The sequence below is a fragment of the Oncorhynchus mykiss genome, chromosome 3 (genome assembly GCF_057628025.1).
Source record: "Oncorhynchus mykiss isolate SJ-2025 chromosome 3, ASM5762802v1, whole genome shotgun sequence".
Taxonomy (NCBI): Eukaryota; Metazoa; Chordata; class Actinopteri; order Salmoniformes; family Salmonidae; genus Oncorhynchus; species Oncorhynchus mykiss.
In genome coordinates, this window is record NC_143024.1 from 16,438,660 (window position 1) to 16,582,838 (window position 144,179).

Sequence of the window (144,179 nt, forward strand, 5' to 3'; positions counted from 1 at the left end):
GAGGGTTAACACGTTTAAATGTTTTACTCGCGTCGGCCACGTAGAAGGAGAGCCCACAGTCCTTGGTAGCAGGTCGCGTCGGTGGAACTGTGTTATCCTCAAAGAGTGCATAGAATGTGTTTAGCCTGTCCTGTTCTCGGGGGACATGACATGTACAGTTGAAGTCGGAAGTTTACATACACCTTAACCAAATACATTTAAACTCAGTTACACACAATTCCTGACATTTAATCCTAGTAAAAATTCAATTTCTTCGGTCAGTTAGGATCACCACTTTATTTTAAGAATGTGAAATGTCAGAATAATAGAAGAGAGTGATTTATTTAAGCTTTTATTTAATTCATCACATTCCCAGTGGGTCAGAAGTTCACATACACTCAATTAGTATTTGGTAGCATTGCTGTAAAATGTTTAACTTGGGTCAAACGTTTCGGGTAGCCTTCCACAAGCTTCCCACAATAAGTTGGGTGAATTTCGGACCGTTCCTCCTGACAGAGCAGCTGTAACTGAGTCAGGTTTGTAGGCCTCCTTGCTCGCACACACTTTTTCAGTTCTACCCACAATTTTCTATTGGATTGAGGTCAGGGCTTTGTGATGACCACTCCAATACCTTGACTTTGTTGTCCTTAAGCCATCGTGCCACAACTTTGGAAGTATGCTTCGGGTCATTGTCCATTTGGAAGACCCCTTTTTGCGACCAATCTTTAACTTCCTGACTGATGTCTTGAGATGTTGCTTCAATATATTTACATAATTTTCCTCCCTCATGACGCCATCTATTTTGTGAAGTGCACACGTCCCTCCTGCAGCAAAGCACCCCCACAACATGATGCTGCCACCCCCGTGCTTCACGGTTGGGATGGTGTTCTTCGGCTTGCAAGCCTCCCATTTTTCCTCCAAACATAACGATGGTCATTATGGCCAAACAGTTCTATTTTTGTTTCATCAGACCAGAGGACATTTCTCCAAAAAGTACGATCTTTGTCCCCATGTGCAGTTGCAAACCGTAGTCTGGCTTTTTTATGGCGGTTTTGGAGCAGTGGCTTTTTCCTTGCTGAGCGGCCTTTCAGGTTATGTAGATGCAGGACTCATTTTACTGTGGATATATATACTTTTGTACCTGTTTCCTCCAGCATCTTCACAAGGTCATTTGCTGTTGTTCTGGGATTGATTTGCACTTTTCGCACCAAGGTACGTTCATCTCTAGGAGACAACGTGTCTCCTTCCTGAGCGGTATGACAGCTGCGTGGTCCCGTGGTGTTTATACCTGCGTACTATTGTTTGTACAGATGAACGTGGTACATTCAGGCATTTGGAAATTGTTACCAACGATGAACCAGACTTGTGGAGGTCTACAATTTTTTATCTGAGGTCTTGGCTGATTTCTTTTGATTTTCCCATGAAGTCAAGCAAAGAGGCACTGAGTTTAAAGGTAGGCCTTGAAATACATCCACAGGTACAAATGACTCAAATGATGTTAATTAGCCAATCAGAAGCTTCTAAAGCCATGACATCATTTTATGGAATTTTCCAATCTGTTTAAAGGCACAGTCAATTTAGTGTATGTAAACTTCTGACCCACTGGAATTGTAATACAGTGAATTGTAAGTTAAATAATCTGTCTGTAAACAATTGTTGTCAAAATTACTTGTATCATGCACACAGTAGATGTCCTAACCTACTTGCCAAAACTATAGTTTGTTGACAAGACATTTGTGGAGTGGTTGAAAACGAGTTTTAATGACTCCAATCTAAGTGTATGTAAACTTCCAACTTCAACTGTATGTTACTGTCACTATTGAGAGTGAAGGCACTTACAACTGAATGCAATGTGTTTTATTAGCCACATGGTTTGGTTGTTTTTGGAGGCTGATCCTTCTGGCTGTCTCCATGGTGCTGCCTGTCCAACTCGTCAGATAGTTCATGTTGAACCAGGACAGAATTAATTGACTGCCGGCTGCTCTGGATATGAAAGGGCCCTTGCCTGCCCTTTCTATAGTATTCATCACGCATCTCAGAAATCTCTGTCCCTCTCATTGCTATCAATCCCTCCCTCTCTTCTCCCCATCTCCCTCCCTCTCTCCTTCCCATCTCTCTCCCTCTCTTCTCCCCATCTCCCTCCCTCTCTCCCCATCTCCCTCCCTCTATTCTCCCCATCTCCCTCCCGCTCTCTCCCCATCTCCCTCCCTCAGTCCTCCCCATCTCCCTCCTTCTCTTCTCCCCATCTCCCTCCCTCAGTCCTCCCCATCTCCCTCCCTCTCTCTCCCCATCTCCCTCCCTTTCTCTCCCCATCTCCCTCCCTCTCTTCTCCTCATCTCCCTCCCTCAGTCCTCCCCATCTCCCTCCCTCTCTCCTCCACAATCTCCCTCCCCATCTCCCTCCCTCCCTTCTCCCCATCTCTCTCCCTTTCTCTCCCCATCTCTCTCCCTTTCTCTCCCCATCTCCCTCCTTCTCTTCTCCCCATCTCCCTCCCTCAGTCCTCCCCATCTCCCTCCCTCTCTCTCCCCATCTCGCTCCCTTCTCCCCATCTCCCTCCCTCTCTCCTCCACAATCTCCCTCCCTCTCTCTCCCCATCTCCCTCCCTCTCTCTCCCCATCTCCCTCCCTCCCTCCCTTTTCCCCATCTCCCTCCCACTCTCTCCCCATCTCCCTCCCACTCTCTCCTCATCTCCCTCCCCATCTCCCTCCCTCCCTCTCTTCTCCCCATCTCTCTCCCTTTCTCTCCCCATCTCCCTCCCACTCTCTCCTCATCTCCCTCCCTCTCTCTCCCCATCTCCCTCCCTTCTCCCCATCTCCCTCCCTCTCTCCTCCACAATCTCCCTCCCTCTCTCTCCCCATCTCCCTCCCTCCCTTTCTTCTCCCCATCTCCCTCCCTCAGTCCTCCCCATCTCCCTCCCTCTCTCCTCCACAATCTCCCTCCCCATCTCCCTCCCTCCCTTCTCCCCATCTCTCTCCCTTTCTCTCCCCATCTCCGTCCCACTCTCTCCTCATCTCCCTCCCTCTTTCTCCCCATCTCGCTCCCTTCTCCCCATCTCCCTCCCTCTCTCCTCCACAATCTCCCTCCCTCTCTCTCCCCATCTCCCTCCCTCCCTCTCTTCTCCCCATCTCCCTCCCTCAGTCCTCCCCATCTCCCTCACTCTCTCCTCCACAATCTCCTTCCTGCCCTTCTTCCAATCTCCCTCCCTCTCGCCCCATCTCCCTCCCTCCCTTTTCCCCATCTCCCTCTCTCCCTTCTCCCCATCTCCCTCTCTCCCTTCTCCCCATCTCCCTCCCTCCCTTTTCCCCATCTCCCTCTCTCCCTTCTCCCCATCTCCCTCCCTCCCTTCTCCCCATCTCCCTCTCTCTTCTCCCCATCTCCCTCCCCCTCTCTCCCCATCTCCCTCCCACCCTCTCCTCATCTCCCTCCATCTCCCTCACTCTCTTCTCCCCATCTCCATCCCACAGTCCTCCCCATCTCCCTCCCTCTCTCCTCCCCATCTCCCTCCCTCTCCCCTCCCCATCGCCCTCTCTCCACCCCCCATCTCTTCTCCCAATCTCCCTCCTCCCCATCTCTCTCCCTCCTCCCCAGACACCTCAAAGGGAGAGTTGTGACTTACTCCAATCCTAGGAGGAATTGTCACCGTCCTCACATGGCTGCACATGGACAGACTTGTTCTGTTCAACTTCAATCAGAACATTCCCATAATTTTTATGGAGGTTTTTAAATCAATAGAATATATTTGAAATGCTAAGAAAGTGACCCCAATTCCCAATTCCTTTGAGTATTTTGACATGCACACCAAAATATTGAAATTCTGCCAATTCAGTTCTCCGTATTTTCTACGGATTTTTCATAGAATGATTCAAATTGATATGACCACAATTCCAATTATGTTTTTGACTTGAAACCCAATAGTTTTTTTTAACATAGTATAAGTCACAAGCATATTGATAAAGCTTTTATTATTATAAGTAATTCATCATTTCACAGAATACTGCATTGCAACATGACAACGGAAAATTATGTGGCCATAATATTCTCCAGTGAACTTCCAGAATACTCAATTTGTGCTGTCAACATGCTTCATAGTAGAATGTCCTTTATCCCTACAATACTGTCAACTCTATTGTTCACTAAGAAAACAACATGAACCATGAGAAAACAGTGTCTGCTTTATTACCAGCATGCAAAACAACACTTCATGCATCTGCCTTATCTGCAATATGGACTACTGAGGACGCAGACGTTTCTAAACGCAGGTAGCTAGTTCATTCACTGTGGTCCAAAATGTTTTACAATGTATGAATATCAAGAAATTTAGCAAAATCTCAACAAACTCTTATAAAAAAAGGAACGGGGGTGTTCTATACATTCCTTCATCGATAGTTGTTCATCTGTAGGGATGACAGTTTGGTTGTTCGTTTGTGTGTCCCCCCACCATACCAATGCTTTGAATGATACAGTTGCTTTACAGATGCAAGCCTCGGAGGCCACGCATGCACAATGAAAAGAACAAACAAACGAAGAGCAAAACAGTAAACTTTTCAGTTAGTCAGCGTAAGGTGCTATCTGTTGTATCGAGTGCGTTGGGCCCCTCCTCTCAGGGGGCGAATGTCCTGGAAGACTCGAACTCACTGGGCACTTTGGGCTTGATGCCCTTGTTGTTGTAGTAGTCAACCACCTGGTTGGGCACTTCTGCTAGGACAGTCTTCGCCAGCTCTGCAGGTGAGCCCTGGAGAAGGAAAGAGAGAAACCTGTCACTTCCTGTAACACTCAGGTAACCTCCCAGTTCCCCAGGTAACCCTCCCAGTTCCTCAGGTAACCCTCCCAGTTCCTCAGGTAACCCTCCCAGTTCCTCAGATAAACCTCCCAGTTCCTCAGGTAACCCTCACAGTTCCTCAGGTAACCCTCCCAGTTCCTCGAGTAATCCTCCCAGTTCCTCAGGTAACCCTCCTAGTTCCAGTAAAGACTCACATGTTTGAAGTTGCGGAAGGGGACGAACTGGACGATGTCTCGTAGGCAGGGCTCCCCCTTGGGCGAGCGAAGGATTCCGTCATCTCCATCCAGCATCTGCATGTCACTGAAGTCAGCACTTCCCACGCCTACAATAATGATGGACATGGGCAAGTGGGAGGCTTGGACGATGGCCTCGCGGGTATCTGCCATGTCTGTGATCACTCCGTCCGTTAGGATGAGCAGAATGAAGTACTGCTGCAGATATAAAGGAAGGCAATGACTGGGGAGAAACGTGAGAGAGTAATGTCTGTGGGGTGTGTTGGAAATACATGTTGAGCATAACTCTAAAACGTTGCGGAAGTCTCCCATTGACATCAATACATGATTTAAGCTCAATCTAGGTTCAAGCTATGCTCCCAATCAATTGGTTCCAAGGAGAGGAGGACAACTGACAGCTAGCTTACCATGGCCTCCTTGGTGTGCATTTCCTGTGAAGCGGAGCTGGCTACTTTCTGGATGATGGGGGCGATGTTGGTGGGGCCGTAGAGCTGAAGCTTAGGCAGGCATGTCTGATAGGCCTCCACCACCCCTTGGATACCTGCACACCCATAGACATATGTTGGAAAAACACAGAATAACACACACACAGTAACACTCACAGTCATGTACTTCTGGAGAACTCTGGGTATTTGGGGACACACGACCAACAGCAATGCACACAGGTGTGAAGGTATCTTTGTGGAGTAATTGAGACCCATGATATTCCAGGATATTTTTCACTTTGAGGGAAGCAGTCACTCTGTGAATAGTTAGTTACCTTCACAGCTGCATTGACTTGTATTTATCTCTTCTCACCACCACATGGATCACCACATGAGTGGCCTCCCATTCGGCTGAGCAGCAGAAGTAATGCTATTTACTGATTGAGTGGGCATTTGAGGTCACACACAAACATCTGTGGAGAACTTCACTTAATTAACAACCCCTCCATCACAACCTCACTGGTCACACACACACACACACACACACACACACACACACACACACACACACACACACACACACACACACACACACACACACACACACACACACACACACACACACACACACACACACACACACACACACACACACACACACACACACACACACACACACACACACACACACACACAGCTAGTGTAGACTAACAGTGAAATGCTTACGGGCCCTTTCCAAAAATGTAGAGAGAAACAGTTTAACAAGTTATAACAAGTGGAATAAATCCACAATGAGTAAGGGGTAGCAGTACACGGGGTAGCAGTACTGAATCCATGTCCAGGGGTACGAGGTAATGGAGTTCCATATGTAGATATAGGTAGGAGTAAAGTGACTAGGCAACAGGGTAGATAATAAACAGTAGCAGCAGTGTCTGTAATGAGTCAAAAGAGTTAGTGCAAAAAGGGTCAATGCAGATAGTCCGGGTAGCTATTTGGTTAACTATTTAGCAGTCTTATGGCTTGAGGGTAAAAGCTGTGTGCCGGGTCCTGTTAGTTCCAGACTTCAGTACCGCTTTCTGTGCAGAAGCAGGGAGAACAGTATATGATTTTGGTGGCTGGAGTCTTCCTCTGACACCACCTGGTATAGAGGTCCTGGATAGCAGGGAGCTCAGCACCAGTGATGTACTGGGCCGTACACACTATCCTATGAAGCGCCTTGCGGTCGGATACCAAGTGGTGATGCAGCCAGTCAAGACGCTCTCAATGGTGCAGCTGTAGAAGGGGAAGAGTTGTGCCTTCTTCATGACTTTGTTGGTGTGTGTGGGCTATGCTAATTCCTTAGTGATGTGGACACCGAGGAGCTTAAAGCTCTAGACCCGCTCTACTACAGCCCTATCGATGTGGATGGGGATGTGCTCTAGCCTCTGTTTCCTGTCGTCCACAATTGGCTCCTTTGTCTTGCTGACATTGAGGGAGAGGTTGTTGTCCTGACAACACACTGCCAGGTCACTGACCTCCTCCCTATAGGGTGTCTCATCGGGTCGTGTCGTCAGCAAACATAATGATGGAGTCATGAGCGGCCAGGCAGTCGTGGCTGAACAGGGAGTACAGGAGGAGACTAAGCACACACTCCTGAGTGGGCCCTTGTTGAGGGTTAGAGTGGCGGTTGTGTTATTGCCTACCCTCACCACCTGGGGGCGGCCTGTCAGGAAGTCCAGGATTCAGTTTCAGACAGTAGTGTTCAGTCAAAGGGTCCTGAGCTTAGTGATGAGATTTGTGGGCACTATGGTGTTGAACGCTGAGCTGTAGTCGATGAACTGTGTTCTCACATGGGAGAGGGCAGTGTGGAATGCAATAGAGGTTACGTCATCTGTGGATCTGTTGGGGTGGTATGCAAATTTAATTGGAGTGGGTATGTGAATTGGAGTGGGTCCACACACACAGAGAGAGAGATTTAATTTAATCAGTGAGAGGCACTCCTGAGGGGATGAGAGTGTGTGGAGAGGTGTAGAGCAGCAACATTAAGACATCTATAGGTCTCATTACTGACCACTATTCTGCAGACACTGACAACTATACTGCAGACATATGGAGGTCTGATTACTGACCACTATACTGCAGACATCTGGAGGTCTGATTACTGACCACTATACTGCAGACATCTGGAGGTCTGATTATTGACCACTATACTGCAGACATCTGGAGGCCTGATCACTGACCACTATACTGCAGACATCTGGAGGTCTGATCACTGACCACTATACTGCAGACATCTGGAGGTCTGATCACTGACCACTATACTGCAATGTGTGGACACCTGCTCGTCGAACATCTCATTGTCATGCTGAAACAGGAAAGGGCCTTCCCCAAACTATTGCCACAATGTTGGAAGCACATAATTGTCTAGATTGTCATTGTATGCTATAGCATTAAGATTTCCCATCACTGGAGCTAGGGGGCCTAGCCCAAACCGTGAAAAACAGACAGAACTTGTATTCCTCCTTCTCCAAACTTTACATTGGCATTAGACATGGTTATCTTAGGTCTGTATGCGGCTGCCTAGCCATGGAAACCCATTTCATGAAGCTCCCGACGAACAATACGTTCTTCCAGTTCTGTGAGCTTGTGGCATACTACGTCGCGGCTAAGCCATTGTTGCTCCTAGAGGTTTCCACTTCACAATAACAGCACATACAGTTGACTGGAGCAGTGCCAGCAGGGCAGAAATTTGACGAACTGACTTGTTGGAAAGGTGGCATCCTATGACGATGTCATGTTGAAAGTCACTGAGCTCTTCAGTAAGGACATTCTACTGCCAATGTTTTTGTATGACTGTGTGCTTGATTTTATACACCTGTCAGCAACAGGTGTGGCTGAAATAGCCGAATCCATTCATTTGAAGGGGTGTCCACATACGTTTGTATATATAGTGTATCTTACACAAGCACAAACACCGGCATGTACACACACAGGCAGTCTCAGCTTGCCACTCCCTCTACCCACAGTAATGCAAACGTTCACCTTCAAACAGATATCAATATCAATAATTGGTACAGGCACAAAGGAAGACAGTTTTTGACTGAGCGTGTGTGTGTGCGCGCATTGGTGTGTGTCCACATCTAACAGCATCTGTACGACAGTCAGTTTTCTTGCATGAAAAACTGCAAGCTATGCCCTCTGCCTTAGGAGGTGGGCTGGAAGCTTGCCTGACAGAGGAGTACTGAGACTGATCTATTCCTGGCAAGAATCTATGGACTGGATCAGAACCTGTCTGGCTCCTCTCCACCCATCCAGGGCAGCTGCCAATCCAAACAAGCAAGATAATAGAGTGGCACGAATACAAGGTAGAAAGTGGAGGATGAGCTGAAAAGCTGAAAAAAATAAAAGCTATTCTTATAGTCTATTATTTTACAGTGTGTGAAAAAGTGTCAGGGCTGTGTGCAGGTAAGCTGGATAGATCAAATGAGATCAATTGAATTAAACTTGGCAACTTTGTAACATATTTAACTCTTTCTATGAGAATGACGCCTCACTTTTCAAGGAGAATCATATTCACTTGATAATGATGCACTTGAAGTCAGAAGTTGACATACACTTAGGTTGGAGTCATTAAAACTCATTCTTCAACCACTCCACAAATTTCTTGTTAACAAACTATAGTTTTGGCAAGTCGGTTAGGACATCTACTTTGTGCATGACATAAATCATTTTTCCAACAATTGTTTACAGACAGATTATTTCACTTATAATTAACCGAATCACAATTCCAGTGGGTCAGAAGTTTACATTCACTAAATTGACTGTGTCATGAAACAGCTTTGAAAATTCCCTAAATTGATGTCATGGCTTTAGAAGCTTCTGAAAGGCTTATTGACATATTTTGAGTCAATTGGGGGTGTACCTGTGGATGTATAGTACGCAAGTATAAACACCATGGGACCACTGGTCTGATGAAACAAAAATAGAACTGTTTGGCCATAATGTCCATCGTTATGTTTGGAGGAAAAAGGGGAAGGCTTGCAAGCCGAAGAACACCATCCCAACCGTGAAGCACGGGAGGGCAGCATCATGTTGTGGGGGTGCTCTGCTGCAGGAGGGACTGGTGCACTTCACAAAATAGATGGCATCATGAGGCAGGAAAATTATGTGGATATATTGAAGCAACATCTCAAGATATCAGTCAGGAAGTTAAAGCTTGGTCGCAAATGGGTCTTCCAAATGGACAATGACCCGAAGCATACTTCCAAAGTTGTGCCAAAATGGCTCAAGGACAACAAAGTCAAGGTATTGGAGTGGCCATCACAAAGCCCTGACCTCAATCCCATAGAAAAATTGTGGGCAGAACTGAGAAAGCGTGTGCGAGCAAGGAGGCCTACAAACCTGACTCAGTTACACCAGCTCTGTCAGGAGGAATGGGCCATAATTCACCCAACTTATTATGGGAAGCTTGTGGAAGGCTACCCGAAACATTTGATTCAAGTTAAACAATTTAAAGGCAATGCTACCAAATACTAATTGAGTGTATGTACACAAAGGATGTGTTTATACCACATGTTTAACCTATTCGATGCAGTATTACATTTTGTTTATGTTATAAAACATTTGTCTTGCTAGCAGCTTTAGAAAAGTATTTCTCTCCAGGGAGTTATGTTTTAGACATTCAGAAAACATTATTTCTCTCCAGGGAGTATTACACAAAGGGCTGTTGCGGTGACCGTATTACCGCCACACCGGCGGTCACGAGTCATGAAGGCAGTCAAATTCCACGTGAGCGTTTAGTCACAGTAATTAAGCTTCTCTGAGCTCTGATGCTGCTGATGGTCATTAGTAGCCTACCAAACTAGCTAACTACCTGGTACTCAGAACTATATTGTCCCTCTAATCACTCTGACATCAATGCAAATATAATTGAAAATCTAATCAAACACTTAATGAGAGTCCATGAGCTCATGTGCGCAACATTTCTATAGGCTATGCAATTGGGAGAGAAAACAGAGTGATGGCCTCTATTAAAAAGAGGAGGTTCCCATCAGCTTTCTGTAGGCTAGGCCTACGATATTTATTTTTCAACTTTCCTAATATTAAGTAAATTGCTTATATTTCTAACAGGAGTATAGCCTACCTGGCTGGCATGAAAATGAACCATGGGAAAAGTGTCCTCCATTCACTATTTAAGTGCGGAGATGACATGTATTTTTTCCCCTGCCGCTGTTGTTTTGAGACAGGTGAAGGATAATGGTCCATTCTAAATCAAAACAAATTTCACACATATATATTATTTAGTATATGTAATGACAAGATTAAATCAAGAATAGTCTGATGGGTGAAAATATTAGCTTATCACTTGTGAATTATATATTATCACTTGTGAATAATGCCCAGCATAAGACACATTGCCTTTTTAAGTTGTTTACTTTTTCTAATCATAGTCGCACACCTCATGTAGCCTAGCTCATTGGCCTATATGTTTTGATAAGGTTCGTATCACAACTAAAGTGGCCAAATAACTTCTTCAAATTAAGCACATTAATCCACGTTACAAGGGGTGTAGAGTCTGACTGGCATACACATGCAGTGCGTTAGTTTCACGTTTGGGGAAGATAATTTTCACAAAAGAAATGCACCTTTATAATAAAAGCATTACAAGCCAAATCACATTTGTGGCCACTTTTGATAATGGTGTTTTCCCACTAATGGAACATTCGTGCATATAGCCTATGTGTGCGCATTGCTGCTCTTATAATGTGAAGAAATAGCATAATAGTGTATCACATTTGAAGTTAAACGTTCTAATCTGTTGCGTCAGCCTCATTGCGTAAAAACATTTTTTTTGGGGGGGGGGGGGGGGGGTGCTAGTGGTTGTATTAAATTTGGGGTCTATCACATCCCACAACAGCTCCAGACTATGTTTGGAATATTTATTTATCGCACAGAATAGGTAAACTTTTGTACTATGGGGGATAGTAGATTGACATAGGTTAGTTATTTTGCTGTTAGTTAGACCTATTCATCTTGTAGGCTGAAAAGTAAGTGTGGACAGTTCTTCCAATATCTTCAATATGCACCTTGGAATTGGATAAGGACGCGCACAGTTGTGTCCCCAAAGTGTCTTTCACTTGTAGCCTGTGGGAAGACCCGATCACGAGATCGGGTCTCCCGATCACGAGAGCCATGTGAGTGAGAGGTGCTTTGGAGCAGCAGCACTCAGGTAGTAGGGAACAACAGCCACTGGACGCAAAAGGAGTTTCTTTAGGGTGCATTAGGGCCACACAAAGGGGATGCCGCCGGCAGGGCTTTCTCCTATAGAGCTCCATTTTTATGGAATGGTCTGCCTACCCATATGAGAGACGCAGACTCGGTCTCAACCTTTAAGTCTTTACTGAAGACTCATCTCTTCAGTGGGTCATATGATTGAGTGTAGTCTGGCCCAGGAGTGTGAAGGTGAACTGAAAGGCTCTGGAGCAAAGAACCGCCCTTGTTGTCTCTGCCTGGCCGGTTCCCCTCTTTCCACTGGGATTCTCTGCCTCTAACCCTATTACAGGGGCTGAGTCACTGGCTTACTGGTGCTCTTTCATGCCGTCCCTAGGAGGGGTGCGTCACTTGAGTGGGTTGGGTCACTGATGTGATCTCCTTGTCTGGGTTGGCGCCCCCCTTGGGTTGTGCCGTGGCGGAGATCTTTGTGGGCTATAGTCGGCCTTGTCTCAAGATGGTAAGTTGGTGGTTGAAGATATCCCTCTAGTGGTGTGGGGGCTGTGCTTTGGCAAAGTGGGCGGGGTTATATCGTTCCTTTTTGGCCCTGTCCGTGGGTATCATCGGATGGGGCCACAGTGTCTCCTGACCCCTCCTGTCTCAGCCTCCAGTATTGATGCTGCAGTAGTTTATGTGTCGGGGGCTAGGGTCAGTTTGTTATATCTGGAGTACTTCTCCTGTCTTATCCGGTGTCCTGTGTGAATTTAAGTATGCTCTCTCTAATTCTCTATTTCTCTCTTTCTTTCTGCTGCTCCAGTTTCAACTGTTCTGCCTGCGGCTATGGAATCCTGACCTGTTCACCGGACGTGCTACCTGTCCCAGACCTATTATTTGACCATGCTGGTCATTTATGAACATTTGAACATCTTGGCCATGTTGTGTTGTAGTCTCCACCCGGCACAGCCAGAAGAGGACTGGCCACCCCACATAGCCTGGTTCCTCTCTAGGTTTCTTCCAAGGTTATGGCCTTTCTAGGGAGTTTTTCCTAGCCAACTTGCTTCAACACCTGCATTGCTTGCTGTTTGGGGTTTTAGGCTGGGTTTCTGCACAGCACTTTGAGATATCAGCTGATGTACGAAGGGCTATATAAATACATTTGATTTGATTCGATTTGAACAGCCTGCACAAAAAAACAAAGCAGAGCTCATGCCTTTCAAGCAACTTTTTTGAAATCATCATTGGAGTCACATCATGCAGCCTTACAATGTACTAAAAATCAAAACATATAGCCCAACGTTTGTAGAACAACTAAAGTTACATTAATAACTCTAAATTAAGCATATAAGAGTACCTATTTCTATGTTAACCACTCAATACAGAATAGCAGCATGTGCGCACTTCCTCAAATCAATTGGAGGAAATATCCTTTCTATTTTATTCAGCTTTGTTCAATTGTATTCCTCATACTATATAATAATGCCATGGAATTCTAACCAGATCTTGTCTGCTAAATTAACTAGTGTATCCCACAGCCATATGGCATAGCCAGATCAGGACCTAACACAACATGCTACTCTGTTGTTCTGAAATAGACTACATTTTCTTCATATCATGTTTCTTTAGACCTGTCTAAAATACCTAATGGATTCATTAGACTTTTTAAAATGTAGATGTTCCAAAGGTCTGCATCAGTAGCTTGTAGGCTGTGTGGAAGCCAAAATATGTTAAATGTGTTTATGTTAATTAACGGTCATTTGGAACAATGCTTGACAATTACCGGCTGACTAAATGTTGTGACTGCCACAGCCCTAACCCAGACCATTATTCATTCGGACTGCCAGATGGTGAAGATTCATCACTCCAGAGAACGGGTTTCCAATGGCAATGAGCTTTACACAACTCCAGCCGACACTTGGCATTGTGCATAGTGATATCAGCCATGGACGAAGAGTTCTTGTACTGATGTTGCTTCCAGAGGCAGTTTGGAACTCAGTAGTAGTGTTGCAACCGAGGACAGACGATTTTTACGTGCTGAGCGCTTCAGCACCCAGCAGTCTGTTCTGTAAGCTTGTGTAGCATACCACTTCGAGGCTGAGATGTTGTTGCTCTTAGATGTTTCCACTTCACAATAACATCCCTTACCGGGGCTGCTGTAGCAGGGCAGACATTTGAAGAACTGACTTGTTGGAAAGGTGGAATCCTATGATGGTGCCATGTTGAAAGTCACCTAGCTTTTCAGTAAGGCCATTCTACTGCCAATGTTTGTCTATGGAGATTGCATGGCTGTGTGCAATTTTTTTTACACCTGTCAACAACGGGTGTGGCGGAAATAGCCGAATCCACTCATTTGAAAGAATGTCCACATACTATTGCATAGATAGTGTACATTACAATCAAATTGCCACTGCAGCCTACTACTTGGCCATTGTTAAAGCAGTCAGATAAAGCTGGTACAGCCTCACTGTTCACAGTAAAACAGTCAAATAAAGCTGGTACAGCCTCACTGTTCACAGTAAAACAGTCAAATAAAGCTGGTACAGCCTCAGTGTTCACAGTAAAACAGTCAAATAAAGCTAGTACAGCCTCAGTGTTCACAGTAAAACAGTCAAATAAAGCTGGTACAGCCTCAGTGTTCACAGTAAAACAGTCAAATAAAGCTGGTACAGAATCACTGTTCACAGTAAAACAGTCAAATAAAGCTGGTACAGCCTCACTGTTCACAGGAAAACAGTCAAATAAAGCTGGTACAGCCTCAGGGTTCACAGTAAAACAGTCAAATAAAGCTGGTACAGCCTCAGTGTTCACAGTAAAACAGTCAAATAAAGCTGGTACAGCCTCACTGTTCACAGGAAAACAGTCAAATAAAGCTGGTACAGCCTCACTGTTCACAGTAAAACAGTCAAATAAAGCTGGTACAGCCTCAGTGTTCACAGTAAAACAGTCAAATAAAGCTAGTACAGCCTCAGTGTTCACAGTAAAACAGTCAAATAAAGCTGGTACAGCCTCAGTGTTCACAGTAAAACAGTCAAATAAAGCTGGTACAGAATCACTGTTCACAGTAAAACAGTCAAATAAAGCTGGTACAGCCTCACTGTTCACAGGAAAACAGTCAAATAAAGCTGGTACAGCCTCAGGGTTCACAGTAAAACAGTCAAATAAAGCTGGTACAGCCTCAGTGTTCACAGTAAAACAGTCAAATAAAGCTGGTACAGCCTCACTGTTCACAGGAAAACAGTCAAATAAAGCTGGTACAGCCTCAGGGTTCACAGTAAAACAGTCAAATAAAGCTGGTACAGCCTCAGTGTTCACAGTAAAACAGTCAAATAAAGCTGGTACAGCCTCACTGTTCACAGGAAAACAGTCAAATAAAGCTGGTACAGCCTCACTGTTCACAGTAAAACAGTCAAATAAAGCTGGTACAGCTTCAGGGTTCACAGTAAAACAGTCAAATAAAGCTGGTACAGCCTCAGTTTTCACAGTAAACGCTGCGGTTGCTGTAACCGTTACCCACCCCGGTGTCTGTGCGGTAGTTCTAACCCTCGGGGCTCATTATCTGACTACAGCACAGACCTGGCCTCTCTCCTCCAGACATGATGTCCCTGTGGGGCAGTCAGGGTATTTAGCATTAACAGTCAACTTTAATGTGAAGAAAGGAAGGCTGGCTGCCACCAGGTTGATTGACGTACGTTGATCCCCTGTAGTGTGCGATGACAGCGGCTTCATCCAGGCCTGTCTGTGGGACTTTATGCAGGTCACCTTTGGCTGTTCAACATTTTCCTGACGCCGTTTCGATTCTGAACAACTGTAGACTCACTGGTAAAACGTTTTATTGATGCATCCCTACAAAGTGTTTGGGCCGGCATGAGGAGAGAACGTGATAAACGTGGTTTTATTATCTGGTTAATGTGTTATTAAAGATATGTGGTTTTATTATCTGGTTAATGTGTTATTAAAGATATGTGGTTTTATTATCTGGTTAATGTGTTATTAAAGATATGTGGTTTTATTATCTGGTTAATGTGTTATTAAAGATATGTGGTTTTATTATCTGGTTAATGTGTTATTAAAGATATGTGGTTTTATTATCTGGTTAATGTGTTATTAAAGATATGTGGTTTTATTATCTGGTTAATGTGTTATTAAAGACATGTGGTTTTATTATCTGGTTAATGTGTTATTAAAGATATGTGGTTTTATTATCTGGTTAATGTGTTATTAAAGATATGTGGTTTTATTGTCTGGTTAATGTGTTATTAAAGGTAAATTTAAGCTTTTAATATTTAATAGTTATTCAGTGCAAGGGGAAATTGACCCCAATTTTGCCAATTTAAGGTCACAACCCACCCCAAAGCTGGTGATGAGCATTTGAGATAAAGCATTTTGACAGTCTGATTTCAAAGGCAGGGTGAACCTCTAATCTGTTTGAGGCGAAGCACCTACCTGCACATTCTGGGTTTTCCTCATTAAAATTCACTGCAAAATCGTGAGAAACCTGGAGGAAGATGAAAAATATGGACTATTGATCATCATGGAACAGTGAGACAAAGGAACACACACACACAGGCACACGCACACGCACGCACATTAACACAGAGTTGGCCAGAAGCAATCAATCACACAATCAAATGTAAAAGTCGACTGATGCATTTATGTGGGTTGGATAATGAGCATAATTGCGAGCCATGGTACCCCCCTCCCCTCCTCTCTGGACCAGAGGCAGCATCATGTGTCAGCCAGGGGTAGCACCAGTCACCCAGGCAGAATGGCCAGTATTTCCTGCTGGGCAGTTCAGTGACTCAGAGAGTCAATCCAGCAGTAGAGAACCCTGGGCTGGACCGGCCCATTCTGTGTGACAGAACAGTGTAGAGCAGAGGCCAGCGGGGTCCAGCGGGGGCCAGCGGGGGCCAGCCGGGTGTCGTAATCACTACAGAAGCAGGAGAGCAGAGCCAGAGTCTCACCTCATCTCATCTTGTCACAGGAGTGATTACGACACCCTGCTGAGGCTGAGCCATAGCCCAACTCTATGAAAAATATGGTTGGAAATTACCTTGAAGTCGGGCGGAATCTGAGCGCCGAAGCCAAACGCTGGAAACATTTTGTCACTGGATTGAAATGCATGCAGGGACAGAAAACAAAAGAGTGATTAGAATTTGAGCGATGGCACACTTGATTTTGAGCCAGGGATTGTTATCTGAAATGTGCATGCCCATAAACAAGTCCATTCTGCTGGTGACCCAGGACTACCATGGGCTCTGAATGACTTCTCATTTACATAACCTCTGAGTCACTGGACAACTAGAGGAAACTTTCACACACAAACTTTGAAAAGTTATTTTTTCAGGAGAGGACAAATCAACATTGAAGTCACGAGCAACAGTCATTGCACAACATTTGATATAATAGCTGTTAATGATTGGCTGAGTGTGATTGGCCTCACCTGTCGTAATCCTGGCAGATCTCCCCTACAGCGACCAGAGCTTTGAGGTACTCGTTAGGCTGGTATGGGTGGATGTAGTGTAGGGAGCAGCTGTTGTGAGGATCTCCGTTCGAGGCGGTGAAATCAATAGCTACCTGGGAAGACAAGTGGCAATCAAAGGGGAGTTTGACTCCAATTACCTCAAATGTATGCACCTTCCCTTTACACCTCTCACTCTGACACACACACCATCCCACCTTCCCTTTACACCTCTCCCTCACTCTGACACACACACCATCCCACCTTCCCTTTTACACCTCTCCCTCACTCTGACACACACACCATCCCACCTTCCCTTTACACCTCTCCCTCACTCTGACACACACACCATCCCACCTTCCCTTTACACCTCTCACTCTGACACACACACCATCCCACCTTCCCTTTACACCTCTCCCTCACTCTGACACACACACCATCCCACCTTCCCTTTACACCTCTCCCTCACTCTGACACATACACCATCCCACCTTCACTTTACACCTCTCCCTCACTCTGACACACACACCATCCCACCTTCCCTTTACACCTCTCACTCTGACACACACACCATCCCACCTTCCCTTTACACCTCTCACTCTGACACACACACCATCCCACCTTCCCTTTACACCTCTCACTCTGACACACACACCATCCCACCTTCCCTTTACACCTCTCACTCTGACACATACACCATCCCACCTTCCCTTTACACCTCTCCCTCACTCTGACACATACACCATCCCACCTTCCCTTTACACCTCTCACTCTGACACACACCATCCCACCTTCCCTTTACACCTCTCCCTACCTCTGACACATACACCATCCCACCTTCCCTTTACACCTCTCACTCTGACACACACACCATCCCACCTTCCCTTTACACCTCTCCCTCACTCTGACACATACACCATCCCACTCTGTCTGCTCTGCTATCCTCTTCTACTCTGTTGGGCTTGTTCCCCCCCTCTCTCTTTTGTCATCTCTTATTCTTTTTCTCCTCATTTAAAGTCAGTCATCTCTTTGATTCTTTCTCTCACGTCTGTGATCTATGGATACATTGTTCATCGTTAGAAACAGTTAGAGGCAGAACGTTTCTCATCTGTTGTTCAGCCTGGCACAGAGAGAGAGCCTAACACTCTCGCCAAGGGATCTGAAGGAAGTATGGAGCCCATTTAAATGTCAACATCAACCACGGTCGCCTTTTAGGTGGTAGGAATAAAAGGAAAAGTTAGTGTGTCATAAGAGCAAACACTTCCTGGTCAATTAAGTGTACCTCAGTAAGACCTCCCTTGAGAAGTAGTTTCACACAAACACTATTTACAGGCAGGGGGCAGAGGGCATCCCTTAGCCAGAAAAACAACAGATAATTAGAACCCACGTGTTCACAGCTGGGAGAAAGGGATTCTTGAAAAGCTGCAGCTAATGGCAGAGGTTTGTTTCACAGGTGGTGAAAATGAACCATTCTAACTATCAGAACAAAATAGGATTATTTATGTAAGCTCCCTCAGCTAATGCCTAGGCTTAAGCTCGGCAGGCTAACTCAGTCTTGTGGCACACACATGACCCTGGTTAAAACCCAGTCTGTCACATATACGTCACCCAACTAAAAAGAGAATAATGAGGGCAGTGCCATTTTTTAAAAGTAATATGCATTATTTTGTGTATTTGAATACATTTTGGCATCCTGTGTGTGAATGTGTGAGTCATGCATGTTAGTGTGAGTGTCAGTGTGAACTCACTGTAAACTGGATCTGACAGCCTCCCATGATGTAATCCAGGAAGGAGTGCATCTTGATGATCTGTGGATGGGAGACAGCAGTTGAGGGCGGGGGACCTCAGCTATCCACAGTGAGAATTGACACCAATCACTTGGGGATGACATGACAGACACAGTAACTGACCACTTAGGAGCATCTTATCCCTTATTCCAGCCAATTACAAAGCAGCTAGTTTAGCATGTTAGCCATTAGCTTTGAGGAAACCAGCTGGCTGTGGGTGTTGTTCATTATGTCTCTGTTACAACTGGTGTCACATGTTGGCCAGTGTTGGGAAATACCAGAGAGGAAGAAGTGGGGATTTACTCCGACCAAAATCTGTCTACGTGAGATAAGCCTTTTTTTTGGTCTATGCGAGTGTGTCGAATTACGAGGCTTATTTAATCTTTAACATAAGTTAAATAATGTTTAGGCTGTTACAAATTATATAAGTGGATGAACATGGCATTCCGGCAACTTTAGGAAATACGACTTAGTTGTGTCTGTTGTTCACACACGTATCTGCCCTCTCATTAGCTAGAATTCTTTCACTTTATCTTGCCTCCTCCTACCTGCCTATCATCTTTGAGAACATGTAAACTCTGCAAAAAAAGAAACGTCCTCTCACTGTCAACTGCGTTTATTTTCAGCAAACTTAACGTGCAAATATTTGTTTATACATAACAAGATTCAACAACTGAAACATAAACCAAATAAGTTCCACAGACATGTGACTAACATAAATTGAATAATGTGTCCTCCTCATGGACTGCACCAGATTTGCCAGTTCTTGCTGTGAGATGTTACCACACTCTTCCACCAAGGCACCTGCAAGATCCCAGACATTTCTGGGGAAATTGGCCCTACCCCTCACCCTCTGATCCAACAGGTCCCAGACGTGCTCAATGGGATTGAGATCCGAGCTCTTCGCTGGCCATGGCAGAACACTGACATTCCTGTCTTGCAGGAAATCATGCACAGAACAATCATTATGGCTGGTGACATTGTCATGCTGGAGGGTCATGTCAGGAGGATGTCTTCCATGTAACGCACAGCGTTAAGATTGCCTGCAATGACAACAAGCTCAGTCTGATGATGCTGCAACACATCCCCCAAGACCACTACAGACCCTCCACCTCCAAATCGATCCTGCTCCAGAGTACAGGCCTCGGTGTAACACTCAGTGAAGAGCACTTTTTGCCAGCCCTGTCTGGTCCAGCGACGGTGGGTTTGTGCCCATAGGCGACGTTGTTGCCGGTGATGTCTGGTGAGGACGTGCCTTACAACAGGTCTACAAGCCCTCAGTCCAGCCTCTCTCAGCCTATTGCGGACAGTCTGAGCACTGATGGAGGGATTGTGCGTTCCTGGTGTAACTCGGGCAGTTGTTATTGCCATCCTGTACCTGTCCTGCAAGTGTTGTCATGTCTGCTCCAGCTCTTTCCTCCCCCTGGCGCTTGAAGGCCCCAGGTTGCCCTGCATCATGCACTTCAGCCATCCATCACGCACACCTGCCTTCCCTCGTCATGCGCATCAGCGTTATTGGACTCACCTGGACTCACTTATCATCTGTTCATTTCCTCCACTATATTTGTCAGTTCCCCAGCTCTGTTCCCCGCTACTGAATTGCATAGTTTTTTGTCCTTAGTATTAGTTTTATGACGCTGTTCCTGTCTCGTTCCATGTCCGTTATTTATTAAAAGTTTCACTCCCCGTTCCTGCTTCGTCTCTCCAGCGTCAACTCATGTGACAGGTGTGATGTTCGGATGTACCGATCCTGTGCAGGTGTTGTTACATGTGGTCTGCCACTGCGAGGACGATCAGCTGTCCATCCTGTCTCCCTGTAGCGCTGTCTTAGGCATCTCACAGTATGGACATTGCAATTTATTGCCCCGGCCACATCTGCAGTCCTCATGCCTCCTTGCAGCATGCCTAAAGCACGTTCACACAGATGAGCAGGGACGCTGGACATCTTTCTTTTGGTGTTTTTCAGAGTCAGTAGAAAGGCCTCTTTAATGTCCTAAGTTTTCATAACTGTGACCTTAATTACCTACCATCTGTAAGCTGTTAGTTTCTCAACGACCATTCCACAGGTGCATGTTCATTCATTGTTTATGGTTCATTGAACAAGCATGGGAAACAGTGTTGAAACCCCTTACAATGAAGATCTGTGAAGTTATTTGGATTTTTACTAATTACCTTTGAAAGACAGAGTCCTGAAAAAGGGACATTTATTTTTTTGCTGAGTTTATTTCCTTTGTTGGAGCGGTCACTCGACTATCTTCTCAATATAATAGATAATCTTGGTAAGTAGCAATCTGCCAATAAAGACACTGAGAAAGGCCAGCACTTATTTAATGGGAATATGTCTGCATTTAAAAACAACATTAGCTATTCCACAGTGTCTCCATGCAGACATAGTTGTCCCCAAAATGGCACTAATTTTAAGGTCATCCGTGGGTTCAGCAGATGGAAGAAATGTCATATTAGTCAGATTCCATCTGATCACAACCATCCTTCACATCCATAACAGCAACAGGATGATAAATGTTCTGGAACCGTCTGCCAATGAGACTTAGACATCAGGTTAGAGAAAGTGGTGGGCGGAGGAAGGATGGAATGAGTGTGTGAATGAGAGAGAATCGTGAATCACCTTGCACTGATTGAGAATGACGATACCAGAGTTCTTGTAATTCTTCTTCTTGATCTGATACTTGGGGTTTATACACTCCCATTGGACCTGGCGTTGATCAAATATAAAAAACACTATCACAATAAGTACAGTATCATCCCTACAGTATGTGACTTGGTGGCGGGAGACTGACTGTGCTAAACAGAGTTTAAAAGAATCATTCAAAAATGACAGAATTGATAGACTATATCATCCCATTGGATAACATGGAGCGATGGTAGTGGAGGCCAGACAATGGAGTGAAAGAAAGCAATATGATCCACAGCAATGAGAAGTGGCAAGGAAATGGAACTGTGGAGCGTGTTAGGGAGAATAATTAGCAAATCCAAGCAACAGCAGCCTGACGAGGTTTGGTTTCTGGATCATTTGTTCGTCACTAATGAGGGGAGCGTTATCCATTCAGGACTGTACAGATTAGCCCAGTCATTTCAATCTGCTGCTCAAAATCAGAAAACAACTCCTGTGTTAAAATCCACCACTTTTCCTCTATGGGTCATGGGAGAGAAAAACAAAACATCAGTCACCTAATCGTCTCAGGGACAGGCTGTCCGTGCCGTTCTCTGTCGTTCTCTTTAGCTTACAAAACCGATTATATGACCATTATCATAAAAGTGGATACCCAACTAGTTGTAGCTCCATGAATGATTAGCAGATAATGGGTAAAAAAAAACTAGATATCTCCATCAGCCAAATCACCAATTTCAGTAGGAGTCAAAAGCCCCTGTGTATCCTACAGCATATGTGGCATTGGAGTCGAATGAAATGGGCCGTACTGTAACGAGTTTAATGCCCGCATGTCCTGCAGTCTTCTTAAATTCCATGAAGGAGCCAATTAGTGGTGTGACCGGCCTTTAAAAGCTTGCTGCGTTTGAGGCCCGAGCACCGTAGGGTTTATTTAGACTACGAAGTGAGCCACATTGTAATATAATTAGCCTAGAAGCCTCAGCCTGGAGCTCCTTTTGTGTGCTAATGAAGACACAGCTGTCTGCCTGGGCCAGTCGGCGTGATGAAGGAGAGGCGTCCAGCGTTGTACGGCACTACGGGTTGTCACCTGTCATCCTCACCTTGAACGTTGACTAATTAAATGCATTCTTTCTTGTTCTTGTTCCAAGGGAAGCTGTTCGGTTTGCAAAACTCTGGACATTAGGTAAAAACTTTAAATGTCTTGAAACAGTCTCCTCAAACTGTCTCTTTAAGTGGTGATGAAGGCTGATCTCAATTAAAAGAGTAAAAAATAAATCTGTCTATATCAAAGTGCCTTCAATTGAAATCAAGGTTAAGTACCCTTTGACCTTTTAGGGCTGCAGTCCCGTTATCATTTTACAGAAATACTCAGTTATACACATGGAATTATAGATATACCTTTCCTTAATGCAACCGCTGTGTCAGATTTCAAAAAAACTTTATGGAAAAAGCAAACCATGCAATAATCTGAGACGGCGCCCAGAAAATAAATAAAATTATCCGCCAGGTTGGAGTCAACAGAAACCAGAAATCACATTATAAATATTCCCTTACCTTTGATGATCTTCATCAGAATGCACTCCCAGGAATCCTAGTTCCACAATAAATGCTTGAATTGTTCAATAATGGCCATTATTTATGTCCAAGTAGCAACTTTTGTTAGGGCTTAGGTATACAAAACGCTCGTGCAGATCCATCCAAATGTCGGACAAAAACATCAAAAAGTTATATTACAGGTCGAAGAAACTTGTCAAACTAAGTATAGAATCAATCTTTAGGGTGTTGTGGAGAGTTCTCCAACTGGAGAATTCCTTTGTGTGTAGAGTTTGGATTTCATCTCAGGTTTTTGCCTGCCATATGAGTTCTGTTATACTCACAGACATCATTCAAACAGTTTTAGAAACTTCAGAGTGTTTTCTATCCAAATAATAATAATAATATGCATATATTAGCAACTGGGACTGAGGAGCAGGCCGTTTACTCTGGGCACCTCTGGGCAACTTTCAATCAAGCTACTCAATACTGACCCTGCAGCCATAAGAAATAAGGTAAGGGTTATGGTTAAGGTTAGGGTGAGGGTAGGGGTTAAGGTTAGGGTAGGGATGTCACAAGGATGCCGAATAGCACTAACCATGGCTCAATGGATCCATTACCAAGCATTCTGAGCTGGAAGGAAACAGCAAGGATTCTTTCCCAAACACACCAGGCAGGACAGAACTTTCACTCTCTCACACCCTTGTCCTCCATACAGTGAAGGAGAGAGTGCTGATTTCTGAATTATACTGGTACAGAGAGAGAGACAGAGGAGACGGTGGCTACCGGATGATGGGGAGGCTCCTAGCTGAGAGATATCCATTGTCATTTGTTTGGTTTTTCCTGAAGGTTTCTGTCCTACTCTTCCCTGTGGAGCGCTGAAATATCCTCAGCACCCAATGAGAGAAGTAAGTATCTCCTCCGGGGGAGAAAAATGTCCTGAGCCCCAAATGGCCCCATGCCACTGCATTTGGTCATGTCCCCCAGAGAGAGGACGCTACCCTCTGGTCACATCCCCCAGAGAGAGGACGCTACCCTCTGGTTACATCCCCCAGAGAGAGGACGCTACCCTCTGGTCACATCCCCCAGAGAGAGGACGCTACCCTCTGGTCACATCCCACAGAGAGAGGACGCTACCCTCTGGTCACATCCCCCAGAGAGAGGACTCTACCCGCTGGTCACATCCCCCAGAGAGAGGACGCTACCCTCTGGTCACATCCCACAGAGAGAGGACGCTACCCTCTGGTCACATCCCCCAGAGAGAGGACGCTACCCTCTGGTCACATCCCCCAGAGAGAGGACGCTACCCTCTGGTCACATCCCACAGAGAGAGGACGCTACCCTCTGGTCACATCCCCCAGAGAGAGGACTCTACCCTCTGGTCACATCCCCCAGAGAGAGGACGCTACCCTCTGGTCACATCCCCCAGAGAGAGGACGCTACCCTCTGGTCACATCCCCCAGAGAGAGGACTCAAGCCTCTGGTCACATCCCCCAGAGAGAGGACACTACCCTCTGGTTACATCCCCCAGAGAGAGGACGCTACCCTCTGGTCACATCCCCCAGAGAGAGGACACTACCCTCTGGTCACATCCCCCAGAGAGAGGACGCTACCCTCTGGTCACATCCCCCAGAGAGAGGACGCTACCCTCTGGTCACATCCCCCAGAGAGAGGACGCTACCCTCTGGTCACATCCCCCAGAGAGAGGACACTATCCTCTGGTCACATCCCCCAGAGAGAGGAAGCTAGATAAACCTTCAGAGGAGTTGGATGAAAACAAATCTCCTGTCGGCAACCCACATGAGCTCTGCCTCTCTAACCCACTTTTTCTCTGCTCTGACATATCATCTGGAGAGACATACATTGCAGTGAGTACAGAATCATATTAGAGTGTGATTCCTACAGTCTGAGAAGTCTTAGGTATATAATAATGACCATGTTTCACATTGTATAAATGATTGGAGACAAGCGCAGGAATACGTAATAGGGCTTTTAATACTCCACCCAAATTACACAACATGCCATGAAAGGCAGGACGAAGCCCAAAACAAACACGTATACAAACACACAGGGATGTAACCCAAACAAAAGAACGAGGTTAAACCTATAATAAATACAAAGGACGAGACCCAGAATAACAATGCACGGGATGAGACCAGTAATTACACTGCACGGGATGAGACCAGTAATTACACTGCACGGGATGAGACCAGTAATTACACTGCACGGGATGAGACCAGTAATTACACTGCACGGGATGAGACCAGAAATTACACTGCACGGGATGAGACCAGAAATTACACTGCACGGGATGAGACCAGTAATTACACTGCACGGGATGAGACCAGTAATTACACTGCACGGGATGAGACCAGAAATGACACTGCACGGGATGAGACCAGTAATTACACTGCACGGGATGAGACCAGTAATTACACTGCACGGGATCCGTAATAACAATTGCATAAAACACGCAGCATGAACGCCAAAACAAAGGTACTCACAGGACCAACAGACATGGTAACAATAATCGACCAGGACAATGGGGAACAGAGGGCACATATACAGTATACAATTACTAATCAGGGAAAATGGTAACCAGGAGTGCGTAATTAGACAGTGCAGTGAAGCCTAGAAGGCCGGTGATGTAGAACTCCGGAACTGGTGCAGGAAGGAGCAGCAGTACTGGGGGAATCCGTGACAGGCATCTAGAAATGATCATTTTACAAACCTGATTGATGCCTTCGCTACCTAAAAGAAAAACAACCAACGCTATCTAAACCCCACTTATAAACTCGCACAACACCTGTACAGCCTACCTGTCTCCCATCCATTGCCCCTCTCATCTCTTTGAATGTGGCCTGATATTCACCAATATAGTCGTGCTTCCCATTGGAGTCCCAGTCCCACACTGTGCACTGAAAGAGAGAGAGAGAGAGAGAGAGAGAGAGAGAGAGAGAGAGAGAGAGAGAGAGAGAGAGAGAGAGAGAGAGAGAGAGAGAGAGAGAGAGAGAGAGAGAGAGAGAGAGAGAGAGAGAGAGAGAGAGAGAGAGAGAGAGAGAGAGAGAGAGAGAGAGAGAGAGAGAGAGAGAGAGAGAGAGAGAGCGAGAGCGAGAGAGAAGAAAGGGAGAGAGAGAGAGCGAGGGGGAAGGGAGAGAGAGAGAGAGAGAGAGAGAGAGAGAGAGAGAGAGAGAGAAAGAGAGGAGATGAGAAGAGAGAAAGAGTAGGTTAGAAAAAGTGACTTCAGTTAATGATCAAATACTACGGTGTCAATATGTACATATCACCTAAACCCATCTGTGAATGCTGCAGTTGAACAAGATCTCCAGACTGAATGTGACCAACTCTGTGGTGTCATGTAGATTCTGTGGTATGGTTGAAAGCTCTTCCCCTGGTGTTCACACTCGTTACAACTCACTGTGACCAGTTTCAGAACTAGAGCAGACTCCCCTGTGATGCTTCTCCATTAATAAATCAGTAAGGCGACTTTGCTGGAGTTTTAATAGTCTCATGAAATATAGAATTGAGGATGTGAAAGGCTTTTGACATAAGACAGAGAGAGAGAACATTGAATTTGTGTGTGTATATGTTTATTTTGTTTAACATTATACATTTTTAAATGAATTACTAAACTTAATTTTTAAGCACACGTTTTATCATAATTTCTTATAAAAAGATCTGTCAGCGGTATTTTGCAGAGGGGGAACACTAACTGGACCAGGCAAAAAGTACCCTCTCAACCCCCCTCCCTTTTCTCCTTAGTAAGTGGTTTCTTCCAAGGTGCACCACCGAGCAAAGATATGCTAAGCAGGTCACTAGATACTCTTGTGCATGCAGACAGTATCGTCAGTTGAGGAGGAGAGAGAGTGTTGAGTTACATGCACAGCGTTTGATTTGATTTTTGCTGCCAGTGATGGGCAGGACTCGCAGGAGGAATGTATGTAAATCATTGTCCGGGTCGTTGTCCTGTTGGAAGGTGAAACTTCACCCCAGTCTCAGGTCCTGAGAGCTCTTGAACAGGTTTTCATCAAGGATCTCTCTGTGCTCCATTCATCTTTTCCTCGATCCTGCTTGTCTCCCAGTCCCTGTTGTTGAAAAACATCCCCACCGCATGATGCCGCCCCCACCATGCTTCATCGCCAGACGTGACATTTGGCATTCAGGCTAAAGAGTTCAATCTTGGTTTCATCAGACCAGAGAATCTTGTTTCTCAGAGAATCTTGTTTCTCATGGTCTGAAAGTCTTTAGCTGCCTTTTGGCAAACTCCAATCGGGCTTTTATATGCCTTTTACTCAGGAGTGGCTTCCGTCTGGCCACTCTACCATAAAGGCCTGATTGGTGGAGTGCTGCAGAGATGGTTGTCCTTCTGGAAGGTTCTCCCATCTCTACAGAGGAACAGGAGCTCTGTCAGAGTCACCATCGGGTTCTTGGTCACCTCCCTGACCAAGGCATTTCTCCCCCGATTGCTCAGTTTGGCCGGGCGTCCAGCTCTTGGAAGAGTCTTGGTGGTTAAGAATGAGGACACTGTGTTCTTGGGGAACTTCAATGCTACAGACATTTTTTGGTAAACTTCCCCAGATCTGTGCCTCGACACAATCCTGTCTCGGAGCTCTATGGACAATTCCTTTGACCTCATGGCTTGTTTCTTGCTCTGACATACACTGTCAACTGTGGGACACAAGTGTGTGCCTTTCCAAATCATGTCCAATCAATTTAATTTACCACAGGTGGACTCCAATGAAGTTGTAGAAACATCTCAAGGATAATTCATGGAAACAGGATGCACCTGAGCTCAATTTCGAGTCTCATAGCAAAGGGTCCTAATACTTATGTAACTAAGGTATTTCTGTTTTTTACTTTTAATAAACTTGCAACATTTCTAAAAAACTGTTTTTGCTTTGTCAATATGGGGTATTGTGTGTAGGTTGATGAGTATCTGTATTTATTTAAATATTTAAAAAAAAATAAGGCTGTAACGTAACAAAATGTGGAAAAAGGAATGGGGTCTGAATACTTTCCGAATGCACTGTATGTACAGTAACAGTGTGGCAGTTGTACTAAACTCCTAAGGCATAACATTTGTCATAGAATCAACGTGCATCATTCATTAAACTGACATGTGAACAGATAAAGAGGTAAGCTTAGATAGCTTCTGTTTCACTTCTTTTTTTTGTACATAGTATTAGACATAATGATTATGGCTCTAGATTGCAGGAACAAGCTGTTTCAGTTGTTCGAAAAATACTAAATCCTCAGAATTCCAGAGGGGGGCTGGCCAGTCCCACACACACACACAGTCTTCATCCTCACATACCTCTAAAATAATGGCTGCATGACGCCACTGTTCGTGTGTGTGTGTGTGTGTGTGTGTGTGTGTGTGTGTGTGTCTAGGTTTCACATGGATCATGGATGAATACACTGACCTCTGACCCTCATTTGGCCATTAGCTATGCTGAACATTCATCTATGATACACATTCACTGCAGTGACAATTCCAGGACAGCCTCCTACATCCATGGTTGTGTCAAGTGTCAGAACCGTGGCATTGTAACGTCTGTTTAATAAATGTGTGTTCAATTAATGCTCTTGTATTATACAGTTTGTGATAAGGAGGTTAACCTGAGCTAACATTAACAGCATCTTGTGAAAAGTCCCATTGGAGGGGAAGACATTTTATTATCCATTAAAACTAGAGGCATATTAACTCCACAGGAAATCATTCACTATCACTGCTTCTGAAACCCACACACACATCCACCCACACATCCACCCACATCCACCCACACCCCTAACACACATCCACCCACACCCCTAACACACATCCACCCACACATCCACCCACACCCCTAACACATATCCACCCACACATCCACCCAAATCCACCCACACCCCATAACACACATCCACCCACCCACACCCCTAACACATATCCATCCACACCCCTAACACATATCCATCCACACCCCTAACACATATCCATCCACACCCCTAATAAACATCCACCCACCCACACCCCTAACACATATCCACCCACACCCCTAACACATATCCACCCACACCCCTAACACATATCCATCCACACCCCTAACACATATCCATCCACACCCCTAACACATATCCATCCACACCCCTAACACATATCCATCCACACCCCTAACACACATCCATCCACACCCCTAACACACATCCACCCACACCCCTAACACATATCCATCCACACCCCTAACACACATCCACCCACACCCCTAACACACATCCACCCACACCCCTAACACATATCCATCCACACCCCTAACACATATCCATCCACACCCCTAACACATATCCATCCACGCCCCTAACACATATCCATCCACACCCCTAACACATATCCATCCATGCCCCTAACACATATCCATCCACACCCCTAATAAACATCCACCCACCCACACCCCTAACACATATCCATCCACACCCCACACACACTCGGTCATGCTTAAGTGGATATTATGGAATGGAAATCTGACACTGGATTAAAGGGATCAGAAGGACTTTGACACATGCTTGTCAGCCATCCGCATCTCTCTCCACAGCAACCCCACTTTCCCTCCTTAAGTAACCATGAATACTGCAAGGACAAGAGGGTCATTCCCCTTTAAAGGCCCTTTCTCTCAGCTCCATCCAGATAACCCACCAGGTAGACGGTGAGACTCCTCATTGGGCTTGGCAAGGAGGGCTAAATTGGTGTCTTTTCTACATGACTCTCTTTTCCTCTGGTGAAAGGCTCAACCAATTGGGTAGCTGTCCAATTAACAAGAAGTGATATTCAGGGGGCAGAGAGGTTGAAGGGGAGGGCGGGACTTTCATCCAAAACCATTAGCTTCCCTCATTAACTAGACAGAACTAGAAGAGCTGGGTCATTTGGAATCTCTGCTTCGATATCAGAACACTGACATCATCTACTGTATGGATTCTAGATATTCTCAACTCAAGTGTGCAGTTGAAATTACTAAAGAACTTCAAAGAACTTATCACATTTCAATAAGATGATGACTGAGACCCAAAGGAAGAGATAGGCCTACCACCCTCCTTTCTAAGCATTTACATACTGTCACAATGTGTTAGTTTAGCTGACCGTTCTATTTCACAGATTTGTATAATTTAGCATTACTTTTAGATAGCCCTGGCTGGCAAAGGTCTTCGTTTTGTGTAAGGAGGGTATGGATGAATATTATCTGTCCATTGATGGTTGTTGGGAACAATGCTCTTTGCTGCTCGCTGATGTGTCTGTACTTTCCAGCAATAACACCGTTGGGTCCAATAGTCACCATTACTAGCCGTGCTTCAAATATAGCGTTCCCTGACGTTCTAAATGAGCTACCCCTATGATTCTACATTATGGTCTACTATTATGATGCTACCATTATGGTCTACTATTATGATGCTACCATTATGGTCTACCATTATGATGCTACTATTATGATGCTACATTATGGTCTACTATTATGATGCTACCATTATGGTCTACTATTATGATGCTACCATTATGGTCTACTATTATGATGCTACCATTATGATGCTACCATTATGGTCTACTATCATGGTGCTACTATTATGATGTTACTATTATGATGCTACTATTATGATGTTACTATTATGATGTTACTATTATGATGTTACTATTATGATGTTACTATTATGATGCTACTATTATGATGCTACTATTATGATGTTACTATTATGATGCTACCATTATGGTCTACCATTATGATGCTACCATTATGATCTACTATTATGATGCTACTATTATGGTCTACCATTATGATGCTACCATTATGATCTACTATTATGATGCTACTATTATGATGTTACTATTATGATGTTACTATTATGGTCTAACATTATGATGCTACCATTATTGTCTACCATTATGATGCTACCATTATGATCTACTATTATGATGCTACTATTATGGTCTACCATTATGATGCTACCATTATGATCTACTATTATGATGTTACTATTATGATGTTACTATTATGATGTTACTATTATGATGTTACTATTATGATGTTACTATTATGTGCTACTATTATGGTGCTAGTGGGCAAGACAGTATAGGACTCACCATGTCCCACTGGATGACCAATCCCAACAGACAAACAGGAAGCTCTTTCCCTGAAACCACTGGTTGTTAAGCAGTGGCTCTGTATAATTTGAATATTTATTTCAAAAAGGTTTGCTGATACCGTGGGTGCAGTTAATATTGGTAGCAATATGGTCAGACAGTTTCTTAGCCGTCAACGTTTAAATGTGAATGATCTCTTTAGCTCTATGTCATTTCCTGCCCTGGGGTTAATTGCTGTTGGCCCCACCAACACACATCCAACCCTACAGTGACCTCATCACTCATACCCCTAAAGAGCACCACCGTGGCAACTGGGGCTGATTGAAATCTTGGGATGGAGAGGAGAGGTGTGATTGGTAACATGGAGGGATTGGGACAAGAAGTAGGTGGGAGGGAGTTGGGGGTGGGGGCATCGACAGCTTAACCTCCTCCCACCTCCGCACCACCCTCTCTATCTCCTTGACTGGAGAGGAGGGAATGAAGAATAGAGGGAAGGAGAGAGAGAAAGAGAGAGAGAGAGAGAGACTCAGTGCCCCTAAACACAATGAGACACTGCTGCAGCTCATTGTTGGTGCCTAAATGTTTAATGAGAAAGTCTTATTTGTTTAGAGCAGGCCCTTCAGGCGCTCATTAGACTAACTGTAGTTTAATGATTTAGTAATGCCAGGGAGTTAGAAAGGGGGGAAAAGGCAATAATACACACACACACAAACAAGCACACACACGAGGCAATAAAGGCAAAAAGGGGAAGATGCCGACCATGTGAGACAGAAGGAGGGGGGCTGAAAGAGAACACGAGAGGGAGGAAAGAGGAGGAGTTATAAAGGTGGTGGGGGCGGGGCGTTTGAGAGTCTCTCTCTTTCCACTCCCCTGGTCTAATAGACGTCCCCCGTCTTGGTCCTGTATGATCAGGCCAAGCCACAAATGACTCGTCTAGAGAGCCCTCAAACTCAACTCTGAACCTCGATGCCAGTTCATTTTTACATTGTTCCCCTCTAATCAGGGACTGATTGACTGGAGAGGAGGAAATGAAAAATAGAGGGAAGGAGAGAGAGACCAATCAGGGACTGATTTAGACCTGGGACACCAGGTGGGTGGTATTAATTATCAAGTAGAACAGAAAACCAGGGATAAGAGTTGAATACCCCTGCTATAGAGAATCCCATTCCTCCTTAGTCTAGCACTCCCTCCTGACTCTAGTAGACAAACCCCTCATAGGATTGAGGCCATGGTGCTGAAATCAGTATTGCTCACCTGCCAGTCAGTCCACTACTGTGGCAAAAGTGCACAATCAGGTCCCCTGGGCTGGCGAGAAGACATAGAGCCAAGCACATACATACATACATACAATCAATCAGACACACACGTCTATACCTTTAGAGGCCGGTCATGGTCTCCACTGCAGAGGGAATTCAGGGAAGTCTTGAAGGTTTTCCACACCGGGTTAAGGTTGTTCATAACAGTCTGTGAGTGAAACAGGAAAGAGAAATGGAAATAAGCTAAAGCAATTGGATGGATCTGTTTGAACAAAACGACTGCTGGTTTTACCTCTGTTCTGTGCACAAGCTGTAGCGTGTCGTCATCGTTCATCCTGAAGATCTCCAGGAAAGGGTCTGATTTGCTAAAAAAGTCCTGCACAGAGAGATACATGGTGGGCTTTCAGAAATACATCAACTACCATCTTAATGCCATGCTGAGGGATTGCAATATTTCCCTCCCAACCGCTTTGGCCCTAAAACTGTGAAAGTGGTCAATAAAATACCTAACGTTGTTGTGCGGAAGATGGTTGCCATGTTGTCCAAATTCATGCATTTATCAAAGTCAACAACACACTGAGGTCCTCTACAAACGCTCCTGTATGTGTATAGGTAATCTACATGGAATATATATTACACATAGGATATACTGTACTGACATCTAACTAACTCTCTGCCACTATATCTCTTCCTGTGAGGCTGGTCTTTCTCCTTCCTGTTCATTGATTCATAGAGCTGAGCTGTGATGCAATCTGTAGGAGGGTTATCTCTGGTAACTCCCTAGACGGGTGCCAAAACTCCTGAACAGCTAAATTAGCTGAAGAAATACTGTACCTCATACAATACTCCAGACCCTGAGGTTGTAACTCGTTACAGTATACAGCTAAGACGCCTTTCAAATTGTCTTGGTACTTTGACTTATCTAATAAGAGCAGCTAAGAGCAGTATACAGCTAAGACGCCTTTCAAATTGTCTTGGTACTTTGACTTATCTAATAAGAGCAGCACTAGGAAGTAGAAAATCATAGATTGTTCTCAACACTTTTGAACAACAAGTAGAAATGTCAAATTGCAGATTGCATTTCTTCAACAAGCAGGACGCACAGGATGTACTTCAAAATCCCGGTCATTGGAAAGAGAAAGAGACGCAGGTATAGAGGACATAGGGAGAGGTGCCTTGTAAGGATCCTCCAACGGCGAGTGGGAAATCTGCCCTCACCATCAGTATTACTTGCCAACGTACAATCATTGAACAATAAATTAGACGATGATTAGACGATCACATTAGACGTACGATCACAAATATCCTACCAACAGGACATCAAAAACTGTAATATCTTATGTTTCACCAAATCGTGGCTGAATGACGACATGGATAACATTCAGCTGGTTGTAACGCCCGGGGTGTAGTGGGAAAGAAGTCAGGCGCAGGAAGCAGAGAGTTCAGGGTAGCGCTACTTTTTAATGCACCACAACAGTGAACAGACGCCATCCCTAACAAATGCCCCAAACACGGGGGACTTAAACAGTCCAGCAAAATCCAAACACATGGACCACCGTGGCATACAGCCGTGTACACAGGTACACTGAAAATAATCCTGCACAACCAGCAGGCGGGCCGGCTGGTAAATAAAGCCCAACCAATTAACCTAAACTAAACACAGGTGCAACCAAAAAACAGAAAAGGGGGAAAAGGGATCAGTGGCAGCTAGTAGGCCGGTGACGACGACCGCCAAGCGCCACCCGAACAGGAAGGGGAGCCACCTTCGGTAGGTGGGATATGCGCTGCACTGGCTAGATAGAACAGCACACTCCGAAGACGAGGGTGGTCTGTGTATATTAGTAAACAACAGCTGGTGCACGAAATCTAAGGAAGTCTCTATATTTTGCTCGCCTGAAGTGGAGTATCTCATGATAGTGTTCATCTATATTTTGTGTGGCTGTTTATTTACCACCACAGACGGATGCTGGCACTAAGACTGCACTCAGTCAGCTGTATAAGGTAATAAGAAAACAGGAAACTGCTCACCCAGAAGCTTCTAGTGGCCGGGGACTTAAATGCAGGGAAACATTAATCCATTTTACCTCATTTCTATCAGCATGTTATATGTCAACCAGAGGGGGAAAAAATTCTAGATCACCTTTACTCCACACACAGAGACGCGTACAAAGCTCTCCCTCGCCCTCCTTTGGCAAATTTGACCATAATTCTATCCTCCTGATCCCTGCCGACAAGCAAAAACTAAAGCAGGAAGCACCAGTGACTCGGTCTATTAAAAAAGCAGCCAGATAAAGCAGATGCTAAACTACAGGACTGTTTTGCTATCACAGACTGGAACATGTTCCGGGATTCTTCCAATGGCATTGAGGAGTACACCACATCAGTCACTGGCTTTATCAAAAAGTGCATCGAGGAAGTCGTCTCCACAGTGAAAGTGCATACATAGCCCAACCAGAAGCCATGGATTACAGACAACATTCCCACTGAGCTAAAGGGTAGGTGCGGAACTATAACCTGGAAGCTTATAAGAAATCCTGCTACGACGAACCATCAGACAGGTAAAGCGCCAATAAAGGACTAAAATTGAATCGTACTACACTGGCTCCGATGCTCATCGGGTGTGGCAGGGCCTGCAAACTATTACAGACTACAAATGGAAGCACAGCCGCGAGCTGTCCAGTGACACGAACCTACCAGACGAGCTAAATCACTTCTATGCTCGCTTCGAGGCAAGCAACACTGAGGCAACACTGAGGTAGCCGATGTGAGTAAGGCCGCTGGCAAGGCATGTGTTGACCAACTGGCAGGTGTCTTCACTGACATTTTCAACATGTCCCTGATTGAGTCTGTAATACCAACATGTTTCAAGCAGACCACCATAGTCTCTGTGCCCAAGAACACGAAGGCAACCTGCCTAAATGACCACAGACCCGTAGCACTCAAGTCCGTAGCTGTGAGTGCTAGGCTGGTAATGACTCACATTAACACCATTATCCCAGAAACCCTAGACCCACTCCGATTTGCATAACGCTCAAAAAGATCCACAGATGATGCAATCTCTATTGTACTCCACATTGCCCTTTCCCAACTGGACAAAATAAACACCTACGTGAGAATACTATTCATTGACTACAGCTCAGCGTTCAACACCATAGTGCCCTCAAAGCTCATCACTAAGCTAAGGATCCTGGGACTAAACACCTCCCTCTGCAACTGGGTCCTGGACTTCCTGACGGGCCGCCCAGAGGTGGTAAGGGTAGGTAGCAACACATCTGACACACTGATCCTCAATACTGGAGCACCTCAGGGGTGTGTGCTCAGTCCCCTCCTGTACTCCCTGTTCACCCATGACTGCATGGCCAGACACGACTCCAACACCATAATTAAGTTTGCAGACGACACAACAGTGGTAGGCCTGATCACCGACAACAACAAGACAGCCTATGGGGAGACACCTGGCCGGGTGGTACCAGAATAACAACTTATCCCTCAATATAATCAAGACAAAGGAGATGATTTTGGACTACAGGAAAAGGAGGACCGAGGACGCCCTCATTCTCATCGAGGGGGCTGTAGTGGAGCAGGTTGAGAGCTTCAAGTTCCTTGGTGTCCACATCACCAACCAACTTGAATGGTCCAAACACACCAAGATAATCGTGAAAACCTTTCCCCCCCAAGAGACTGAAAATATTTGGTATGGGTCCTCAGATCCTCAAAAGGTTCTACAGCTGCAACATCGAGAGCATGGTTGCATCACTGCCTGGTACGGCAACTGCTCTGCCTCCAATCGCATGGCACTACAGAGTGTAGTGTGAACAGCCTAGTACATCACTGGGGCTAAGCTGCCAGCCATCCAGGACCTCTACACCAGGTGGTGTCAGAAGAAGTCCCTAAAAATTGTAAAAAGACCCCAGCCACCCCAGTCATAGACTGCTCTCTCTTCTACCACATGGCAAATGGTACTGGAGCGCCAAGTCTTGGTGCAAGAGGCTTCTAAACAGCTTTCACCCCCAAGCCATAAGACTCCTGAACCGGTAATCAAATGGCAGACCATCTGCATTGTGTGTCCCCTCCCCCAACCCCTCTTTTTACGCTGCTGCTACTCTCTGTTTATCATCTATGCATAGTCACTTTAACTATACCTACATGTATATATTACCTTAATTAGCCAGACTATCCGGTGCCCCCACACATGGACTCTGTACCCCTGTATACAGCCTCGCTACTGTTATTTTCACTGTCAGTTGACTGTTTTTTAAATTTCTTTACCGATCTATTGTTTACCTAATACCTATTTTTTACTTAAAAATTGCACTGTTGGTTAGGGCTTGGAAGTAAGCATTTCACTGTGAGGTCTATCTATACCTGTTGTATTCGGCACACGTGACAAATACACTTTGATTTGATTTGAATTGGGGCCAGCAATGGTCATGACATATCCTGGTCTGGTTATGCACACCTGATGTCTGATCCTAGTACTACAATCAACTTGACTGGATGCTCCAGGAGAAAAATTCCCTCAAAACACCTGCTGATCAGAAGAAATCTGCAGTTCCTAAAACATGAAATCAATCATTTATAAACACGATTCTTACTGATAGGATACTGATGGGAAAGTTAAGAGCACATCACTTTGATTGATTACATTTCTCCCTGCAGATGCAATGCTGATTTGCAGTTTAGTGCTGGAATAATGTACTTTAGCACCTGTGGTGAGGGAAAACTTATTTCAGTTGAAGGCGGACACACACACACACACACACACACACACACACACACACACACACACACACACACACACACACACATAGCATCTTCCATTTAGTGGAGATTAACTCATTTAAATTAGACTGTGATTAGAGATACACTGGGGCTGAGAAAGACACCAGGAGACTTAAAAACATCTCTTGGACTTAACCACAAACACACCACACACACCTCTGCTCTCTCTCCTTTCTTATCTCCCCATCTGTGTGAGCCAGAACCACAAACACAGCAGGAGAGACTGAGATGGGGAGTTGGGTGGATCATAGATCCTCATTGAGGAGGGATTGGTTCTCTGTATCTAATGTGTTTCTGTTGTAATTATTCCTCTGATGGGATTTTGCCCTTGAAGCATAGCTCTATGTGTATAATCACTGTTCTGAGACCAGTTGATGCCATGGTTAATGGAGAGGATATACAATAATGTAATGCATTCATAATCAATTAACGAGCACAAATTAAACATGTTCTGTAGCGTTGCAACCTTACCTTGTCGTCAAGTTTCCTGGCACTGAAAGAAAGTTCCACATAATCATCATTCCCTGTCAGCTCCTCGGCGGTGACCTGCAGGTACATAACACACACCTGGATCTAATATTCACACACACCTGGTTCTAATATTCACACACCTGGTTCTAATATTCACACATCTGGATCTAATATTCACACACACCTGGTTCTAATATTCACACACACCTGGATCTAATATTCACACACACCTGGTTCTAATATTCACACACCTGGATCTAATATTCACACACAACTGGTTCTAATATTCACACACACCTGGTTCTAATATTCACACACACCTGGTTCTAATATTCACACACACCTGGATCTAATATTCACACACACCTGGTTCTAATATTCACAAACACCTGGATCTAATATTCACACACACCTGGATCTAATATTCACACACAACTGGTTCTAATATTCACACACATGGTTCTAATATTCACACACACCTGGTTCTGATATTCACACACCTGGATCTAATATTCACACACACCTGGTTCTAATATTCACACACCTGGTTCTAATATTCACACACACCTGGTTCTAATATTCACACACCTGGTTCTAATATTCACACACACCTGGATCTAATATTCACACACACCTGGATCTAATATTCACACACACCTGGTTCTAATATTCACACACCTGGTTCTAATATTCACACACACCTGGTTCTAATATTCACACACACCTGGTTCTAATATTCACACACACCTGGTTCTAATATTCACACACACCTGGTTCTAATATTCACACACACCCTGGTTATAACCAGAAACCAGAACAAAGTTCTGTTTATGAATGAAATAGTGAACTTGTAATCATTGTAGTAAAACACATGACAGGCATATTGTCTTTCATACTTTGTTCTGTATCTGCCTCCAGATTCATATGTATTTGTCAACTGTTTAGATATGAAATACTGTGGAATCACTCCTCATCTGGTCTAATATAAGTCCTATTGACACTGATGTTAGTTTCTTTCTGCTGGGAGCTCGTTTTTCATAATGACCTTGAGATACCGCTCTATTTAGTTCTCTCTTTATATAGAACTATTGTGTGTGTGTGTGTGTGTGTGTGTGTGTGCGTGTGCGTGTGCTTGTGCGTGTGCGTGTGCGTGTGAGTGTGTGTGTATACGTGTGCGTGTGCGTGTGCGTGTGTGTGTGTGTGTGTGTGTGTGTGTGTGTGTATACGTGTGCGTGTGCGTGTGCGTGTGTGTGTGTGTGTGTGTGTGTTTGTGTGATTTACACTATTGAGAATGCCTTGATACCTTTGTTAAAATAGGTTATTTTCCATGCATAAGCAAACAGGCAATGTGCTTCAGAAACAAAACGATATGTATGTTCATCTCAAACAGACACATGCATGCATGCATATCTTTATTTATTTATCTTTATTTGTTAAGTTCAGATGCTACTCTACACCAAACTCAGAAAGTGTAAAAAATAACTCCCGTATCTGAATTAAAGTTTGCCTGGTCATATTTGAATTTAGATTAGGTGGTAGGCTTCTCAAATCAAATCAAATCAAATTGTATTGGTCACAGACACCTGATTAGCAGATGTTATTGTGGGTGTAGCGAAATGCTTGTGCTTCTAGCTCCGATAGTGCAGTAATATCTAACAAGTAATATATAACAAATTACACAACATATACCCAATACACACAAATGGAATGAATTAAGACTATATACATACAGACGAGCGATGTCAGAGCGGAACGGACTAAGATCCAGTAGAATAGTATAGAAAACAGTATATACATATGAGATGAGTAATGCTAGTTAAAATGTAACCATTGTTAAGTGAATGAGATACCGTAGAATAGTATAGAATACAGTATATACATATGAGATGAGTAATGCTAGTTAAAATGTAAACATTATTAAGTGTAAGGCTCCGGGTGTCGTGGGTGTGGAGTCAAATGCAGGAGACAGAGAGTTCAATGCTGTGCGTCTTTTAATAGCACCAACGCACCACAGGGTGCTCACAAAAGTTACGTTCCCAAACACAGGGAATCAAAATGTACAATGGAAAAACTCACGACCAGGCACTAACACGTACCTCTTACAACAGAGCCGAAGGTTACATTGAAATAATCCCGCACAACAACCAGGCGGGCCGGCTGTCTAATAAAGACAAACTAATTAAACATAAACAGGTGCTACAACTAAACATACAAGGAGGGGGAGGAAAGACAATCAATGGCAGCTAATAGGCCGGTGACGACGACCGCCGAGCGCCACCCGCCCGGGAAGGGGAAACACCCTCGGTCGGACTCGTGACATTAAGTGAATGAGATACCGTAGAACAGTATAGAATACAGTATATACAGTACAAATGAGATGAGTAATGCCAGATATGTAAACATTATTAGTTTTCCATTACTTAAAGTGGCCAGGGATTTCTAGTTTATAACTATAGGCAGCAGCCTCTAATGTGCTAGTGATGGCTGTTTAACAGTCTGATGGCCTTGAGATAGAAGCTGTTTTTCAGTCCCTCGGTCCCCGCTTTGATGCACCTGTACTGACCTCGCCTTCTGGATGATAGAGGGGTGAACAGGCAGTGGATCGGGTGGTTGATGTCCTTGATGATCTTTTTGGCATTCCTGTGACATCGGGTGCCGTAGGTGTCCTGGAGGGCGGGTAGTTTGTCCCCGGTGATGCGTTGGGCAGACCGCACCACCCTCTGGAGAGCCTTGCGGTTGCGGGCGGTGCAGTTCCCATACCAAGCGTTGATACAGCCCGACTGGATGCTTTCAATTGTGCATCTGTAAAAGTTTGTGAGGGTTTTAGGTGACAAGACATATTTCTTTAGCCTCCTGAGGTTGAAGAGGCGCTGTTGCGCCTTCTTCACCACACTGTCTGTGTGGGTGGTCCATTTCAGTTCGTCAGTGATGTGTACGCCAAGGAACTTGAAGCTTTCCACATTCTCCACTGCTGTCCCGTCGATGTAGATAGGGGGGTGCACCCTCTGCTGTTTCCTGAAGTCCATGATCATCTCCTTTGTTTTGTTGATGTTGAGTGAGAGGTTGTTTTCCAGGCACCACACTCCCATAGTCCACATCTCCTCCCCGTAGACAGTCTCATCATCGTTGGTAATTAAGCCTACTAGTGTTGTGTTGTCTACAAATTTGATGATTGAGTTGGATGCGTGCTTGGCCATGCAGTCATGGGTGAACAGGGAGTACAGGAGGGGGCTGAGCACGCACTCACCCTTGTTGAGGATCAGCGGAGTGGAGGTGATGTTTCCTACCTTTACCACCTGGGGGCGGCCCGTCAGGAAGTTCAGGACCCAGTTGCACAGGACGGGGTTCAGACCAGGGCCTCAGGCTTAATGACGAGCTTGGAGGGTACTATGGTGTTGAATGCTGAGCTGTAGTCAATAAACAGCATTCTTACACAGGTATTCCTCTTGTCCAGATTGGATAGGGCAGTGTGCAGAGTGATGGTGATTGCATCGTTTGTGGATCTATTGGGGCAGTAAGCAAATTGAAGTGGCTCTAGGGTGGTAGGTAAGGTTGAGGTGAAATGATCCTTGACTAGTCTCTCAAATCAGTTCGTGATGAGTAATGATTAGTTACCTTTGCTGTGCTTTAGACAGACAGACAGACAGACAGACAGACAGACAGACAGACAGACAGAAAGCTAGAGAGAGAGAGGGAGCTAGGTGACAGACAGGAAGGAGCCTTACCATGATGAAGGACTTGCTCACTGTGCTGCCCTGTTTGAGCAGTGGTTTGGTGAGCTTCCTCTGGGACACAATCTGTTTGGAGAGAGATAAGAGGTGAGACTCCCCTGACTCGGTGCCTCACATCAACAACACAGCAACTCAGGAGAACCAGAGAGGGGAAACTGGGACGAGGGAATCACCGGCAGTCAAAAATAAAGAAAGAAAAAAATGAAGAGTTTTGCACAAATGTCTGAAGGAAAAGAGAGTGTGGTTGTATAGGGTGAGGTTGGGGAGTTCTGATGAGAAGTTTTGCCATAAACACATGCTGGAAAGATGCCATAAAATAATTGGATGCTGTGAGGCTTTCCACATTATGCAAGTAAGATGCAATGTGAGAGTCTTTGTAAAGGTTCAAAGCCCTCTCAGTAAATTCTCAATGCTGGAATTTGTGCATGGTACAGTAGGTCTATTGGATGATTTTGAGAATAAAATATGAAGTCAAACTGTAGAAATACAGTAAAAACCCTTGGCGAATCCTATTCACAATATAAGGTGTTTCTAAATGATGCCTCTTATTTGCATTGAGATGTGCCCACAGTCCCACCGTCTCCTTGTAGATACAACAGAGTGGAACAAAATGAACAGCTCATCCATATGAACATCTCCCAGGAGTCAGAGGGAAAAGACAGAGAGATAGAGAGAGAGAGAGAGAGGGGGGGGGGGGGGGAGAGGGAGGCAGAGAGTGGTACTTTGAAACTTGGATCAAACTCAAACTAAATACTGCAATTCATAAAACATAAAATTAGTTTCTGGAGAATTCCTCAGTACAACTAGATGAAGATAGCAGGGCCTATGAACCATGTGTCAGCAGTGGTGGGGAAGAATCATTTGCTGTTGGCATAGACACACAATAATACCAGAGAGAGGCTCAGAAGGCTCAAACATTCCAGGCCCGCTGGCGTACCGGACGCCAACTGTTTCAGCCGACAGCTGCATGTAGCAAAACACTCTTAATGCAAGTCTGTGGGATTATTTCATTACGTGCCTTATCGCTATTTGCACGTGGCATGTAATTTTATTGGAGACTGACTGTATGCAAACGTTACAGAGAGCTCCTTTTTGCCGGCAAAAAAAAGGGTTGATATAAAAACACGCTACACTGCCCGACCAACTGCCACTAAACCACTTAACTCGCTTGTTTTTTTACGTTACAGGAAATGACCCGTGCAGAGAGGGAGGGTGAGAGGTAGGTGTTGTCTTTCTTGAGTAAACAGTCTCACTGGGTCTACTAAAAAGCCTCTGCTAACTGCTTTTAATGGTCTCTAAGTTCAGCTCGTCCAGCATTAGCACTTAGCACTTAGCATTGTGTCAGAGATAGCGTGTCGGAGTTAATGTGGCATTGCCGTGAGAACACACCTGTCCCAGTGTGCACTCCATGGCCCCCAGAAAGTCAGCCTCCTTGATGCCGTTGTGATTGCTGCTGATGTCATAGAGCTCGTAACGTAGCCGCTGTACTTCCTCAAAGTAGAAGTCCACGGTGAAGACTTTAGAAAAGGTGGGGCTTATGGAGCTACGGATCACCTCTGTCCTGTCAACCTGCAGAGAGAGAGAGAGAGAGAGAGAGAGTGTGTGTGCCCAGTGGGTTTATTCCATTGGAGGCTCCTCAGAGGAGGACGGGGAGGGCCATCATCCTCATTGAATTTCAGAAATAAATAAAATAGCGAAACATCTAAAAAGTTATCACTTTAAACTAAATATATTCACGTCACCAAATAATTAATTAAAATACACTGTTTGCACCATGGTGTAGACGGAGGACAGCTTGCTTCCGCCCTCCTCTGTATACATTGACTACAAAACAAAACCTACGGAACCCCCTGCCCTACCACTTCTCCTTCACCCAAATCCAGATTAATTAGCATTTTATTGCATGACATAAGTATTTGATCACCTACCAACCAGTAAGAATTCCGGCTCTCACAAACCTGTTCATTTTTCTTTAAGAATCCCTCCTGTTCTCCACTCATTACCTGTATTAACTGCACCTGTTTGAACTCGTTACCTGTATAAAAGACACCTGTCCACACACTCAATCAAACAGATTCCAACCTCTCCACAATGGCCAAGACCAGAGAGCTGTGTAAGGACATCAGGGATAAAGACCTGCACAAGGCTGGGATGGGCTACAGGACAATAGACAAGCAGCTTGGTGAGAAGGCAACAACTGTTGGCTCAATTATTAGAAAATGGAAGAAGTTCAAGATGACGGTCAATCACCCTCGGTCTGGGGCTCCAAGCAAGATCTCACCTCGTGGGGCATCAATGATCATGAGGAAGGTGAGGGATCAGCCCAGAACTACATGGCAGGACCTGGTCAATGACCTGAAGAGAGCTGGGACCACAGTCTCAAAGAAAACCATTAGTAACACACTACGCTGTCATGGATTAAAATCCTGCAGCGCACGCAAGGTCCCCCTGCTCAAGCCAGCGCATGTCCAGGCCCGTCTGAAGTTTGCCAATGACCATCTGGATGATCCAGAGGAGGAATGGGAGAAGGTCATGTGGTCTGATGAGACAAAAATAGAGCTTTTTGGTCTAAACTCCACTCGCAGTGTTTGGAGGAAGAAGAAGGATGAGTACAACCACAAGAACACCATCCAAATCGTGAAGCATGGAGATGCAAAGGGGACAAGACGACTGCACCGTATTGAGGGGAGCATGGATGGGGCCATGTATCGCGAGATCTTGGCCAACAACCTCCTTCCCTCAGTAAGACCATTGAAGATGGGTCATGGCTGGGTCTTCCAGCTTGACAACGACCCGAAACACACAGCCAGGGCAACTAAGGAGTGGCTCCGTAAGAAGCATCTCAAGGTCCTGGAGTGGCCTAGCCAGTCTCCAGACCTGAACACAATATAAAATTGTTGGAGGGAGCTGAAAGTCCGTATTGCACAGCGACAGCCCCGAAACCTGAAGGATCTGGAGGTCTGTATGGAGGAGTGGGCCAAAATCCCTGCTGCAGTGTGTGCAAACCTGATCAAGAACTACAGGAAACACATGATCTCTGTAATTGCAAACAAAGGTTTCTGTACCAAATATTAAGTTCTGCTTTTCTGATGTATCAAATACTTATGTCATGCAATAAAATTCAAATTAATTACTTAAAAAGCATACAATGTGATTTTCTGGATTTTGTTTTAGATTCCGTCTCTCACAGTTGAAGTGTACCTATGATAAAAATGACATACATCTACATGCTTTGTAAGGAGTAAAACCTGCAAAATCGGCAGTGAATCAAATACTTGTTCTCCCCACTGTATATCCATCCTGCCCTGCCTTTATAAAATCTTCAAAAGTCAAGTTAATAAACAGATCACAGACCATTTCGAATCCCACCGTACCTTCTCCACTATTCAATCTGGTTTCCGAGCTGGTCATGGGTGCACCTCAGCTACGCTCAAGGTCCTAAACGATATCATAACCGCCATCGATAAAAGACAGTACTGTGCAGCCTTCTTCATCGAAGTTTGTGAGAGCTTTTGGTGACAAGCCAAATTTATTTAGCCTCCTAAGGTTGAAGAGGCGATGCTGTGCCTTCTTCACGATGCTGTCTGTGTGGGTGGACCAATTCAGTTTGTCTGTGATGTGTACGCCGAGGAACTTAAAACTTACTACCCTCTCCACTACTGTCTCATCGATGTGGATAGGGGGGTGCTCCCTCTACTGTTTCCTGAAAGCCACAATCATCTCCTTTGTTTTGTTGACGTTGAGTGTGAGGTTATTTTCCTGACACCACACTCCGAGGGCCCTCACCTCCTCCCTGTAGGCATTGTTGGTAATCAAGCCTACCACTGTAGTGTCTTCCGCAAACTTGATGATTGAGTTGGATGCGTGCTTGGCTACGCAGTCGTGGCCGAACAGGGAGTACAGGAGAGGGCTCAGAACGCACCCTTGTGGGGCCCCAGTGTTGAGGATCAGCGGGGTGGAGATGTTGTTACCTACCCTCACCACTTGGGGGCGGCCCGTCAGGAAGTCCAGTACCCAGTTGCACAGGGCGGGGTCGAGACCCAGGGTCTCGAGCTTGATGACGAGTTTGGAGGGTACTATGGTGTTAAATGCAGAGCTGTAGTCGATGAACAGCATTCTCACAAAGGTATTCCTCTTGTCCAGATGGGTTAGGGCAGTGTGCAGTGTGGTTGAGATTCATCAACAACAGTCACCCACAAAGCATCGGTACCCATCGCTCCACAAAAGCCGCGGCCCTTGCAGAGCAAGGGGAACCACTACTTCAAGGTCTCAGAGCAAGTGACGTCACTGATTGAAATGCTATTTAGCGCGCACCACCGCTAACTAGCTAGCCATTTCACATCCGTTACATCAGGTAGGGTGGAGGTGATATGGTCCTTGACTAGTCTCTCAAAGCACTTCATGATGACGGAAGTGAGTGCTACGGGGCGGTAGTCGTTTATCTCAGTTACCTTAGCTTTCCTGGGAACAGGAACAATGGTGGCCCTCTTGAAGCATGTGGGAACAGCAGACTGGGATAAGGATTGATTGAATATGTCTGTAAACAAACCAGCCAGCTGGTCAGCGCATGCTCTGAGGGCGCGGCTGGGGATGCCGTCGGGGCCTGCAGCCTTGCGAGGGTTAACACGTTTAAATGTTTTACTCAAGTCAGCTGCAGTGAAGGAGAGTCCGCATGTTTTGGTTGCGGGCCGTGTCAGTGGCACTGTATTGTCCTCAAAGCGGGCAAAAAAAGTTATTTAGTCTGCCTGGGAGCAAGACATCCTGGTCCGTGACTTTGTCATCCTTTGTCCGTGACTCTACTTTGTCTCTATACTGACGCTTAGCTTGTTTGATTGCCTTGCGGAGGGAATAGCTACACTGTTTGTATTCGGTCATGTTTCCGGTCACCTTGCCCTGGTTAAAAGCAGTGGTTCTCGCTTTCAGTTTTACGCGAATGCTGCCATCAATCCACAGTTTCTGGTTTGGGAATGTTTTAATCGTTGCTATGGGAACGACATCTTCAATGCACGTTCTAATGAACTCGCTCACCGAATCGTCAATGTTGTTGTTGGATGCAGTGCGGAACATATCCCAGTCCACGTGATGGAAACAGTCCCGGAGCGTGGAATCAGATTGGTCGGACCAGCGTTGAACAGACCTGAGCGCAGGAGCTTCTTGTTTTAGCTTCTGTCTGTAGGCAGGGAGCAACAAAATGGAGTCGTGGTCAGCTTTTCCGAAAGGAGGGCGGGGGAGGGCTTTATATGCGTCGTGGAAGTTAGAATAGCAATGATCCAAGGTTTTACCAGCCCTGGTTGCGCAATCGACATGCTGATACAATTTAGGGAGTCTTGTTTTCAGATTAGCCTTGTTAAAATCCCCAGCTACAATGAATGCAACCTCAGGATATGTGGTTTCCAGTTTGCAAAGAGTCAAATAAAGTTTGTTCAGAGCCATCGATGTGTCTGCTTGGGGGGGGGAATATATACGGCTGTGATTATAATCGAAGAGAGCGAGAAAGAGACAGAGAGAGTAAACTATATGTCATATTTCTTTTAACGTTCACTTTCATATACCTAGCAAATGCAGAGAGGGATGCTATGTTAGCTAGCTGGCTATGCTATCCAATACTGGAACTCTTCCAAGTCAAGGTAAGCTTTTTAGGTTTAATTTGTTTATTTCCACCGGGGTTTGCCGGTGTAACTGCTAAACTGCTTGCTACACTGTACAGCATGATTGTAGCAGGTTTACTAATGCGTTCGTTTTCTACTAGCTATGCTGACTTGACATTAGCTAAATAGGTGATAACGATGTAGGCTGTATGTAGCAGTTATGATATAAAGGTTTAGCTTGGAATGTTTTTTTTTTTGCACTGAAGTCCACAAGCAAAGGGAAATGTGAGAGAAGGAGAGAGCGTAGATGTGAGAAGGAATTATCCAACGATCAAAATGATCATGCTGTTTGTATATGGGGCGGCAGGTAGCCTAGTGGTTAGAGTGTTGGACTAGTAACCGAGAGGTTGCAAGATCAAATCCCAGAGCTGACAAGGTAAAAAATCTGTTGTTCTTCCCCAGAACAAGGTAGTTAACCCACTGTTCCTAGGCTGTCATTAAAAATAAGAATTTGTTCTTAACTGACTTGCCTAGTTAAATAAAGGTCAAATAAATAAATATGGGAGTGAAATGTGTTTCTGTAACAGTTGTTAAAGTACTATGTGAATTTAGAAATTTCACCAGGTGTCACACCCTGACCATAGTTTGTGTTGTATGTTTCTATGTTTTGTTTGGTCAGGGTGTGATCTGAGTGGGCATTCTATGTTGTGTGTGTAGTTTGTCTGTTTCTGTGTTTGGCCTGATATGGTTCTCAATCAGAGGCAGGTGTTAGTCATTGTCTCTGATTGGGAACCATATTTAGGTAGCCTGTTTGGTGTTGGGGTTTGTGGGTGATTGTTCCTGTCTCTGTGTTTGCATCAGATAGGGCTGTTTTGGTTTTTCACATTTCTTGGTTTTGTTAGTCTATTCATGTATAGTTTCTTTATTAAAGAACCATGAATAATAACCACGCTGCGTTTTGATCCGACACAAGAAAACCGTTACACCAGGTTCATATATTAATGTGTTGATTTGTTATTATGCATGCCTGCATCCTGGGAGAAGGGGAGTGTGTACTTACGTTTTGCCCTGCGTGCTCGTGCTCAAATCATTTTGATGCACTGAGAGAGGTAGGCACGCTTTTTCTGTCTTCAGAAAAGTTTGATTCTTTTAAGTACAACGTCATACACACAGTGTTTTGTTCATGAATAATGATGTATATTTAGAGGTTACTCATAAGTGGATGGTATTGTTAAGATGCATGTGTAATTGTACTTTTTAGGATGATATCAACATTCTGAATTCAACATGTGGTTAATAGCTAGCTAAGGTATTAGCAGGCTATTGTATGTGTGAACGATGGCTAGCTCCTCGAATGATCCCAGTCCCTCCTATTGTGCATCTGTTGTAGAAAGAGGCAACGATTCTCAGAACAGATGTGCTCTACAAATGTTTTATTTCCTTTTGGATGCAGATGCAGGATGCCAGAGTCAGTTCTGCTTGATTAAAACTACCTGATCTCCAAAGTCCACGTCTATAGTCTCAATCAACCAACACAATGCAGTGTTACAGCGGTGCAGTATAGCACCGGTTACATTCGCGTCCGATCAGTGGTATATTAATTCTGTTGAAAAAATATATATTAAACGGAACAAAATGGGGATAAACATACTTGAATCTGTCCAAAGGAAACTGTTTGCAACTGTTGGACTAATTACAACACCCTAGATCCGCTAGATGAAGGCAAGAGTGTGCAAGGAGGTATTTAATGTGTCTCTGTCTGTCATCCAATTACTCAAATTTCTTGCAACCTTTGCACTTCAAAACTTCAATTCATAGGCTAGGTTGTAGCAACCTCATGATGGGTATGGGGATAATTAGAGCATCATGTAGTAGCCTAAACCTATTGCTGTTACATTGCGCTAGGTGAATGGAATGTGAATGACAGGTAGCAAGTGGTTAGAGGGTTGGACTTGTAACTGAAAGGTTGGAAGATCAAATCCCAGAGCTGACAAGGTAAAAATCTGCCATTCTGCCTGAACAAGGCAGTTACCCACTGTTCCTAGGCTGTCATTGAAAATAAGAATTTGTTCTTTACTGACTTGCTTAGTTAAAATAAAATCCAATATGCTACAATAGAAATAAGGCCATGCTCATAAAAATATATGTTGTCCTCCCTCATCTTAAATAGCACCGACTGCCACTGGTATATTCTGATAGTGTTTGTCTGAGGGGAGATGGACACAATGAAGAAATAATGATATCTATTGATATTTTAATGTTGCATTTTTTTTGGTTCAGCAATTTAGCTTCAGGCAGGCTTTAATTGGCTGCTGAGAGGTCTTTCTTGGCAGTGCCATCTGGCTGTTAAGTAGAAGTATTGAGATCTAGTGCCAGACTAACAGACCTAACAGGCAGTAAGACAGAACAATAGAAGGACCTAACAGACAGTAAGACAGAGAACAATAGAAGGATCTAACAGACAGTAAGAGAGAGAACAATAGAAGGATCTAACAGACAGTAAGAGAGAGAACAATAGAAAGATCTAACAGGCAGTAAGACAGAGGACAATAGAAGGACCTAACAGACAGTAAGACAGAACAATAGAAGGATCTAACAGACAGTAAGACAGAGAACAATAGAAGGACCTAACAGACAGTAAGACAGAGGACAATAGAAGGATCTAACAGACAGTAAGAGAGAGAACAATAGAAGGACCTAACAGACAGTAAGACAGAGGACAATAGAAGGATCTAACAGACAGTAAGAGAGAGAACAATAGAAAGATCTAACTGGCAGTAAGACTGAGGACAATAGAAGGATCTAACAGACAGTAAGACAGAACAATAGCATGATCTAACAGGCAGTAAGACAGAGGACAATAGAAGGACCTAACAGGCAGTAAGACAGAGAACAATAGAAGGATCTAACAGGCAGTAAGACAGAGAGCAATAGAAGGATCTAACAGGCAGTAAGACAGAGAACAATAGAAGGATCTATAGTAGAAGAACAGACAGAGAGCAAGCTGCTACTCAGGGAGAAATGCACTTGAATTGAATCAACCACATTTGTCTGTTCTGTGAAACCCCCAGACAAGGAATCCCTCTGGTGCTACTCAGTTTACATTGATCTGGGTTCATGTGTCCAAGATGGTAGCTGTGTTGGTATCAGTCTGTTTCTGGGTGTCAGACTGAACTGAAGTCAGCATTTTACTGGATTCATGATGGCCATTTCAAAGAATGTGTCACTCAATTGTGTTTCCCTTTCAGTTTTATACCATAAGGGATCAATGCTGTGTTCGTACTATAAATTATATCTGCCAACATTGGGTCCCTTGCTCTGTTTTCAAGATTCATTGTGTTATGTCTCAAATCATGTGGTCCCTGATGGTGGAATACAATGGCAACACCAAATAGTCGTCTGTCATTTATCTGCTTTGTCCTGTGCCCTTTTCATGTGCCAGCTTGTGTCAGAGTACAGGTAGTCTCTTGTAATAGCCATGTGTCTCCTATAGAGGGGAATCTAGAGGTCTGGCATGTGGCACAAGGCTAGAGTAAAGGCCTCTCTGTGTTCTAGATTCTCCCAACAATAGAAAGGAAATGTTTTGTTGTTGTTGGACATTTTTGTCTCATTTTCACATGGAATAACCCTTCAATGAATCCCTTTGATCCAATGTACCACGTATTAGACATCAGACCACACCTGTCCAACTGCACTGACTTTCAAAACAAACCATTTATTTAACAAAGGGAAAATTGTAATGTACCTAATTGAACAAAATAAACACATTTTCTAAAGGGGCCACTTTTGCACTCCATCTCTCCCTGAGAGCAGGCTCTCTCTCTCTCACCGGCTGGTGAAAAGGTTGTGAAAACATTACCAGCCCATTTAGTAGCTCCAGACAGATGTTCCATGGTCACCATAGCAACATCTGCCTTATTCTCTAGCTCTGGCACCTACCCAGAATGCAACATTGCACAGAAAGAGTAGATAGGAGGGGATCTGGTCATGTCTGACTCCACAGTGCCAGGATGAACACCTGTTATCAGAACTTTATCCAACATACCGACGGGGAGATCTAGTGAGTCTGTTGAACATCTGGTTGATCACAGTGCACCTTCTTTCAGATTCTGCTCCAGGTGTTTGGTTAAGTTAATGGTGCTCAGTTTATAAGGCCGTTGCATTCATATTCTCCATGGCTGAGTCACAGAGGAGGGAACGAACCTTGGAGCAACAGGTCCATTATGCAGGTCAGGAAGAAGATACAAGAGAGACCAATAGGACAAAGCCTCTGGGTTGAAAGCCAGTAGAATAATGAAAAGTATAGGAACATAGCATTAAAAATATTGCACTCCTATCTTTTTACTTACATCCTCTAGACCAAAGGAGAGGAGAGGAGATTGAACATGATTAGATAACAGAGGAAAAGATGGAGAGGAGAGAGGAGGAGAGGAGAGAGGAGGAGAGATGAGTGAGGAGAGGAAGAGAGGAGAGGAGGAAGAGAGGAGAGAGGAGAGGATGAAGAGAGGAGAGGAGAGGAGGAGAGAGGAAGAGTGGAAGAGTGGAGAGGAGAGGAGAGGGAAGGGATGAAGAGAGGAGGAGTGAAGAGGAGAGGAGAGGAGAGAAGAGAGGAGAAGAGAGGAGAGAGGAAGAGTAGAGAGGAGAGAGGAATGGAGGAAGGGAGGAAGAGAGGAGGAGAGGAGAGAGGAGAGAGGAAGAGTGGAAAAGTAGAGAGAGGGAAGTGTAGAAAGGAGAGGAGAAGGGAGAGGAAGAGAGGAAGAGAGATGGGAGGAGAGAGAGACGAGAGGAGAGGAGATGAGAGATGAGAGGATAGAGGAGGAGAGATAAGTGAAGAGAGGAAGAGAGGAGAGGAGGAAGAGAGGAGAGAGGAGATGAGAAGAGAGGCGAGAGGAAGAGTGGAGGAGAGGAGAGGAGAGGAAGAGAGGAGAAGAGAGGAGAGAGGAAGAGTGGAGAGGAGTGAGGAAGGGAGGAAGAGAGGAGAGGAGGAAGAGAGGAGAGAGGAGATGAGAAGAGAGGCGAGAGGAAGAGTGGAAGAGTGGAGAGGAGAGGAGAGAAGAGGAGAGAAGAAGAGAGGAGAAGAGAGGAGAGAGGAAGAGTGGAGAGGAGAGAGGAAGGGAGGAAGAGAGGAGAGAGGAAGAGAGGAGAGATGAGAGGAGACAGGAGAGAGGACACAGGAGAGAGGAGAGAGGAGAGTGGAGAGAGGAGAGGAGAGAGGAGACAGGAAGAGTGGAAAAGTAGAGGAAAAATGTAGAAAGGAGAGCAGAAGAGAGAGGAAGAGAGAAGGAGAGGAAGAGAGGTTGAGAGAGGAGAGAGGAGAGGAGAGATGAGAGAGGAGAGGAGAGAGGAGGTGAGATTAGAGAGTAGAGGAGAGAGGAGAGGAGGAAGAGAGGAGAGAGGAGAGGAGGAAGAGAGGAGAGAGGAGAGAGGAGAGGAGAGGAGAAAGGAAGAGTGGAAGAGTGGCAGAGTGGAGAGGAGAGGAGAGAAGAAGAGAGGAGAGAGGAAGAGTGGGGTGGAGAGAGGAAGGGAGAAGAAGAGAGGAGAGATGAGAGAGGAGACAGGAGAGAGGACACGGGAGAGAGGGGAGAGGAGAGTGGAGAGAGGAGAGGAGAGAGGAGACAGGGTCTCTAAGATGAAGATAGGGAGAGAGGAGAGGAGGAGCAGGGTCTCTAAGATGAAGAGAGAGAGAGAGGAGAGGAGGAGCAGGGTCTCTAAGATGAAGAGAGGGAGAGAGGAGAGGAGGATGAAGGGTCTCTAAGATGAAGAGAGGGAGAGAGGAGAGGGGGAGCAGGGTCTCTAAGATGAAGATAGAGAAAGAGGAGAGGGGAAGTAGGGTCTCTAAGATGAAGAGAGGGAAAGAGGAGAGGGGGAGCAGGGTCTCTAAGATGAAGAGAGAGGAGAGGAGAGGAGAGGAGATGAAATAAGGAGCAGGGTCTCTAAGATGAAGAGAGGGAGAGAGGAGAGAGGAGAGGAGGAGCAGGGTTTCTAAGATGAAGAGAGAGGAGAGGAGAGGAGAGGAGAGAAGAGGAGAGGAGAGTCTCTAAGATGAAGAGAGAGGAGAGGAGAGGAGAGGAGAGGAGAGCAGGGTCTCTAAGATGAAGAGAGAGGAGAGGAGAGGAGAGGAGAGGAGAGGAGAGGAGAGGAGAGGAGAGGAGAGGAGAGGAGAGGAGAAGAGAGGAGAGAAGTGCAGGGTCTCTAAGATGGAGAGGAGAGGAGAGGAGAGGAGAGGAGAGGAGAGTCTCTAAGATGAAGAGAGAGGAGAGGAGAGGAGAGGAGAGGAGAGGAGAGGAGAGTCTCCAAGATGAAGAGAGAGGAGAGGAGAGGAGAGGAGAGGAGGGTCTCTAAGATGAAGAGAGAGGAGAGGAGAGGAGAGGAGAGTCTCTAAGATGAAGAGAGAGGAGAGGAGAGGAGAGGAGAGGAGAGGAGAGGAGAGGAGAGGAGAGTCTCTAAGATGAAGAGAGAGGAGAGGAGAGGAGAGGAGAGGAGAGTCTCCAAGATGAAGAGAGAGGAGAGGAGAGGAGAGGAGAGGAGAGGAGAGGAGAGGAGAGGAGAGGAGAGGAGGGTCTCTAAGATGAAGAGAGAGGAGAGGAGAGGAGAGGAGAGGAGAGGAGAGGAGAGGAGAGGAGAGGAGAGGAGAGGAGAGGAGAGGAGAGGAGAGGAGAGTCTCTAAGATGAAGAGAGAGGAGAGGAGAGGAGAGGAGAGGAGAGGAGAGGAGAGGAGAGGAGAGGAGAGGAGAGGAGAGGAGAGGAGGAGCACGGTCTCTAAGATGAAGAGAGAGGAGAGGAGGAGCAGGGTGTCTAAGATGAAGAGAGGGAGAGAGGAGAGGAGGAGCAGGGTGTCTAAGATGAAGAGAGGGAGAGAGGAGAGGAGAAGAGAGGAGGAGATATGGGAAAAGAAAGGAGGGTCTACTTTGACAAGATAAGTTATTCCACCACGCGTGTTATCACCCAAACATACAGTAGCTCAGATAATTGCATTTCTCAAGACAAGCCTGTTAAATGGCTGCTCTCTAAAAATACACTTTTTCCGAGTACTTCTGGTGCGGTGAAGCTCAATGACTCTACCACACTTCAGCCTCATTGTTGTGTTGCCATGGTGCCAACATTGAGGGAGAGAGACCTGATTTTACAGCAAGCACTTCAGACGGCCCAAAAATGTTAAGCGACTGTCCCAGAGGTATCTCCCTGAAACCCAGTGGGACTAACCAGGCTCCAACGCTGTCTGGAACGGATGCAGAGGGAGGGTGAGAGCGAGAGGTGTGTATATATTTTTCTCTCATGTCTCTCATCTTTCTCTCCCTTCTTCAACATAGGTCCGTGACCCACACAGAATAACCAACCAAGCCCACATTAGCATCCCACATTTCTCCTCAGTTCCTCCTCTTCACTCCTCCCATTGGTGGCCACTGGGTTTGATTTCATTCATATCACATAATATAATTCAATATTATTTCACATTCCCACCTCCACATTAGGCAGTCAGAGCGCAGGCTGCGGGTTAGAGGTAGTTTCCCTGAGGCTAATCAACGTTAGCCTTTTCTCATATGACTCTCGTGCAGAATGGAGGACCCACGGGGGCACACGGTGGAGCTGGGAAATGCCACCCTGCATACATTACCATTTTAACCTTCTCTGTGCTACGCAGCTACAATAATTCTCCTCTTCATTAGTTTGTCATTTTAAAGGCTAAGTGGAGTATAATGTAATTGCTCATATGAACCACTACAGGTAACAGATGACCCTAGATAACTGTAAATAACTGACCATCATGAGATCAAAACAGTTAGTGATAGTCCCACCAACTAGTTTATAAACTAGGGCTTCTCAGAAACATCTAAATGATTTCTTAAACCTTTGAAACTGGAACCTGGAGGACAAATGTTCCCACTTTGGCTGTACTGCTTCATCAGGATGCCAATATCCTGTCTGTTCATCGCCACATTACAGACAGGGATGTCTGAATGGGTTCACAGACACGCCTCCTACATCAGATAGTGTAACTTAATGCTCCAGAGGTGATTACACTGCTCACAAATGATTAGGCTCTTTTCACCATCGCAATAACGCTTTTCTAGATGAGTGCAACTCTTGTGACGAAATGGGAGAGACAGAGGCAGAAGCTACTGTTTGTTTGTGTGTGTGTGTGTGTGTGTGTGTGTGTGTATATATATGTGTGTGTGTGTGTGTGTGTGCTACAATTACTGATGGAAAGCAAACTTACGAACGCAAAAGAGATGTTCAGCTCATGCCAACATCTGGTGCAGAAGAGTCAAGCTGAGTGGAGACAAGTGTACACTTCACAGGAGTCAAAGCCAGCACTTTGACAAGTGTACACTTCACAGTAACCCAAGACCTCTACTTTACAGAAATCAGAACAACATCGTATTATTGCTGCATATACAGTAATTCTGCTATTCAACAATGAGACCAATGGGTGATGTTAGAAGTGCCACCCACAACAACATTTATTAGTCTGGTTACCCAGAATACAGTTCAAATGGGTAGTCAAGGAGTCAAACCAATACGGTTCTTTTCTCAAGGTAGGACTGGGTGCTATACCGTATTCTACGATATACCGGTATTGATGCACGGACCGGCTTGGGTTTTTACTTTACCTTCTATAACGGTATTTCAATGTTTGGTTTGTTAAATGTGATACGCCGTGTGTAACATCCATTTTTATAGTTTAATTCGCTGCTTGAGTCATCTCTCTCTCCATGCTGCTTTCCACACAGACCTAGCCCCGCCCCCTGTCACTTAAGGAGCGCATTTGTTGTTCCTCCACCAGGGGACACGTGTTCAGTCTGCATGGTCAATGTAGCACATGCAACAATGTTGATGACAACGATGCTGTTTTCACTTTGCTTCTTTATATAAATCCACTAGTGTTTTATAATTACACTATTGTTTTCTGTTTCTTATATCTGCAAACAGCTAGTTTGTATTTTTATTAGCAAGTTGGGCCTAAATTGTGTTAGCCTCTAATGCTAATCGCTCTTTAGCTGGCTAGCTAGCTAATAAATGTACTGAATCAGAGCAAACGTAATTAGCTGTATTTCCTGATAATACCAGTGATGGTTTAGACCTAAATCATCATGTTGTTTGTGCAACAGTATCTTCTAAATCAAAGAGGAATATGCAAAGCATGAATATGTTAGCTACATGAAGTAGCACATTAAATGTAACCAAATATTATAAGGACTCCTAGGAAACACTTATCAACACATTAGTTCCTACCCTGTCACAATAACTCCTCCCTGGCATTTTCATTCGTTGTCATGTCAAACAACACTGTATTAAAAGTGCCCACAATTATATTCTACCTATACCTCTGGACCTCTGGCAGTCTCTATGGGGGTGCCACAGGGTTCAGACCTCGGGCCGTCTCTCTTCTCTGTATACATCAATGATGCCGCTCTTGCTGCTAGTGATTCTCTGATCCACCTCTACGCAGACGACACCATTCTGTATACTTCTGGCACTTCTTTGGAAACTGTATTAACTAACCTCCAGACGAGCTTCAATGCCATACAACTCTCCTTCCATGGCCTCCAACTGCTCTTAAATGCAAGCAAAACTAAATGCATGCTCTTCAACCGATCGCTGCCCGCACCTACCCGCCCGTCCAGCATCACTACCCTGGACGGTTCTAATCTAGAATATGTGGACAATTACAAATACCTAGGTGTCTGGTTAGACTGTAAACTCTCCTTCCAGACTTACATTAAGCATCTCCAATCCAAAATTAAATCTAGAATCGGCTTCCTATTTCGCAACAAAGCATCCTTCACTCATGCTGCCAAACATACCCTAGTAAAATTGACTATCCTACCGATCCCTGACTTCAGCGATGTCCTTTACAAAATAGCCTCCAACACTCTACTCAGAAAATTGGATGTAGTCTATCACAGTGCCATCCGTTTTGTCACCAAAGCCCCATATACTACCCACCACTGCGACCTGTATGCTCTCGTTGGCTGTCCCTCGCTTCATATCTGTCGCCAAACCCACTGGCTCCAGGTCATCTATAAGTCATTGCTAGGTAAAACCCCGCCTTATCTCAGCTCACTGGTCACCATAGCAGCACCCACCCGTAGCATGTGCACGATATTGTTATTTATTTTATTTATTTTGCTCCTTTGCACCCCAGTACTGCTACTTGCACACTCATCTTCTGCACATCTATCACCCCAGTGTTTAATTTGCCATACTGTAACATTTTTGCCACTATGGCCTATTTATTGCCTCACCCCCCTTATCTTACCTCATTTGCACACACTGTATATAGACTTTCTCTATTGTATTATTGACTGTATGTTTGTTTATTCCATGTGTAACTCTGTGTTGTTGTTTGTGTCACATTGCTTTGCTTTATCTTGGCCAGGTCGCAGTTGTAAATGAGAACTTGCTCTCAACTGCCCTAACTGGTTAAATAAAGGTGAAATAAAATAAAAAATAGAATTAGAATAATCATTCTATTTCCATGAATAGAATGATTCACTCAAGTGTTTTGCTCTCAATCGCAAGCCAAATCACAATTGCAACATTTGGTTAAAAAGAAGGCCTAGCTTGTGCTGCCCAGATTGTGCAGCCCAATGTGGCAGTGTGGAAATGATCTCAAATGACTATAGGAAATGCAGAAATTGATAAAAATGCTGAAAATGATTTTTGGTTGAAGATGAAATGAACAGCATAAAACAATGAGAATGGAGAAAGCCCTTTTGAAATCACTTAGAATATATGTGTTGCCAACCTAGAGTCACACACTACCATTAATGCTTAGGGCTGCAATCCCGTTAACGGGATCGATATGACAACAGCCAGTGAAAGTGCAGGGCGCCAAGTTCAAAACAACAGAAATCTCATAATTAAAATTCCTCGAACATACATGTATCTTATACCGTTTTAAAGGTAATATTGTTGTTAACCCCACCACAGCGTCCAATTTCAAATAGCACCACAAACGATTATGTTTGGTCACCACCAAGCCACAGAAAAACACAGCCATTTTTGCAGCCAAAGAGAGGAGTCACAAAAAGCACAAATAGAGATAAAATTAAGTTAATGCAACCGCTGTGTCAGATTTCAAAAAAACTTTACGGAAAAAGCAAACAATGCAATAATCTGAGACGGCACCCAGAAAATAAATACAATTAACCGCCAGGTTGGAGTCAACAGAAACCAGAAATAACGTAAAGATTCCCTTACCTTTTTATTTAAATAGGCAAGTCAGTTAAGAACAAATTCTTATTTTCAATGACGGCCTAGGACCAGTGGGTTAACTGCCTATTCAGGGGCAGAACGACAGATTTGTACCTTGTCAAGTCGGGGGTTTGAACTTGCAACCTTCCGGTTACTAGTCCAACGCTCTAACCACTAGGCTACCCTGCTACTACCATTTGATGATCTTCATCTGAATGCACTCCCAGGAATCCTAGTTCCACAATAAATGCTTGATTTGCTCGATAATGTCCATTATTTATGTCCAAGTAGCTACTTTTGTTAGGGCTCAGGTATACAAATCCAAACGCTCGTGCAGGTCCCGCATAACTTCGGACAAAAACTTCAAAAAGTTATATTGCAAGTCTTAGAAACATTTCAAACTAAGTATAGAATCAATCTTTAGGATGTTTTTATCATAAATCTTCAATAACGTTCCAACCGGAGAATTCCTTTGTGTGTAGAGAAGCCATGGAACGCAGGTCGATATCATGTGAAATGTGCCAGGAAATGACCAGGAAATGGCTCTCTGCCAGTAACCTGACTCATTCAGCTCGTATTCAGCCCCACAACACAGTAGAAGCCTCATTCAAGTTTCTAAAGACGGTTGACATCTAGTGGAAGCCCTAGGAAGTGCAACTTCATCTATATCCCACTGTGAATTCAATAGGGGCTGGGTTGAAAATCGACCAACCTCAGATTTCTCACTTCCTGTTTGGATTTCTTCTCAGGTTTTTGCCTGCCATATGAGTTTTGTTATACTCACAGACATCATTCAAACAGTTTTAGAAACGTCAGAGTGTTTTCTATCCAATACTAATAATAATATGCATATATTAGCAACTGGGACTGAGGAGCAGGCCATTTACTCTGGGCACCTTTCATCCAAGCTACTCAATACTGCCCCTGCAGCCATAAGAAGTTCATGCAAATTTGGAACTGTTATTATTCGAAAACATGAAATACTGTAAAATACCATCCAATTTGTTTAAAATACCATGATATGATATTTTGGCCATATCGCGCGGCTCCAACTCAAGGTATGGTTAACTGTAGATTCACACACACATACATGTAATCAAATCAAATCAAATTTTATTGGTCACATTAGCTAAATGCTTGTGCTTCTAGTTCCAACAGTTCAGTAAGAGGGGCACCATAGGGAAACAAAGAGAGAGGAGAGTGGAGGAAGAGGAGCACCATAGGGAAATAGAGAGAGAGGAGAGTGGAGGAAGAGGATAATCATAGGGAAATAGAGGGAGAGGAGAGTGGAGGAAGAGGAGAATCATAGGGAAATAGAGGGATAGGAGAGTGGAGGAAGAGGAGAATCATAGGGAAATAGAGAGAGGGGAGAGTGGAGGAAGAGGAGCACCATAGGGAAATAGAGGGAGAGGAGAGTGGAGGAAGAGGAGAATCATAGGGAAATAGAGGGAGAGGAGAGTGGAGGAAGAGGAGAATCATAGGGAAATAGAGGGAGAGGAGAGTGGAGGAAGAGGAGCACCATAGGGAAATAGAGGGAGAGGAGAGTGGAGGAAGAGGAGCACCATAGGGAAATAGAGGGAGAGGAGAGTGGAGGAAGGGGAGCACCATAGGGAAATAGAGGGAGAGGAGAGTGGAGGAAGAGGAGCACCATAGGGAAATAGAGGGAGAGGAGAGTGGAGGAAGAGGAGCACCATAGGGAAATAGAGAGAGAGGGTGAGTCAGATGGAGGGACTAAGAAGAAGGAAGATAAAATACCATCCAATTTGTTTAAAATACCATGATATGATATTTTGGCCATATCGCGCGGCTCTAACTCAAGGTATGGTTAACTGTAGATTCACACACACATACATGTAATCAAATCAAATCAAATTTTATTGGTCACATTAGCTAAATGCTTGTGCTTCTAGTTCCAACAGTTCAGTAAGAGGGGCACCATAGGGAAACAAAGAGAGAGGAGAGTGGAGGAAGAGGAGCACCATAGGGAAATAGAGAGAGAGGAGAGTGGAGGAAGAGGATAATCATAGGGAAATAGAGGGAGAGGAGAGTGGAGGAAGAGGAGAATCATAGGGAAATAGAGGGATAGGAGAGTGGAGGAAGAGGAGAATCATAGGGAAATAGAGAGAGGGGAGAGTGGAGGAAGAGGAGCACCATAGGGAAATAGAGGGAGAGGAGAGTGGAGGAAGAGGAGAATCATAGGGAAATAGAGGGAGAGGAGAGTGGAGGAAGAGGAGCACCATAGGGAAATAGAGGGAGAGGAGAGTGGAGGAAGGGGAGCACCATAGGGAAATAGAGGGAGAGGAGAGTGGAGGAAGAGGAGCACCATAGGGAAATAGAGGGAGAGGAGAGTGGAGGAAGGGGAGCACCATAGGGAAATAGAGGGAGAGGAGAGTGGAGGAAGAGGAGCACCATAAGGAAATAGAGGGAGAGGAGAGTGGAGGAAGAGGAGCACCATAGGGAAATAGAGAGAGAGGGTGAGTCAGATTGAGGGACTAAGAAGAAGGAAGATAAGAAAGAGAGAGGGAGAAAACAATTAAGTAAATATTTCAACCTGAGGTGAAAACTATGAACTGCGACAGGTTTTTTCTTTCTCTATATCCTTTATGTGATTGAGAAATGAACCTTGCAACAAAACAAATAAATTACATGACAAATGTACTGTGTTGATAGTAGGCCTATAGCCTGTTTCTGCCTGGCTAGCTAAGCCCTGTTTCTGCCTGGCTAGCTAAGCCCTGTTTCTGCCTGGCTAGCTAAGCCCTGTTTCTGCCTGGCTAGCTAAGCCCTGTTTCTGCCTGGCTAGCAAAGCCCTGTTTCTTGGCATAGCGAGTTGAGCAACGATGATAAAATACTGCTTTATCTATGACAGACTTTCACACTGGGCTACCAAAAAGCCTGTGACTGAGACAGACGTGTGTGTGTGTGTGTGTGTGTGTGTGTGTGTGCGTGTGTGTGTGTGTGTGTGTGTGTGTGTGTGTGTGTGTGTGTGTGTAATAACTTAACATTTCACCTCATCAATCATTTTGTTCCAAATCATTCTCGTTTTTGTCATGTTCTTCTTTCAGGTTCCCTTGTCTATGTGTACAGAAGAAGCAGAAATAACAACCAATCATGAAAGCATTGCTTAGCTTTCAATATGGCTGCCAAGCTGATACATTCACAGTAACACTGTTGACAATTAATGGAGGAACACCGAAGGGAAAGTCAGGACAAAGGATTCCACTACGGCATAGTTGGAATGTTGTCCTTTTTTCAAATCTGTCTAAACATGGGCTCATATGCCTGTTTTAATGAGCATGTGTGTGTGTGTGTGTGTGTGCGTGCATTCGGACTGTGGCATTACTTGAGATAACAGATGCTGCAGGCCCATTCAGCTCACTGGCTGACAGGCAATCTGCAGAGCAGTGTGAGTTCACTGTGGAGACAGACCCCTATATCAGACAACCACACACACAGACACACACAGACACACACACACACACACACACACAAACCTTTTCCAATTGAAAGAAAAATAGACAGGGTTGTAAATAATATATCAAAGATCGAGGAAACCTTCAATTACTTTTTTGTTTAAAGTAAAGGCTACCTGACGGCCTTCCCATTCCTAATTCATACCGTACCTTACGCTTGGATAGCACACACACATTCTATTTTGATTGGAGGGGTGTAACAGCGAAGTCTTTCTCCTACAGAATGGATGGCTGCCCATGATATATTCGCTTGGGCCACAGACAAGGTAAGAAGCTGCTCGCAACAACTGTGAGTCGAGCATCACTCTCCAACTAAGCCGAGAAATCCCTCTTCATTAAAATCCCGAGGACATTTCGTTAAAGAGACTCAACTTCATTCCACAGGCACAGCATTAAAGTGTCATGAACATATAATTCGAATTAGTTCTCTTTCTATGGTCATGAACAGGGCAGAGAACAGTGTTATGATGATGATACTTAACTACACAGGGCATAGTGTTGAAGTCGCCCAAAACAATAAAATGCCACCACATAATAGCCTGGTACACCTAGTAATGTTCAGTGGTATTCAAACCTGTGTGGCGACCCCACTGCAATTTCCCCACGACCCCACTTTACAAACCACTATTAAGCCATAATGCCAGAAAGGCTGTGGTGCATATTGTCACGACTATAGTGGAAGTTAAGGGCAATTCCCCAAAAGAAAGATGGTGGCTTTAAAATGTCATTTCAACCAATTAGTACCATTAAATATGTCTAACAATAATGATGAAATATGATTCAAAGACTCTTTCAATTAATTGGTTGCCTTTACCAGAGGCAGACAATTAGTATCTAATTAATGTTCAGCTAAAAATGGTATATTCATAGATGGTGCGTGCCCAGGATAAAATGACAAGAAACACTACTTTAGGCTTAACCAGTGAAGATGGCCATCAAATCACCTCCCAGGCGAAACCAGCCTACAATCACCTCTACAATCACCACCAGGACAGACAAAGACAAAATTGTTAGAGACCCATGAAATGAGACTGCTAACAAGACAATTTTCCACAACATGAACACAATAAGCACCTAGAAGACATCCAGTCCTCCTCCAGACCAGGGGCTCAGGGGAGAGAGGTGGCCTGGTTAGGGTGGAGAGGAAGCTGAAATAAACCAACCACCTAGGGGTAGCTGGGGCTGGCATGACCTCCTCTGGGACTGTTAGGTCACTATGGACGAGCAGAGACACAGACACTGGCAATTTAGGGGCAATGAGGGGCATTTGGGGGCATTTCCAGGGCACAGGACACTGGGGAGCTTGTTTCTACAATACATTTAAACAGACCGTTTGGAGAGCTCACTGCCGTTTCTGACAGATTGCATGAGAATGAAATATTGATTCAGACTTGTGTAACAGAACTTATTCATTATTACCAGACTAAGTAATGGATTAGGTAAGGTCCTACCTGCTGATTGGTTGGTAAGTGGTAGCTAGCTACAAGATCACAGGTCCGAGTTGAGCCTCGTAGCCCACCACATCTAGCTAGTTCAATACTGTGCATTGCATATACAGTTGAAGTCGGAGGTTTACATACACCTTAGCCAAATACATTTAAACTCAGTTTTGCACAATTCCTGACATTTCATCCTAGTAAAAATTCCCTGTCTCAGGTCAATCAGGATCACCACTTTATTTTAAGAATGTGAAATGTCAGAATAATAGTAGAGAGAAGGATTTATTTCAGCTTTTATTTCTTTCATCACATTCCCAGTGGGTCAGAAGTTTACATAGTCAATTAGTATTTGGTAGCATTGCCTTTTAAATGGTTTAACTTGGGTCAAACATTTCAGGTAGCCTTCCACAAGCTTCCCACAATAAGTTGGGTGAATTTTGGCCCATTCCTCCTGACAGAGCTGATGTAACTGAGTCAGGTTTGTAGGCCTCCTTGCTCGCACACACGCTTTTTCAGTTCTGCCCACAAATGTTCTATAGGATGAGGTCAGGGCTTTGTGATGGCCACTCCAATACCTTGACTTTGTCGTCCTTAAGCCATTTTCCACAACTTTGTAAGTATGCTTGGGGTCACTGTCCATTTGGAAGACCCATTTGCGACCAAGCTTTAACTTCCTGACTGATGTCGTGAGATGTTGCATCAATATTAGCCACATAATTTTCCTTTCTCATGAAGCCATCTATTTTGTGAAGAGCACCAGTCCCTCCTGTAGCAAAGCACCCCCACAACATGATGCTGCCACTGCTGTGCTTCACGGTTGGGATGGTGTTCTTTGGCTTGCAAGCCTCCCCCTTTTTACCCCTTTTTACAAACATAACGATGGTCATTATTGCCAAACAGTTCTATTTTTGTTTCATCAGACCAGAGGACATTTCTCCAAAAAGTACGATATTTTTCCCCATGTGCAGATGCAAACCGAAGTCTGTCTTTTTTCTGGCGGTTTTGGATTAATGGCTTCTTCCTTGCTGAGCGGCCTTTCAGGTTATGTCGATAAAGGACTTGTTTTACTTTTGTACCCGTTTCCTCCAGCATCTTCACAAGGTCCTTTGATATTGTTCTGGGATTGATTTGTGATTTTCGCACCAAAGTACATTCATCTCTAGGTGACAGAACGCGTCTCCTTCCTGATCGGTATGATGGCTGTGTGGTCCCATGGTGTTTATACTTGCGTACTATTGTTTGTACAGATGAACATCGCACAGATACATCATTATTTAAAAAATGTATTTCATTTTATTAATTAATTATATTATTTATTTCTGTATTTCTTCATCATATATGATAATGAGGGGGTGTCAAGCTAATTTATGTCGGTGGTATCAAAAAACAACCATTGGTTGATCAATGCCATGCCGCTTTGATCGATTGCATTTGCGTGGGCTTCGTTCAGCATCACAGAATGTGGGGCGGCAGGTAGACTAGTGGTTAGAGAGTTGGCCCAGTAACAGGAAGGTTGCTAGATTGAATCCCAGAGCTGACAAGGTAAAAATCGGTCGTTCTGCCCCTGAACAAGGCAGTTAACCCACTGTTCCCCGGTAGGACATCATTGTAAATAAGAATTTGTTCTTAACTGACTTGCCTAGTTAAATAAAGGTAAAATATTGGACAGTCATACTGTAATGTACAGCCTATTGTAAAGAACGGCTAGCTGGAGTCGTCTGAGTGGTCGGCTGTAAATGCCCTCACCCGCTAGTCCTTCATGTGATATAATTGGTTGACTCACCGGTAAGAACAGTACAGATACTTCTTAGTCCAAGACTTTTAATATCTTCATCACCACCACACACTAGTATAGACATCTTCAGTTTCCACAGGATGGATTTGTGGTTCAGAAAGGTAAGAACAGATAAATAATGTTGTGCAATAGAATATCTACACAGGAAAGAATGGCACAGCATCTATACAGGGATATTCACATAACAGCACATACATTTACAGCAGTATATGTAAAAACATCTCACGAGAGAGAGAGAGACAACTAATTAAGACAGGTGTGATTGATGGCCCTCTCAGGACTGGTGGAAATCAGTCATAAATCTTTCTGCGCATGAGGAAAGCCGCGGACAGATTCTGAAACATCTCGCCATGGCATAACAGTAGCGTGAACTATGAAAACACAGTGGTCAAGTGCGTATACAGACTATAGGAAAGAACCATCTGTAAACAATAACATCTACTGCAAAACAGTTCACTGCAATACTGGCACTTATAAAGGACAAGCACATGGAGTATCGGAAATCTACATAAGTACTATACAGTTACAGATGTAACAAGGTAATTAGGCCTAAGGTAATTGCTTGCAGTCAATCACCATAATGTAGCATTAACCCTCCCGATAATAAACCACACAACTCACTTGTTGAACGTACGTGCAATCTTGCTAAAATAAACACACTGACAACTTAGTCGGCAGCCAAACGTGCATCTTCTTCTTCTGTGGGATTGGGTTGGCGGATCGCAGCCAACTGTTAAAGTACATAAGCCTACATTTGTGAAATGAGCAATATTTGTGTGAACTCTTAAAAATCCTCTTAAGGATCAGACACTTTTTTCAATTTTCGCCTAAAATGACATACCCAAATCTAACTGCCTGTAGCTCAGGCCCTGAAGCAAGGATATGCATATTCTTGATACCATTTGGTATTCTTGTTACCAAGGAAACACTTTGAAGTTTGTGGAATTGTGAAAGTAATGTAGGAGAATATAACACATTAGATCTGGTAAAAGATAACAAAGAAAAAACATGCGTTTTCTATTCATTTCTTTGCTCCATCTTCTTTGAAATGCAAGAGAACGGCCATTATATGACTTAGGACTCTAGACGCAATTTAGATTTTGGCCACTAGATGGCAGCAGTGTATGTACAAAGTTTTAGACTGATCCAATGAACCATTGCATTACTGTTCAAAATGTTATATCAAGTCTGCCCAAATGTGCCTAATTGGTTTCTTGATACATTTTCAAGTACATGACTGTGCACTCTCCTCAAACAATAGTATGGTATTATTTCACTGTAATAGCTACTGTAAATTGGACAGTGCAGTTAGATCAACAATAATGTTTACTTTCTACCCATATAAGACATGTCTGTGTCCTGGGAAATGTTCTTGTTATTTACAATATCATGCTAATCGCATTAGCCGAACGTTAGCTCAACCGTCCCCAGACTACATTTTTTGGGCAAATGAACAAATTATTGTCTTTTGTTGAACAATCCAAACTTGTTAAGCATTATCCAAATATGGCATGTTTACACAATTCATTTCTGTTTTCAGCAGTTTCAATGGGGACTTTTATTTTGAAGGCAAACCAAAAATGATATATTTGTGGCTAATCGTTATTGTAGCTAGCTTCACATAAGTGGTGCTGAAGCGAACATAAGCAGTTGAGCAACGCGCCGACATTGATCAACCAGCATGTGTTAGACACCACCCACAGAACACCACCCATCACCCCATTTGATTGACACCCCCTCATTAAAATATTGGAGGAAGAAATACATAAATTAATTAATTAATTAAATAAATAAATAAAAATTTATAAAAAACAATTTAGTTTGAATAATTAGATAATACATAGAAAAATAATGAAATACATACTGATATGTAGAAAAATGAATACATTTTCATCAGTATTTCTGCATTTCCTTTCTCATTTATTGAATTATGTGTGGATTTATGTTTGTCTTCATATGTGCATTTTTTTGTCAGGTTTGGTTCTCCATATGAATTAACCATATCAAACATAAATTCCCTACTTCTCGGAATGTGTTTGCACACACTACAGTGAAGGTTGAATAGGCAGTTCACGTACAGAAACTCCCTCAACGTGTCAGCAGAGCAGATAGAAAGCTGATTGTAAACACAAATCATAGGGTACATACTTCTACAACCAGAGACAGAAGCCCAAAACGCAGTCCTACCTAAATCAATGAGCTAGTGCTTAGCGTGCCTGATCTCCTCTGCTAAATCATCCTTTCATAATTGAAATGGCTCTTGGGCATTCCTCTGCTCTGTCAATTACAGAAGAGAACATGGCTACAGATGCAATGCAGGACATTTAAAACTTGTAGTGTATTTGAGGAGGAAGTTTGTAATTTCCACTTTGAAATTTCAGACTTGATTTTCCCTTACGAAAAATGTGTCAACCTCTACAAAAAAAATGCCATTCATTATAATACACATAATGATTCACATTATGATAATCCTGTTGTTGCAGGATTATTTTCCTGCTGTAGCAAACTGGCTCAAATTAAGATCCTACATCTGTAACTCCATACTCTGTCTCGGTAGCTAACACAAGCTGGAGAGCATTGCTAACAATACACAAACACAAGGCTAGGGGAAGATTTAGCTGTGTTACTGAAAGAACTGTCATTATCACTACAGATGAAGGGCTGTACACAAGACATAGCCGACATAAAACGTTAATATGCAGTGGATGACACCCTCTACACTGAACGCAGACTTTCAGAAATGGTTGTGTGTGCTGATGGCAGATGCACAGTGCATTAGGAAAGTATTCAGATCCCTTCATTTTTTACACATTTTATTACGTTACAGCCTTATTCTAAAATTGATTACATTGTTTTTTCCGCTCTCATCAATCTACACACAATACCCCATAATGACAAAGCAAGTTTTCAGAAAGAAACTGTTGAAAATGTATAAAAACAATAAAAACTTAAATATCACATTTACAGATACTAATATTATTATTATTATATATATAGCAAAATATAGTGTTTGTTAATGATGTTGTCTCTTAAATAGTGTTTATTAATGATGTTGTCTCTTAACAGTAAACTATAGTGTTTATTAATGATGGTGTCTCTTAACAGTAAATTATAGTGTTTATTAATGATGTTGTCTTTTAAATAGTGTTTATTAATGATGGTGTCTCTTAACAGTAAACTATAGTGTTTATTAATGATGTTGTCTCTTAACAGTAAACTATAGTGTTTATTAATGATGTTGTCTCTTAACAGTAAACTATAGTGTTTATTAATGATGGTGTCTCTTAACAGTAAACTATAGTGTTTATTAATGATGGTGTCTTTTAAATAGTGTTTATTAATGATGGGGCCTCTTAACAGTAAACTATAGTGTTTATTAATGATGGTGCCTCTTAACAGTAAACTATAGTGTTTATTAATGATGTTGTCGCTTAACAGTAAACTATAGTGTTTATTAATGACGGTGTCTCTTAACAGTAAACTATAGTGTTTATTAATGATGGTGTCTCTTAACAGTAAACTATAGTGTTTACTAATGAAAGTGTCTCTAAATAGTGTTTATTAATGATGGTGTCTCTTAACAGTAAATTATAGTGTTTATTAAGGATGTTGTCTTTTAAATAGTGTTTATTAATGATGGTGTCTCTTAACAGCAAACTATAGTGTTTACTAATGACAGTGTCTCTAAATAGTGTTTATTAATGATGGTGTCTCTAAACAGTAAACTATAGTGTTTATTAATTATGTTGTCTTTTAAATAGTGTTTATTAATGATGGTGTCTCTTAACAGTAAACTATAGTGTTTATTAATGATGTTGTCTTTTAAATAGTGTTTATTAATGATGGTGTCTCTTAACAGTAAACTATAGTGTGTATTAATGATGTTGTCTCTTAACAGTAAACTATAGTGTTTATTAATGATGGTGCCTCTTAACAGTAAACTATAGTGTTTATTAATGATGGTGTCTCTTAACAGTAAACTATAGTGTTTATTAATGATGTTGTCTTTTAAATAGTGTTTATTAATGATGGTGTCTCTTAACAGTAAACTATAGTGTGTATTAATGATGTTGTCTTTTAAATAGTGTTTATTAATGATGGTGTCTCTTAACAGTAAACTATAGTGTGTATTAATGATGTTGTCTCTTAACAGTAAACTATAGTGTTTATTAATGATGGTGCCTCTTAACAGTAAACTATAGTGTTTATTAATGATGTTGTCTTTTAAATAGTGTTTATTAATGATGGTGTCTCTTAACAGTAAACTATAGTGTGTATTAATGATGTTGTCTTTTAAATAGTGTTTATTAATGATGGTGTCTCTAAACAGTAAACTATAGTGTTTATTAATGATGTTGTCTTTTAAATAGTGTTTATTAATGATGGTGTCTCTTAACAGTAAACTATAGTGTGTATTAATGATGTTGTCTTTTAAATAGTGTTTATTAATGATGGTGTCTCTAAACAGTAAACTATAGTGTTTATTAATGATGTTGTCTCTTAACAGTAAACTATAGTGTTTATTAATGATGGTGCCTCTTAACAGTAAACTATAGTGTTTATTAATGATGGTGCCTCTTAACAGTAAACTATAGTGTTTATTAATGATGGTGCCTCTTAACAGTAAACTATAGTGTTTATTAATGATGTTGTCTCTTAACAGTAAACTATAGTGTTTATTAATGATGGTGCCTCTTAACAGTAAACTATAGTGTTTATTAATGATGTTGTCTTTTAAATAGTGTTTATTAATGATGGTGTCTCTAAACAGTAAACTATAGTGTTTATTAATGATGTTGTCTCTTAACAGTAAACTATAGTGTTTATTAATGATGGTGCCTCTTAACAGTAAACTATAGTATGTATTAATGATGTTGTCTCTTAACAGTAAACTATAGTGTTTATTAATGATGGTGCCTCTTAACAGTAAACTATAGTGTTTATTAATGATGGTGCCTCTTAACAGTAAACTATAGTGTTTATTAATGATGGTGCCTCTTAACAGTAAACTATAGTGTTTATTAATGATGTTGTCTCTTAACAGTAAACTATAGTGTTTATTAATGATGGTGCCTCTTAACAGTAAACTATAGTGTTTATTAATGATGGTGCCTCTTAACAGTAAACTATAGTGTTTATTAATGATGGTGCCTCTTAACAGTAAACTATAGTGTTTATTAATGATGTTGTATCTTAACAGTAAACTATAGTGTTTATTAATGATGGTGCCTCTTAACAGTAAACTATAGTGTTTATTAATGATGGTGCCTCTTAACAGTAAACTATAGTGTTTATTAATGATGTTGTCTCTTAACAGTAAACTATAGTGTTTATTAATGATGGTGCCTCTTAACAGTAAACTATAGTGTTTATTAATGATGTTGTCTCTTAACAGTAAACTATAGTGTTTATTAATGATGGTGCCTCTTAACAGTAAACTATAGTGTTTATTAATGATGGTGTCTCTAAACAGTAAACTCATACCACCTCATACTTCATTCCCTTGTCTTTTTATCACAACAGTTTCTACCAGTGATTATTCTCCAACCACTCTTTCTCTTATCCTGTTTTCATTGGGTTTGAATTAAGGGGCCATTACTCTGTGAAGAGCTTTGTTCATCATATTGTCTATCACAAGGCGCATTATGCAGCAGTCTCATTCCGGTAGTGTGGGAAAAGCCCCAGGAAGCAGAACGCAGACTAGTTCTAGCCTAGCTGGGAAAACAGGAAATGCTGACTTGATGGTGGATCATACTCATACTGAAAGGATACAGTGGCTTGTGAAAGTATTCACCTCCCTTAGCAATTCTACTATTTTGTTGCCTTACAACTGGAATTAAAACAGATTTTTTTGGGAGGTTTGTATCATTTCATAAATACAACATGCCTACTACTTTGAAGATGCAAAATATGTTTTATTGTGAAACAAACAAGAAATAACACAAAAAAACAGAACCCCCCCAAAGTCAATCCATTGTAGAGCCACATTTTGCAGCAATTACAGCTGCAAGTCTCTTGGGGTATGTCTCTATAAGCTTGGCACATCTAGCCACTGGGATTTTTGCCCATTCTTCTAAGCAAAACTGCTTCAGCTTCTTCAAGTTGGTTGGGTTCCGCTGGTGTACAGCAATCTTTAAGTCATACCACAGATTCTCAATTGGATTGAGGTCTGGGCTTTGATTAGGCCTTTCCAAGACATTTAAATGTTTCCTCTTAAACCACTTGAGTGTTGCTTTAGCAGTATGCTTAGGGTCATTGTCCTGCTGGAAGGTGAATCTCTGTCCCAGTCTCAAATCTCTGGAAGACTGAAACAGGTTTCCCTCAAGAATTTCCCTGTATTCAGTGCCATCCATCATTCCTTCAATTCTGACCAGCTTCCCAGTCCCTGCAGATGAAAAACATTGGATGGTGTTCTCGGGGTGAGAGGTGTTGGGATTCTGCCAGACATAGCGTTTTCCTTGATGGCCAAAAAACTCAATTTTAGTCTCATCTGACCAGAGTACCTTCTTCCATATGTTTGGGGAGACTCCCACATGCCTTTTGGCAAACACCAAACGTGCTTGCTTATTTTTTTCTTTAACTTCTTGGCGCACCCATCCCATTAGCGGGATAATTTTCGTCAACATCCGCTAAATTGCAGAGCGCTAAATTCAAATTAAATTATTACAAATATTTAATTTTCATGAAATCACAAGTGCAATATAGCAAAACACAGCTTAGCTTGTTGTTAATCCACCTGGCGTGTCAGATTTCAAAAAAGCTTTACAGCTAAAGCAAACTAAGCGTTTATGTAAGGACATCTCTCTCAGCAGACAAAACATTACAAACAGCTAGCAGCAAAGCAGTTTGGTCACGTAAGTCAGAAAAGCAATAAAATTAATCGCTTACCTTTGATGATCTTCGGATGTTTGCACTCACTAGACTCCTAGTTACAAAATAAATGTTCCTTTTGTTCCATAAAGATTATTTTTATATCCAAAATTCCTCCATTTGGTTGGCGCGTTTTGTTCAGAAATCCACAGGCTCGAGAGGTCACGACGGGGCAGACGGAAATTCCAAATAGTATCCGTAAAGTTTGTAGAAACATGTCAAATGTTTTTTAATAAGCAATCTTCAGGTTGGTTTTACAATAAATAATCAATAATATTTCAACCGGACCGTAGCTTTTTCAATAGGAGAGAGAGAGAAAATGTCTGCTCCAAGCTGTTACTCATGCAAAACTCTGCTGGCACCCAGCCATCCACTGACGCGATGTGATCGTTCTCGCTCATTTTTCAGAATAAAAGGCTGTGTCTAAAGACTGTTCACACCATGTGGAAGCTATAGGGGAAGGAATCTGGTTGCTATCCCTTTAAATGGAGGGAAGGCATGCAATGGAACAGGGAGCTAAAATAAGAGGCACTCCCTAGTTGGATTTTCCTCAGGTTTTCGCCTGCAATATCAGTTTTGTTATACTCACAGACAATATTTTGACAGTTTTGGAAACTTTAGAGTGTTTTATATTCTAATCTGACAATTATATGCATATTCTAGCTTCTGGGCCTGATAAATAGGCAGTTTAATAGGCAGTTTAGTTTTTCATCCAAACATCAAAATACTGCCCCCTACACTCAACAGGTTAAGCAATAGGCTTTTTTTCTGGCCACTCTTCCGTAAAGCCCAGCTCTGTGGAGTGTATGGCTTAAAGTGGTCCTATGGACAGATACTCCAATCTCTGCTGTGGAGCTTTGCAGCTCCTTCAGAGTTATCTTTGGTCTCTTTGTTGCCTCTCTGATTAATGCCCTCCTTGCCTGGTCCGTAAGTTTTGGTGGGCGGCCCTCTCTTGGCAGGTTTGTTGTGGTGCCATATTCTTTCCATTTTTTTATAATGGATTTAATGGTGCTCCGTGGGATGTTCAAAGTTTCAAATATTTTTTTATTTATTTATTTTTTATATTTTATAACCTAACCCTGATCTGTACTTCTCCACAACTTAGTCCCTGACCTGTTTGGAGAGCTCCTTGGTCTTCATGGTGCTTGGTTGGTGGTGCCCCTTGCTTAGTGGTGTTGCGGACTCTGGGGCCTTTCGGAACGGGTGTATATATACTGAGATCATGTGACACTTAGATTGCACACAAATGCACTTTATTTAACAAACTATGTGACTTCTGAAGGTAATTGGTTGTACCAGATCTTATTTAGGGGCTTCATAGCAAAGGGTGAATACATATGCATGCACCACTTTTCTGTTTAAATATATATTTTATTTATTTCCATATACATATATATATAAATAAATATATATGTCATTTTTTTCATTTCACTTCACCAATTTGGACTATTTTGTTTATGTCCATTACATGAAATAAAAATAAAAATCCATTTAAAGTACAGGTTCAATAGGCAACAAAATAGGAAAAACGTCAAGGGGGATGAATACTTTTGCAAGGCACTGTATTATCTCTAACCAGACATGAAGTCCACAGGAGAGCAGCACTAGTAAATATGTTGTTGAGTGACGCAACACACAGCACGGCGCGTTGGAGCCGTCATGGCACATCTGCAGTACAATGCTAATTTGTGTCTCCAGATGGACAACCAGTTAATAACAAATCAATGGAACAAATCAATGGCACAATTAAAACTGTAATTGGATTAAGGGACAAATAGAGAGATCAACCATCTGCTTTGTTGTCATGGTCACTTGGCAGGCACAACAAGCTTCCCCCTAAAGTCAGGAAAGCGGAGTCCCTGCCCATCTCCCAAAAACATCTGAAACCCTACCTCTTTGGAGAGTATCTGAAATAACTCCAACAGGGCACTTCTCTTTTCCTAAAATACTTTGTTCAGAGAAAATGTACTTGACACGATTGTGATGTGTTGTTGTCTCACCTAGCTTGAGTCAATGAGTAGCAAACTCTTTGTTATGGCAAGCCTAAATAATTTCAAGAGTAAGCATTTGCTTAATTAACAAGTCACATAATATGTTGCATGGACTCCACACGTACAATTAGCTATAAGGTCCCTCAGTCAAGCTATTAATTCAAACACAGATTCAATCACAAAGACCAGAGAGGTATTTCAATACCTCGCAAAGAAGGGCAGCTATTGGAAGATGGGGAAAAAATCATAAAGCAGACACTGAATATCCCTTTGCTCATCTTGAAGTTATTAATTACACTTTTGATGGTGTATCAATACACCCAGTCATTACAAAGATACATTACAAAGATACATCCTTCCAAACTCAGTTTCCAGAGAGGAAGGAAACCGCTCAGGGATTTCACCATCAGGCCAATGGTGACTAAAAAACAGCTTCAGAGTTTAATGGCTGTGATGGGAGAAAGCTGAGGATGGATCAACCACATTGTAGTTACTCCACAATACTAACCTAATTGTCAGGGGAAAAGAAGGAAGCCTGTACAGAATAAAAAATATTCCAAAACATGCATCCTGTTTGCAACAAGGCAGTAAAGTAAAACTGCAAAAAATGTGGCAAAGAAATGAACTTTATGTCCTGAATAGAAAATGTTATGTTTGGGGCAAATCCAACACAACATATCACTGAATACTGCTCTTCATATTTTCAAGCATGGTGGTGGCTGCATCATGTTGTGGGTATGCTTGTCATTCAAGGACTAGGGAGTTTTTTAGGATAAAAAGAAATGGAATAGAGCTAAATACAGAACAAATCCTAGAGGAAACCCTGATTCACTCTGCTTTCCACCAGACACTGGGAGACAAATTCACCTTTCAGCAGGACAATAACCTAAAACACAAAGCCAAATATACACTGGAGTTGTGTACCAAGACAACATTGAATGTTCCTCAGTGGCCTAGGTCTGACTTAAATCAGCTTAAAAATCTATGGCAAGACATGACAATGGCTGACTAGCCATGATCAACAACCAACTTGACAGAGCTTGAAGAATTTTTTAAAGAATAATGTGCAAATATTGAATAATCCCAGTGTGCAAAGGTGATTCCACTGTAGCCCTCAGGGGGGTGAACACGTAATTACAGAGCATTTTGTGTAGATCGTTGACAGAAAATGACAATTAAATCTATTTTAGTCTCACTTTGCAACACAACAAAATGTGTGAAAAATCAAGAGGTGTGAATGCATTCTGAGGGCACTGTATCTTAAGATGAATGCACTAACTGTAAGTAGCTCTGGATAAGAGAGTCTGATGACTAAAATGTTAACACGGATGTAATTTCCAATCATCAGTTTTGGAGGGTTGATTGGTACCTCATTTTGGTTTGATAAACACATTGATTAAGACTTTTATGGGTTTCTTTTTTCTTTACTCAGCAAATAGCTTCATTATGCAAATGCATTTCCTGTGAATAAATATATTTTTTGACAGAATCCTCTTGCTTATTTGGTGAAGCATTCAGAAATTCATATCCATGTACTAGGCAAACCTCATAGCTGGTAATACTGTATATTCCACATCCTTGAGGTGAACCAAATCAACATTTAAAAACACATAAGGGATAGTAAGAGAAGGAAACATCTCAGTCCGTTAGCAAGCCAATGTCTTTGATTCGACATACAGAATAATGAGACTTCTTCCTGTATCTCCAACTCTTCAGAAAGTCCATGTAGTCATCTGTAATCACATGTTGAGCTCTATCTCACCAAAGAGAGCCCTGAGGGGATTTAGGATTGAACAGAACCATCTACAGGACATATCCTCCAATTGACCCTTAAACATTACACCACTTTTAACATTGAAGATGGTTCTTATATTGCAAGTTGTAATAAGACTGGCACTGCAATGTTAATTACTCGTCAGAACAGAGTGAGAGGCCACTTACCTCCAGCCACTGTCCGTGGGACTGCATTTTGATGAGTACGCAGGGGTCTGGCTTGGACAGGGCGTCCCGGTCTGAGATACCCTTGCAGGTCACCCGCAGCTCCACTTTGGCCAGGCACGGGCTGTTGAACAGACCAAGGGTGTTGGCCGCAGACTCATAGATGTTGCTCATGGTGTGTGTGTGTGGCGAGTGTTCTGCGAGGAAGACAATCACACATATCACAGTGATTACAGGGAGTCGTCACTCATCATTCAGCACACGCACGCGCACACACACATACTTCCTCTACTTTATTCACAAATACACACAAACATCCCCAAACACTGTACATTAAGGAAACTTGATTATCACGAGGGCTCTTTGTTCCTTTAGAAGCCCCTCCGCCCCCACAGCTGTCAAACTGCTGCTAATTATCCCATGCTGATTTGATGAGCACACCAGACAGGATATGATAGCATTTTCCTGTCCAGCAATCACCTAATTAATCTCAACCCTCCAATTAGACCGTCAAGGTAAATGAGATCCGTGAGATGTGAAGTGATGATCCCAATCAAGCTCTTGCTGCTAGTGATTCTCTGATCCACCTCTACGCAGACGACACCATTCTGTATACTTCTGGCCCTTCTTTGGACACTGTGTTAACTAACCTCCAGATGAGCTTCAATGCCGTACAACTCTCCTTCCGTGGCTTCCAACTGCTCTTAATTGCAAGTAAAACTAAATGCATGCTCTTCAACCGATCGCTGCCCGCACCTGCCCACCCGTCCAGCATTACTACTCTGGACGGTTCTGACCTAGAATATGTCAATAACTACAAATACCTAGGTGTCTGGCTAGACTGTAAACTCTCCTTCCAGACTCACATTAAGCATCTCCAATCAAAAATTAAATCTAGAATCGGCTTCCTATTTCGCAACAAAGCATCTTTCACTCATGCTGCCAAACATACCCTCGTAAAACTGACTATCCTACCGATCCTTGACTTCGGCGATGTCATTTTGAAAATAGCCTCCAACACTCTACTCAACAAATTTGATGCAGTCTATCACAGTGCAATCCATTTTGTCACCAAAGCCCCATATACTAACCACCACCGCGACTTGTATGCTCTTGTTGGCTGGCTCTCGCTTTATATTCGTTGCCAAACCCACTGGCTCCAGGTCATCTATAAGTCATTGCTAGGTAAAGCCCCACCTTATCTCAGCTCACTGGTCACCATAACAGCACCCACCCGTAGCACACGCTCCAGCAGGTATATTTCACTGGTCACCCCCAAAGCCAATTCCCCCTTTAGCCGTCTTTCCTTCCAGTTCTCTGCTGCCAATGACTGGAACTAATTGCAAAAATCACTGAAGCTGGAGACTCATATCTCCCTCTCTAACTTTAAGCACCAGTTGTCAGAGCAGCTCACAGATCACTGCACCTGTACATAGCCCATCTGTAAATAGCCCATCCAACTACCTCATCCCCATACAGTTTTTTTTTTTTTTTTTGCTCCTTTGCACCCCAGTATCTCTGTTTGGACATTCATCTTCTGCACATCTATCACTCCAGTGTTTAATTGCTAAATTGTAATTATTTCACTACTATGGCCTATTTGTTGCCTTATCTCCCTTATCTTACCTCATTTACACTCACTGTATATAGATTTGTTCTATTGTGTTATTGACTGTATGTTTGTTTATTCCATGTGTAACTCTGTGTTGTTGTTTGTGTCGCATTGCTTTGCTTTATCTTGGCCAGGTCGCAGTTGTAAATGAGAACATGTTCTCAACTGACCTACCTGGTTAAATAAAGGTGAAAATAAAAAATAAAAAAAAAATTAAAATGGACTAATACCAAATCTCCTGGTGCAGTGTTAGGCTCTTATATTCCTTTGAGAGCTTGGGACTAGGTTCTATCTGCAAAAAGATGATTCTGAGATAATTGGCATTGAATTGTGTCAGCTATTTTTTATCTTCTATTCTTTTGAACGTAACAACATGAATTGTGGGGTATTTAGAGTACTGTATAGGTAGAGAACATTGAACAGAACAAGGCTATGTCAATAACATAAATCTAACAAATATGCAGATAGAACCTTATAGTCCCAAGCTCTTGGCTTGATAATAACTAATCGAATGAAAGTGATACTATGGATCAGAAGACAACAGCAGCTTGTTAAGTCAGACAAGGTTACTACCACTGTAGCCCTGGGGAAGCAGACAGGGTTACCACCACTGTAGCCCTGGGGAAACAGACAGGGTTACCACCACTGTAGCCCTGGGGAAACAGACAGGGTTACCACCACTGTAGCCCTGGGGAAACAGACAGGGTTACCACCACTGTAGCCCTGGGGAAACATACAGGGTAACCACCACTGTAGCCCTGGGGAAACAGACAGGGTTACCACCACTGTAGCCCTGGGGAAACAGACAGGGTTACCACCACTGTATAGCCCTGGGGAAACAGACAGGGTTACCACCACTGTATAGCCCTGGGGGAGCAGACAAGGTTACCACCACTGTATAGCCCTGGGGAAGAAGACAGGGTTACCACCACTGTATAGCCCTGGGGAAGAAGACAGGGTTACCACCACTGTATAGCCCTGGGGAAACAGACAGGGTTACCACCACTGTAAACCTAGGGAAACAGACAGGGTTACCACCACTGTAGCCCTGGGGAAACAGACAGGGTTACCATCACTGTAGCCCTGGGGAAGCAGACAGGGTTACCACCACTGTAGCCCTGGGGAAACAGACAGGGTTACCACCACTGTAGCCCTGGGGAAACAGACAGGGTTACCACCACTGTAGCCCTGGGGAAACAGACAGGGTTACCACCACTGTAGCCCTGGGGAAACAGACAGGGTTACCACCACTGTAGCCCTGGTGAAACAGACAGGGTTACCACCACTGTAGCCCTGGGGAAACAGACAGGGTTACCACCACTGTAGCCCTGGGTAAGCAGACAGGGTTACCACCACTGTAGCCCTGGGGAAACATACAGGGATACCACCACTGTAGCCCTGGGGAAACAGACAGGGTTACCACCACTGTAGCCATGGGTAAGCAGACAGGGTTACCACCACTGTAGCCCTGGGGAAACATACAGGGTTACCACCACTGTAGCCCTGGGGAAACAGACAGGGTTACCACCACTGTAGCCCTGGGGAAACCGACAGGGTTACCACCACTGTAGCCCTGGGGAAACAGACAGGGTTACCACCACTGTAGCCCTGGGGAAACAGACAGGGTTACCACCACTGTAGCCCTGGGGAAACATACAGGGTAACCACCACTGTAGCCCTGGGGAAACAGACAGGGTTACCACCACTGTATTCCTGGGGAAACAGACAGGGTTACCACCACTGTATAGCCCTGGGGAAACAGACAGGGTTACCACCACTGTATAGCCCTGGGGGAGCAGACAAGGTTACCACCACTGTATAGCCCTGGGGAAGAAGACAGGGTTACCACCACTGTATAGCCCTGGGGAAGAAGACAGGGTTACCACCACTGTATAGCCCTGGGGAAACAGACAGGGTTACCACCACTGTAAACCTAGGGAAACAGACAGGGTTACCACCACTGTAGCCCTGGGGAAACAGACAGGGTTACCATCACTGTAGCCCTGGGGAAGCAGACAGGGTTACCACCACTGTAGCCCTGGGGAAACAGACAGGGTTACCACCACTGTAGCCCTGGGGAAACAGACAGGGTTACCACCACTGTAGCCCTGGGGAAACAGACAGGGTTACCACCACTGTAGCCCTGGGAAAACAGACAGGGTTACCACCACTGTAGCCCTGGGGAAACAGACAGGGTTACCACCACTGTAGCCCTGGGGAAACAGACAGGGTTACCACCACTGTAGCCCTGGGTAAGCAGACAGGGTTACCACCACTGTAGCCCTGGGGAAACATACAGGGTTACCACCACTGTAGCCCTGGGGAAACAGACAGGGTTACCACCACTGTAGCCCTGGGTAAGCAGACAGGGTTACCACCACTGTAGCCCTGGGGAAACATACAGGGTTACCACCACTGTAGCCCTGGGGAAACAGACAGGGTTACCACCACTGTATAGCCCTGGGGAAACAGACAGGGTTACCACCACTGTATAGCCCTGGGGGAGCAGACAAGGTTACCACCACTGTATAGCCCTGGGGAAGAAGACAGGGTTACCACCACTGTATAGCCCTGGGGAAACAGACAGGGTTACCACCACTGTAGCCCCGGGGAAACAGACAGGGTTACCACCACTGTATAGCCCTGGGGAAACAGACAGGGTTACCACCACTGTATAGCCCTGGGGGAGCAGACAAGGTTACCACCACTGTATAGCTCTGGGGAAACAGACAGGGTTACCACCACTGTAAACCTAGGGAAACAGACAGGGTTACCACCACTGTAGCCCTGGGGAAACAGACAGGGTTACCATCACTGTAGCCCTGGGGAAGCAGACAGGGTTACCACCACTGTAGCCCTGGGGAAACAGACAGGGTTACCACCACTGTAGCCCTGGGGAAACAGACAGGGTTACCACCACTGTAGCCCTGGGGAAACAGACAGAGTTACCACCACTGTAGCCCTGGGGAAACATACAGGGTTACCACCACTGTAGCCCTGGGGAAACAGACAGGGTTACCACCACTGTATAGCCCTGGGGAAACAGACAGGGTTACCACCACTGTATAGCCCTGGGGGAGCAGACAAGGCAACCACCACTGTATAGCCCTGGGGAAGAAGACAGGGTTGCCACCACTGTATAGCCCTGGGGAAACAGACAGGGTTACCACCACTGTAGCCTGGGGAAGCAGACAGGGTTACCACCACTGTAGCCCTGGGGAAACAGACAGGGTTACCACCACTGTAGCCCTGGGGAAACAGACAGGGTTACCACCACTGTAGCCCTGGGGAAACAGACAGGGTTACCACCACTGTAGCCCTGGGGAAACAGACAGGGTTACCACCACTGTATAGCCCTGGGGGAGCAGACAAGGTTACCACCACTGTATAGCCCTGGGGAAGAAGACAGGGTTACCACCACTGTATAGCCCTGAGGAAGACAGGGTTGCCACCACTGTAGCCCTGGGGAAACAGACAGGGTTACCACCACTGTAGCCCTGGGGAAACAGACAGGGTTACCACCACTGTACCCTGGGGAAACAGACATGGTTACCACCACTGTATAGCCCTGGGTAAGCAGACAAGGTTACCACAACTGTAGCCCTGGGGAAACAGACAGGGTTACCACCACTGTATAGCCCTGGGTAAGCAGACAGGCTTACCACCACTGTATAGCCCTGGGTAAGCAGACAGGGTTACCACCACTGTATAGCCCTGGGTAAGCAGACAGGGTTACCACCACTGTATAGCCCTGGGTAAGCAGACAGGGTTACCACCACTGTATAGCCCTGGGGAGGCAGACAGGGTTACCACCACTGTATAGCCCTGGGGAAACAGACAGGGTTACCACCACTGTATAGCCCTGGGGAAACAGACAGGGTTACCACCACTGTATAGCCCTGGGGAAACAGACAGGGTTACCACTACTGTATAGCCCTGGGGAAACAGACAGGGTTACCACCACTGTAGCCCTGGGGAAACAGACAGGGTTACCACCACTGTACCCTGGGGAAACAGACCGGGTTACCACCACTGTATAGCCCTGGGTAAGCAGACAAGGTTACCACAACTGTAGCCCTGGGGAAACAGACAGGGTTACCACCACTGTATAGCCCTGGGTAAGCAGACAGGCTTACCACCACTGTATAGCCCTGGGTAAGCAGACAGGGTTACCACCACTGTATAGCCCTGGGGAAACAGACAGGGTTACCGCCACTGTACCCTGGGGAAACAGACAGGGTTACCACCACTGTAGCCCTGGGGAAACAGACAGGGTTACCACCACTGTAGCCATGGGGAAACAGACAGGGTTACCACTACTGTATTGCCCTGGTGAAGCAGACAGGGTTACCACCACTGTATAGCCCTGGGGTAGCAGACAGGGTTACCACCACTGTAGCCCTGGGGAAACAGACAGGGTTACCACTACTGTATAGCGCTGGGGAAGCAGACAGGGTTACCACCACTGTATAGCTCTGGGGAAACAGACAGGGTTACCACTACTGTTTAGCCCTGGGGAAGCAGACAGGGTTACCACTACTGTATAGCCCTGGGGAAGCAGACAGGGTTACCACCACTGTATAGCCCTGGGGAAGCAGACGTGGACAGAAGATTCCACTTCCTTTTTCATTGAAACTGATAGAATGGTGTTCTAATCAAAGTGTCCTTCTCTGAGTAATTGGATTCAGCCTGACAGGCTAATAGCTAGCGACATCGTGGAATAACAGTCCCACCGACCGATCCCTGAGCAATTAAACGTTCCATGGAGAGAGGGAGAGAGAGAGAGAGAGAGAGAGAAAATTGATCGGACACCACAGCCTCTAGGCAATCTGCTCTTCTTATCTGAGGGATTTTTACAAACCATAGGTACACCGTTAGTGGGCATCAGAATATCTGAAAACTGATTATCTATTCATCAGCTACAGTCCCTCAATTATCCAATAGAAACTCTCCTTTGCAACTGTTGGACCACTGAAGTCCACCTAGATCAGCTAGATGCAGGTAAGAGTGTGCAAGGTGGTTTTGAATGTGTCATTGTCAGATACCTTGATTACTCCAATTTTTATCTCGACCTGTGCACCTATGTTGTAAACTTTCATTCATAAGCTAGGTTGTAGCAACTTCATGATGGGTATAGGGAAATTTGAGTATCACGTAGTAGCCTAAACCTATCACTGTTACATTGAGCTGGGCGAATGGAATTTGAATGACAGTCATCCAATATGCTGTAATAGAAATGCCAAAAAGAATCGTCCTCCCTCATCTTCAACGTCACCGACCGCAACCGAAGCTCATCCATCAAAACCTCTGTCCTCCATCATCCATCATCCAGCCACCAGAAGGTCCATAACCAGCTGACAGGGTCGTACATTACAACTAAATGAACAGCCATGTTTACATACTGTAACTCCATGAAAAACTCTTTCCCAGGCATACACATTGCCAGCATGTCAATATTAAGCATCCCTTCACACACATACACAGGACAAGTGCACAGCTAGTGAACGACAGTGAGTAAATAAGCAACAACAACAATAACAAATATTTTCCCAGTGGCACTGACTTTGCTGATAAATACTTTATTGAGAGAAAATATACTTGATACGATTGTGATGTGTTGTTGTCTCACCTAGCGATGTTCAAATGAATGCACTCGCTCTGGATAAGAGTGTCTGCTAAATGACCCCAAAATAAATAATGAACAGACCGGCACCGGCACAGACGCCCTGACTCCCCTGCACTTCTGGTCGATTTTTCAAGAACTGTTGTTTTTTTTCTGGCTGAGGCCCATGCTATTTCTGTTCTGCTCAAGTAGGCTACTTGCTGGAGCCAACTCTATTCTAGGACACACCTGTAGCAATGTGCTTCTATGTTTGTAAACGCAGGTGTGTGTATTTGTCTATACAGTATGTGGGATTATGGATGTATATGTGTGCATACTGTTGAAGTGTGTGTGTGTGTGTGTGTGTGTGTGTGTGTGTGTGTGTGTGTGTGTGTGTGTGTGTGTGTGTGTTAACATATATGTGTCCGTGCAGTAGACAGTGGCAACCTGTAAAGGCTTTGTTAACAGCTGTGACTGGATGTGCTGCTGCTCTCTGTCACAGCAGGCCTCATAAAAGTGCTGATGCAGACACCATGGCAATGTATTACAGACAGAACACTGGCTGTTGCCGGCACCCTGGTGTTCAATAGCAGAAGAAAGATCAAGAACAAAGAAGCACAACTCAATTGAACACATTGACCTTTATCGAGGGAAGCTAATCTACTCTGGAAGTGCAGTGGACATAAGGCAATAGCCATTCTGGATATGAATGTCTGCTAAATGAATGTCATGTCTAATGTTTCATTTCCAGAGCCGTACTGTGTAAATCCCATTCTGCCTGTCTCCTGCCATCGCACTCTCGGCCTGGCGATGAGCAGCACTCCCCCTGGTCAGGTCTCACAGAGGCTTTAGGTTCATCCACAACATGAGAAGGAAATCCCAGTAGATTAGAGAGGTTTTGCTGGAATCCAGCAGTATATCCTTCCATTGCCTGCTTGACTCCCAGCAGCTCAGTGTGATCTGAGCATGAGGAAGGACTTTATCTGCTCTATGTTCCTTCTTTCAGATGCCACAATGTCAACTGAGCTACAGGCTACCCACGCTAAGTCAGGTACAGATGTAGGATCTTCATTTGAGACAGTTATGTACAGCAGGAAAATAATCCTGCAGCAACAGGAAATGTGTGGATTATAGTTAATGGAAATGCTTTTTTTCCATTTGGGCAAATCAAATCTGACATTTTAAACCTTGAATAAACTACAAGTTTTACATTTCCTGCATTGCAGTGATCCAATTAAGATCCTACACCTGTATCACTCCCCTGGCACTGGACAATGCAATATCATTGTCACATTATTGCCAGTCAGTTACAGTATAATTTCCCTCCTGTTCAGCTCCACTTCCTGAGCCAGGAGGCCAGTAATCCTGGAGGAAATCAGATGTTATTCACAGCAAACCCAACATAATCTGATTACAGTATATCACTTCAAAACACGGTTGAAATACAAATGTCAATCATCTGAATGTTACACATTCTCCTTCCTCTCTCATTACCCATGATGCCTGAGGCTCAGGGCTGGGGATGACATAATTTATTCTCATGGTTGATGAGATGGACTGATGGTGTTAGAATGTTATGGGGGGAGTATGAGCTGCCACTCACACTAACCTCCATGCTCCATTGGAATCCACACTAAATGGGTCTGCTTGTTGCCTGTGTCAACACCATGGGGGGGTAGAGGCATTGCCTGTGTCAACACCATGGGGGGGTAGAGGCATTGCCTGTGTCAACACCATGGGGGGGTAGAGGCATTGCCTGACTGATGTTAGGGTTAAGGATTGGGCAATATTTATACTGTAAGAAATTTACCCATTTGTTATAATTAGCATATTCTTTGCAGATAATCAGGACGCTACTATGAACTTGAACTATTCATTGCATAATGAGCTCTGACTCGAATGTGGTCTGTATATTTCACAGTTGCCATGGAAGCAAGGGGAAGGGATCCCCTTTTTTTCCAACCTTCATTCTAAAACTCTCTCAGCGTCAGACACACCTTGCTACCAAACCCTCTGCTGTTGTACTGTACTGTCAAAGGCGTGGAGTTGAGTTCCATTTCCCCCCTGACCACCACTTCTACGTGTCATGCCAGGAGAACAGACAAATATACAACTGCATCCTGAGTTCATTGGAAATCCCTGCAGCTCACTGCATATTTTTAAAACCCAGTTAAGCAACATTTTGACGCTAGTAATTACCCTTTCACTGAATGGGTGATGAATGAACCCGTCCATGTGATTCAAACCTGGTTCCACTAACAAAGGCCTGTCTCTTGCTGCGTATTTAATAATTGGGGACGGTAATGGGTTCAGAAGCAACTTTAGAAGTAAAGCTTGGATCAGTTTCAGATGAAAGGAAAGAGGAATATCCCTGCCTGGTGTTGGTGTGTTGTGTGTTGTCATTCAACGAGGTGTCAGAATGAGGTGAGTACCAATGGAGGCTGCCCGAGGGGAGGATGGCTCATAAAAATGGCTGGAATGGAGTGAATGGAATGGTATCAAACACATGAAAACTATCCTCCCCTCAGCAGATTCCACTGAGTGGGTAGATACTCAGCTTCCACTGAGTGGGTAGATACTCAGCTTCCACTGAGTGGGTAGATACTCAGCTTCCACTGAGTGGGTAGATACTCAGCTTCCACTGAGTGGGTAGATACTCAGCTTCCACTGAGTGGGTAGATACTCAGCTTCCACTGAGTGGGTAGATACTCAGCTTCCACTGAGTGGGTAGATACTACGTTCAACATGTCACTCCCACTGGTACAATGCTACAGCTACACTACAACACCTGCTCACTCTGACAGTGTCAAACTATAGGAATGCTTTTGCTTCGGCCCAGCACTAACACACCGTATTCATCTACTTATGATAAAACCCTTTGAATCAGTTGTGTCGGTGCTGGACTGAAACCAAAGCTTGCACAATCCGCAGCGCTCCAGGGCTATAGGGTTTGAAAAAGCATAAGTCGCTCAGCTCAATTACAGGTGAAAGGATACTTTCTGAATTTCACCCTAGCCACTGAAAACCAGATGCAGGGACATGAGGGGGGGATCATCTCGGACTCTCTGTCTGTAGTCATGGAATTCTCTGCAAGGCGAAGGACACATTTGTGGGGGGATGAATTTTTTGGCCCGTTTATTTTATGTCTACATGTCACTGTCAGTCTGAAGTGATGCCTCAAGACGTCATGGTTTCAGTAAGCTGATATCTCTCAATGATAAAAATGCCTCTTCGCTATTCATGGAAACAGAAGGCAGTGAGAGGAACACCTCTTACTCGAAACCTGAAAACAATGAATCATACAGCAGTCAGTGTGCAAGGACTACTCATTACTCATACGTGCTCTCAGAGGCAGACCAGAAACTGACAATGGATTTCAAAAGCAACAGGGTGTTATTAGTTGGATTTCCATTATTTTACCTTTCCAATGAATGTCCTTATTTATTTAACAGTGGTCAGTTCATCAGGTTGACCAACGCATGTCAGTGCTAACAAACCCCAGCTCTTCATTCTTTTTAAAATGGCAGAGAATGAATGACTTGTCTTAATTCATTTACACACACACAGAAGCCAGGGTAGGATGGAATGGAAAGGCATCACAAGAGGCTGCTGAGGGGAGGACGGCTCATAATAATGGTCAGAACGGAGCAAATGGAATGGCATCAAACACCTGGAAACCATGGAAACCATGTGTTTGATGTAGTATTTGATACCATTCCACTCGTTACGCTCCAGCCATTACCACAAGCCCATCTTCCCCAATTAAGGTGCTGTCAACCTCCTGTGAATGCCCTCAACATGAGCAGTATGAGTTAGACTCAGCTGGCAATAACACATCAGCTATGTTTTTCAGCCACTCACAGGAGAGAGATTCAGGTGTATTTGCATATTCATAGAAACATCACGATCAGTTCCTTGTTGGCTTCTTTTAGGGGGAACTCCCTCTAACCGCTCTCTCTCTGAGCAACTGTTTGTGTGTAGGCATGCAGCTGCACTTGATCAGACAAGATCATTTGGTTAGGTATAATTCTCTTGATCAATTTACCATATTTTTTGCTAATGCCTGCATGTGTGTAAGCTACAAGTCTTTATTTAAAAAGTAGTATTATTGTTACTATTTTACATGCCTTCAGAAGGGAGCCATTTTTATTGTCAATCACGATTATTGGTCAGTGCTTGACTTGGACTGAAATAGGTGCCGGTACTCATGTTTATATTTAGGAGCAGGAGACCTAAAATACTTTTGAGCTAGTATTCTATAAGAGGAACAGGAGATCAAGCAGTAGAAATGTTGAGGTGCCAGTACTCAGCTCCGGTGAGCTCCTGCCCAAGTCAAGCACGGTTCTTGGTTCAAATTCAGGGTGTTGATTGCACGCCCTCCATAGGTCAGGAAAAATAGTTCTATTGAAAGACTGGGAGAGATGTTAGACTGAAGTAGGGCAGTGCTACAGGGTGGCAGGTAGCCTAGTGGTTACAAGTGTTGGGCCAGTAACTGAAAGGTTGGTAGCTGGAATCACAAAGCTAGCATCTGCTAGATGACTAACATGTAACAGCATACACAGCTAGCAAATTTAGTTCCTTGGAAGTTGTAGGAATGTACATTATTGATTCTGGGAACGAAGTCATAAGTTTCCTGACCGTTAAAACTGAAAGCTATTTAAACATTCTGAGAACGGAAGTAAACATTTCTCCTGTTCTGGGAATGTACATTTCAGGTTGTAGGGAGGTTCTGAGAACATTTGTCTATGGTTCCCGGAAAGTTTACCTGGGAGGTTTTATTAACGTTCTGAGAACGGAAATGATAGGTTATTTGAAGGTAATTAAATAGCATTCTGAGAACATGTTTCGATAAGACTGCTAGCTTAGTTGAACTGTTTTGAACTCCAAGCACAAGCAAGACACATGGAAATGTATTTGCTTAGGCATTAATCATGGAAACACATGGAAATGTATTTGCTTAGGCATTAATCATGGAAACACATGTATTGTTATTGTGGCATGGCATCGGGCTCCTGAGTGGTACAGCGGTCTAAGGCACTACATCTCAGTGCTAGAGGTGTCACTACAGACACCCTAGTTTGAATCCAGGATGTACCACGACCATGATTGGGAGTCCCATAGGGTGGTGCACAATTGGCCCAGTGTCGCCCGGGTTTGGCAGGTGTAGGCCGTCATTGTAAATAAGAATTTGTTCTTAACTGACTTGCCTAGTTAAATAAAGGTTACTTTTTTTTTTATTATTGTGAGATTCAAACCTATGATTTCCTGCTCCCTATCCATGAAATTAGTCGACCACGCCATCAGGATGGAGCTGGCATGACATGTTTTTTTTACTCATAAAAAGCTGTTCATTTTAGTCTATTCAAACAGACCCTATGTCAAAGGAAACAAGCACTCATTAACATCAGATGTGGCCAATCAGTGTGTGAAGCCAACACACCTGAACACACTTAACCAGATAGAGGAGAGAGGGTTTTGTTGATGCTGAGAACGGAACGTATATGTTTTCAAATAATATTCTTAGAACCTTCTTTGAACTATACTTATGTTTTCTTGTGGTTTTTATGGAAAGTTTTCTTAATTCTCTGAGAACATGACTTTAAATAGAACCACGAGGAAACCTGCAGAAAATGTTATGCTTTTAAGTACTGAAATTCCCACAGAAGAACGTTGTTTCTTAACGTTCTCTGAACATTCTGAGAACATGACTTTGAATAGAGGAAACCTGTAGGAAACGTTATGGGAAGGTTGTATGCAAAATAACCGTAGTACAACCCCACTCTCGCCAAGCACTAAGAAACATATGGTTCTGAGAACATGATGTGCTAGCTGGGTTCTCTAGTGACCTGCAGCACAAACTACATCAGATAACCATCCCTGTTCATATTAGGTGACGAAACCATAACGACCCTGCCCTGTGAATCCATTCAGGGTGAATGAAGGACGCTCATAACTTCATACAGATTAAATAAAAACCACCAGGTTCCACAGCCCAATTCAGTTGCGTAATAACACAGATTGGCAAGAGCAGGTACGGGGACAGGTAGATATGACCTCATTGTTGCTGGACATATTTGAAGTACTGTTACCAACACATTTTCCTGCAACACTTGCAAAAGATATGATCGATGTAGCCTTTCCTACAACCTGTCAATTATTCAACCTTGGAAAAAAAAAGCCTTGAGAATCTACAGGCAGGTGTCACACATAATAAACTAGGCCTATGTAAAACTGGGGGAATTCCAGCATCAGAAACATTTTGATCAACAAAGTGAATTATAACAGATATTATTTAAAAAATGTTCAATATCAACAATTTTCAATGCATGTTTATGCAAATACTTTGTCATTAATTCTAAACTCACCTTATAAAAACATGAACAAAAATAATCCCAAAACCAGTGAGTGATGCTGACAAAAAAAACTTTTCAAATTCAAAGGCTCCGATTTGAGCAAACTCGGCTAAGAAAGATGACTTCACCACACAGAAAACCAAACCCCATTCTCAATCCATTGTTTATATCAGCAGCGATAGAGGAGCCTGCCCTCTTGACGTTCAATGTAGTTGTGTCTCCCCCTTTCCTCTTTATGAAAGACGGTTGGAGAACAGTCCCAAAGATGATTTCACTGGCTCCCGCATCACTTCAGATGCACCCTCTTCTTCAATGAGATGTTGCTGCGCGCTGCGCTATCACTATCTTGACAATACTGCCCTCTGGTGGCTGTCGTTTTAAATTAGTTTACACCTCCTGTCACACTTGAAATATCTTGTGCTTCGTACCCACCACATACTCTCAAAATGATAAATAGATGCTTTCACGTTAGTTCACCACTCTGTATTGATCTGTTAGAAAGCCATTCGTCAGATCTTGTTCACTCTATGGTAATCGGCCTCTCACACATAGCCCTAGGTTTAGTGACTAATTATGTTAGTAATTGCTCTTGAGGACAAGACAGAGGATATGAGGGGTGTAAGTATTGATAGGCTTACGAAACACGTTTTTACTATACGGAACAACTTTATAAACAAAACATGCAACAATTTCAAACATTTTACTGAGGTACAGCTCATATAAGGAAATAAGTCAATTGAAATACATTCATTAGGCCCTAATCTATGGATTTCACATAACAGGGAATACAGACATGTGTAACGGATGTGAAATAGCTAGCTAGTTAGCGGTGGTGCGCGCTAAATAGCGTTTCAATCGGTGACATCACTTGCTCTGAGACCTTGAAGTAGGGGTTCCCCTTGCTCTGCAAGGGCAGCGGCTTTTGTGGAGCGATGGGTAACGATGCTTTGTTGTTGATGAGGGTCCCTGGTTCGCGCCCGGGGGACGGGCTAAAGTTACATTGATGCTGTTGACCCGGATCACTGGTTGCTGCGGAAAAGGAGGAGGTCAAAAGGGGGGTGAGTGTAACGGATGTGAAATAGCTAGCTACATTCCAGCCATTACAATGAGCCTGTCCTCCCTCCTATGGCTCCAGAGCGACTACAGTTAATTGATTCATTTTAAGATAGCTAGGTGAGAGAACCACATACAGTATCACAGTCATAGAAAGTCTAACTTTTCCTCAATAAAGCAGCTATCAGCAAAGTCACCTGCTGCGACCCCTAATGGGTTGAGACACTGTCTGAGGTCACCTAGATAACATTACTATCATGTACAATGACATTTTAGTAGATTGATTTTAGGAAAGTTCATATTTCAAAGTCATTTTCAGGGTCATGTTTTATTGTTTTGTTGATACGGTGGATTGCCTTGGACAGAAGCTGTTGGTGGAGTATTTTGGACATCAAAGGTTAAAAAAAATATATAATAATAATAAGATCTGCCTACTCAGGTACAAAGCATAGAAGTAGAGGCTGTCAAATACCTTGTTTAACCCCAGGGCTCTGGCATGCTGTTTAGAGCATCATTACAGGGTCCTACCTGACCCATTACTTCACTCACAACTAGAGATAACTTTACCTATCTGCTGAGCAGCTGAGTAGACAGTCTTGGGTTAATGACACTCTTGGGTCCATAGACTAATCTCTAGGCATCTTAGGTGAAATCTCTCTTCAGATAACAATTGATAACACCCCTCCTGTCTATTAAAGCAAGGCACATTCAAGGTTTGTCCTTTGAAGATAACACTCTTCAAAGAACACATGTTATCTTCCTGACCACAATGATGACTATAAATGACATCCATCAAGCCCAACAGGATTAGTTAGTGCAGACAAGCCAAGACATCAAGATGTGGTTGGATTTGTATTTGGGAATGGCAGTTGTTCTCAGTGTAGAGTGCAAACCATTGAACAAGGGGACACACAACAAGTTGCTAGTGATCTCCTTTGATGGTTTCCGATGGGACTATGATCAAGACGTAGACACCCCTCACATGGACAAGTTAGTGGTAGATGGAGTGAAGGCAAAGTACATCACCCCTCCGGCTATCACCATGACGTCCCCATCTCACTTTACCACCATAACTGGTAAGGCAGAAGAGTTACAAAATGCTGTTGACTTGTTGCGTGCATTTGAGCAGCGTGTTTGAAGTTCTCAATCAGGTGCATATTCATCAAAAATAAGTATTTCCTTGGGTAACATGTGACTACGGGCCCAAGTTACTGTTTCAAAACTGGTTTTGAAGTCAAATGTAGCCTACTACTGTAGATGGATTATTGACTGTTGATTTCCTTGGCCAAATATTTCAATTCTTTCATAAAAACAGTTTTGTTTGTGGCATGTGCCCAGAAAATGCCAGTCCTGACCATGATCTCACTCACGTTACAAAGTAGTCTCACTTGCCAGTGTTCTGGGTGGCAGGTAAGCCTAGTGATTAAGAGCTGACTAGGTGAAACATCTGCCGATGTGCCCTTGAGCACAGCACTTAACCATAATTGATCCTGTAAGTCGCTCTTATCTATGCTAAATGACTCAAATCTAAATGAAATGTTCTTTCTGATTTTTAGGACAATCTATTATGTCGTTCTGCCCCTGAACAAGGCAGTTAAGAATTAGTTCTTAACTGACTTGCCTATTTAAATAAAGGTACAATTAAAATCAAATAAATCAAATGTACACTGTATATGTGCACATACTGTACATATCCTTCAGGTCCTAACTATTTAAATACAAATCTGGTCAAACTTGCTGCTTACTTTATCTCTGGGCAATTGACCTCACTTTAATCTGACCCTAGAGTTATTCCTGAGAGATGGAAATCACCTTATGTTTTCATTTGTTAATGCAGGAAAAACCTACAAATCTACAGATAATTTCTAAATGTTCTCTTATATGACAGTGATAAAAAATATATATATAGTACAGCAATTAAAGTTGTAAATGCCATCTTCGATATCCTTGATAAGACATCACTGAGGTTTTGGATACTGTTTATCATAATGTCATGATGAAAAGACAATTCAAACTGGAAGGTTGCTGGTGTAACAGTATAGACTTTACGTCCGCCCCCTCGCCCCGACCTGGGCGCGAACCAGGCACGCTCTGCACACGTCAACAGTCACCCTCGAAGCATCGTTACCCATCCCTCCACAAAAGCCGCGGCCCTTGCAGAGCAAGGGGAACCACTACTTCAGGGTCTCAGAGCAAGTGACATCACCGATTGAAACGTCACTAGCGCACACCACCGCTAACTAGCTAGCCATTTCACATCGGCTACACTGGCATTAGAAAATATTTACATATCATTCTACTTCTCATATCTCTCACAGGGAGATGGATAGAGGATCATGGAGTTGTTCACAATATGATGTTTAATTCCACAACTCATCAGAAAGTCGTCCATAAAGCTACCTTGAAGAGGTCTGAGTGGTGGGACAATGGAGCCTTACCGTTGTGGATTACAGCACAGAACCAGGTGAGGAACTGGCCATGATTTAATCCTGGACATAAAATATCACAAGTGTTATTTGTCTAATATGCAGATTTAGCTTACAGTCCTCCTACCCACAGCTACAGAAACCACCGTCAGACTATTTACATTGACCCCCACCCCATTTGTTTTGTACACTGCTGCTACTCGCTGTTTATTATCTATGCATAGTCACATCACCCCTACCTACATGTAAAAATGACCTCAACTAACCAGTACCCCTGCACACTGACTTGGTACCGGTACCCCCTGTATATAGCCTCGTTATTGTTATGTTATTGTGTTACTTTTTATAATTTATTTAACACTGTTGGTTAAGGGCTTGTAAGTAAGCATTTCATGGTAAGGTGTTGTATTCGGAGCATGTGACAGATAAAATTGAATTTGACTTGATTATTTTTAGGTGAATGAAGTTGCTCTAATGAAAGTTAAGACCCCTACTACTCCCTGTAATTAGAAGCATACATACAAGCATACATACCTTTTCTTATCTTTCAGGGCCTGAAAACAGGCTCCTTTTTCTTTCCAGGAGGAGCCGCCAACTACAGTGGTCAAAGTGTAAACCGGGCGGTGGTTGAGGAAACAGGTCAACAAGATGATAACGAAACAGAGTGGCAACAGAATATTGACACTGTGTTGAGCTGGTTCACCGAAGAAGATTTTGACTTTGTGACTCTGTACTATGGAGAGCCTGACAACGTGGGTCATGCCAAAGGACCAGACCACCCTGACAGGAAAACCATAATAAAGCAGATTGACCGCACCATCGGATACCTGAGGGAGGCCATCCAGCGAGATGGTTTGACAGATAACCTGAACATCATCATCACCTCTGACCATGGCATGACCACCGTCAAAAAAAGACCTCTTGTAGATGAGATAATCCTCTCTAAATACCTGAATTTCTTCAACTTGGTTTATTTTGAGCTCCTTGACTACGGCGGGTTTGGAATGATCACGCCGAAGAAAGGAAAGGAACAGCAGGTTTATGATGCTCTCATGAAGGCCCCAAACCTCACAGTCTACAAGAAGGAAGATATGCCAGAGAACTTTCATTTGTCCAAGAATGACAGAATGCAGCCTATTATTGTCATTGCTGATCTAGGTTTCAACTTAAACTCGGTAGGTACTGGTATTAACTTTAAAAACACTTCATATACTATGTATAAAGTAAAAAATGGTAAAGTAAAAATATCACAGATTTAAAAAATAAAAACAATTATGATATGCATGTAATTTCAACAGCGGTTCATCGTCTACGTAAACAAAGGAGATCATGGATTCCACATGGACGAAATGGACATGAAGACCATCTTCCGTGCTTTTGGACCAGATTTCAAAAAGAGTTATCTGTCCGAGCCCTTTGACAGTGTCCACATCTACCCTCTAATGTGCAAGCTGCTGCAGATAGATCCAGCCCCTAACAATGGTTCCCTATCTGTCACTGAGGGCATGCTGGTGCAGAACGGTACGAGCTGGGAGCTTCTCCCAGAAAGCATTTTAGTATCAAAATGCATGAAAGTGTCTATTAATTAATTCTAATACAGGAATATATCAACCTTAATGCGTGCTCCACTGATGATACTTCTTCTATAAGATAATTATCAAGACTGACATGACAAATGGTTATATCACATAACTAATGGCGCCATTCTTCTCTACACAGGTGGGAGAAGAAATCAGATGTCCCTTGGTGTTTTGGCATCGATATTTGTCTACATTTTACTTGTCATGTAGTTATTTATGATGTTGGTTATTTTCCGTAATGTTCGTTAACTGAAAACAATTGCATAGTTGAATCAATCATAACCAAAACTCCAACAAATATTTTTAAGGAGGATCACATTCACTATGATGTTCATCAACAATATCCATCTGATTGTATTATACACTCAGTTTCCAGTTTATTAGGTACACCTATCTAGTACCGGGTCGGACCCCCTTTGCACCAGAACAGCCTGAATTCTTCAGGGAATGGAAACGTTGCTCAATTGGTATCAAGGAAAAACATTCCTCGCACCATTACACCGACAGCCTTTATTATTGACACCAGGCAGGATGGGGCCATGGACTCATGCTGCAATAGCCCATCTGTGACAAGGATGGATGTGTTGTGCGCTCCGAGATGCCGTTCTGCACAGCACTGTTGCACTGCGCAGTTATTTGCCTGTTTGTAGCTTGCACAATTCTTGCCATTCTCCTTCGACCTCTCATCAACTATCTGTTTTCGCCCATAGGACTGCCGCTGAACGGATGTTTTTGGTACCATTCTCGGTAAATCCTAGACACGGTTGTGCATAATATAATAAGCCCAGGAGGCCGGACGTTTCTGAGACACTGGAAACGGCGCGCCTGGAATCGACGATCATACATACCATGCTCAAAGTCGCTTAAGTCACTAATTTTGTCCATTCTAAAGTTCAAGCCTTCTTTATACACTGAGTGTACAAAACATTAAGAACACCTTCCCAATATTGAGTTGCATGTCTATGTCATGGAAAGAGCAGGTATTCTTAATGTTTTGTACACTCAGTGTATAGCAAGCCACAGCCACGTGACACGCTGTCTGCTAACCACTTTTGGGAACGGGGTGGTGTGCCTAACAAACTGCCCACTGAGTGTATGTTTAATAATCAAACCAGTCAACATTGGCTCAAATAACTTCGTCTAGAACCTACATTTAATAATGACACCCGCCCACTGATGGTTCAGGGGTTTCAAGTAGCCTGATTCCTTTGAGAAGTTGTTGCCTTTCATTCTAAATGTCAGATTTTATTTGGAGTCATATTTTTGTTTAAATATTTGTTCCGACTGTATATTTATTTGTTGTTATTATGCTTTAATAAACGTGCACGATGAATGAGTATTGCAGTTTTTAAATTAAAATGTTTAACAGGAAACAGGATTTGGATCTAAGGTGTTATTACCACCTGCAGCCAGCTGGGGATATCATTTTTTAAATAAATTTAACCAATATTTAACTAGGCAAGTCAGTTAAGAACACATTATTTTAAGAACAAATTCTTATTTACAATGACGGCCTAGGTACAGTGGGTTAACTGCCTTGTTCAGGGGCAGTTAGACAGATTTTTACATTGTCAGCTCCGGGATTCAATCTAGCAACCTTCCAGTTATTGGCCCCACTCTCTAAACACTAGGCTACCTGCCGACCCAACTGTATACACATATTCCAACAAATGGAAATGTTACAGAACAGACCGATCTGAAAACACAGATGGAGGAAATATAAAACGTACATAATCTCCGTTGGCCCTTTATTTCATACTAAATATTATGAAAGTCTCCCTTACTAAAACAAATTGCAGTTGTGAAACTGCAGTAAAAGTGTAGTAACTGCAGTTAACTGTGGTATTTTGGACATAGTAATTGCAGAATAACTGCACTCTAATTAAGCAAAAGGCACGAGGAGGTGTGGTATATGGCCAATATAACACAAACCCCAGAGGTACCTTATTGCTATTATAAACTGGTTACCAATGTAATTAGAGCAGTAAAAATAAATGTTTTGTCATACCTGTGGCATAACTGCAGTTATACTGCTCTCTGACTGCTCTTTCAATGACAGTCTGACCAAGTGAATCCAGGTGAAAGCTATGATCCCTTATTGATGTCACTTGTTAAATCCACTTCAAATCAGTGTAGATGAAGGGGAGGAGATGGGTTAAAGGGGGATTTTTAAACCTTGAGATGATTGAGACATGGATTGTGTGTGTGCCAGTGAATGGCAGGACAAAATATTGAGTGCCTTTGAACGGGTATGGTGGTAGCTGCGCTAGGCGCACCTGTTCTTCGTGTTTTGTACAATCAATGGATATTTTTCACATTGATGCCGATTATTTTTGTCATCGCCAAGGTTATTGTAGGGTTAAGTGGTGACTTGAAATTAAAACAACGAGGGTGATGAATAGGCTATGGGCTATTGCCTAATGTAAATTATAAGATTTTGAAACCATGATGAGTGGATACACTTGTTGCGGTCATGTGACGAAGCATTAACGGGTTAGGTCAAATGGAGAGTGAGCGCGCCCTGCATTCTATGTGACGTTAAACTGCTGTACAATCACTTCAGTTTTGGATCCGTGCGTGTCTAGGTTAATCAGCCTAAATCACAACTAGTCTCTGATGTTTTAAGCTATGGCTGAATGTTTTGGGAACGACATAGCTATATATATATTCTACAATTGGGTTAATTCTTAGAATAAAGAAAAAATGTTACATTTCGTCTTGCAAGATGTCTCAAACAACACGGAGCAAAACACAACAACGCCTGAGGACTGGACTGTTGTAAGTCATTTACAAGTATTGTATTAAGTATTGTGATTATTCATTTGTAGTTGTCCTGTATTTAAACTACTGCAAAGTGTACAGCAATGTGTATTTCTTAGTTGTAGCTACATCGTTGCAACATGTGTCTGCTGCATGGCTTTAGGGGGGTGGGACCACCCTCTAGCACTGTAGAAAGTGGATGAGATTATTCTCCTCGGTTGAGTAGTGTAGTGTTATAGGATAGTGACTGTTTTGGTTTCTAATCAACACCTTTCCCCTGTAAAGGTGTACTTTGCAGTCAGGTGGATCCAGATGACCAGAGTAGTGTTATAGGATAGTGACTGTTTTGGTTTCTAATCAACACCTTTCCCCTGTAAAGGTGTACTTTGCAGTCAGATGGATCCAGATGACCAGAGTAGTGTTATAGGATAGTGACTGTTTTGGTTTCTAATCAACACCTTTCCTCTGTAAAGGTGTACTTTGCAGTCAGATGGATCCAGATGACCAGAGTAGTGTTATAGGATAGTGACTGTTTTGGTTTCTAATCAACACCTTTCCTCTGTAAAGGTGTACTTTGCAGTCAGATGGATCCAGATGACTATGGCAGTGCTGAGGTAAGCAGGGCGCAGCATTTACAACCTCTTTGTAATTGTACAATCTGGTGATCACACGGGTCAAATGAGGAGCTCTTCCCAATGTGGTTTTTCTTCTTGTTGTTTGCAGCATTGTCGGTTCAGGTTCCATAATTGTTTATGCAACTTTCCAACACCTTATAAGGACACCTGAGGTTAGTTACAAACACTACAGATGATCCCCTCTACAGTTGGTTTTAATTGTTACCCTACCTTAGTTGGTAGAAAGGCGCTATATAAATCCAATCGGTTTTTGTTAATAATAACAATATTATTAACCTACCTACAATACCATGACTGCTTTAGACTCCAAAACAATGGCCAATACCACCTCCTCTGCAGATCCAGCCATTGTTCTTACTGAGTGTGACAGACTTGCTGCTGGCAGTCAGCTGGCTGGTAGGAGCAGTACTGTTCACTCAGGACTGTGATAGCCATGCCACCTGCTACAACCTACACATCGTTGAACAGGTATGTACACAGACGTATAATACATTCATTTACAGTAAGAATTGACTTAATGTTTTACTGAGAAATAGATGGCCAAGGCCGATCCAGATCCGGCCCATATGAAGTAGAGCAGCAAATCTAGCCCAATTTGACGCCTCTTCAATTCTGTTAGATCGGGACAAAGGAGTTTGGATGTGGCTGACCCATTTCCCTTGTACTTGTGCACTGGAATATTCTGTACCAAAAGGGAACATGATATATAACCCCACAACAAAACCAATGATGGTCCTAGATATCTAATCTTCATGGATATGCAGAAAGAGAACACCATTTCATTGACACGTCATCACCACTGAAATAGAAGTAAATGTTGGTTGACTCATGGTGACCACTGACGGAGAACCCCTGTCTTTTAACAGATCCTGTATATGACCTCGTTCTTCTACACATTGAACTATGTATGGACCCTGTACTCTGGGCTAAATAACAGATTCTACAGTAGCCTTCATGGATACCCAGCCCAAGTAGGTGCTACCTGACAAATTATCGTTTTGATGTCTGACACATTTGGTTGTCTGTAATTCCCCATATTCAACTGTTTGGTTAAAGTCTGGCCTCTGTTTTTTTGAAGTGCACCACCAAACTGAGAAGTTTCAGCAAGATTGCTGCAGTCCTGTCATGGTGAGCATGGACTATTTCACAGAAAGAGTATTTCATTTACATGTATTTATTTAACCTGGCAAGTCAGTTAAGAACAAATTCTTATTTACAATGATGGCCTAGTATATGCTTGACCTATTTAAAGTTCAGTAGATGTCATTATACATCCAATAGAGGGAGTATGCTAAATGTCCTGTCCCCATTTCTCCTTCCAGTGTCCTCCCCGTGCTGCTGATGCTGCCAGTGTTTGTAACAGGAAACATGGACCACTGTTACACAAACTTCAGCCAGCCTTACAAGTAGGTCTGTAGCATGCATCAAAGTAGGAATATTATCATGGAGAGAGTTTATTTTGGGATAGAGATAATTGTGTGTCAATAAGGTTTGCAGTTTTAGTAAGGCAATCAGAATTCATATCAAGCACATCCGTGCTAAATGTTTGGTCAATTAATATGATTTAATCGTCATTTTTAATGTGTTTTTTTATTATACATATCTCTCGTTGATTTGAGGTGCATAACGGTTTGACTAAAGTCCCTCTCCCTGCATATTAGGTGTCTTCTAATGCACACAGAGGCACTTTTCATGTCCACTGACTTGAGCAAGATGGAGGTGGACTCAGCTTGCCGCCTGGGACACATGTACAGTATTGCTGTCTTCCTGGCAGTGTTCCTCCTCACCTTTGTTGGCATTGTGGTGAGTCAGCCTCTCCCATGGTTACCAGCTTATATTTATTTTATTCAAACGTATCTTGGCTTCACACGTCTTTTGTCTACACCAGGTGCTCATGGGAAAAGCCCGCACTGTTTACAGACGTTGTGTGAGTTCTAGCGGTTTCCTCGGCGACAGGCAGTGGGCGTCGCTTCGTGTTCTGGACCGACACATGCTCCTCTACCCCTCTGTCTTCTTCTTCTGTTGGGGCCCAGGTAACTACAGTACTGTTCACCCAGCTCAGAATCCTAGGGCCCGCCCGGGCTTGCTAAATGATTTGTAGCAGCTGAAAATCACATTCTCCTCTCTGATATATTGCCTTGTTTACCTTTTCATTTCAGCAGTCTTCCTGGCAGCCATGATTCTGTACAGCCCCAAATCAGTGGAGGGAGTTGTGGGCGTCATTCTCTACATCTTACAGGTAAAACTGCCAGCTGCTCTGAAACCTACATCCAAGACGTGTGCAACCTCAGTCCATGGCTTAACTTCTACTTCCTCATCCCAGGCCTTCACCTCATCCTCTCAAGGCCTTCTGAACTGTGTGGTGTACGGCTGGACACAGACACACTTCCGCTCAGCTAGCAAAGATGCTCTAAGGGACATGGACACCCAGACGCCACTTCTGAGATCTCAGAAGAAAGGCTATAAAACTCTATGGTCAACACCATCCCCCAAATCAGATGATATAGAAGGATCTGGTATTCTACCGACACCACATTAACTTACTATGGTGGTTGTGACACTGGCAAAAGAAATGAAACAAAGCCTTTTGTGCCAGACTGGGAGTGACGGTTTGGTTTTGAATCTTGGGGACAGTACCTTGGGAAGCACCTGTTATACCAATGAAGCAAGAACACCCTCGGCTGTACACAAGGGACAGCAGGGTCCAACCAGACAGAGGCTGAACTGCTGAGGCGTAAAAAAGGGAAGAACCAGGGAATTTACAAGGAGAGGAAGAGCAGCTCTGAAACAGGATCTGAGAGCTCTGTACTTTCATAGGAATCAGAGTCACTTGTTTTGACTGCATCGCTCGTGCAAACATTGTCTCTACATTAGTGTTTAGAATTTCCCACAGTAGTTGGGGACAGCCGAGGATATTTGTGAAAGGCTTTGTAACTGACTGGCATGTCTTTGATTTAGAGGGGCCCTGATTGAGCCCAACCGTGTGGAAACAGTGAGCAGCCTGTCACTTTTCATCTTGATGGAACAAAGGCCCTCCATTCACAGAGATGCTGCTTGACGTACGAGTTTGGCCCGTGGTGTTGTGTGATGGTCGTAGATACGCAAGTGTGTGCAATGTTTAGTTTTCGCCCTGCATGGGCTTGGTCACAGAAATGTGACTGTAGGTTTATGCTCACTCCTTGAGTTCAATTCTAAACTTTATCAAAGGGGACAATTATTGCCTTGCATGAGGCATGAGTTACAGGATAAATACATCACCACAACATACAATTTCTTTTTTTCTGAGATGCAAATGAAACTGAATGAAAAGAATGTGAATTTCCGGTCTGTCAATGCATTGGACTTTATTTCTGTTTAACTCAATCCATCAATATAAAATGGGCATTGCAGCTCAAATATAGTAACTGCTGCAGCCTCATCAAAACAATAAAATATTGTTTCACTCCCACATCCGACCAGCTGCGTCATGGCAGTTATCAAAGATGAGGCTGTAGTCAGTGCCTCCAGCTTTGACGAAATCAGAGACCGTCTTACTCCCTTTAAAGTTTTTGGTTTCAACTTTCTGCAAAAAGTTTTAAAAAACAATGTTTAATTGAACGACTGTGTATTTGCCACTACAGAGTCATTTCAATAAAATATGCTTATGAAAGAAAGCTGATTGAATACTTGCCTTCCAGTCTCGACCCATGTGGCGTGCAGCCACCACTACAGTCTGAGAGCTGATGCCAAATCCATCCCCTTTATGGACAAGCCACTGGGAGCCATCAGCCAAAGTCACTCTGTGGATCAACAACGAAGGATTAGACATAGCGGGTAGTTTAGGCCATTTCTTAATTAACAAACATGATGTTGCTAGATATGCAGTAACATACAACTGACTTTTGTGGGTTTATTTTATAAATATCATACGCATTTCATAGATAATATGTTACTCACCTGACTCCTGAGTGGCTGAGAACCCCCACCTGAAAGGACATGCCTTCAAGGGGTCTCCGCATTCTGTCTGCTTCATACACCTTGGAGTTGTACAGCTTCCTCAGGTCAGACATTTTAGATATGTCATAATTGTAGGATCCTCCACCACCTATGAGAAACGTTATAATAACACATGAACAACATAACAATAACATCATAATACTGTATAGATATGTCTACAAAATAGTTGTTGAAACTTACCACCACTGAAAGAGGATTCCACATTTACAACCAAAAGGGCCAGAAGAGCTGGCAGGATGAATGCGGTTCTGATGGAGAACATGGCAGGATCCTTTTCCCAAGGATGTTGTTGTGAATACCTAATACACTTTCTGCAGTGAGATAGATGTACCTTTTTATAAAGCCCAAGTTGAGACACTCCTCCCTTATTTGTTCTTGCAGCACATCAAATAGAAAGTACTGTCTGGCACACAACAGTGGATTGCAAAATAGTTGTAGCACTTGTTTTTATATAGATATTTCTTCTTTTTTTTTTTACAAATATGCACATTTAAAGGTTATACTCTCAAACCGATTATTCATCATCTTTGAAAGACTGATAACATAAACTTGAATTTGCCTAGACATAGCCAAGATGTTGTTTTCTCACAGGCAATGTTTGGAAAGACAATCAATGATTTATTTGACTGCTGTAAAGGGTTAACTTCTGCCTTGGAACACAGTTTAAAGTTCATTCCTGGGCTTTAGCAAACCAGGAAATTCCCAGAGTGACAACATGACAGAGCAGTACCAGAGAGCAGTACCAGAGAGCAATACCAGAGAGCAATACCACAGCACAGAGCAGTTACCAAGAGTGCAAATACAGTCACTGCCAGTATCCTGCTGCAATACAGGATACTCCCATGTTGGGAAACAGGGGGAACGGCCAACATGTTTTGTTTTTCCATCAGGAGAAAACTTCTATGAGTTGCACTGCAATCAATCTACTAAAAATACATAAAGAAAGCAGCCATTGTAATTTACCACACAACTTTTGTCAGCAACACATTGCATGTAGAACTTGTCTGGACGTGAACATGACTTCAGATGTGAATGATGCTATGGCAGTCCAAGTAAAGGAAGGTCATTTGACTTCCAGCTGCCAGTGGAACCAGAGGCAGTTCAATTAATATTGTAACTTTTCCAGCGTATTGTCACTCACTGTAGAGGGAAATACAGTCACAGCCCGGTGACCATGACCCGATGTGATGGTGGCATATGTCTCTGTTGGGCACTGGGGACATCGGGACTTCTCAGAAGGCTGGAACAGCTGGCAGTCATTCCCCCAATGGCTGGCATGTAGGCGTGGTGAAGAATTGGCAGCTGCACGGACCGTCTTTGTTGGATGCTGCAAAGGAAAACAAGTGTGTAGGACGTTTCATTTCAAAATATATAGTGTAGATATTTCTATAAAAAATATAGTTAAATATACACTGAGTGTACAAAACATTAGGAACATCTTCTTAATATTGAGTTTGCCCTCAGAACAGCATCAATCGTCAGGACATGAACTCTACAAGGTGTCAGAAGTGGTCCACAGGGATCCTGGCCCATATTGACTCCAATGCTTCCCACAATTATTTCAAGTTGGCTGGATGTCCTTTGGGTGGTGGACCATTTAACAATATAATAAAGGATCATAGTTTTCACATGGATTCACCTGGTTAGTCTGTTATGGAAAGAGCACATGATCATAATGTTTTGTATACTCAGTGTATATATAGAAAGTATAGAAAATATTTGTATTGCATAATGTATCTTTTAGTATCAGAATAATATATTTTCCTGTACTGTTCAGGTGAGTTGATGTCATCAAAGAGTTCCCTGTTCGTCCTGGGCACATCCTCAGAGCACACCTGGGCTCTCAGTCTCACTTCATGGCCCTGTGGACTGGGAGGACTCAGCTCTTCCTCTAGTACTTGCATGGCGACATCCTCCAACTGGTCACCAATCTGCAAAGACCATTTCTATGTTCATTCCCAAAGTTCTACCATCTGAAATGGCATTAATGATTATTAGCTCCACAACAGATGGGTGTTCAACCTACAACGGTTAAAGTTCTGTGAATTGTTTAGACTCAAGACAAGGGGTCAGAACTCACCTCTGTGATTCTCCTCCAGAGCTGCTGGTTTTCAGTCCGCAGGCTTTCAAGAGATCTGCCCTGATTGAGACTGCTAGAGGAACTGGAGGTCTCCGAATCCTCCTTGTGAAGATCACATTGTAACCAGCTAGTTGGATCCACTTGGTTGGGATTGTCTCGGATTTTTACAAGCTAGGATACAAGACAGAAGCATTCAATTATATTTTTCAAGACGAGTGTTTACATCCAACATCATCTAGCATATACACCAATTTGTAAACAATATACATTGAGAAATGGAAGTAAAACGAGAACATTGAGATAAATGAGATATTTGAACATGAGAGCTCGACATGTATACAAGAGGAGGTTTCAGAGATGATGCAGAGATGATGCAGGTGACACCTTGGGCAGGAACACCAGACACAGAGTGCAGGTACAGCAGGAGATCACCACCAAAGCCATGATGAAGAGCTGCACATTAGGGTGATACTGGGTCAGGAAGCACCCCGATGCTCCAATGATAGACATGACGGTCACGTGGTACATGCTCAGCCTTGTGTACTTGCTGTCATCGAGGAGATGGATATGTGCATGCCTTGTTCTCAAGGCCAGGAAACATCCAAGAAACTAAAGAAAATATGGAAAACCATCAACTAGATTATCAGCTTTGTTTGAAAAGGATCTTGGGTATTGAACATGGTTCTGGCAATTTCTCTCACCATGAGAAGCCCTTTGTAGCCATATACAATGGCGAGCCATTTAGTCAGGTTTGTACTTTCACAGTGCTCCAGGAAGTGCCTTGTATTAACATCTTCACCACCAGGAGCAGTCTGAAACACCACAAAAAGGAAAGACTACTTTAATATTATTGATCTCCCTCCGAGGTTCACATTTACTACGACTCTACCACACGGTCGACTCCAGACCAGAGCCATTCACTACCACCACACGGTCGACTCCAGACCAGAGCCATTCACTACCACCACACGGTCGACTCCAGACCAGAGCCATTCACTACCACCACACGGTCGACTCCAGACCAGAGCCATTCACTACCACCACACGGTCGACGCCAGACCAGAGCCATTCACTACCACCACACGGTCGACTCCAGACCAGAGCCATTCACTACCACCACACGGTCGACTCCAGACCAGAGCCATTCACTACCACCACACGGTCGACTCCAGACCAGAGCCATTCACTACCACCACACGGTCGACGCCAGACCAGAGCCATTCACTACCACCACACGGTCGACTCCAGACCAGAGCCATCCACTACCACCACACGGTCGACTCCAGACCAGAGCCATCCACTACCATCACACGGTCGACTCCAGACCAGAGCCATCCACTACCATCACACGGTCGACTCCAGACCAGAGCCATTCACTACCACCACACGGTCGACTCCAGACCAGAGCCATTCACTACCACCACACGGTCGACGCCAGACCAGAGCCATTCACTACCACCACACGGTCGACTCCAGACCAGAGCCATTCACTACCACCACACGGTCGACTCCAGACCAGAGCCATTCACTACCACCACACGGTCGACTCCAGACCAGAGCCATTCACTACCACCACACGGTCGACTCCAGACCAGAGCCATTCACTACCACCACACGGTCGACTCCAGACCAGAGCCATTCACTACCACCACACGGTCGACTCCAGACCAGAGCCATTCACTACCACCACACGGTCGACTCCAGACCAGAGTAATCCACTACCACCACACGGTCGACTCCAAACCAGAGCCATTCACTATCACCACACGGTCGACTCCAAACCAGAGCCATTCACTACCACCACACAGTCGACTCCAGACCAGAGCCATTCACTACCACCACACGGTCGACTCCAGACCAGAGCCATTCACTACCACCACACGGTCGACGCCAGACCAGAGCCATTCACTACCACCACACGGTCGACTCCAGACCAGAGCCATTCACTACCACCACACGGTCGACTCCAGACCAGAGCCATTCACTACCACCACACGGTCGACGCCAGACCAGAGCCATTCACTACCACCACACGGTCGACTCCAGACCAGAGCCATTCACTACCACCACACGGTCGACTCCAGACCAGAGCCATTCACTACCACCACACGGTCGACTCCAGACCAGAGCCATTCACTACCACCACACAGTCGACTCCAGACCAGAGTAATTCACATAAACAAGGTCATCTAAAAGGCAGTTAAAATTGAAAGGCTAACTTCAACAACGTCTGCATTCCCTACACAACAAAAGATAAGAGAGCAAGACCAAGGTTAAAATAGAAAATGTAATTGAAGTGTTTTACCTCTTGGCTGAACTCTTCCACTGTTCGTCTGAGTGGATCCACCATCTGCCAGCAGGTTAACAGACACAGATCCATTAGCAGCATTCCCCCGACAATTATCCATAGTTGGTCATCCTTAATAATCTGAAGAAAGAACAGAGAGGGAGAGGATGAGTATTAAATATTAGACAGGAGAGATGGCGATTAAGAGGCCTGTACTTTTTGAGTTTCTTTAACTTGATCTTTTGAACTTTGAGTTTACCTTTTCAATTATCTCCTTATTTTTGACAATTGTCCAGACCCTCCAAGTTTTCGCAAACAATGCCCCAAAGGTTGTGGTGTATCCTACAGAAAGAATATATGTGCGAATCTGTGACAAGAGGGAAAAAAATGAAACAATGTGCATCCCTTGAAACAAGGGGTTCCTTCCTTATCACTGAAATGCTTAGATGTTTAAACTCATGTGTACTCACAGGGCAAAGCATAACAAACCCTTTGTCAGTCACAAGGGATCCATCCAGCCCATAGAGGAAGACGGAGGTACAGGCCAGCATCGTACCCAGGATAATGAGGTAGTTCATGGACAGACTGGACTTCTTCATGACCCTATGGGAAAAACAAAATATTGAGATCAACGGGCAGCCTTGTCTGAGCAGAGCATGTGAGTAAGTCAACTGGATAATAACGAAAGAGAGAACAACCTTGTGTTTCGATGAAAGCTACCTCAGAAAGTATCTAGTTCAATAACAAGCCAATACAAGATGCTTGGAATAATGATCATACCAATGGTTGTGATGCTTGATGTGGAAGAAGAGGAAGAAGAGTGCCATGAGCATGGCCAGGCCAGTGGTGGATAACAAGATGATGTAGAGGGGAACACTGACATCCCACCGCTGGGAGTGTGTCCGGTCTTTAGGCGGCTGCATGCCTATGAAAGGCACAAAAAAGTAGAATGCAAAGACTGTTACAAAAACAAACATTTTTTGTGTGCTTGAGGTGTCATCATCAGATGTCTTAATGCCTTGTCCTAACAGTGTGGCCACCTACCTTGAAACTTGATTAAGTGGTTGAGTTCTAATTCTTCAGCATTATACTGGCCTATCTTAACCTCCCGGCCCTCTGTGGAAACACATGCAGTTGATAAATATTTCACAAAGAATGTTCTCTAAATTCATGGAAATACACATATGTAATGTTTACCTTGAAATTGGCTTAATTTAATAGTTCCCATGCGTTCCCCATTTCTAAACATAACTTGACCCTAAAAAAAGAAGAAGAAAGAAACTCAATTTGACAAGAATATTTGTAAAGCACATCTTATCTTTAGTCTTTTGGAGCAACGATCTATCTAAAATGGAATGTTAACAACAGTCATGCTAACTTACAGTTACACCCTCAAAGCAAATCTCCTTCATGGAATCCAGGACCATTTGTCCAATCTCCTTGCTGCTGACTGTGAAGTTCCGGTGGATGTCATATCTCTCTCTGTGACGAACAGACTCAATGACCCTGGTCAATGCTTTCACCATCACCCAAACTCCATCATAGGCAAACCCATGGAACTTGCTGGCAACCAACCCTCTCTGCAGCAGCTCTCTGTTGTAAGTCTCATCATACTCTTCTGGGGTCTAAACAGAAACACAAAGGTGTTTGTTTGACTTCTCTTAATGGTCTTGCATTACCTTTGCTACACTGCAAATACACTGTTTGATGTTTTCAACATTACATCCACATTTTTTGTTATAAACACAAGTTATCCATTGGAGAGAGCATGGTACAGTATCGACAGAATATGTTGTCCCTTGCTGAAAACCTCAGTACCTACCCTTCCTGAGATGCCTTTAATCTGTCTGTTACTGAGGTGTGTGAAGTCCACAGTGATGTAGCCTTCCATTGCAGTCAGCAGGTTGTTTGAAGCACAGTTGGAGGAGTTGGCCTCCTCCCACCAGCTCCCCTGGTAACCGCCAGGGAGGATCCACTGATACCTCCCGCCAAACATGTTCAGGCTGTAAGCCTAGAAGACAAAGGTTATATGGTAATTACAAACACAAATGGTTATCATAACGATAATTCAAAAGTAATTGCATGATGAATGCGCTGTTAAACTGCTATTAATCTTTGTCTCAAACAAGTGCTAATCATTAATGATGGCATTGTGTTGCAACGCATCATATTGTAATGTAGGTTTTCTGGTTATGTACTCACACAGCAAAAGACTTTGGAGGCTGAATTCTCGTCAAACAACCCAATAATGATCGTTACATCCATATCCTGTCGAAAGGGACATGATACAAAACAGATTGACACGCTGAGGATGCATCTGCAATTTTCTGAAATAATGCAATTCAGTGCCAAATTCTAACTTTGTAAGTAAAGATGATTTGGGCATATTACTCACCTTCAATTTCTTTACATTGACACATGGGTCAGTGGACAGGCTTTCAGTTACAGCAACCATAACATCAGCCTTGCTCAGTTGTTTAGTCAGATCTCTCCTTATCTTTCAAAGACAGGACAATATAGACTTTACAATTCATACATAAGACAGCATAGTTGTCAGCCGTCTTAATCAATAGGCTAATGCCGGATACCCTTGTATCCCTACTTGTAAATGGCGATAACAGCTACATTGTACACCAAACAGGCATGTGACAGAAAGGGTTACCACGGTCAGTGGTACCTCTGAGATCCTCTGTACATCCTGGGTCAGCGTCCCTACACGTCTCCACTTGTAGTTCTGTAGGATCTTCACAACAGCCTGATTGACTGTGTTGTCCGAGGTGACCATTCGGAAGAAGTTGGGATATTTTTTCTCATCATCTAAAACAGGCGTTGTTGCAGCGAAAGACAGCTGAAATATTGAATGTGCAATAATGTTAGGCTTGAAGAGCACTAAATCATTATATGAAGTACTAGCAATTGTGTTATTTGCATGTATGTCACCTATTAAATAACATGCTCTATTGTGATACACAATACAGTGTGATGTAAAATGGTTGCTCAGTACCTACAATACAGTGTGATGTAAAATGGTTGCTCAGTGCCTACAATACAGTGTGATGTAAAATGGTTGCTCAGTGCCTACAATACAGTGTGATGTAAAATGGTTGCTCAGTGCCTACAATACAGTGTGATGTAAAATGGTTGCTCAGTGCCTACAATACAGTGTGATGTAAAATGGTTGCTCAGTGCCTACAATACAGTGTGATGTAAAATGGTTGCTCAGTGCCTACAATACAGTGTGATGTAAAATGGTTGCTCAGTGCCTACAATACAGTGTGATGTAAAATGGTTGCTCAGTGCCTACAATACAGTGTGATGTAAAATGGTTGCTCAGTGCCTACAATACAGTGTGATGTAAAATGGTTGCTCAGTGCCTACAATACAGTGTGATGTAAAATGGTTGCTCAGTGCCTACAATACAGTGTGATGTAAAATGGTTGCTCAGTGCCTACAATACAGTGTGATGTAAAATGGTTGCTCAGTGCCTACAATACAGTGTGATGTAAAATGGTTGCTCAGTACCTATAATACAGTGTGATGTAAAATGGTTGCTCAGTGCCTACAATACAGTGTGATGTAAAATGGTTGCTCAGTGCCTACAATACAGTGTGATGTAAAATGGTTGTTCAGTGCCTACAATACAGTGTGATGTAAAATGGTTGCTCAGTGCCTACAATACAGTGTGATGTAAAATGGTTGCTCAGTGCCTACAATACAGTGTGATGTAAAATGGTTGCTCAGTGCCTACAATACAGTGTGATGTAAAATGGTTGCTCAGTGCCTACAATACAGTGTGATGTAAAATGGTTGCTCAGTGCCTACAATACAGTGTGATGTAAAATGGTTGCTCAGTGCCTACAATACAGTGTGATGTAAAATGGTTGCTCAGTGCCTACAATACAGTGTGATGTAAAATGGTTGCTCAGTGCCTACAATACAGTGTGATGTAAAATGGTTGCTCAGTGCCTACAATACAGTAAAAAAGATACCTGTACCAGGTTCCACCCCTGTAGTGATTCAGCAATGACGGATGTGACTGATGGACACACACCTCCAAAGATCATTAAGTATTTTGGCCCAAAGCATATGGCATCAAAGTAGGCTTTAAGTCCTTTGGCAATATTACACTAAAAGACAAAGAGAAAACAAAGAGTGAACTGTCCCACTCATCATCATTATGATTCCAAATGCACTGAACAGCTTACATGTCCTTTTTTTGCATTAAAATACACTACTTTTAACCTTGTTCTCCACATAAACAATGTACACCCCACTAACAGAGGCTTGTTGGTCCAAAAACACCAGTCCACGAACACACCAGCAAACGTTACCTCTGAATCTATGACGTGAAAATTGATCTCATAGTTTCTTAGAGGAGTCTGCTGCCTGCTCAGGTCGTCTAGAGCGAGCTGGACAGCTGGCAACAAGGACGCCGTAAGGTTTCCCCGCCCTGGATTGTCTGTCAGTGGCATGATCCACAAGACTGGCAGAGAGTGGCGAACCTGGGACAGAGAAGGAACAACGACCAGCCATGAGAGAACCAGGATCTGTCCTGAGCTTGCCCGTCCACCACCACTCATCCTTTCTCCCTGTCACTTCCCAGTCTCCACTCCCTGGTGTATTTCTCCTCCTGACTAGCACACCTCCTGTAATGGAGTCAGGTCCTAGTTAAGACCCCTTAATCCTCGTCTGTTCCAGCCAGGCCATTCCACACACCGCAGCTGCTCCCTCAAGAGAATCCACTGAAGAGGATAAAGGGATAAGGTGCTGGCAGTGACTGACGAGGTTACCTACATCTGTCACTCTGATCCCACTGCACACATTCACTGATTGCTATGGTCTGGTTTTATTCTAGAAGGAACTTTTAATATAACTTTCCAATATTTTTGACATTTACTTGTAGGTTATTCCCCTGTGGATTATGAAAAAATGTAGCTCCACAACCAGACGTATTGGTTAAAGAAAAGTCTGATTGACAGCTGATGTTTTTACAGGGAAAGAATACCTTTATGTTCAAGACCACTCAAACCTTCAAACTCTGGCATCATTACATTATCACCACAAGATGGCAGTGTTGTTCAACTTCTCAAAAGAGCTCAAGCAGAACGTTCAATGAAATCCTTTCTCCAGCAATAACATTCATTCATTTGAAAGTGTTATTGTTCTGCATGTAGTTGCAGAACAAGCTATAATACATTTTCTATAAAAAAATCAAACATCAAAATGACCAGTGCAATCATGTACAGGCTAAACTTTATTTACTTATAAATGAGACAAAATATTGAACTTAAATATAAGCGCACAAAAAACCTATGAACTTAGGCACTCGCTCACATCCTCTCTCCCAGAAAGTGAGTCATAACACAATAACGGAAAAGTTGGAAAGGTTGATATTTTGTGCACTCATCGGCCGATGGGGGACTGTCTTGTGATTATAACAGGTTGGTCCAAAGGCCTCTTCCACACACAGAACACATCTCATTCCTGCCCTGCCAGCGCCCCCTTACCACGACTCTGGCCTTTTCCTGGCTCTCTGGATCGATCAGTCTGTCTGACAGGGCCTCCTGGTCCCTTACCCCTGCCACCACCACCTCCCCTCTTCCTCCTGCCCCCATGTCTCTGTCCACCAGCCACCCCTGCATCCTCCTTGGCAGCCTGTGCCCACAGGGCATCAAAGTTCCCTGGAGCCTGGTATCCAGGCAGGCTGGCATCCAGGGGGTCTCTGGAGAGCAATACCCAGATAGCAGGTATGTTCCTACTGACGGTGAGGCTGTCCAGGCCTGCCGCAGGCTCCAGGGGTTCCCACACCTCCAGGACAGTGCTGAAGAGCAGCCTGGTCTGCTGGTGCAAGCCTTTCACACGGCGCTTCAGGATCTCCACACACGTGATGGCCTTGGAGACCCCCTTCCCCATCCCAGTGAATACTATCTGCCGGCTAGGCATCTTTTCCAGTGCCTGGGAGCATGGTGCTTCCTGGACCTCGGTGGTGCTACCCCCTTCTTTGCTCTTAGGCTGCCCCCCCTCGCCTTCCAGCGCTCTGGGTTTGACCTCCATGCGGCTCAGGGCGTAGCGCATGAGGTTGCGGATCTTGCTGCCATCCTTCACTCTAACCTCATTGGTGTCGCTGGAGAGGCCGGGGAATGGGCAGGGGCAGGGCTGTTCCACCGTCCGCGCCTTACTGTAGTTCTCCATGTCACCTGTACCTTATCTTTGTAGACAGAGACACACGTACAGAATATTTGATCAACACGGTATTAGAGCTAGCGTACAGTAGCCTCAGACTTTTACATAATAATCTTGCTGCCATATCCCTTAATTCTCTAGCTAAATACTCTGGCTGTAGCTGGCCAAGTACCTCATTAATAAAATACAACCACTGACTGTTTCGTTGAGATTCAATTGCCACATGCGCGCCGTGTTAACATTTTAGAGCAACGACAATGAGAAACAGTATGTGGTTGTATTTGATTACCGTTTTATTAAAAAAGGTATGGATTTCAGCAAACAAAAAAGGCACACAACGACAGAGGACAAACATAGGTACACGATAAGGGTTTAAGAATTTTAAAAATGTGAAGTATCGACTGCATAGCGAATCGAATGAGTTTCATTTAAAAAACGGAGATCCGTTTAAAAAACGTCGCTCAACTCCGTAGAGTTGCCTACTTGGCAAACTCTGCCTGTGACTAGCTACTGTTAGGTAGGTGTGTCAGTCGTGAATATGACATATGCTATCTAATTAAGATTAACTTTGTTATAAAACTCACGTATTTACAAAAACCCAGTCTTAAGCATCGGGTGTGTTCTGATCAGCCTGGTTAACACAGTCAAAAAAACAGTTTATTACTTACCCGAAAACATAGGACATCCGTATGTCGCAAAGGGCTCTGATCGTATGACGTTCGCCGCTGCTGCAAAAAGCATTAAAGAGCCCCGGTACATTCTGGGAGTTGTAGTAGATATATATATATATATATATATATATATATATGCAATCCTTTACTTTTTAAAACATGACTGACTGGAAATAACAACAGAGTTTCTAAAACCATACTAAACCACCTTTGACATAACCACATTAGTAGGCTGGAAGTGTTTGAAGTATAATAATAAGTTGTCTCAGAGAAAATATTTTTTTTAGTAGTTTGCTAGAGCAATTTCCTCTGGTTATCTATATTGCAGCATGTTTCGTTAGCAAATGATTATAAGGGACACTTGCCAAAGATGCCATAAGTGATTACGTGTGCCAGACACACCGTTTGTGTTCCTCAGCTAGAGCGTCATTAGGCTACGTCACATTGTTAGGGTTCGTTTTCGAATGTAGCTTACCAATTAGGGATTTTGTGTTGCAGATATGTGGTAGGGGAGTAGGGGCACGAGGGAACACACTTAATGTGTTGTGAAATCTTTTGTGAATGTATTGTAATGTTTTTAAAATTGTATAACTGCCTTGATTTTTCTGGACCCCAGGAAGACGGGGCTGTAGTGGAGCAGGTTGAGAACTTCAAGTTCCTTGGCATCCACATCACCAACAAACTAACATGGTCCAAGCACACCAAGACAGTCGTGAAGAGGGCACGACAAAACCTATTCCTCCTCAGGAGACTGAAAAGATTTGGCATGTGTCCTCAGATCCTCAAAAGGTACAGCTGCACCATCAAGAGCATCCTGACGGGTTGCATCACTGCCTGGTATGGCAACTGCTTGGTCACCTACCGCAAGGCACTACAGAGGGTAGTGCGTACGGCCCAGTACATCACCGGGGCCAAGCTTCCTGCCATCCAGGACCTCTACACCAGGCGGTGTCAAAGGAAGGCCCTAAAAATTGTCAAAGACTCTAGCAACCCTAGTCATAGACTGTTCTCTCTGCTATCACATGGAAAGTGGTACCGGAGCGCCAAGTCTTGGTCCAAGAGGCTTCTAAACAGCTTCTACCCCCAAGCCATAAGACTCCTGAACGTCTAATCAAATGGCTACCCAGACTATTTGCATTGCCCCCCCGTCTTTTACGCTGCTGCTGTAACAGTATAGCTTCCGTCCCTCTCCTTGCCTCGAACCAGGGACCCTCTGCACACATCGACAACTGACATCCACAACGCATCGTTACCCCTCTGCAAGGGGAACAACTACCTCAAGGTCTCCGAGTGAGTGATGTCACCAATTGAAATGCTATTAGCACGCACCCCGCTAACTAGCTAGCCATTTCACACCGGTTACACTGCTGCTCTTATTATCTATGCATAGTCACTTCAATAACTACATGTACATATTACCTGAATTACCTTGACTAACCGGTGCCCCCACACATTGACTCTGTACTCTACACATTGACTTGCTATTGTTATTTTTCTGCTGCTCTTGAATTATGTTACTTTTATTTCCTACTTTTTTAGGTATTTTTCTTAACTGCATTGTTGGTTAAGGTTACCTGTTGTATTTGGTGCATGTGACAAATACAATTTGATTTGATTTGATTTGAAGAGTAGCTGCTGCCAAATTAGGGGTATTTTACCAAATAGGGCTATCTTCTATATATCACCCCTACCTTGTCACAACACAACTGATTGGCTCAAACACATTAAGAAGGAAAGAAATTCCACAAATTAACTTTTAAGAAGGCACACCTGTTAATTGAAATGCATTCCAGGTGACGACCTCATGAAGCTGTTTGAGAGAATGCCAAGAGTGTGCAAAGCTGTCTTCAAGGCAAAGGGTGGCTACTTTGAATAATCTAAAATATATTTTGATATGTTTAACACTTTTTGGTTACTACATGACTCCATATGTGTTAGTTCATAGTTTTGATGTTTCACTTTAACTATACAATGTAGAAAATAATAAAAATAAGGAAAAACCCTTGAATGAGTAGGTGTTCTAAAACTTTTGACCAGTAGTGATTAGTAGATAGATTAAAAAGGTTGTCTGGCGCCGAACTGTGCATGTGCAGGCCATTAAAGGCACTCCTTCGATATATATATATATATATGTATATATATATATATATATTAACAACAAATCAATACAAAAAGTACATGGGGAACACAAGTACATATAAAGAATATACAAAGGACATTTGGGCTAGGGGCGGGAATAGGGGGTACAATATCCCATTACACAAGGACATTAAGGGACATACACACATTTATAATTCTAACATAGTATTTAATTGTCTTAGAATATAGTTCAATTTCTTTTTGCAAGGTCATGAAATGTGTTTTGTTTGTAAATTTACATTTCTGAATAGGAAATTTGGCCAAAAGAATAATGAAATTAATTACATAAAATTATTTTCACTTATTTATATCATAAGTAAATAATCCAAGTAACACATCTCTCAATAATTGTCACGCCCTGACCTTAGTTATCTTGGTTTTCTTTATTATTTTGGTTAGGTCAGGGTGTGACGAGGGTGGTATGTGTGTTTTTGTCTTGTCTAGGGTTTTTTTGTAATTCTATGGGGTTTTGGTATATGTAGGTCTATGGTGGCCTGAATTGGTTCCCAATCAGAGACAGCTGTTTATCGTTGTCTCTGATTGGGGATCCTATTTAGGTTGCCATTTTCCATTTTAGTTTGGTGGGTTATTGTCTATGTGTAGTTGCATGTCAGCACTCGTGTTATGTAGCGGCACAGTCAGTGTTCTTTCGTCCATTAAAAGAAGATGTACGCTTATCACGCTGCGCCTTGGTCTCCTCACTATGACGAATGTGACAATAATAGTGTAAAATCTTTATAAATGTGTTAAATGATAAATCTACTGATGTCTTGCCACAGATTCCTTACATGAATGCAACGGGAAAAAAAGATGCAACCCTGTTTGTGGCCGTTAAAAAAGGTCCAATTTGTTATTTTTTAACCTCTTCAAATAGTGGTTGTTAATAAGTAGGTATGTGTGGTAACATCCAAACTTTTTTCCAACAGACATTATCAATAAAACCATTCCTATAAGGCATGACATCCTGTTGAAACAAGGCTCTTATAGCTCTGTTGTTGAATGGAATAAAATAAATATTTCTTACTGATGAGTCAACCGGTTAGTTGTAGGTATGTTCTGGGGGTCAGGTCTTGACACTTTCCTGAATAATAAAGCAACACCTGAGGGAATGGCATCTAAAACAATTGTAAAGTCTTTAGGTGTTACAGGGACCTTGTAAAGTGATAAGAATTCCTTATAATTAAGTAAAAGCCCCTCTGCATTTACCAGTTGGCTCACAAATAAGATATTTTGGAACCAATATTCTAAAAACAGAAGTATTTTTATACAATATGTCCCAATATAATATGTCTGGAGAAAAATGATGCTTGAAGGAAGGACCTCGACAAGAAAACCTGCCGATGAAAAGCAGAAAGTTTCACTGGAACTTTGTCAATATTATAATTCCAAAACAACATGAAGTTAAGGCCACCAAAAGTAGAGAAGACATTTTTTGTATTTAAAAAAATGTATCCTTTATTTAACTATGCAAGTCATAGTTAAATTCTTATTTACAATGACAACCTACAGGGGAACAGTGGGTTAACTGCCTTGTTCAGGGGACAGAATGACAGATTTTTGCCTTGTCAGCTCAGGGATTCAATCCAGCAACCTTTCGGTTACTGGTCCAACTCTCTAACCACTAGGAATTACGAATAAAGTTCCACATAGAAGTGGGTCACTTCTTGAAAGCGTTTTTTACTAATGGGGAATGCAGTCAGAGGCTATAATGGGGCTGCAGATGACAGTCTCCTCAGTTCTCTCTCTGCTGAAGCCATGAGTGCACGTTTCAGTGCCCAATTTGTTCAGATGTCCAGGAGGAACAAGAGAATAATGATTTAGAAGAGGAGGAGGTATCTGAAGAAGAAGACGAAGAAGAATACAACTCAGAGCACAATAAATCATCTTCAGATGAAGAAGAAATCCCCCAAGCTGATATTGAGACATTTTTGTCAAAGAACAGCAAAATAACATGGTCCTTGTCACCATATGACAACCAGGGCAGGATGGCAGCACAAAATGTCATAAGGATGACCTCAGGGCCCACAATACATGCAGTTGCCCATGCCCAGGACATCGCCTCAACATTCTACATGTTCATTACACCAGCCATCGAAAAAATCATCCTGGAGATGAGAAATTTGGAGGGTTTCCATATATATGGAGACAACTGGAAAAGGATGGATGAAATTGACCTGCGTGCCTACATAGGGCTGCTAATCTTGTGTATAGGTCCCAAGGCGAGGCTACATGTAGTCTCTGGGATGCAGAGAGTAGAAGGGTGATTTTCCGTGCCACGATGCCACTGAAAGTCTTTCACACTTTCTCAAGAATGCTACGATTTGATAACCATGAGTCAAGACCTGCAAGACATGTGAGAGACAAACTGGCGGCCATAAGAGAGGTCTGGGAGAAATGGGTGGAGCCATAAGAGAGGTCTGGGAGAAGTGGGTGGAGCCATAAGAGAGGTCTGGGAGAAGTGGGTGGAGCCATAAGAGAGGTCTGGGAGAAGTGGGTGGAGCCATAAGAGAGGTCTGGGAGAAGTGGGTGGAGCCATATGAGAGGTCTGGGAGAAATGGGTGGAGCCATAAGAGAGGTCTGGGAGAAGTGGGTGGAGCGTCTGCCATACTGTACCTCTACAACCCTGGGCCTGAAGTAACAGTGGATGAGCAACTGGTTCCATTCAGATGTACATTTTTATTTTCATATCTGTAATGTAAGTGATTTTCACTGTTAATTTTATTATGTATTGCTATAATATCATTGATTTATGTGATTGTTTTCGGTGACACTGATACTAATTACTGATAGTAATCTCTTTTGTCAAAAGGTCGCTGTCCTTTCCGGCAGTATATGCCCAGCATGCCAGCAAAATATGGCCTCAAGATATGGGTGGCCTGTGACGCACAATCCAGCTACGCTTGGAAGATGCAAGTCTACACAGGGAAGCCGACCAGTGGAGGCCCGGAGAAGAACCAGGAGATGCGGGTTGTGCTAGATGTGACAGATGGACTGAGGGGGCACAATGTCACGTGTGACAATTTCTTCACCTCTTATGAACTCAGCCAGCAGCTCCTGAAGAGGAAGATCACCATGATTGGTACAGTTAGAAAGAACAAGCCTAAGCTCCCCCCTGCACTCCTCGCAACAAGGGTGAGAGAGGCCTTCTCATCAAAGTTTGTCTTCACCACCACTCTAGTTTCTTACCTCCCAAACAGCAACAAGAATGTGGTCCTTCTGAGCACACTGCACAAGACGGCTGAGATCAGTGATCGGGAGGACAGGAAGCCAGTCATCATCCTGGACTACAACCACAACAAAGGAGTTGAGGACAACCTGGACAAGGTGATTGGAACTTACAGCTGCAGGAGGATGACTGCCCGCTGGCCCCTGGTCATCTTTCATAGCATCATTGATGTGTCCTCATAAAATGCCTTTGTGATATAGAACAAGATCAACCCTACCTGGGTGCCTGATAAGCGGAACAAGAGGAGAGTGTTCCTGGAGCAGCTGGGAAAGGCACATGTAACCCCACACAATCCAAGAAGGGAGCGCCTCCCCTGCACAGCAGCCTCTGCAGAGCTTGTGAGAGCTGTTCAGGGGGCTGAATCTAGTCCTGATCCACCTGAGGCTGTAGCTGGGGCAGACAAGAGGAGGAGATGCCAGTTCTGCCCCCAAAGAAGGACTGAAAAACAAATACTATGTGCTGCCCATGTGAGAAATACATCTGAAAAGTCCATGTACACACACTTGCATACTGTCCTACATGTGAAAATTAGAGTTGATTGATTTATGTTCTTCACGTTTTTGTATTGTATCTTATTTTATTATTATTTATTGTTATTGTTTATATACCTTGTGGGTGGGGGAAATGGTTCAAAAAAATGGAAGACAACTAGTATTTTGTAGTTGAATTCCTCATTGTACAGTATATATAAGAATATATCACTATGTTGCCAAAAAAGTTCAAGACTGTTATTGTTTCCCTTCAATAAAATGCATTCAGATCTACTTTCTGCACATTTCTGCTACTTTCTTAGGCTACACAAGTGCTATCTCTTGCACAAAAAAAACATATTTACACCTATGCAGTACCTTTAGCAATAATAAACATGTACTTTAGTAAAGAAAACAATTATGACAGGTGTGTTGTAATAAAAACGAGTGGTGTGCACTGATTAAATGGAGTCTTTCTGCTTTGTGAAGAGGGAAAACCCAGATATTCACAATGCCATGATTACTGTATATATGTGATAACCTTTGTATGCTTGAAAATAAAAGAGAGCGGCACACTCTAGGAGCTCAGATGCAAAAATGTAATACCAACGTTTCGACAGCCAAGCTGTCTTCATCAGGGTATAATCACAAACACTGCGGGATGACTCGTTTATATAGTGTCAAAAGACACAGGTGTCTGTAATCATGGCCAGGAGTGGCCTAATATCATTGGTTAATAATCAAATATTAAAATGTCATACAAAGAACAGCATACAAACAAATGGATAGCATACGATCATAGATTAATTTGACTATATAAGTTTACAAACAATTACAATGGCAAAGTCACAATAATCACAAGAATGGCTTCAGATCAAAGTCTACGTTGAGACTGAAGGGCGCAAGGGTCTTTAAATCAAAGATCCAGGCAGCCTCTCGTTTTAACAATAAATTATCAAGGTCACCCCCTCTCCTAGGGAGGGTGACATGTTTGATGCCAATATAACGCAGAGATGAAATCGAGTGGCCTGCCTCCAAGAAGTGGGCCGCAACTGGATAAGTAAAGTTTTTACACCTAATGGTGCTACGATGCTCTGAGATATGGACTTTTAATTTGCGCTTTGTTTTACCCACATCATTTTTACCACAAGGACAAGTTATAAGATAACTTGAAGAATAACTGCCTTAGTGGAGCACGTAATAACACCTTTTATTGGGATCGATTTCCCTGTTTGTGGGTGTTTGAAGGATCTACATTTATAAGTGCCATTGCATTGAGCACAGCCATTACATTTGTAATTTCCATCCAGTAGGGGCGCAAAAAGACATTGTTCAGGAATATCTTGGGGTGGTAAATCAGAGTTTACCAATTGGTCTCTGAGATTTCTGCCCCGCGAGAATACGACCAAGGGAAGGTTCGAAAACACATTACCGAGACTATCATCGGATTTTAGGATGTGCCAATGTTTGTGAACAAGTCCCTTAATTTGTTCAGAGCACTTTGAATAGAATGCGTCTTTTTGCGAGACTGACCTTGAAAAAGGTTTTGAATTTTCTCAATGGCAATATTAATCTGATCATTCTTGTAGCCCCTCTCCTTGAACTTTCTTTGTGTCTCAGCCATATTTCTGTCAAAATCGGATTGTTTTTTGCAAATTCTTTTGATTCGACAGAATTGGATGTAGGGCCAACTATTTTTCAAGGGAAGTGGGTGACAACTATCAGCCCTCAACAAACTGTTACGATCAGTAGGCTTCCTGTAAAGATCAGTGTATAGAACATCATCTTCATACAAGATCAGAAGATCAAGAAAACTGATTTGATGTATCAGATTGCATAGTAAATCTCAGATGCTCAGAACAGGAGTTAAGAAAAGCATGGAACGCCTGGAGCTGTTTTGCATCACCCCTCCATAGAACAAAAATATCATCAATATACCGTTTCCAAATAATGATGTGAGGCAAGAAAACATTTTTGAGAGGATTGAAAATAGACTGCTTCTCCATGTAACCCACATATAAATTAGCATAGTTAGGAGCCATGGGGGATCCCATAGCAGTACCTTTCGTCTGAATAAAGAAATCATTTAGAAACATGAAATAGTTATGCGTGAGTACTATTTCAGCCAATGTTACAATGCATGCACTGGAAGGTAGTTCATTAGGGTCACGTTGCAGAAGAAAATGTTCCATAGCTTCAATACCGCCCTCGTGTGGAATATTAGTGTATAATGACTCAACATCAAAAGTAACTAACAAGGTATTCTCGGGGAGAGGATCAAGAGATTCAATGATAGAGATCATACTGCTGGTGTCCTTTACAAAGGAGGGGAGCTGTTCTGCGAGTGGTCTAATAAAAAAGTCAACAAAAGTAGATAGAGGGGCTGTTACTGCATCAATGCTCGCTACAATAGGGCGCCCTGGAGGTTGTGTAACATTCTTGTGTAATTTCGGCAAAGTATAGAAAGTGGCAATTTCAGGGTGTTGAATAGCCAAAAAAGCATGTTATTTTTTGGTTATCTGACCAGAACTTAAATACCCATCTAGGACAGACAAGATAGTATTCTGAAATTGGGAAGTGGGGTCACTTCTGAGTTTCTTGTAAAAGGTGTTGTCAAGCAGCTGTCTATGACACTCATTTATAAGCTGTCCTATTCATGAGTACAACCGACCCACCCTTATCAGCGGGACGAATAAGGACTGACGTATCAGATTGTAAATCAAGCAAAGCTTGCTTTTCATTCTTGGGTAAATTATGGAAAGATTTGGATCCCTGTTTATTCTTAAGGAGAAGTCCAACATCATTTTTCACAAGTCTGCAATATGTCTCGATAGAGTGATTGCGATTGGCTGGAGGTATAAAATAACTTTTGCTTCTAAAAGGAGTCGGAGTATGTGCAGGAGAGCAACCTACTGGTTCAATAGAAGTGTCAGAATTAGGGGAGCTAAAGTATTCCCTTAAACGGATGTTTCTAAAAATCTTAAACATGTCTACCTTAACATCAAAATCGTTGCACTGAGTTGTAGGCACAAAAGATAACCCTTTATTAAGCAAAGAGACATGGGCAGGGCTCAATATCCTGCTTGATAAATTAAAGACACTCAGTCCCGTGGGTTCTGGGAACGTGTGAACGGTCTCCTCTGCCTCTGATAGTCGTTTCTTCTTACCCTGGCGGCCTCCTCCGCCCTTCCGTCCATCCAGTCTCTCGTTGAATAAAAAACTACCACTGGAAGCCGATGAGGCGCTGGTTGTAGAGCGTTGATCAGACAAGGGTGGATAGAAGTAAGCGGCATCCCTCCTGCGTCTGTCATGGAGAGGGGGAGCAGGACCTCTTTTGTCAGGGTTTCTCCAGAAGTAGACTTTACCATCGGCCTTGTCTTTTTTGTCTTGGTTGAATTTCTTGATTTTAAGTTTTTTTTTTCTGTAGACAACTTGTCCTGAAGCGCTTGGTTAGTTTTCATCAGTTCATTGAATATGCCATCATCATTAACAACTGTTTGTAGAGCTGTGCGTTTGTCTTTAATCGTGTTATCCATTTCAATAAAATCCTTCTTCAAATGGTCAATAATTAATGTCATTAAATCAATAGAGCATTTGTTCAGGATGGCACACCAGCGCCCACAGTAATCATCTGTGCGCTGTCCCAATGATGGTTCTTTTTGCCACCTGAGTCCCCGTGGAATAATGCCTTGACGCACATAATCACTAAGAGTGACTATATGTAGATGCGTTCTCGTCTGGCGCTTAGATAAATGTAACAGTTATTTCGAGAGGTCAGACTTACCTCCCGGCATGTCAAAAAGGGACTCCGAAATAATGATCTTATCACGCTCCCTTTGGCTATATTCAAAGTAATCTTGTATGGGTCTATGACCAGTGTCAGGAAAATAATTATCATTCGGCATCGTTTAAGAGCTTTTTTATCAGTAGGGTGCTGTTTACTGGGTAACAGAACGATCTAGAAGAAAAATAAACGCACACCTATTAAGACGAGGTGCTGGCTAGCGGAGTAGAAACTTGAAAATAAAAGAGAGCCGCACACTCTAGGAGCTCTAGCCGCACACTCTAGGAGCTCTAGGAGCTCAGATGCAATGCGTAATGATGGAAAAGTACTGGGTAATGGAGATGTACTGCTTTACTTCTCAGGCTGAGAACTGCTTGCACCTGCGGATAGTCACGCAGCCTCAAGGCCGAGATAGTAGAGTGAGAAACCACAGTCTAGACATTTGGTTCTCATTTTAGATACTTTTTATCTAATCCAATGCAACAATTATATATCTTCTTAGGGATAGGCCCCTTTTTTCTCCACTTCCTGTCTGAATGACGTGCCCAAAGTAAACTGCCTGGAGCTCAGGCCCTGAAGCCAGGATATGCATATAATTGGTACCATTGGAAAGAAAACAATCTGAAGTTTGTAGAAATCTTAAAATACTGTAGGAGAATATAACACAATAGATATGGTAGGAGAAAATCCAAAGACAAACCAACCAGAATTTATTTTTGAGAGAGAACATCCTCTTAGAAATGCAAGAGAAAGGTCATATTGTAAAATAGCTCCCTGGATGCAATTCCTATGGCTCCCACGGGGTGTCAGCAGTCTATGTTCAAACAAATAAGAAATAACAGTTTTTGTAAGAGGACAGTCTGGGAAACCCATGTTTCTGTGCGCCATGACGAAGTCGCGCACCTGCTAAAATCGGTTTCCTATTGAACATACTTATTTTCCTACATAAATATTATAGCTTGATTACATTTTAGGGTGTCTGAGGAGTAAATAAAACATATTTTGACTTGTTCAACCAAAGTTTAGGGGTAGATTTTCGGATTCCTTTCTCTGCAAGTTGAACGAGTGGATTACTCAAATTGATGGCGCCAACTAAACAGACTTTTTGGGATGTAAAAAAGCTGGGACCCTTTGGATGACAAATCAGAGGAAGATTTTCAAAAAGTAAGTGAACATTTCAACATTATATGTGAATGTATGAAATCTGTGCCGGTGGAATTTTTTTTTTATGTGGTTCGCAACCTCAAACAATAATCACTGTAATAGCTACTGTAAATCGGACAGTGCAGTTGCATTTCCCTGCATTAAAGTCTCCGGCCACTAGGAGCGCCGCTTTTGGATGAGAATTTTCCTGTTTGCTTATGGCCGTATACAGCTCATTGAGTGCGGTCTTAGTGCCAGCATCAGTTTGTGGTGGTGAATAGACAGCTAGGAAGAATATAGATGAAAACTATCTGGTAAATAGTGTGGTCTACAACTTATCTGGAGATAATCTACCTCAGGCGAGAAAACCTTGAGACTTCCTCAGATTTTGTGCAACAGCTATTGTTTACAAAAAATACACAGACCGCCACCCTTGTCTTTCCAGAGGCTGCTGTTCTATCCTGCCGATTAAGCGTAAAACCCTCCAGCTGTATTTTATTCATGTCGTCGTTCAGCCACGACTCAGTGAAACATAAGATATTACAGTTGTTAATGCCTTGTTGGTAGGATATACATGATCGTAGTTCTTCTATTTTAATATCCAGTTACAGCTAAAGCAGGCTGTACATGCGGGTCCTAAAAACTAAAGTATGAACATCTAGATCCAAAATCCATCCTTGTTCTCTCATTGTATGCAAAACACATGTCATGACAATGAGCTTCGCATGCCAACTCCTTAACAGTGGTAACCCATGCCAAGCTCATTGTTATGACAGCCTTTTATGACATGTGTGGGAAGAACGACAGATTTGTACCTTGTCAGCTCAGGGGTTTGAACTTGCAACCTTCCAGTTACTAGTCCAATGCTCTAACCACTAGGCTACCCTGCCACCCCTAACTATGACTGTACGCTGATGAGAAGTGATCCTATTAGATGTGATGAGGAACATAAACGTTTTACATACAGTCTATAAAAGTTACCTGATAAGAAATGGGACAATGATTAACCATTATCTAATGAAGAAAGGACATTGCTTGTTATTACGGTACCAATAGTATGCTCCATATTCTCACCTAAAACTTAACTAAACCAGGAAAGACTATGGACAATAAATCGGCTACATTTTGTGTAAAATAACCGTTTCTATAGAACAATATTAGGAACTGGAACAGAATGACTGATGATACATTTATTACACATTTCTCGGGACACATCAGTGATGTTTTCAGTGACAAAAAACGAAATATTAACAAATGAGTATCCTTGATAATAACATCCCCAAAATAAATCATCTGATAAACAACACAAAAAACATGTGACAATAATAAATATCGGCCTAGAAAACAATTAAACTGTGGTTGAGCTTGTTTTGTTCATACTGCATTGAGCTGCCAGTAGCCAACCATTTTCATTGGTAAAGCAGTCAAACCAAAACGATTAGTCTAAAACCATTCAAACATTACTCAGTCATCGGTACAAACATTACTCAGTCATCAGTACAAACATTACTCAGTCATCAGTACAAACATTACTCAGTCATCAGTACAAACATTACTCAGTCATCGGTACCAACATTACTCAGTCATCGGTACAAACATTACTCAGTCATCAGTACAAACATTACTCAGTCATCAGTACAAACATTACTCAGTCATCAGTACAAACATTACTCAGTCATCAGTACAAACATTACTCAGTCATCAGTACAAACATTACTCAGTCATCAGTACAAACATTACTCAGTCATCAGTACAAACATTACTCAGTCATCAGTACAAACATTACTCAGTCATCGGTACAAACATTACTCAGTCATCACTACAAACATTACTCAGTCATCGGTACAAACATTACTCAGTCATCAGTACAAACATTACTCAGTCATCAGTACAAACATTACTCAGTCATCACTACAAACATTACTCAGTCATCGGTACAAACATTACTCAGTCATCAGTACAAACATTACTCAGTCATCAGTACAAACAGTACTCAGTCATCAGTACAAACATTACTCAGTCATCAGTACAAACATTACTCAGTCATCGGTACAAACATTACTCAGTCATCACTACAAACATTACTCAGTCATCACTACAAACATTACTCAGTCATCAGTACAAACATTACTCAGTCATCAGTACAAACATTACTCAGTCATCGGTACAAACATTACTCAGTCATCAGTACAAACATTACTCAGTCATCCGTACAAACATTACTCAGTCATCAGTACAAACATTACTCAGGCATCAGTACAAACATTACTCAGTCATCGGTACAAACATTACTCAGTCATCACTACAAACATTACTCAGTCATCAGTACAAACATTACTCAGTCATTAGTACAAACATTACTCAGTCATCAGTACAAACATTACTCAGTCATCAGTACAAACATTACTCAGTCATCAGTACAAACATTACTCAGTCATCGTTACAAACATTACTCAGTCATCAGTACAAACATTACTCAGTCATCAGTACAAACATTACTCAGTCATCAGTACAAACATTACTCAGTCATCAGTACAAACATTACTCAGTCATCAGTACAAACATTACTCAGTCATCAGTACAAACATTACTCAGTCATCAGTACAAACATTACTCAGTCATTGTTACAAACATTACTCAGTCATCAGTACAAACATTACTCAGTCATCAGTACAAACATTACTCAGTCATCAGTACAAACATTACTCAGTCATCAGTACAAACATTACTCAGTCATCAGTACAAACATTACTCAGTCATCAGTACAAACGGTGACAGTCGGCTTAAACAGCACAATCATTTGAAGTGATCATTTTGTGCATCATTATTACAAGCATACAACGCTTTGTCATTACATTACATTGTATCTAGGCTTACATGGCACCTAAATTATCTGTTTAAAAACACAGATCAGCAAGAGACACTATGCTGGCTGATTCTTGAATTTGATAGGCTTATGGCTGATAATGCACAGTGGAATGTACTGCTGTCCATTGGGATGGCATCCGGTGTGTACCGGGGGTTATAGCTACAGCAAATGAGCCATTTCAGCATGAAGCCTTGTTGAGAATGATAACTGGAATATGCATTACCATAGTAACCATACACCAATGTATTATTAGACCACTACATTAAAGTTATAGGACAAACGTACTCTGTATCTCATTGTCAATTTGGACCACTACATTTAAAGTTATAGGACATAAGTACTCTGTATCTCATTGGACCACTACAGTTGAAGTGGAAAGACACATAAGCGACAATATAATCAATTTAATATTAACAATATTACATACTTTCTTCCTAACATTCTTAGATCAACAGGTGCCACTCTGACAGCAGGTAAGTTAAGTGTGATCCTGTAATGTTTATGTACACTATACACAAGGGTTGGGCTCAAATTAATTTCAATCCAGGCAATCCAGGAAGTAAACTGAAATTCCAATTCCATTTTAAAATGTTCTCCATGCTTTTCAATGAGATTAAAATTGTGAATTGGAATTTACTTCCTGAATTGACTGAATCAAAATGGAATTGGCCCCAATCCTGCTATAATGACCGGTGATAAGGCAGCAGAATTTGACTTGGGGCTAGTGCTACAGAACAGCCTAAAAGAGCTCAGCACAGAGACAATAATCAAAGGATAAATGACATAGAGAAAGACAGAATAACTGTTCATATTCCCACCCAGAGAGACAATAAATACTTAGATATCTTCATACTAGCTTTAAGTCCCCAAAGCCCCATGGTTCTATTCAAGTTCCAGTTCAGTCAAAAACTAGATTTCCCTGTGTTTTGTATATATTTCAGGTTGGAATAATACTGTGAAATTGGAAAAATTATGATAATGCTCTTTTAGTGTTTGAAAATAATTTCAGCCTGTTTTGGTGGGATCAGGTTACATCACCAGATGGTAAATTAGTTCCAAACCTCTCTGCCAATAACAGCTAATTCAGCTTTGGTTGAATCATCAGCATAAATGGACAAACATGCTTTGTTTAATGACAGTGCCAGGTCATTGCTAAAAATAAGAAAGAGTAGAGGGCCTAGAGAGCTGCACTGCTGAACACCACACAAACTGTTTGTAAATGCCTTATCAATGGTTTATTATGGACCCTTGAAATAAAGTTTTACCTACAATTTTTGTAATTATTTTAAGTGTCTGCTAACTGGTTTGAGAGTCATACATGTTCAGTTTAAGAGTTCCATATAAAATATTCTGCCAAAGCAGAGATAGACTTTAGTGTGTATAACCAATAATTCTCAAGAACAGCTGGTTTAAATGTTATTTTTCATTTTTTTGATAAAATGATAAAATATGTACAGATCAGCAGTAATGTCATAGTAACAATAAATGGGATTTATAGAGCTATTTTCAAAGACCAAAATAAAACAAAGTGAAACTTATCAGAACTTCTATTATAGTTCATGCTAAAAACAATGTAAATGAAGTCATAAAAGGTACTGTCATGGTCATTTCCTGTATTACTAAGTGAAAGGAGAGTTTACAAACCACACACAAGTCAGAGTTATACTTTAAACTTCATATTTTATTAATATGAGCTTCACCATAGCCCTTTGACTCTCAGATCAATTCAGTGTCTATACATTTATTCTGAGAGTGCTTACAAAATAATACTTCATCTTTTATAGCCAAGATACACCTCTCTCAACTCACAATGACGAACCACAGATCTTAGGAACTTAACAAAGGGCCTTTTACTTGAGAGAGGAGTATTCCATAGCCAGATAGCATTAGCTATAAATTATCGTTCAGTTTGGTCTCTTAGACGAGGTTCTACTTCTCGTTCTTGGTACTTCATATTACCAAAACATTACCTCATCCAATGGCATATATCAATTGTCAATTCTAGATACTCCCATCTCAAATACAACCCACCCCTGGACAAGCTCCCTGAGGGGAGTGAGCCTCTAGGTCATATACTATGAAAGACAAGTTTCAACATCAGAGGGGACATACAATGGTTCTAGACACTGCCATACTCCTCCCCCCAATGGGAAAAGGAGGGAGTGACTGGAGTACAGACATAGTGGAGCCCTTCACATGGTTTCACAGATATATTCATTATGAAGATTTTGTTCAAACCTGACCTCTCCCTTTCTGATATTCTGCCTATTACCAGACATGTAAAAGACAAGCCTGACCTCTCCCCTCTCTGGGCCCCAAGTGACTTTTCCCAAGAGAAGCATATTATGAGAAAAAATAAAACATCTTATTTATCAATGTTACCTAACTAATTCTGATTCAGCTACGACAGTACACACAAGAACAATAAAAACATTGAAGAGTTGAGCAGAACGTCTCTATATCTAAACCGTTATATAATGGTCCCTCCCTATTCCCAGCCGATCCGCCCCTGCTTCCGGGAGAATTCTGGATTCCTAGCTCGGTTGAATCTGTCCTTGCTCTTGTGCCTGGTCCGCACTGAGACCAACGTCCAACCCAGATCGTCCTCTGGCTTGGCCTTGCTCCCACCTCCAGCACCATCATCATCATCATATTCCAGAGCCAGAATGTGTAGATGGGCCGTCAAATCGTCCAGTGGCTGTGTCAAGGATGGAGGTGTGGCCCTCTGTGGCCCAGACACCAAGGGGATGACAGCGGCATCATGGGAGTTGAGTATGGCTCCCAGCATGGGCCTATACAGCTGCCCAGAGCAAGGGCCTCCCATCAGGAGAGAATCCGGGGTTAACCCCCCTCTCAGTTTGGTCACAAGCTGGTGCACCAGAGTGCCCTTGTACAGCCTAGACGCCAACCAGGAAACAAAAGATGGTTGAATTAGCTCTGTTTCTGATGGGATAAAATACAATGTGAATGAATACCACTGCTCTAAGTTTAGGGGCAAGGGTTGACTTAGGAAGGGACACCTTACCAGGCACACTGAGGCTCGTCTAGAGGGAAGCACAGCAGTTGGTTGAGGTGAAGGCTTTCTTTCAGGCAGCACTGCCACTGGCTGTAGGCGTGGGCCACACCTAGGTCTAGGCTCCTTCTACCTCTCTGAATCAGCCCTCTCAGCCTCTCCAACACTGGTCCCTCCATAAACCCTGTTACAAAAAAGGAGGAGTCAGTGGCTACACTTCGATATTCATCAATTCTAAATGGTGTGTTTTCTCGTAAATGCTCTGGGCCATACCTCTTTGGCTCTTCCTCTGTCTGCAGAGCTCTCCGTACACCAATCCTAGTAGCAGGGCCTGCAGGACAGGGAGTTCTGGAGGGGGATGGGCATGCCTCAGCCAGTAGCAGGTGACAGCCACAGGAAGACGCAGATGAGGCGGGACACCGCTCATAGTGGACTGGGACACACCAAGTGTCTCCAAAAACACCTTAAGCTGCACTAACCTTGGAGCCTAAGGAACACAGCAAGAGAATGAGAATCAACAGTAGTATGTTTGAATATACTGTATACTATATCATACACATGTATACATACCTGATGCAGAGTGTCTAGCTGTATATGTTCTGCAGCACTGGGCAGGATGGCTTCAACCATGCTGCTGGTCAGGCTCTTGCCTTCCCTGTAATACTCCTCCACTTCATCCACTGGGGGTCTCTGACTGCTGTGGTCTGCCCTCCTCCCACCCAGCAGCAGCCCGTAGAGTACCTGTCGTATTGACCGAGAGGTGTTGTTCCCACATGGCAAGCTGGGATCTTCCACCTGGGCACCCTGCATCATCCTTCCCAGCAGCATCACGTCTACCATGCAGGAGGGAAGTCTACCTTCCATCAATGGCAGCAGGGTCCAGTCTGGAAGGACCCTCAGAGGCTCTGGGAGACGGCCGGGCCCTGGTCCCACTCCATCGTTGAAGAACCGCTCCAGGCAACTAGGGGGAAGATGGTACTCTTCTATGCCCAGGGAGAGGCCATGGAGGACAGCACCTGTTTTCTGTCTGTTGTTACTATGACTGATGAGCCTGAGCACAGAGTCCAAGGCCTCCTTCTGCCCATGGAAGCGGGCCAGCCAATTCAGCAAGCCGTCGAAGCGGGCAAACCTTCCTTTCATTGACGAGTATTCTTCCCACCTGAGGGAAACACCCATGTTACGCAACTTGATGTAGTCATTTCCTGCCACAGAGGCAAAGACCGGGAGAACTTTTCTGTTGATATTGAAGTGTCTGCAGAAGCTTGTTGTGGTGTACTGCTTGCAGGGAATGTATCTTATAGAGCTCCCGCGTTGCATAGACACTCTCTGCCAGTGAAAATGGGAGATAGGCAGAAATCCTGCCTGGATGTCAAAGATATAAAAGTCACTGTCATTGGACAGCACTGGACAGTTCCAACTTCGAGCCAGGGAGGCTATTTCTTGGTCTGCCTCACAAATGCACTGTGCGTACGGCACATTCAGGCTGATGAGGACCTGTTTGAAGACATATTTGATGAGGGTTGGTAATATACCACCGCTCCCCTGAAGCCCCATGGACAAGTCATTGGCAGTGTTGATCCTTGATTGAGCTCGTTCTTTGAGAGTTTCAAACTTTTTGTCGGTGTAGTCGGAGCCCCCATCTACAATCACAAAGGGGTCAATGTCGCAGTCTCTCAGAGCCTTAAAGAACTTGCAGACCTGGTCCTCAAAAGCATCATAATCCCCTCCATGACTCTGATCCAAACGTGAGTCAAAATAAAGCAAGTTGAACAGATTACTACCATCGATGATCAACTTGCTGTTTCTGAGGTGAACATCTTTTAAAATGTTTCCATTCTCCTCCATAAAGCTGGTCAATCCCTGGACGCCCATGGTGTGCTCTGTCTGGGATGTGATGTATTTCTTAGTGAAGAGTTTCAGCAGTCATGGGAGTGACTGAGTGAGGCTAGTATTATTACAATGGGTGAGTTTTCCTTTCCTTAAGTTTCATTTTCCTTACCTCATATCTGTCACTCCCATATTGTATCTTGTCACAGTAGGCATATAATAGTTAATGGGACATTATATGACGGTAATAAGGGTGGAAATGTGTTTTAGATGTTTTTTTGCAATTATAGTAAAATTATGTTCAGCACTTATCTTATGCATAAGAATCTGTGCTTAATTTGAGCCTCTCATGGCATGAAAAATAATTGTCAATGTTTGTCAAATTTGAGTAATAACAGCGATCAGAGTTAAATCAAGTTGACTCCTTGTCAATTCTCTTGCCCCCACAAAAACATAATGTGAAAATGCAGATTTTCATCCAGAGCCTGTCTTTCTTTTGAGAATTGATTCAGGCGGGTTGGGGAAGGACTAGGTTTGGGCAACATTGTATGTTTTGTAGCCTACATTACATGTGTAGGTTTAAAGTGTTTTTTAGTATAATAATAAAAAAATAATAATATGGAAATAGTCCCAAGTGTTGTTCTTTATGTTTAAGATAAATGGTTTTGTATGGCTTTATGTTGTATAATGTCTTTTATTTGTATGGTTTGATAAAGCAATTTCCTCGGGGCTAAATAACATCCGTTTGGTTTTCTTCATGTGAAGTTTAGTTTCAGTTTATCTCGGTTTCGTTTAGCCTGTTTGACTCGCGACCCACGTGACTACACAACGACCTATGAAGAGTTGCCACGTTCATATACAAATCAAAACTAGGATACTCGGAAATGTCCGACTTGTTAACTGTTTGATAGCGGCACATGTATACATACAACCAAGTCTGAAATGTCCGAGTTTCCAAGTTTTGACCTGAACGCAGCAAGAGGCACAGAGTTTCAAAAACCAGAGACGCAACATTGCGAGACTTCGTGGAACGTTTACCTAAATTGCAACATTAAAACATCTAAACACATTCCCATGACTGTCATATAAGTTCAAATGAACTAGTCTATGCCTACTGTGACCAGAGACAATATGGGAGTGACTGAGATGAGGTATGGAAAGTGAAACTTAAGGAAAGGGATAGCCTCACTTAGCCAGTCCCATGACTGCTGAAACTCTTCACTAGGAAAGACATCACATCCTAGACAGAGCACAGCACACCATGGGTGTCCAGGGATTTCCCAGTGTTGCAGTGCTGCAGAACAGATGCAGCCAGACACTCTGGATCAGGTATGTATACATGTGTATGATATAGTATACAGTATTGTAATGATCATAAAGGAACAATTGTCCAGACAGAGGGTTGAGTTTACAAATTGACGGTTTATTAAACCAACTTTACACAGGCTACTGTTTGGCAATAGCCCACGCCAAATAAATGAAAGATAACCCACAAGCCAATCGTGACCTTCTCTTGAGGAAGGCCAGGCATAAGAGAGAGAACAAAGGCTAAACCTGGTCTTAACTTCCAATGCTCCATCCCCCTGCCCAACCCCCCTCCACGCCACTCCGCCAGCCGCCAGGGTGCCCGGCATCAGAACATTCCAGGCATTCCCGTGATTGGCAGATAGCAGGTTGATTGACATGTCAGACACCGCGAACACTGGGTACTGGTAAGTACAACACAACCACCTACTAGCCTAACACATAACACACAGCTGTCTGTGCGGGTCGCTACAGTATATTCAAACATACTGCTGTTGATTCTCAAATTGATTCTCTTGCTCTGTTCCTTAGGCTCCAAGGTCAGTGCAGCTTAAGGTGTTTTTGGAGACCTTGGGTGTGCCCAGTCCACTTTGAGCGGTGTCTCACCTCATCTGTGTCTTCCTGTGGCTGTCACCTGCTACTGGCTGAGGCATGCCCCTCCCCCACCAGACCTGCATATCCTGCAGGCCCTGCTACTAGGTTTGGTGTACGGAGAGCTCTGCAGACAGAGGAAGAGCCAAAGAGGTATGGCCCAGAGCATGAACGAGAAAACACACTATTTAGAGTTGATAAAGTGTGTGAAGTGCAGCCACTGACTCGTCCCCTTTGTGTGTAACAGAGTTCATGGAGGGACCAGTGTTGGAGAGGCTGAGAGGGCTTATTCAGAGAGGGACAAGGAGTCTCAACCTGTGTGTGGCCCACGCCTACAGCCAGTGGCAGTGCTACCTGAAAGAATGCCTTGACCTGAACCAACTGCTGTGCCTCCTGAGCCTCAGTGTGCCTGGTAAGGTGTCCCTTCCTAAATCAACCATAACCTCTAGACCAGTGTTGCTGTCATCCCCTTGGTGTCTGGGCCGCAGAGGGCCACACCTCCATCCTTGACACAGCCACTGGACGATCTGACGGCCCATCTACACATTCTGGCTCTGGAATATGATGATGATGATGGTGCTGGAGGTGGGAGTAAGGCCAAGCCAGAGGACGATCTGGGTTGGACTTTGGTCTCAGTGCTGACCCGGCACAAGAGCAAGGACAGATTCAACCGAGCTCGGAATCCAGAATTCTCCCGGAAGCAGGGGCGGATCGGCTGGGAATAGGGATGGACCGTTATATAACGGTTTAGATATAGAGTCATTCTGCTCAACTCTAACCTTTTTATTGTTCTTATTTGTACTTATTATGACTTCATTTACATTTGTTTTTAGAATTAACTAGCATTAACTATAAAATAGTTTACGAAAGATACAGTCGGGCAAAAAAGTACTTAGTCAACCACCAATTGTGCAAGTTCTCCCACTTAAAAAGATGAGAGAGGCCTGTAATTTTCATCATAGGTACACTTCAACTATGACAGACAAAATTAGAAAAAAATCCAGAAAATCACATTGTAGGATTTTTTATGAATTTATTTGCAAATTATGGTGGAAAATAAGTATTTGGTCAATAACAAACGTTTCTCAATACTTTGTTATATACCCTTTGTTGGCAATGACAGAGGTCAAACGTTTTCTGTAAGTCTTCACAAGGTTTTCACACACTGTTGCTGGTATTTTGGCCCATTCCTCCATGCAGATCTCCTCTAGAGCAGTGATATTTTGAGGCTGTTGCTGGGCAACAAGGACTTTCAACTCCCTCCAAAGATTTTCTATGGGGTTGAGATCTGGAGACTGGCTAGGCCACTCCAGGACCTTGAAATGCTTCTTACGAAGCCACTCCTTCGTTGCCCGGGCGGTGTGTTTGGGATCATTGTCATGCTGAAAGACCCAGCCACGTTTCTTCTTCAATGCCCTTGCTGATGGAAGGAGGTTTTCACTCAAAATCTCACGATACATGGCCCCATTCATTTTTTCCTTTACACGAATCAGTCGTCCTGGTCCCTTTGCAGAAAAACAGCCCCAAAGCATGATGTTTCCACCCCCATGCTTCACAGTAGGTATGGTGTTCTTTGGATGCAACTCAGCATTCTTTGTCCTCCAAACACGACGAGTTGAGTTTTTACCAAAAAGTTATAGTTTGGTTTCATCTGACCATATGACATTCTCCCAATCTTCTTCTGAATCATCCAAATGCTCTCTAGCAAACTTCAGACGGGCCTGGAAATGTACTGGCTTAAGCAGGAGGACACGTCTGGCACTGCAGGATTTGAGTCCCTGGCGGCGTGGTTTGTTACTGATGGTAGGCTTTGTTACTTTGGTCCCAGCTCTCTGCAGGTCATTCACTAGGTTCTTGTGATCATTTTGACCCCACGGGGCGAGATCTTGCGTGGAGCCCCAGATCGAGGGAGATTATCAGTGTCTTCCATTTCCTAATAATTGCTCCCACAGTTGATTTCTTCAAACCAAGCTGCTTACCTATTGCAGATTCCCAGCCTGGTGCAGGTCTACAATTTTGTTTCTGGTGTCCTTTGACAGCTCTTTAGTCTTGGCCATAGTGGAGTTTGGAATGTGACTGTTTGAGGTTGTGGACAGGTGTCTTTTATACTGATAACAAGTTCAAACAGGTGCCATTAATATAGGTAACGAGTGGAGGACAGAGGAGCCTCTTAAAGAATAACCAAATACTTATTTTCCACCATAATTTGCAAATAAATTCATTAAAAATCCTACAATGTGATTTTCTGGATTTTTTTATTCTCATTTTGTCTGTCATAGTTGAAGTGTACCTATGATGAAAATTACAGGCCTCTCATCTTTTTAAGTGGGAGAACTTGCACAATTGGTGGCTGACTAAATACTTTTTTTCCCCCACTGTAGATGTAGATTTTTATGAATGTTAAAAGACGTTAAAGTTTATAATATACTGTTACGGTGCGTGAATGAGGACCCAAAAGCGAATCAACTTAAACAGAGCTTCTTTAATTACCAAACATAGGTAGGCTCAGATGGACCGGCAGATTCCGACAGGACAGGACAAGGTTACAGCAAACATGACGACAGTCTGGTTCAGGCATGAATGACACAAACAAACAAGAATCCGACAAGGACAGGAGCAGAAACAGAGAGAGATATTGGGACCTAATCAGAGGGAAAAAAGGGAACAGGTGGGGAACGGGGTGAATGGGTAGTTAGAGGAGACAAGGGACAGCTGGGGGAAAGCGGGGGAGAAAAGGTAACCTAACACGACCAGCAGAGGGAGACAGGGTGAAGGGAAAGGACAGAGACAAGACAACATGACAGTACATGACATATACAATATATAAAAACATTTGACTTTGTTTAATATGTTTTTATTTCTTTGCTCTCTACTGTAAAGCGTATTTTGGTCTTTGAAAATAGCTCTATAAATCCCATTTATTGTTACTATGACACTACTGCTGCTCTGGACATATTTTATCATCATTTTATCATCAAAATGAAAAATAACATTTTAACCAGCTGTTGTTGAGAACTATTGGGTATACACACTAAAGCCTCTCTCTGCTTTGGCAGTATATTTTATATGGAAATCTTAAACTGAACAAAACTTTACCTCAATCTGAGCAAAAATGTGTTACGTCAGTGACGCTGAAAACGTGTGACACTCAAACCCTTCCCCAGTTAGCAGACACTTAAAAATAATTACAAAAATGTAAATGTACTGTACCAGTCAAAAGTTTGGACACACCTACTCATTCAAGGGTTTTTATTTATTTTGACTATTTTCTACCTTGTAGAATAATAGTGAAGACATCAAAACTATGAAATAACACCAATGGAACCATGTAGTAACCAAAAAAAGTGTTAAACATATGACTTTGCCTTGATGACAGCTTTGTACACTCTTGGCATTCCTGTCTCTCTTGGCTAAGCGTTGAGGAAACACTGACTTCTTGTTTTTATAAGAAACATTCATGTGTTGTAAATTCCAAATTGTTTGCATAGTCAACTTACACACAGCACTGACACACACACACTTACCCCACCAGACATGCCACCAGCAACCCTTCATGGCACAACGCCTCTCCCCCATGTGACCTACTTGTTGTGTGTATGTACTGTACTGACGTGTGTAATGCGCACACACACACACTGTTAATGTTTTTAAATGTACTGACGTGTGTAATGCGCGCACACACACACTGTTAATGTTTTAAATGTACCGACGTGTGTAATGCGCACGCACACACACTATGCTAATGTTTTTAAATGTATGTAAATTGTAAAGTATTTGGTCTGTAATGTCTTTTTCGTTGTGTCAGATCATTGACATCGGCTAATGGGGATCCTAATAAATAAAAATTTTTATTTTTTATTAATCATTAGTCCCTGCGATGATCGTCTCATGTACTCCGTCCATTGATCTAAATAAAATATGAACACTGACGATTATTTACCATTGATGAGAACCACATGTATTTATGGATAATAATTTGGGTTAGAAATGTCCTCTTGATTCTTGCTGGTCACCTGTAAAAGATGAGAAATGTGTATTTGAGTTTGGTGTCAACATATGGTTTATTGCCGAAACCTACCGTTGTGCTTCTCTCTGTAAAATGTTACTCTTTCTTTACTCATGTATGTAGTGGTCAGAAGTTACCTCTATAATGTGATCATTGAAATGTTAAGGTGAATCTTCAGAAATGTAAATTATTACCTTCTATTCCTCGTTTATTGATGAGGGTTCTGTTAATTTCCTGTTCAGAGAATTGACGGGCAAATGAGGCACTTTCGAGCGCATGGTTTTTCATTGATGGGTAATGGCGTAGTAGCTTATCCATGAGGATGTACATGTTTGCATCCCATATTGTATTTATGCTTAAAGGGACATTTGAAAAATGTTCAAGTTCATATTGATCATCTCCAGCACCACTCCAACATCAACATATGTGAAAATGGCACTTTGTTACAGTTGAATTCGGAAGTTTACATACACTTCACAATTCCTGACTAATCAAAATTACCTGTCTTAGGTCAGTTAGGATCACCACTTTACTTTAAGAATGTGAAATGTCAGAATAATAGTAGAGAGAATTATTTATTTAAGCTTTTATTTCTTTCATCACATTCCCAGTGGGTCAGTTTTACAAAAGCACTTCAGGTAAAGAGCTTTTTTATGTCTTAAAGGGGCAGTGTTGTATTTTGAGACAGGCTTCAATAAGATAAGTAGCCAATAGGCAGAGGGTAGCATAATGTGTCTGATTCTCTATAGTAATGGTATGGGATTAATAATGCATTTGGTTTTCTAAAGTGGTTTCTTGCATCAAACAACACAACATTTTCAGTCACCTCCTTGTCTGAAGAACAAGTGGATAAACAGGTTAATGTCAAGCCCTGCATGATTTTATCAAAAGTCTCAAGGAATGTACAGTTGAAGTCGGAGGTTTACATACACCTTAGCCAAATACATTTAAACTCAGTTTTTCACCATTCCTGACATTTAATCCAAGTAAAAATTACCTATCTTAGGTCAGTTAGGATCACCACCTTATTTTAAGAATGTGAAATGTCAGAATAATAGTACAGAGAATGATTTATTTAAGCTTTTATTTCTTTCATCACATTCCCAGTGGGTCAGTTTACATACACTCAATTAATATTTGATAGCATTGCCTTTAAATTGTTTAACATGGGTCAAACATTTTGTGTAGCTTTCCACAAGCTTCCCACAATAAGTTGGGTGAATTTTGGCCCATTCCTCCTGACAGAGCTGGTGTAACTGAGTCAGGTTTGTCGGCCTCCTTGCTCGCACACTCTTTTTCAGTTCTGCCCACAAATGTTCTATAGGATTGAGGTCAGGGCTTTGTGATGGCCACTCCAATACATTGACTTTGTTGTCCTTAAGCCATTTTGCCACAACTTTGGAAGTACACTTGGGGTCATTGTCCATTTGGAAGACCCATTTGCGATGGGATTTAACTTCCTGACTGATGTCTTGAGATGTTGCTTCAATATATCCACATAAATTTCCTCCTCATGATGCCATCTATTTTGTGAAGTGCACCAGTCCCTCCTGCAGCAAAGCACCCCTCCACAACATGATGCTGCCACCCCTGTGCTTCACGGTTGAGATGGTGTTCTTCGGCTTGCAAGCTTCCCCATTTTTCCTCCAAACATAACGATGGTCATAATGGCCAAACAGTTCTATTTTTGTTTCATCAGACCAGCGGACATTTCTCCAAAAAGTACGATCTTTGTCCCCATGTGCAGTTGCAAACCGTAGTCTGGCTTTTTTATGGTGGTTTTGGAGCATTCGCTTCTTCCTTGCTGAGCGGCCTTTCAGGTTATGTCGATATAGGACTCGTTTTACTGTGGATATAGATACTTTTGTACCTGTTTCCTCCAGCATCTTCACAATGTCCTTTGCTGTTGTTCTGGGATTGATTTGCACTTTTCGCACCAAAGTACATTCATCTCTAGGAGACAGAACGCATCTCCTTCCTGAACGGTATGACGGCTGCGTGGTCCCATGGTGTTTAAACTTGCGTACTATTGTACTATGTGGTGCCTTCAGGCATTTGGAAATTGCTTCCAAGAATGAACCAGACTTGTGGAGGTCTACAGTTGTTTTTCTGAGGTCTTGGCTGATTTCTTTTGATTTTCCCATGATGTCAAGCAAAGAGGCACTGAGTTTGAAGGTAAGCCTTGAAATACATCCACAGGTACACCTCCAATTAACTCAAATTATGTCAATTAGCCTATCAGAAGCTTCTAAAGCCATGACATAATTTTCTGGAATTTTCCAAGCTGTTTAAAGGCACAGTCAACTTAGTGTATGTCAACTTCTGACCCACTGGAATTGTGATACAGTGAATTATAAGTGAAATAATCTGTCTGTAAACAATTGTTGGAAAAGTGACTTGTAGATGTAGATGTCCTAATCGACTTGCCAAAACGATAGTTTGTTAACAAGAAATTTGTGGAGTGGTTGAAAAACAAGTTTTAATGACTCCAACCTAAATGTATGTAAACTTCCAACTTCAACTGTATGTTTTGTGGGGAAAAAGATAGAGGAAGATGTGTTTGCAATGACATGCATGATCCTGTATGCATTGTGTGATTTAAACCAATTATGATTGGGCATTGTCTACTAATTGGTTGATGATATTATTGGAAGGACTTATCTTTTTTTCTACAAAACATAAAAATATGCCATTTTCACACATGTTGATGTTGGGGTGGCTCTGGATATGAATATAAAGTAAAAAAAATATATTGAAAGGTATCTTTTAAGCATGGTGCACCGTTATTGATGGTAATATGTATGTTTATGACCTGAGAATGTAATGAATGTAATTATTGTCTTTTCAATGTTAATTGATCGTTGTGTCATGCAATGTTCCCTCTGCCACCCAGCGCAGAGTGCAGCAACATTTCAGCTCACTGACAGAAGCACAACATTGAACTTCACTGAACTTTCTAGAGTTTTCCCTGTTATTTAACACTATCAACGTTTCCCTTTACTGTGGGTATTGTGATCGAATCAACGCAATATTAGCCACTTTCAATGCAACATGCCAGATAAAAAAACGATGCAAAAAAATGTTGTTATAGGCAGAACGCATCGGAGTAAGATTCTATTGCGCAAGACTCAGTCTGTACTCTACACAGACCAGTGAGGCATAACCAATCAGATCTGCAGTAGGCCTATATGCAAATCAATAATTTCCATATATGGATCTGTGCCATTTACTTTGATCTGGACTGTGTTTACAGCTGTGGTCATGAGTAGATGCGCTTGTTTTGAGATCAAAGCAACAGCTGCATGTAGCCACTATGGTGGAGAAATGACAAGATTATGTTATAATACTGTATTGAATGGTTTTTTTATGCAATAGAATAGGCTTCTATTAGTACTCTCACATCTGTGTCTGTTTGAACCTGAGGCTCAACACTGACAATTGATTTATGAATGGTTTGGTGACAAAACCTAAAGCATGCATTCCATAGAATGAGTTGGTGTTTGTGTTCTGTAAGGTACCAGGGAGAGATGGCTCAGGTATAGATAATGATGAGAGGAACATTGTCTTAGGGGCCAAACTCTGGTTTCCCAGCGATCCGTCCAGGACCAAAAGCTGCATCCCTGTGACTTCATGTCCCATCGTCTCAACTCTGCAGAGAGGACCTATGACGTTGGGAACCGGGAACTCCTAATGGGTAATATGGCTCTGGAAGAGTGGAGACACTGGCTGGAAGGGGCAGAACATCAATTTTCGGTATGGACTGACTAGAATAATTTAGAATAACTCTGCACTGCCAAGCGCCTTAACTCCAGGCAAGCCCGTTGGGCCCTGTTATTTACCAGGTTCAATTTCACCATCTCCTACCGCCCAGGGTCCAAAAATGTGAAGCCGGACTCCCTTTCCCGCCTGTACAGTTCCTCTGCCACACCCTCTGAATCAGAGACCATCCTCCCTGCTTCATGTTTGGCTGTGGTCCACAAAGCACAACGTACCCAGCCGGACGATGAGGTGGGGGCCCGTCTAACCGGATGTTTGTTCCTGATTCGGCCCAGCCTCAAGTCTCGGAAAGGGCTCACTCCTCCAGGCTTACCTGTCATCCTGGTGCTCGCCGTACCCTGGCTTCCTCCGACAACACTTCTGGTGGCCCACCATGGCTTCTGATGTCTCAGCCTTTGCCGCTGCTCAAAGCAAGACTCCGCGGCAAGCTCCATCTGTCCTCCTTCAGCCACTGCCTGTTCCTCATCGCCCCTGGTCCCTCATCGCCCCTGGTCCCTCATCGCCCCTGGTCCCTCATCGGCCCTGGTCCCTCATCGACCCTGGTCCCTCATCGCCCCTGGTTCCTCATCGCCCCTGGTTCCATATTTCCCTGTATTATGTCACTGGGCTTCCTCCATCAGATGGGAACACCACCATCCTGACAGTGATTGACAGGTTCTCCAAGGCCGCCCATTTCATCCCTCTTCCTAAGTTACCTTTAGCCAAGGAGACGGCCCAGCTCATGGTGCAGCACGTCTTCCGAATCCATGGACTCCCGGTCAACATTGTCTCGGATCGGGGTCCTCAGTTTTCGTCTCGATTTTAGGGCATTCTGCACCCTTATTGGGTAGTCGGCCAGCCTGTCCTCCGGGTTTCATCCCCAATCCAACAGCCAGCCGGAGCGAGCCAATCAAGACGGCACTCCGGTGTCTCGTTGCCAGTAAAACCCCACCACCTGGAGTCAGCAACTGGTCTGGGTGGAATATGCCAGGAACACTCTCCCCTGCTCGGCCACTGGACTCTCCCCCTTGTAATGCTCCATGGGGTATCAGCCTCCGCTCTTCCCAGAGAAAGAAGTTGAGGTCAACATACCTTCAAGCCCAGATGTTCGTCCACCGCTGTCGGCGTACCTGGAAAAGAACTCGGGCGGCTCTTCTCAAAACCCCCTCCAGGTATCGTCGACAAGCAGATCACCACCGGACTCCGGCTCTCCGCTATCGTATCGGGCAGAGGGTATGGTTGTCCACTCGGGACCTGCCCCTCCGGGTGGAATCCCGCAAAATTTCCCCCCATTTCATTGGTCCTTTCCCCATTTCTAGAGTCCTTAGTCCCACTGCTGTTGCCCCGTACCCTCTGTGTTCACCCTACTTTTCATGTGTTCAGGATTAAGCCCTTGTCTCACAGTCCTCTGTCTTCTATTTCTAGGTGCCATGTAAGCCTAGATACAATGTATTGTAATGACAAAGCGTTGTCTGCTTGTAATAATGATGCACAAAATGATCAATACAAATGATTGTGCTGTTTAAGCCGACTGTCATCGCTTGCACTGATGACTGAGTAATGTTTGTACTGATGACTGAGTAATGTTTGTAGTGATGACTGAGTAATGTTTGTACTGATGACTGAGTAATGTTTGTACTGATGACTGAGTAATGTTTGTAGTGATGACTGAGTAATGTTTTTACTGATGACTGAGTAATGTTTGTACCGATGACTGAGTAATGTTTGTACCGATGACTGAGTAATGTTTGTACCGATGACTGAGTAATGCTTGTACCGATGACTGAGTAATGTTTGTACCGATGACTGAGTAATGTTTGTAGTGATGACTGAGTAATGTTTGTACTGATGACTGAGTAATGCTTGTACTGATGACTGAGTAATGTTTGTACTGATGACTGAGTAACGTTTGTACTGATGACTGAGTAACGTTTGTACTGATGACTGAGTAATGTTTGTACTGATGACTGAGTAATGTTTGTACCGATGACTGAGTAATGTTTGTACCGATGACTGAGTAATGCTTGTACCGATGACTGAGTAATGTTTGTACTGATGACTGAGTAATGTTTGTACTGATGACTGAGTAATGTTTGTACTGATGACTGAGTAATGTTTGTACTGATGACTGAGTAATGTTTGTACTGATGACTGAGTAATGTTTGTACTGATGACTGAGTAATGTTTGTACTGATGACTGAGTAATGTTTGTACTGATGACTGAGTAATGTTTGTACTGATGACTGAGTAATGTTTGTACTGATAACTGAGTAATGTTTGTACTGATGACTGAGTAATGTTTGTACTGATGACTGAGTAATGTTGGTACTGATGACTGAGTAATGTTTGTACCGATGACTGAGTAATGTTTGTACTGATGACTAAGTAATCTTTGTACTGATGACTGAGTAATGTTTGTACTGATGACTGAGTAATGTTTGTAGTGATGACTGAGTAATGTTTGTACCGATGACTGAGTAATGTTTGTACCGATGACTGAGTAATGTTTGTACCGATGACTGAGTAATGTTTGTACTGATGACTGAGTAATGTTTGTACTGATGACTGAGTAATGTTTGTACTGATGACTGAGTAATGTTTGTACCGATGACTGAGTAATGTTTGTAGTGATGACTGAGTAATGTTTGTACCGATGACTGAGTAATGTTTGTACCGATGACTGAGTAATGTTTGTAGTGATGACTTAGTAATGTTTGTACCGATGACTGAGTAATGTTTGTACTGATGACTGAGTAATGTTTGTAGTGATGACTGAGTAATGTTTGTAGTGATGACTGAGTAATGTTTGTACTGATGACTGAGTAATGTTTGTACTGATGACTGAGTAATGTTTGTACTGATGACTGAGTAATGTTTGTACTGATGACTGAGTAATGTTTGTACTGATGACTGAGTAATGTTTGTACTGATGACTGAGTAATGTTTGTACTGATGACTGAGTAATGTTTGTACTGATGACTGAGTAATGTTTGTACCGATGACTGAGTAATGTTTGTACTGATGACTGAGTAATGTTTGTACTGATGACTGAGTAATGTTTGTACCGATGACTGAGTAATGTTTGTACCGATGACTGAGTAATGTTTGAATGGTTTTAGACTAGTTGTTTTGGTTTGACTGCTTTACCAATGAAAATGGTTGGCT

The 144,179-nt window shown here is 43.1% G+C and overlaps 7 protein-coding genes and 1 pseudogene across 10 annotated transcripts; 3 read left to right on the forward strand and 5 right to left on the reverse strand.

Moving 5' to 3' along the window:
* Nucleotides 1-3,924: 3,924 nt before the first annotated feature.
* LOC110534068 (copine-4) lies at nucleotides 3,925-89,511 on the reverse strand. Of its 3 annotated transcripts, XM_090222316.1 has the most exons (16): nucleotides 89,227-89,511; nucleotides 75,651-75,844; nucleotides 42,747-42,926; nucleotides 41,352-41,423; nucleotides 37,627-37,701; nucleotides 32,666-32,749; nucleotides 32,492-32,581; nucleotides 25,830-25,928; nucleotides 21,475-21,561; nucleotides 18,810-18,869; nucleotides 17,044-17,177; nucleotides 16,654-16,708; nucleotides 16,047-16,098; nucleotides 5,400-5,533; nucleotides 4,954-5,190; nucleotides 3,925-4,711 (listed from the first exon to the last, which is right to left on the reverse strand). In XM_090222316.1, the coding sequence occupies exons 2-16, from the start codon at nucleotides 75,819-75,821 to the stop codon at nucleotides 4,580-4,582; spliced, it is 1,662 nt and encodes a 553-aa protein (XP_090078442.1). In that variant the 5' UTR covers nucleotides 75,822-75,844; nucleotides 89,227-89,511; the 3' UTR covers nucleotides 3,925-4,579. The 3 variants fall into 3 exon arrangements, with proteins under 3 accessions (XP_090078442.1, XP_090078446.1, XP_090078439.1); XM_090222320.1 differs by lacking the exon at nucleotides 21,475-21,561 and having other exon boundaries at nucleotides 89,227-89,502; XM_090222313.1 differs by having other exon boundaries at nucleotides 32,492-32,749; nucleotides 89,227-89,497.
* Nucleotides 89,512-90,996: 1,485 nt separating this feature from the next.
* On the forward strand, nucleotides 90,997-95,610 carry LOC118944102 (ectonucleotide pyrophosphatase/phosphodiesterase family member 7). The gene is made up of 5 exons (XM_036962031.2): nucleotides 90,997-91,343; nucleotides 92,586-92,731; nucleotides 93,245-93,868; nucleotides 93,992-94,214; nucleotides 94,413-95,610. The coding sequence occupies exons 1-5, from the start codon at nucleotides 91,106-91,108 to the stop codon at nucleotides 94,481-94,483; spliced, it is 1,302 nt and encodes a 433-aa protein (XP_036817926.2). The 5' UTR covers nucleotides 90,997-91,105; the 3' UTR covers nucleotides 94,484-95,610.
* An 850-nt stretch (nucleotides 95,611-96,460) lies between these two features.
* On the forward strand, nucleotides 96,461-101,321 carry LOC110535282 (transmembrane protein 116). Its single transcript, XM_036966616.2, has 11 exons — nucleotides 96,461-97,051; nucleotides 97,601-97,647; nucleotides 97,757-97,820; nucleotides 98,008-98,136; nucleotides 98,535-98,639; nucleotides 98,747-98,796; nucleotides 98,991-99,074; nucleotides 99,330-99,471; nucleotides 99,557-99,701; nucleotides 99,828-99,907; nucleotides 99,992-101,321. Exons 1-11 carry the CDS (start codon nucleotides 96,977-96,979, stop codon nucleotides 100,205-100,207), a joined length of 1,137 nt encoding a protein of 378 aa, XP_036822511.2. The 5' UTR covers nucleotides 96,461-96,976; the 3' UTR covers nucleotides 100,208-101,321.
* On the reverse strand, nucleotides 100,996-101,985 carry LOC149984409 (uncharacterized). The gene is made up of 4 exons (XM_090222345.1): nucleotides 101,845-101,985; nucleotides 101,605-101,752; nucleotides 101,339-101,447; nucleotides 100,996-101,230 (listed from the first exon to the last, which is right to left on the reverse strand). The coding sequence occupies exons 1-4, from the start codon at nucleotides 101,924-101,926 to the stop codon at nucleotides 101,108-101,110; spliced, it is 462 nt and encodes a 153-aa protein (XP_090078471.1). The 5' UTR covers nucleotides 101,927-101,985; the 3' UTR covers nucleotides 100,996-101,107.
* Nucleotides 101,986-102,093: 108 nt separating this feature from the next.
* LOC110535324 (gamma-aminobutyric acid type B receptor subunit 2) lies at nucleotides 102,094-110,865 on the reverse strand. Its single transcript, XM_036966636.2, has 18 exons — nucleotides 110,363-110,865; nucleotides 110,021-110,158; nucleotides 108,709-108,879; nucleotides 108,427-108,528; nucleotides 108,234-108,299; nucleotides 107,854-108,042; nucleotides 107,414-107,656; nucleotides 107,229-107,289; nucleotides 107,076-107,147; nucleotides 106,812-106,956; nucleotides 106,502-106,634; nucleotides 106,291-106,398; nucleotides 106,050-106,172; nucleotides 104,446-104,556; nucleotides 104,129-104,353; nucleotides 103,745-103,915; nucleotides 103,435-103,595; nucleotides 102,094-102,991 (listed from the first exon to the last, which is right to left on the reverse strand). Exons 1-18 carry the CDS (start codon nucleotides 110,609-110,611, stop codon nucleotides 102,823-102,825), a joined length of 2,637 nt encoding a protein of 878 aa, XP_036822531.2. The 5' UTR covers nucleotides 110,612-110,865; the 3' UTR covers nucleotides 102,094-102,822.
* Nucleotides 110,866-111,267: 402 nt separating this feature from the next.
* LOC110515205 (ribonuclease P protein subunit p25-like protein) lies at nucleotides 111,268-112,223 on the reverse strand. Its single transcript, XM_036966623.2, has one exon. It carries the CDS (start codon nucleotides 112,221-112,223, stop codon nucleotides 111,510-111,512), a length of 714 nt encoding a protein of 237 aa, XP_036822518.2. The 3' UTR covers nucleotides 111,268-111,509.
* Nucleotides 112,224-128,176: 15,953 nt separating this feature from the next.
* On the reverse strand, nucleotides 128,177-131,495 carry LOC110535305 (single-strand DNA endonuclease ASTE1). The gene is made up of 4 exons (XM_021620220.3): nucleotides 130,100-131,495; nucleotides 129,803-130,016; nucleotides 129,542-129,713; nucleotides 128,177-129,413 (listed from the first exon to the last, which is right to left on the reverse strand). Exons 1-4 carry the CDS (start codon nucleotides 131,399-131,401, stop codon nucleotides 129,005-129,007), a joined length of 2,097 nt encoding a protein of 698 aa, XP_021475895.3. The 5' UTR covers nucleotides 131,402-131,495; the 3' UTR covers nucleotides 128,177-129,004.
* On the forward strand, nucleotides 131,486-134,104 carry LOC149984410 (uncharacterized; annotated as a pseudogene). The gene is made up of 4 exons (XR_016492275.1): nucleotides 131,486-132,685; nucleotides 132,972-133,068; nucleotides 133,193-133,405; nucleotides 133,500-134,104. The product of XR_016492275.1 is annotated as an uncharacterized LOC149984410 (transcript).
* The last annotated feature ends 10,075 nt before the right edge of the window (nucleotides 134,105-144,179 follow it).

Excerpts from the sequence above, each read along its gene's own strand:
- LOC110515205 (XM_036966623.2), bottom strand. The coding sequence starts at position 112,223 with ATGGAGAACTACAGTAAGGCGCGGACGGTGGAACAGCCCTGCCCCTGC.
- LOC110535324 (XM_036966636.2), bottom strand. The coding sequence starts at position 110,611 with ATGAGTGGTGGTGGACGGGCAAGCTCAGGACAGATCCTGGTTCTCTCA. Across the intron at positions 108,880-110,020 it reads AGGGGTGGAACCTGGTACAG|CTGTCTTTCGCTGCAACAAC; the intron begins GTATCTTTTTTA and ends TCAATATTTCAG. Across the intron at positions 102,992-103,434 it reads GACATCAACTCACCTGAACA|CATCCAACAAAGACGGTCCG; the intron begins GTACAGGAAAAT and ends TTTCCTTTGCAG.
- LOC110534068 (XM_090222313.1), bottom strand. The coding sequence starts at position 75,821 with ATGAGCAACATCTATGAGTCTGCGGCCAACACCCTTGGTCTGTTCAAC. Across the intron at positions 16,709-17,043 it reads ATCTGCCAGGATTACGACAG|TGACAAAATGTTTCCAGCGT; the intron begins GTGAGGCCAATC and ends ATTTCAATCCAG. Across the intron at positions 5,534-16,046 it reads GGAAAACCCAGAATGTGCAG|GTATCCAAGGGGTGGTGGAG; the intron begins GTAGGTGCTTCG and ends ATGGGTGTGCAG.
- LOC149984409 (XM_090222345.1), bottom strand. The coding sequence starts at position 101,926 with ATGTTCTCCATCAGAACCGCATTCATCCTGCCAGCTCTTCTGGCCCTT. Across the intron at positions 101,448-101,604 it reads CTCAGCCACTCAGGAGTCAG|AGTGACTTTGGCTGATGGCT; the intron begins GTGAGTAACATA and ends GTTGATCCACAG. Across the intron at positions 101,231-101,338 it reads ACATGGGTCGAGACTGGAAG|AAAGTTGAAACCAAAAACTT; the intron begins GCAAGTATTCAA and ends AACTTTTTGCAG.
- LOC110535305 (XM_021620220.3), bottom strand. The coding sequence starts at position 131,401 with ATGGGCGTCCAGGGATTGACCAGCTTTATGGAGGAGAATGGAAACATT. Across the intron at positions 130,017-130,099 it reads AGCTAGACACTCTGCATCAG|GCTCCAAGGTTAGTGCAGCT; the intron begins GTATGTATACAT and ends TGTGTTCCTTAG. Across the intron at positions 129,714-129,802 it reads ACAGAGGAAGAGCCAAAGAG|GGTTTATGGAGGGACCAGTG; the intron begins GTATGGCCCAGA and ends TTTTTGTAACAG.
- LOC110535282 (XM_036966616.2), top strand. The coding sequence starts at position 96,977 with ATGTTACATTTCGTCTTGCAAGATGTCTCAAACAACACGGAGCAAAAC. Across the intron at positions 97,648-97,756 it reads ATGACTATGGCAGTGCTGAG|CATTGTCGGTTCAGGTTCCA; the intron begins GTAAGCAGGGCG and ends TGTTGTTTGCAG. Across the intron at positions 98,137-98,534 it reads ACCTACACATCGTTGAACAG|ATCCTGTATATGACCTCGTT; the intron begins GTATGTACACAG and ends GTCTTTTAACAG.
- LOC118944102 (XM_036962031.2), top strand. The coding sequence starts at position 91,106 with ATGTGGTTGGATTTGTATTTGGGAATGGCAGTTGTTCTCAGTGTAGAG. Across the intron at positions 91,344-92,585 it reads TCACTTTACCACCATAACTG|GGAGATGGATAGAGGATCAT; the intron begins GTAAGGCAGAAG and ends TATCTCTCACAG. Across the intron at positions 94,215-94,412 it reads GGGCATGCTGGTGCAGAACG|GTGGGAGAAGAAATCAGATG; the intron begins GTACGAGCTGGG and ends TTCTCTACACAG.